General features: G+C 38.0%; 1 protein-coding gene across 1 annotated transcript; it reads right to left on the bottom strand.

The window, feature by feature from the left end:
- Positions 1 to 54,322: 54,322 nt before the first annotated feature.
- On the bottom strand, positions 54,323 to 121,454 carry GLRA3 (glycine receptor alpha 3; the record flags this gene model as incomplete). The annotated part of the gene is made up of 9 exons (XM_058193801.1): positions 54,323 to 54,604; positions 66,872 to 67,018; positions 67,759 to 67,973; positions 70,994 to 71,131; positions 73,714 to 73,796; positions 82,126 to 82,349; positions 102,173 to 102,240; positions 109,932 to 110,059; positions 121,369 to 121,454. Coding segments are annotated over 9 exons (1,371 nt in total), but the record flags the coding sequence as incomplete, so codon positions are not given.
- Positions 121,455 to 144,179: the final 22,725 nt, after the last annotated feature.

The following is a 144,179-nucleotide window of genomic DNA, read 5'->3' as shown; positions in this document are numbered from 1 at the left end:
TAAATTTTAATTTACATGATTAAATTGAATTGTTAAATTGTCCCATGGCAATGTCTGTTGGCTGCGGTGAGTTGGCTGTGGTGAATTGTCCCATTCAATGTGGCCTTCACTTCTTCCTTCTGATTTTAAACTTCAGGTTTGTAATTAGGATGTGTGTGTGTGTATGTTTTAAACATTAATTACATTTATGTTATATAGCAGAAAGGAATATATATTTCACTCCAACCAAAGAGTCTTGTTTGCAAGCAGGCCTCACCAAAACCATTGAGAGTAGACTCTTGATTTGTAAAACTAAAGTTTTAAAAATAAGTTATAGTATTAAACTACATATTTGATACTTTGATCCAATTGAATACTTTTATGATTAATTAGTGTAAGCAGGAAAATTTCCTACCCCAAATCTTTAGCTTGCTTTTGACTTAAAGAGAACATTATTTTCTCACCTTACGAAGAAAAAAAAATTAATATGGAGAAAGGTTATAAGGAAAGCTTGTATTATCATTTATTTGTGGATATATTTTTGTAAATATTAAAAAAAAATTATAGGAGACGGAAGTTTATCATAAATCAAGAAGGATGAAATAGAGAAAGACCAAATTAACCCTTCTGAATTTCCTTCCACATTGCTGTGTTATTTCAGCTGCTACTATTCTTTTACAGGCTGCTTTGAATAATCCTTGCTACAATATATTCTTGATATTCTACCATTTGAAATGTTTGGGTGAATATGAGACATGTTTTCCAACCCATTCTTAATATCAGTATCATTTGTAAAATGGTCTTTGTAAGCTCTCAAATAATAATTTAACAGTATACCTAGCTGGGAGTTTCTATATTTTATATATTTATTCCCATCCCCTGTCTTGTGATTCCTTTAGATTTCCTTTCCATATTTATATAATTTCCAGGCATTTAATCAAAAAGAAGCAAATTCCATTCCATGTCGATATCTAAATCCAGAGTACCACAGGTCCAATTAATCCATATCCTCCAATATTCTCTATAATTTGTTGCCTACTGCCTTTTCAGTAACCTTCCCAAGAGGTGGAAATTAGAAATATGCCAGTAGTTGCCTAGTAAAATTGGATCCAGAACTAGCCTTTGAGGAATAGGCATCCAGCACCTGTTTCAAGGCAACGAGAACTCTCCCTCCTTTATATAACTACTGATTACTACCTGAATCCACTTTCCCATCTCATTCCTCATTTTGGAAGTAACATCACAGAGAACTGTGTCAGCTTTCTGAAATTTCTAAGATGGACTATTGTATTTTAAATGGTTCCAACTCTCTGAAATCAAGTCCATTGGCACAAGTAAGTGATCAGTTGATGACAAAGTTTGATGGGGAAAAAATTCAAGTATCCATTCACATCTCTCCTTTAAGACCAAGACTGTTACGGAGTCATGAATTTCCAAACTGTGTCCAGCCCCACACTTAGGATATTAAAATTGTCTAGAATTAGGAGCCTAGATAAATCCATTTCAATCTTGCAATGAGATAAAGTAGCAATGGAAGGACCCTTTTAGGAGGATAATATATAGCAGTAGTTCCAGTTCTACTTCCGGACTAACCTCACAGATAAGATTCTCTGTTGTGGATAAAGCTCCTCACAACAACCAAGAACAAAACTGCCAAGGTCATAGGGTGATGTAACATACCAAATCCATTTAGCCAAATCTCATGAGAAGGATTTCCCCCTTTTCCTTCAAGATGGCCCAGGTAGTCTTAAAAGATTAAGGCTAGCTAGTTAGCTTGAAAGTATAATGACTCATAAACTAAAACAGTGAAACCCTTCTGCTCCAGCAAATGGTGTCTACAGCAGTTTTCATATGTGGCTATGGTTAACTGCTACATGTGTCATTTTTTAGAATGAGATATGAACTGAAGCAAGACATTTCGTTAATAAAAATGTAGAATGACACTTGGGCCTACAAAGCTCAACATTCTTGCCCCAAACCAGAATGACCCTAACCCTAGACCAGGGGTGAAATCCTACGATTCGGACCAGTTCGGGTGAACCAGTAGAGATGATTGGCATCGGTTGGCTGAACCAGTAGCAATCATCCCTGGTGGCCCTGACCACGCCCACCCGGTCACTTGGTCACCCACTTGCCTCTTCCGGCTTGCTTGCCCCTTCCATCTTGCTCACCGCTTCTGGCCACTCGGCGCTTCCGGCTGCTTGGCCCACCCACCCAACCTCACCCTATATAAGTTCCCTTTGCCATGTAGTCCAGCTACTCACCTCACCAGTCACTTCGCCCGTTCAGCTCACTGAAGGTAAGCAATGTATGCCACCCTCTCATCCTTCGCCTTGGGTCAGGGGCTGGGGCCCAGGGACATGTGATTCCCCAAGACCCGGGGGCCACCGCTCACTTGCTGCCCACCTCGACCAGGTTGGGGAATGCATAATTACCTGGCTCTGGCCTTGCCCTAGAGCCACTGCCCACTCGCCGCCTGCCTCGACCAGGTCAGGGAATGCATCATTCCCTGGCTCCAGACTTGCCCTGGAGCTGCCACCTGCTCACTGCCTGCTATCTGCTCTCCCTTTGCCACGCGACACATCCTTACCTTCCTCCCATGGCTGGCTGCCAGGAAAGGCAAGCCATGACTGAGCCATTGTTGCTGGGCTCCCTGACAGCCCACATCTCACCCCCTTGTCGTGAGATGCTTGCAGCTACAGCCCCTTTTTTTGGTGCACCTGGAAGCTTCTTGTGCCGAACATTCTTGCCTCAAACTAGAATGACCCTAGCCCTAGACTGTTTATTTGTTCATTCATCATTCTTCAGCAGCAGCAAGCAACGGTGTGCATGTGCACAGCCAGCGCATGGAACAGGATGGCAATGGCGGTGGTGTGTTTAAGAAGGAGAGCAGCTCCAGTAACTTTTGCTACAAGAAGCCTGCAGCTGCTGCATCTTTTGGCATAAGAAGTGCCTCCAGGCGCACTGAAAAAAAGAGGCTGTGGCTACAGGCATCTTGCAACAAGATGGGGGAAAATAGGCAGAATAGAAATTTTAAAAAAATTGGTACCGGGTTCTGTGGGCATGGCTTGGTGGGGGGGGGTCATGTGACTGAGTGGGCATGGCTGTGAGTGATGTCAAGTTGGCCATGCCCATTCAATCACAGGACCACCACCACCAAGCCATGCCCACAGAACTGGTAGGAATTTTTTTTTAATTTCACCACTGCTCTACAGGTAGACCAAACTTATTTTTAAAATATACAGAAATAAAATATATTTTTCTGTCTTAATTTGCTCTTAAAAACAAGCCCACAAATTGTATAGCAGTTTTGTAACTACTTGTTCTGCTGTCCAACTTTGAACTAATGTTCAAAGTTCACTTGTTAAATCTAACATTTTGATTTGATATTGTTTGCCATTGGGGTAAATCATGGTCATTTTGATCTAATATAACATTATGCCTTATGGAGAAAAATGGATTGGACTGATTTTTCACCAAGATGATGAATTAAATGTAAAGAAGAACTTTATGATTATAAAGTATTTGAAATTGTATACATTAGAATTATATATTTAATGTAATGTACTTTTATAATATATGCTAGAAAATATATTTTATATACATTTTTAACACTAAATGTACATCAGTGGTGGGTTGATACTGGTTCTCACTGGTTCGGGAGAACCGGTAGTAAAAATATTTAGTAGTTTGCAGAACCGGTAGTAAAAGATGGCTGGCCATGCCCCTGAACTGGTCACCGGTCGCTCACCCTGGCCTCCATGTTTGTTGCCGCCCCACCACCACCTCTGCCGCCACCACCACCACTGCCACCCCCCACCGCCGCCACCGCTGCCCCGCTGCCCCTACTGCCCCCACCGCTGTTGCTGCCTCACTGCCTCCAGGCATCTTCAAACTTGCCTCCTTTAAGACTTGTGGACCAATCAACTCCCAGAGCTTTGCTGGCTGAGGAACTCTGGGAGTTGAAGTTCAAAGTCTTAAAGGAGTTACCCCCCGGCGCCTTCCTTGCTCTTTCTCTGCCTCGCTTGCTTGCTGCTCAGCCGGAAGTCACTTACTACGCCGGAGCCGACGTGAAGGGCAAGCACGCTGTCATGAGGTGGCGCTCGAGCGAGGGCTGCCCTTCTGAAGGGTCAGGGGGTTTCCGGGGAGGGGGCCCCATGGGGGCTGCGCTGATCCGGGAGGCGCACACAGCGCTGCTCCCCTTTGCTCAAACAGCTGGCCAGGGCAGGGCGGGCGTTGGGCTGCGGGGAGCGGCTGGCTCCGGAGAGTGTCCTTTCCTCTTGCCCCGCGGGGGGGGGGGAGTGCCGAGCGAGAGGCTCTGGAGCTCCTGGAGGCTGAGCGGAGCAGAACCAAGCCGGCGGCCCGTTAGGATGTGGCAGATTCTGGCCCTGGGCTTGGTCTTCTTCCCGGCTCTCTTCGCCGCTTCCATCCACAGCCTGCAGTGGCTGGCACCGGAATGGAGCCTCAAAGACTGGATCCTTCTCAGTGGCAGGTACCGGCTGGCACCGGCCCCCGAGGGGAGGGAGGGAGAAAGGCGGGCAGTATCCCACAGGAAGACGGCGGGAGACCCCACCCAGCCCACCTCTCCCTCCCCTGACCCGGATTTGCTCAGGAAACCGGGGAAGGGAGCCATGCAAAAGGAGCCAGCGGGGGTGGCGGGCGCAGCCGAGAAAAGCGCCAACTCCAAGAGCGCTTTCGCAGGGATAGAACCTCTTGCTTGCGCAAGAAAAGCTGAGTTGGGGAAGGGTTGGGGGGGTGAGGGGTGGGGGGCTGGGGAAGAGCAGAGCCCCCCTCCCGCTCCTTCCCAAGGGATGGGATCTTGAGGGTGGGGTGGGCTCTCTCCTCTGCCCCGCACATGGGGGGCGCCAGGTTGGGGAAGCTACTGCTCACCCCAAGTCCCGATGTGCCAAAGGACTGCAGGCTTTTGGCTTGGTGTGGCCAAGGTTCGGTCCTTTTGCACGGAGAGACGGAAGGAGAAAGAGAGAGAGAGAGAAAGAAAGAGAGAAAGAAGGAGGGAAAGAAAGAGGGAGGGAGGGAACGAGAGAAAGGTCTCTGGTGGCTCAGCAGACTAAGTCTGTCTGTTATTAACACAGCTGCTTGCAATTATTGCAAGTTCAAGTCCCACCAGGCCCAAGGTTGACTCAGCCTTCCATCCTTTATAAGGTAGGTAGAATGAGGACCCAGATTGTTGGGGGCAATAAAAGTTGACTTTGTATATAATATACAAATGGATGAAGACTATTGCTTAACACTGTGTAAGCCGCCCTGAGTCTTCAGAGAAGGGTGGGATATAAATTCAAATTTAAAAAAAAAGAAAGAAAGAAAGAAGGGAGAGAGAGAGAAAGAAAGAGGGGGAGAGAGAGAGAGGGAAGGAAGGAGGGAGGGAGAGAGAAAAAGGGAGGGAGGAAGAGAGAGAAAGAAAGAAAGAAAGGAGGAGGTGAGAAAGAGAAAGAGGGAGAGAGAAAGAAAGGGAGAGAGAGAGGAGGAAGGAGGAGGAGAGAGAAAAGGGAGGGAGAAAGAGAGAGAAAGAAAGAAAGAAAGGAGGGAGGGTGAGAAAGAGAAAGAGAGAGGGAGAGAGAAAGAAAGGGGGAGAGAGAGAGGAGGGGAAGGAAGGCAGGAGAGAGAGAGAGAGTGGAAGAGAAAGAGGGAGGGAGGAAGATTGAGAAATAAATATAGAAGGGAGGGAGGGTGAGAAAGAAAGAAAGGGAGGGAGAGAGAGAAAAAGAAAGAGGGAGATAGAGGGAAGGAAGGAGGGAGAGAGAGAGGAAGAAAGAGAAAGAAAGGGAGGAAGGGAGAAAGAAAGAAAGAGAGAAAGAAAGAAAAAGGGGAAGGAAGGAAGGAAGGAAGGAAAAAGAAAGAAAGAAAGAAAGAAAGAAAGAAAGAAAGAAAGAAAGAAAGAGGAAGGGAGAGAGAGAAAAGAGAGAGAGAGAGAAGAGGAAGGAAGGACCACAAACCCTGGCACTAGACTTGGCTTCAGAAGATGCTTTGAAACAGGATAGCAATCTGGGGCTGGAAGGGACCTTAGAGGCCATCTAGTCCAACCCCCTGCTCCAGCAGAAAACCTTCTATCATTTGGATTATTTTGGTGCCTCTGACAGAGAGGAAAACTGCCAGAAAGGAGAAGGAGTTTACTAGGACAAGGCTGCCATGCAGAGGAAGGCAGAGATAGTCCTTGTCTTATGACCAGAATTGAGTCCAAAATTTTGGTTGCTAAGCAAGAGCGTTGTTAAGTGAGTTTCACCATATTTTACTCAATCTATGATCTCTCCTGCGTCTAACAGTCATGTGCAAGTTAGGGAAGAACATCTGAAGTGTGTGTAATGCTCTAAATGTACAGAAGTTATAGTTAAATGTGTGGCAGAAAGTGGATTCTAGGTGTGTTTTTCCAAATATAGTAAGTAAGGTTGGATGTGTATAGTTTTAGAAGAGGGGTATGTCTCTCTGTGTGTGTGTGTGTGTGTGTATATACATACAGTATATATATAGTAGATAATGTATCTTTTTGTGTGCCTATACACGCTATACTATGCAATATGTATGTACACATATGGCATATATACATAGGATTTAATAGTATATTTTGGATGTTGAGTAGTAGTAAAGGAATAGACAGAGACATTGACGTCAGTGACATCAACTTTTGACGTGAGTGACATCAAGTTGGCCACACCCACCCAGTCACATGATTACCCAGCTATGCCCACCCAGTCACATGACCACCAAACCACGTCCACCCAGTCACATGACCAAGCCACACCCACTGTCATCAAGCCACACCCACAAAATAAGCCACACCCACAGAACCGGTAGTAAAAAATTTTAGAACCCACCCCAATGTACATCCATACATGAAAATAGATGTTTGAACTCAAACTATAAGTAGTAACACAGAAATGACTCAGAAACATTCAAAACAAATAAACATGCACATTTAACAATGTTAAACAAAACAATGTTTAACATTGTTTGTTAACAATGTTAACAAAAATCATCTGAAAGAGCAATAATTACAGGTCTATATCAGGCCATGTAATAAAAACAGTTTTCTTGTTAGGAGAAGTGATAAATCTCATGCAAACTATTTGCAAAACTTTCTTCTCCTAACATAAACTGGATAATGTGCAGCATTCTTTAACAAACTACTTTATTTCTGACATGCAGGTGTTTTGAAAATAATGTAATTAAGAGAATGAATCCTCTTTAGTAAACTAGGCAAGTAGCCAATAGCATTTTTGACAAGATGTCTTTCACATTGCTCAAGACTTATCACACAGTTGATTTATTTAAGCTGCCTGTTAAATGATACCCCATGAGGTAAAATAATTAGACCAAGCTGTCTTTTTCATTTAATTTGTAAAAATTGGGAACTAAGCCTGTTTCTTATTTTTGTTATGGCAAAGTGATAATAAGAAACTTTTCACAATGAACTCAGACTTCTGTTTGGATTTTGCAAAGGAGAAAGTGAGGTCATTCACATGAGCCTATAAACCAAAGCCTACTTGGTAAATCTGACAACCTCAGCTGGGAATGTTGACTACTTCTAAAAGTAGCCTAACAACTGTACAATTTGCAAAAGAACCGTAATTAAGGAATGCCAGTGAAAGACCATCTCACCTCAATTGAACTGATTAGAGCTATTCAAGAAAAACAGGATCTAAATTCCAAATAGGTTTTTTTCATACCTGCATGGAACCTTTTCCCCTCTACCATCTGCCTTTCATTTGAGACATGTTGCCACATGCTATTGGAAAGCAATCTCATGGAAAGGAAGCCACAGTGGTAATTTATAATCTCAAACTACGTTTGTTAATTAAAACTAATAGAAGCAGTATGTAGATCTATTGTTCCATATTTCCTTGCTTCCCTCCTTTATTCTAAGTGAAAGCAGCCTTCAGGCAGAATGCTGTTCAAGATTAGCTTTCCTCAATCAAGAGCCCTTCAGATGTGTTGAACTTCACCTGCCGCAATTCTTAATTGATTTGAAATTGTTTTACCACTAAAAGAATCTAACAGCAAAGAAAATAATGATGAAACAGTTAAAGCAAACCTCTTTAACACATTCTTCGGCTCAGTCTTTGTTAACAGTGATGACTCATATCTGACATTCCCCAACCGCACCAACAACGACCTAACACGTATAGATCTCACTGAAGAAAATGTTGAAAAAGCTCTTTGCAAACTGAAACCATCCCTATCTATAGGACCTGATGGACGATGTGCATATTTCTTTAAAAAGCTTTCCATTAATATAGCAGAATCCCTAAGCATAATCTTTGGAAAAGCCTTCATGACCAGTTCCCTTCCCAAACTTTGGTTACTAGCCACAGTCATCCCTGTCTTCAAAAAAGGAGACTCCAGCTTAGTTGAAAATTACAGACCAATCTCTCTATGCTGCGTCACCTGTAAAGTTATGGAATCTATCATCAACCAATCCATTATCCTCCACCTAGAAACAAACAATCTACTCTCTAATAAACAATTTGGTTTCAGAAAAAAATTATCACTTACAACTTCTTCACTGCAAAAACATATGGACTACAAATCTTGATCAAGGCAAAACAATAGATGCAATTTACATAGACTTCTGTAAAGCTTTTGATTCAGTGGTACATGACAAACTTCTCCTAAAACTAAAATCCTACGGTATCTCCAGACCCCTCCACAATTGGATAACAGCATTCCTGTCAAACAGACAACGTGGTCAAAATAGGCAGTGCCCTATCTAACCCTGTTCCTGTCAATAGCGGCGTTCCCCAAGGCAGTTTTTCTTGGACCAACACTCTTCATATTATACATTAATGATCTCTGTGACCATATTAAAAGTAATTGTGTTCTTTTCGCTGACGATGTCAAACTATTTAACACTACCAACAATACAGCTACCCTTCAAAAAGAATTGACTTTGTGTCAGAATGGTCACAAAAACTTGGCAACTTCAAATCTCAACCAGCAAATGCTCTGTCTTACACGTTGGAAAAAAGAATCTAAACACTAAATACAAACTCAATGGACATTACCTTACAGATGACCCCCACCCTGTTAAAGACCTTGGAGTTTTCATATCCAATGATCTAAGTGCCAAAGCCCATTGCAACTACATCTCAAAAAAGGCTTTAAGAGTTGTACACTTAATCTTATATAGCTTCTTCTCCAGAAACACTACACTACTAACCAGAGCTTATAAAACATTTGCTAGACCAATTCTTGAATACAGCTCACCTGTCTGGAATCCATACCACATTTCAGACATCAATACAATTGAACGTGTCCAGAAATATTTTACAAGAAGAGTTCTCCACTCCTCTGAATACAACAAGGAGTTCTCCACTCCTCTGAACTCCTCTGGTGGTGTTTTTATGCCACCAGACTTGAAATCTTGGATTTAGAAAACTTAGAACTTAGAACTTCGACAGGACCTGTGTTTAACTCATAGAATCATCTATTGAAATGTCCTTCCTGTTAAAGACTACTTCAGCTTCAATCACAACAATACAAGAGCAAACAATAGATTTAAACTTAATATTAACTGCTTCAATCTTGATTGCAGAAAATATGACTTCTGTAACAGAGTTATTAATACTTGGAACACACTACCTGGTCTCTTCTCAAAATCCCCAAAGCTTTAAACAAAAAGTGTCTACTATTGACCTCACCCTATTCCTAAGAGGTCTGTAAGGGGTGTGCATAAGAGCACAAACGTGCCTACCATTCCTGTCCTATTGTTTCCTTTCATTATATCCAATTAATATAGTTATTACATACTTATGCATATATATATATATATATATATATATATATATATATATATATATATATATATATATGCTTATATATTATATAGTTATTTTCATGCTTATGCATATATATACTGTTGTGACAAAATAAATAAATAAAAAATAAAAAAACAAATAAAAAATAAAAAAAACCAATGAAACGGGTGTTCTGAAAATTCAGGAACCAGCTTTTTCTATCACACCTTTTCATTGGATGGAATGTACAGTTTATCCAGAGACAGTCACAGTATCAAAGAAAGGCAAATGAACCATAAGCTTTTGTTCCATTTGTAGAGCATAGTTTATAAGGTGCCCTTGATTTTTGTCATTTTGCTCAAGGCAATATATCAAAATTTAAAAGACTTTATTCCTTCTACTTAATATTTAGTGAAAAAAATAATAGTAGTATACCAAGCAAATTAAACTCAGAAAAAGAGAAATAATGAGAGAATAGGTAGAGTAGGAAGAAAGGAAAAGGATAAAAGAAATATTTAAAAAAATGATTTCCAATTTTATAAACCTCAACTATATTGCAACTACAAACAAATTTAGTAGTCCTTCATCCAATATAAGATTATCTGCAAATATCTTTTCTTTCTATAACCCATCCTTTATTTGTGTGCAAACCCATAAATAATTAACATTTTAGTTCTGATGTCAGCAAAAAAATCCATAAAGGGTTCCTAGAACTTTATAAAAATATGTCTTATTTTAATTTTGGCCAAACAAACCAACTTTATGGCTTTTTCTTCTAACAGTCCTGGTCTTTCATTCATTCAGATGCTGAAGGATTCAATTTCTCTTCTTGTAACTCCAGTAAAAAGTCATAATCTTAGTTATTCCCTCGGCTTTGCATTTATATTTCTATTTTAAGTGTCATCTCTGTTTTCTAATCTCTATTTTTTATTTTATTATTCTTTTTTATTTTATTTTTAACAATTTCTTAGTGTTAATAATAATTTTATTATAATCTTATTATTCATAATAAGGTAATTATGATTAGGGGCAAGAAGCTAAAACTTATGAAGAATGGTTACAGGAATTGGATATGTCCAGACTAGTGAAAAAAAGGACTAGGGGAGACATGACAGCAGTGTTCAGAGGGGCTGCCACAAAGATGAGATCAAACTATTTTCAAAAAGTACCAGAAGGTAAGGACCATTGTTTTTTAACTATGGATGGAAACCAATCAAGGAGAGAAGCAATCTAGAACTAAGGAGAAATTTCCTAACAGTGAGAACAATTAAGTAGGGGAATGGCTTTTCTTCAGAAGTTATGGGTCCCCCATCACCGGAGGCTTTTAAGAAGAGCCTGGACAACCACTTGTCTGAAATGGTATAGGGCTCCTGCTCGAGCAGGCAGTTGGACTAGATGACCTCCAAGGTTCATTCCAACTCTGTTATTTTGTGTTATTATATTCTTTACATTCTAATATTTTTGCATCAGATGACAATTATTTCAGCTCTTTATCCTGTAGTTCTTTCATTGTATTCTCTTTTATCTGTCATATGTCCTTCCTGTTGAAGACTACTTCAGCTTCAATCACAACAATACAAGAGCAAACTGTAATGTATTTTAAACTTTAGGAGGGAAATTTGGGCGGGAACAAGCACGTTGCTGATTGGTTGAAGCCTCAGCCAAAATAGTATTTAAAGAGGGATTTTTGCCTGTTGTCTTTTGCTGGGTTCACTATAAACTAAAGAGCTGTTGTCACTCACTGGTCTCCTGCCTCTTTATTGCCCGAACATAACATTGGCGACGAGGATGGGATACTGAGGCAGTGAGATCGGAAAAAAAGAGCTGAAGGAGCAAAAGAAGGCACGAACCCAGCCAGTTTCAAGGGCGGATAGTTAGCGATGTCCAGCTACACGCCGCCAGCGCCATTTGACCCAGCAAAGGAGAAATGGGGGTCGTACATGGCTCGTTTTGAGTGTTTCCTCGAAGCAAACGAACTACAAGGAGTTTCGGATAATAGGAAGTGAGCGTACTTCCTGAGCCACTGCGGTCCAGAGGTTTTCGATACCGCGGAGTCGCTTTCAGAGCCAACGCCGGTACAATCGGTACTGTGGCAAACACTACAAACAACACTTCGAGCTCACTACGCACCGGTACCATCAAAGTTCGTCCAACGGTTTGAGTTGAGGCAGCGGGTACAGCGAGAAGGCGAATCGATAAGCGTGTACATGGCCGCGTTGAGGAAAGCCGCAAACCACTGTGAGTACAGAGACTTGGAGGACTCCTTACTCGAACAACTCATTTGTGGGGTCAGAGACATCCGACTGCAAAGGCGGCTGCTGTCTAAGAGCAACCTAACTTTGGCAATAGCCTTGGACGAAGCCAGGGCTCACGAGATGTCTACCAAAGCGGCAGAAACACTGCAAAAGCCGAACGCGCAGGGTACCGGAGCGAAAACAACACCGGTCCACAATGAGGAAGTCCAGGCCGAATCAGAAGGTGAGGAAGAGGAAGAGGTTTTCCACACCGGCAGGCCGGAGAGAGGGGACCGGGGCGAATGCGTGAGTTGTGGGGGCCAACATCAACGACAAAACTGCAAGTTTAAGGACGCGATTTGTCGGTGGTGCGAAAAGAAAGGTCACATAGCGCAGGCCTGTCGAGCCCCCCAACCTTCCCGCCAAAAATTCAAACCGACCAATCAGAGCGCGGGAACAGCGAAGCGGCCTGGGATTGGTCCATTCAAAAAGGGCGCGAAGTTAAACCAGACCACTGTGAGAGTGGGCCACGCATCAACGCGACTAGAAAAAAAGATTTTTACCAAGACATACATTGAAGGGGTGCCGTGCCAAATGGAAGTGGACACCGGCTCATCAATCACAATTATGTCCTGGGACACCCTCGTGAGAGACTTGCCAGCCGTCGCGAAGCGCCAGCTACAAACCCAGAAGCTGAGAGTGCAGGACTACCAAGGGAATCGAATCCCTGTTCGAGGGGTAACGTCCGTCCAAGTCAAGTATGGACAGTTCAAGAAAACCCTGCCAATCACCATAGTAGATGGAACCTTACCGAGTTTGCTAGGACTGGACTGGTTCCGAGCTTTGGGCATGGGAGTGACCGGGGTCTTCAGAAATGAAGTCGACCTCAAGGATGAACTGCTGAAGGAGTTCGAGGACGTCTTCAAAGACTGCCTGGGCAAGTACGAGGGGACCCCTATTTCTTTCAATCTAGACCCGCAAGTTGCCCCTATTAGGTTAAAGGCTAGGAGGGTCCCATTCGCCCTAAAGCCCAAGATTGACCGGGAATTGGACAAGCTAGTAAGCCAGGGAATACTAGTGCCCGTTGACCATGCGAAATGGGAGACACCTATAGTGACCCCAGTCAAACCGGACGGATCGGTCCGGATTTGTGCTGACTACAAGGCAACGCTAAACAAAGCATTGCAGAAGAGTGCATACCCCGTCCCAGTAGTGCAACACTTGCTGCACTCGTTGGGACAAGGGCAAGTTTTCGCCAAACTCGATTTGGCTCAAGCCTACCAGCAGTTACCCATAGATAGCAGCACAGCCGAGGCGCAGACAATTGTCACGCACCGGGGTGCTTTCAAATGCACTCGACTCCAGTTCGGAGTTAGTGTGGCCCCAGGGCTATTTCAAAACCTAATGGAGCGACTATTACAGGGTTTACCCGGGGTGGTACCATATTTCGACGATGTATTGGTATCAGCTGAGAACTTAGAGGAACTGGGGGTAAGACTAAGGAAGGTTTTGGGCATTTTCAGGTCTGCCGGGCTTAAAGTTAAGCTTAACAAATGCCAAATTGGGGTAGAATCCGTAGAATTCCTGGGCTACCGCATAGACAGGGAAGGGATTCACCCCACTGAGAGCAAGGTACGGGCCATCAGGAAGGCCCCAGCTCCCAAAAATAAAACGGAGTTACAAGCATTCTTAGGTCTTGTCAACTTCTATGCGGTATTCCTAAAGAACAAGGCAACAATAGCCGAACCGCTACACAAATTACTAGCAAAGAAAGCTGTTTGGTCCTGGGGGAAGGCGGAAGCTAAGGCATTTGAAGGGGTGAAAAACCTTTTGTCCAGCGATAGCCTCCTTATTCAATACAATGGCACGTTGCCATTAGTACTAGTTTGTGATGCATCTCCCTATGGGGTGGGGGCTGTGCTCAGCCATAGATTACCGAATGGAACAGAAGCCCCTATAGCATATTATTCCCGAACAATGTCCTCGGCCGAAAGGAACTATAGCCAGCTAGATAGGGAAGCACTGGCTATAGTCTCCGGGGTTAAGAAATTCCACGAATATGTATTCGGACGAGATTTCGAGATAGTCACGGACCATAGACCCCTACTGGGTCTATTAGCGGGCGACCGCCCAACACCCGTTGCACTGTCACCCAGACTGACCTGATGGACTATCTTCCTAGCGGCATACTCTTACAAATTGCTCCACCGCCCCGGAAAAGACTTAGGGCATGCGGACGCTCTGAGTAGATGCCCCTTACCAGAGACTATCGAAGACCCGACCCCGGGAATACCCGTCTTGCTAATTGACTCTTTGGACTCTGGCCCAGTCACATCCAAGGAAGTGGCTAGGGCATCTTACAAGGAGATTACCATATGGACTGTAATCGGTTGGGTGCAAAGGGGATGGCCCGCTGCGACGGGAGAGCGTTTCAAAGACTTTGCGAAAAAATGAGCGGAACTGTCAGTTCAAGGGGGGCGTCTGTTATGGGGGGATAGAGTGGTCATCCCGGAGAAATTACGAAAAAATGTATTGGAATTACTGCATACGGGCCACCCGGGGATCGTGAGGATGAAGAGTTTAGCGAGGAGTTATGTATGGTGGCCCCTAATGGATAAGGAAATAAGCGACAGGGTAGGGAAATGCCAATCCTGTCAAGAGTCACGGCCACTACCCCCTACAGCCCCAATTAGAGAGTGGGAGAAACCCCAGGGGCCATGGTCTAGGATTCACATAGATTTTGCAGGGCCATTCCATGGGCAAACTTTTTTAATCGTAGTAGATGCCTACTCAAAATGGTTAGAAATCATTCTCATGAGAACCACAACGGCCGAGGCAGTTATCTCAGTCCTAAGGCACCTATTTGTAACCCATGGCGTGCCCGACACCCTAGTTTCCGACAACGGCCTCATTGCTGATATTATAGTTGCTATTTTCTGACACCATTCATCAAATATCTCAAGTATTTCAATGTCATATGATCTTCTGTCATTTTGTCCCATTGCTGACCAAAAATAAAAGGCAAGTCTTTCTTTCTTTTTCTTTTTCTCCTTTTCCTTTTCTGGCTGGAATCTTTAGTCCCCTCTAGTGACCAACTTCTGAAATCAAACTCTTGAATTTCTGATACGACTTAAGGTAGACTTAACAGTTTATTTGCCATGAAGGTACTATTTATTTATATAATTATTTCCAAAATCTTGCAGCAAAGGTCCTATATTCCGATATTGTCTGGTATGTTAATTTATAACTTTCTTTTTTGAATGAAAGTCTTATTTATCTTTTTGCTGTTTATTTCAAAATCTATAAATTCTTACAGTTGATTTTTCTTGTATTCTGTAATGAAGGCACACTCATCAGATGGCTCTGTAAACTTGCCATTTGAAGACAGTTTTAAGGTAGATAAATAATTAATTTATGAATGTGATTAGAAAATGAGTTTAATGAACCCAGTGTTCTCATAAAAGCTCCACCGTGGTTCACAGCTTGATGGCTTTTCTTTGTCTCCCAGCTTTCAAATCTGTGGGAAACAGCTGTTCTGCAGTCTCTTGGTACTGAGCAGCTGTCTACAGACCAGGGGTCCCCAACATTGGCAACTTTAAGACTTGTAGACTTCAACTCCCAGAATTCCTCAGCCAGCAAAGCAAAGCTGGCTGAGGGAACTCTGGGAGTTGAAGCCCACAAGTCTTAAAGTTGCCAAGGTTGGAGATCCCTGGTCTAGAGCGCAAGTGAATGATATCCCATCTTCTCCTTTTCTCACTTCTTGGTCATTTGGTTGTGGTCATGATGTTGTCATATTTGTTTGGATGCATGTTAGCTAGCCCTTCCTTATCCAGAAGCAGCATCTTTTGTCTTCTTATCTGAGTACTGATTATTGCCACATCTTCCTATCTCCCAGCTTACATTTCATGCTCAAAGACAAAATAAAACTGGATTTACAATAGGTGGTGAATAATTGGTGACATTACAGGGCTCAAACTGAATTGAAATCCAGCATACCTAAACTACATGGTTTATTTTATTAAACTCTTATGGCACCCTCTACCCTATCAGTGATTCTGGGAGGCTTACAGGTTATAAAACAATAGAAAATATTTTTTTAAAAAATTAAATATTGAAACTATCCTGATTAAATTTTAAAAACTGGTTGAGCAATGAAGTGAAAAGTGAAAAAAGAGGAAACATGCAACTTAATTTTAAGCTATTTGCTCAACCTTTCTAACAAATTATTTGTCAAACCTGTCCCAGCTTGGGCATTTAGGAAAGAAAAACCTTTACTCCATTTGTAGAGAAAAGTTATGCTTTTTTCTACAAAGCTAAGTTGTTACAGTGTAAGCGAAGCCAGATCTGAATATTCTCACTTAAACCCCTTGATTTTCCCCTCTCCAGGTCCTCCCACCCCCTTCCTCATCTGGTCCAATAGTATTCAAATTATATGTTTAGGTAAATTGTCCCAACAGTTGGCACCTCTTCAGTGCATATTTGCATCCCATTCTCATACTTATGTCTTTGGATCTCTCATCTGTTGTTTTGGATTGGCACCTCTGGTTCCTATCATCCCCTTCTTGGTGTTTCATCCCCATTTTCCCCTCTTCCTTTTTATGGACGGATGCCATCAATGCAAAGCAAAGTCAAAGTAGGTGGATGGCAGGTTTGACATCATTGCTGTCATTTGACATTATTAATAGAGCACTCATAAATTATTTATTGCAAAGAATAATATTTGGGGCACAAAATTACAATGAAACTCTCAATTCTGGACACAGCTTTGGGTTAAAATAAAGCACATGTATTTTGGATATAACAAAGTTACCCAGGCAAGATAGTCTTGCTGGAAGTAGACTGATTTATATTTTTATCTCACTTTTGCAACTGTATATTATCATACAACCCATCAGAATTCTCTAATTTCAGGTTATGCATTCTTAAAAGATTATCAGATTTATTTTATCAATATAACATGTTAGAAAGAAAATATTTATTTCAAGTTGGTTGAAGATGTATAAGCATACTTTAAGTTCTATTGATTGTCAAGCATTTACACTGTGTACATCTGAACCAATCCACATTAAACTATTGCAGTGCCTTTTATAATTGTTAATGCAGTTTCAACTTAAAAGGCTAATCTTAAAAAATGCAGATCCATACTTGGTATGGTCATTTGAAGTCTACAGCAATACTGATCTTTTTAGAAGATTTTTAGCACTTGAATGTACACGCTTGCGTGTTCAATTTTTTTACTAGTATAAGAAACAGTAAAAAAACAACCCTATATTTAACTTTGCTGAAAATTAAATATAAAAATTGACAAACAATGGATAAAATAAAGATCCTGTTAGAAAATATATTGTTAAAAGTTGTGCTCCTCTTTTGCAGCAAAAATAATTAAGGTATACTATAATGTTATTATAATAAGCAGCACCAACATTAATGCTATATATTACTACTACTACATTAGTACTATAAGCAGAATTGTAATTACTACTATAAGAAGAACTGCCTGAAAGAAACTTAAAGACTGCTTAGTAATTTCCACAGTGTTTTGTTGTCAACTCATTGTGGAATAGCTGAGGGCAGTCATTTTGATGATTTGCTCCTGAGACTATTTATCAGAGAATGTTCAAACAAAAACAACAAAAATAGAAACAAAATCTATTGAGATACATTTTTCACCATAGATTGATTAATTCTTTTTTCTCCATTATTTATATGGGTAGGACTATATTTTTCACAGTTTTCCTTTGGTGTGGGTTGCAACATCCTAGGTAGCATGTTTGATTTCTATTGGCAAAGTCACTGTAAACACATTTCTCTTGCTTAGTAAGTCAAAAGTATAACAGAGGCTCTTGAATTACAAATGTTTATACTGTTATATTATGAGATGTTAGGCAACACCCTTATATACTCAGTTAGACCTTTTTAAAAGATTTAGACAGCATAAAGCACGATGTATGCCCTTTGGTGAACAACACTGAATTTGTGTTGCCATAAAAACATTGGATCGGGCTAGAGACCCATTCTGTATCATAGGACTCACGAATCCATCCACAAAGCCTAAAAGCAAGACATGAGATACCTTTTTTCGAAACATATCTCAAGCAGAAACCTGGTGCAGGCTTAGAATCAATATCATCCACTTGTTCATTTGCATACATACTTATTTCCTTGTTTAAACTTTTACCTGGTTTCTTATTAGATACGGTATGTCAAAGCAGATTATAAAGGGGATTCTGCTCTGGAATTATGTATTATGAATGTAATTACCTTTTAAATATTTCTAAAAATATTATTTGTTTCCTTAGCCAAGTAAGGAAGCAGATAAAGAAATATTGTAAATAATTAAAAATGAATAAATGATTGCTGAGCTTCTACTAAATATCATTAATCATATGATACACCCAAAGAGCAACAAAAGATTGTTTCCTTTTTTCAAAAGCTGACTTGTTTACAATTCTCCATAGTTTATCTTTTGATGAAAGAGAAGTAATATATTCTTCTCCCTGTCAGAGAAATGCAACTAGAAATCTTATTCTTGGTGCGCAACTTTTTTTGGAGGGGTTGCTGTGAGTGTATTTAAAATAACTTGTATTCTTTCTTTTAAAAAATGCAGAAATGAAACTAATAGAATTTGTTTTCACTTCATGGAAAGGTCATGGGCAGGAGCCCAAAAAACTCATACTCAGCAGAAGGTAAGGTTTATCATAACACAGGGCTGTATTTTCTGCTATTAACAGACATGTTGATTATTTCTTCTTAAGATATACATAAGGAAGAAGAAAAAAAATAAAAAAGGAAGAAATGTCACTTGCTTGGTCCTTCTTGTAACAGTAATTTCCTATATGACCAAGTAAAAGATAATAGCTTTGCTTTCTACAGAAATAAAAAGTCATGGGTGAAAGTAATTTATACTCTTAATTTATACTTAGAATACTTGCAGTACACATATGAGGCTGATTTTGAAGATGACTTGGTCAGTTAGGGGTAGATCCAACCATTACAAAATAACATTATTTGGTTGTTATCAGTTGGCTGCCAAATCCATTTCAAAATGTTAGTTTTTAACTGGTAAGTTCTATACATTTCTATACATCAGGCACTACCTGATTTATAATCAGTCTATCTGTCCAACTGGAATGTCCACACAGTAGAGTTAAAACAGTCAAGATGGTGATCATGATAGTGAAATGGTTGATGGGCCTTTTTATACATAAAAGCCAGGCAGAGCTTCAGTTCCACCACTGTGGATGCCACCTGATCTTTGACCACATGATGAGGTCTGCTGTCTAGTTTAATAACCAACAGAGGTCTTCTCCAAATACCACATGAAGTGTAGAGGATGGGGGCCAGTCTTCTTCAATTGTGATCCTAATTCTATAGAACAAGCTGCTATTGGGATTATGTTTGTTCATTTCATAGCTTGTAGGTATAGTTTGATTTTTTTTTCCTTTTCAAGTAGATTTTAATTACTTTAAGACCTAACTGGAAGGGAGGATAGCTACCTTTTTTATTTTATTGATGTCAATCTTCATATGGTTCATGTCACCATTACAAGGTCTGATATTCTTGAACACGACTCAGAATCATGAGATTGAGAATAAATGAATGACTGCAAGGATGATAATTTTTAGTAGAAAACAACTTTTCCTTAATTTATATTTCAGTGTTGCTGCCTTAAAAATTTGATATCATCCTTATATTAGGTATAGCAAGTTACTGAAATAAGTTACTGAAAGCAAATTATTATTTTATTATTGATTGCAATCCAACAATTTCATTGCGCCTATGACATCTAGATGAGCAATTACACTGAGAAGAGCTTTTGTGCTTTTGTTAGACATGAATAAAAGCGGGGTGAAATGTAAAATTTGTCACTACCGGTTCTGTGGTGTGGCTTGGCGGTGGTAATGTGACTGGGTGGGCGTAGCCAACTTTTTTTAAAAAAAACTTTTAAAATCATTTTTTCTGCAGCCTCTTTGGCCGAAGAGGTTGTAAAAAATGCTTTTAAAAGCCTCTGATGATCAGGCAACTCAGCTGGGATCGCCAGAGGAGCCTTTTAAAAGTATTTTTTCTACCACCTCTTTGGCCAAAGAGGTTGTTAAAAAATGCTTTTAAGGGGTTCTGATGATCCCAGCTGAGCCGTGTGATCATCAGAGTTTTTTTTTTAAAAACTTTTAAAATCATTTTTTCTGCAGCCTCTTTGGCCGAAGAGGTTGTAAAAAATGCTTTTAAAAGCCTCTGATGATCAGGCAACTCAGCTGGGATCGCCAGAGGAGCCTTTTAAAAGTATTTTTTCTACCACCTCTTTGGCCAAAGAGGTTGTTAAAAAATGCTTTTAAGGGGTTCTGATGATCCCAGCTGAGCCGTGTGATCATCAGAGCCTTTTTTTTTACTTTTAAAAGCATTTTTTAGGCCGAAGAAAAAATGCTTTTAAAAGTAAAAAAAAAACCTCTGGTGATTGCGCGGCTCAGATGGGCATGGGGGGGGGCAGAGATTTTTGCTACTGGTTCTCCGAACCACCCGCCACCATCACTACCAGATCGGGCGATCCGGTCCAAACCAGGAGCATTTCACCCCTGAATAAAAGCCTCTTTTAGCACTTCCACCAGTTGTTTGGAGGAATCAGGACAGACTTTTGTTCATGTGCATATTCCTCTTTATGTCCAGAAATATTGTATAAGCAAAGAGGTCAAGGAAACAGAAGTAACATTGCTACATAATTTTTAGAAATAAGGGGAAGTTTTGTGGGATGATTTCATAAGTCATTTTATAGTTTTGCATAGCCTTAGAATTTAATAAGAAAGAAAAAGGATGGCTATGTCAACACTCTAATGAGAGTTCATTAGCAAAGTAGCATGAGAAAGTAATACGAGTCTGGCTCCCAGCTTCAGCTACTGTTATCAGTGTTCTCATTTGCAAGATCTCCAAAATAAACTGAAGTTAGGAACAAGCAAAAGTACAAACATACACACCAGAACATAATGAAAAAGCAATTTATCAAGTTAATATTTTTTTTCAGGAACTGATAGTGCATGCTTGTTTTGAAATAAACTGTCTGATAAAGAGAATTGTATAATTTAAAGTCATTATTAGAATTGCATTTTTGGGGGAAACTTCAATATGACAGTTAGGTCAATAGCATCCCTAAGGAATATGTCAGTATTATAGGAGTTAGGGAAGTCAAGTTTAAAGGAAACTTATTTTTCCTTTAGTGAAATAAATACTCTCAAAGAAATGTGATAGAGAAGGTAAATTATTCTTTAGAGTAAAGCCATTATAACAATTTACAAGTTACTAATTGGAATCTGTTAATACTTGTAGAAGTAAGAGACCTAGATTCTATTCAATAGAAAAAGAGATTTCCCTATGCAATTCAAATTATTGCTCAAGAAAAAATTTATACAATCTTTAATTTAATCAGTTCTCCACCACAATTTAAAGCTCCATTTGACAAGTCATTCTTTAAAATATAATGTTATCAAAAAATTGCTGAATTTAAAGTGTATTAATTTGATCCTTGATGCTTTTCAGAAATAATATATTTCTCTTCCTGTAGAATTATTGATAAAGCTAGTTCTCATTCAAGATTTGATTCAATAGTCTTTTAGCACAGGACTGAATGCTAAATCATAAGCTTTACCAATTTGCCCAAATAGTTATTTATTTATTTATTTCATCAAGCATGTAATAAGTAACAGATATAAGTATAAACATAATTATGAATACATGAAATGGATACATATAAAAAGGAACATTAGGACAGAGACGGTAGGCACACTGGTCTGATTATGCACGACCCTAGAGACCTCTTAGGAATTGGGGGAATTGGGTGAGATGGACAGCAGACAGTTTAAGGTTAAAGTTTTGGGGGTTAGGGGAAGAAACCACAGAGTCAGGTAGTGCATTCCAGGTATTAATGACTCTGTTACTAAAGTCATATTTTCTGCAATCAAGTTTAGCAAGGTTTACCACAAGCTTGTATCTATTGTTACAATTGAAGCTGAAGTAGTCATTCACAAGTAGGACATTGTAGCAGATAATTTTATGTGCTACTGTTAGGTCTATACAAATATTTGTGTGTGTGTGTGTGTGTTTGTGTGTTTTCGTAGGTTTCATGGGTATAGGTATGTAGGTCTTGGCATATTTGGGTCTTTTCCCATGTAAGGTTGAGAGTATCTTGGCAACATTTCAGTGAGGTCTCAGTCATTATATTCAGGCTGGTGCTTTCGGCTTCGTGCTTGTGCAAGCAAACCTTTATATATATATTCTGAGGTTTTCGCGCGTGTTTGGATGTAGGTCTTTGGTTATTCGGGTTTTCTCCCGCGTAAAATTGGAACTGTCTTGGCGACGTTTCGACGAAGTCTCATTCGTCATCTTCAGGCTTCAGCTTCGTGCTTCTGGGAGCAATGTGTGATTGCAGCTGTTTCTTCCTTTTTAACTGCTAGTGGGGGTTTGAACTGATTGGGTGGGAGCTTGGCTGTGCTCTGATTGGCTGGGGGTTTTTTTGTGCTCTGATTGGCTGGGGGCCAAACAGCAGCAGTGCAGCTCACCAGCTCAAATCCCCCTGTAACTCAGACTAATCTGAGCACAACCAAGCCCCACCCAAACAGGACACACCCCCAGCCAATCAGAGCACAAAAAACCCCCCATCCAATCAGAGCACAGCCAAGCTCCCACCCAATCAGTTCAAACCCCCACTAGCAGTTAAAAAGGAAGAAACAGATGCAATCACACATTGCTCCCAGAAGCACGAAGCTGAAGCCTGAAGATGACGAATGAGACTTCGTTGAAACGTCGCCAAGACACTTCAAATTTTACGCGGGAGAAAACCCAAATAACCAAAGACCTATATACAAACACCCGTGAAAACCTCAGAAAACATATATATAACATTGGGTTTCCTGTAGACTAAGACATCTAGGAAGGGAAGTTGGTTGTTAACACCATGGAAACAGAAGTTAACAACCAACTTCCCTTCCTAGATGTCTTAGTCTACAGGAAACCCAATGGCTCCCTAGGACACACCATCTACCAGAAGAAAACACACACAAACCGCTATCTGCACGCATTCTCACACCACCACCCAGCACAGATCAACTCCGTAGCCAAGACACTCATCTCCAGAACAAAACGCTTAGTTGACGAACAACACCTAAAAACCGAACTACACACTCTCACAAACATACTAACATCCAATGGATTCCAGAGAAATAAGATTAACAAACTAATCCAAAAAGAACCCCCCACTAAAATCCAAGACAGAGAACAAGAAAACGGCACAGCCCTCCTCCCATATATAAAAGGCACCACAGACAGAATCAGCAAGATCCTCCACAAACACAACATCAAGACAACATTCTGCACAAACCAAAAAATATCCACCATCTTAAGAAACCCCAAAGACAAAATTGAGTTAGAAAATCAAGGAGTATATGAAATCCCATGCACCGCCTGCCCCACCACATACATTGGACAAACCAACAGAAGAATAAGTGCACGCATCGAAGAACACAAGAACTCAGTCAAAAAAGAGGAACCAACTTCTTCCCTGGTCCAACACCTTAAAGCCACAGGACACGATATTGACTTTAAAAAGACCAGAACTATCGCCAAAACTGAACACTTTAACAACAGAATAATCAGAGAAGCCATCGAGATAGAAAAACGCCCACACAGCATGAACAAAAGAGATGATACCTCCCGCCTACCAGCCATTTGGAAACCTGCCCTCATTGACAAACGTGTCCCTAACACGAGGAATGACACCAGACCCACACTCACGAGGTCCACACAGGATGTCACCACCACACATCCACCCAGAAAGCAGACCCAAACCCACACTGATCGTGAAGCACGATTAAGGACCAGAAGCCAGACCGCAGCTGCAACATTAGCCATTTCAAACCCCTCCAATCCATACATGCAGCAGACTGACACCCACTGTGAAGATGTGGCACGACCGCGAACACGAAGCCGGACAACAGCTGTGCAGCTCACCAGCTCAAATCCCCCTGCAGCTCAGACTAATCTGAGCACAACCAAGCCCCCCCCCCAAGAGGACACACCCCACATCCAATCAGAGCACAGCCAAGCTCCCACCCAATCAGTTCAAACCCCCACTAGCAGTTAAAAAGGAAGAAACAGCTGCAGTCACACATTGCTCCCAGAAGCACGAAGCTGAAGCCTGAAGATGACGAATGAGACTTCGTCGAAACGTCGCCAAGACACTTCCAATTTTATGCGGGAGAAAACCCGAATAACCAAAGATATACATACAAACACCCGCGAAAACCTCAGAAAACAAATATATATATATATATATATATACACATACATACATACATACATACATACATACATACATACATACATACATACACATATATATACATACATACATATATACAAAAATATACATATATATATATATAAATATAATATTATATGTAGGTCTTGGCGTATTCGGGTTTTTTTCTGTGTAAGGTTGAGAAAAGACCCAAATATGGCAAGACTTACATACTTATATCCATGAAAATCTACAAAAACTTTGCTTTGTGTGGGGATCGGAAGCAAGCTGACACACACCAGGAACACATGACAAGACCTCGGACTTGGAGCCAAACCAAAACCCGGGATGTTACATCACAGCCATCTGCTCAAGACATCACATCACAGAACTCCAGAGGCCACAACACCAAAGCCCAGGAACAAAAGACTAGGACCACACCCACACAGGATGCTACAAAACAGCCGACCAATCTGCAAACACCCACTCCATCTACCAATCAAGATGCAACCACACAGCCAACCAACCTGCTCAAGGCAACACACCCCACCTCGACCAATCTGCAAACACCCACTCCGTCTACCAATCAAGATGCAACCACACAGCTAACCAACCCACTCAAAGCAACACTCCCCACATCCCCACCAGTATTTATAGAGAGACGGCAGTTCTGACCACGTTTTGCTCAAGAAGCACGAAGCTGAAAGCACCAGCCTGAAGATAATGAGTGAGACCTCATCAAAATATCGCCAAGATACTCTCAACCTTACATGGGAAAAAGACCTAAAATTGGAAGTGTCTTGGCGACGTTTCGACGAAGTCTCATTCGTCATCTTCAGGCTTCAGTTTCGTACTTCTCGGGGTAATGTGTGATTGCAGCTGTTTCTTCCTTTTTAACTGTTAGTGGGGATTTGAACTGATTGGGTGGGAGCTTGGCTGTGCTCTGATTGGATAGGGTTTTTTTTGGTGCTCTGATTGGCTGGGGGTGTGTCCTGTTTGGGTGGGGGCTTGGTTGTGCTCAGATTAGTCTAAGTTGCAGGGGGATTTGAGCTGGTGAGCTGCATTGCTGTTGTTTGGCTTCGTGTTCATGTTCGTGCTACATCTTCATAGTGGGTGTCAGTCTGCTGCATGTATGGATTGGAGGGTTTGAAATGGCTAATGTTGCAGTTGCGGTCTGGGTTCTGGTACTTGGTTGTGCTTCATGATCAGTGTGGGTTTGGGTCTGCTTTCTGGGTGGAAGTGTGGTGGTGACATCCTGTGTGGACCTCATGAGTGTGGGTCTGGTGTCACGAGGAATTTTTGTCGCAACGTCGCCTAGACACTTCCAATTTTACGCGGGAGAAAACTCATGTCAAGGTTCCAGAAAAACCTCTTCTGCATAAAAAAAACAACTCAGAAGCCATTGTTTTCCAGAGTTCTTTACTAGCATGAGGAAACTGGCACACGATGAGTGAAATTCCAAAACTGAATTTCCGGATTCTTTCCCCCAGTTATACAAACCCCAAGAGTCCCACCCCCCCTGACCTCTTTGATGGTCACATGGTCCCACGTTCTCCCAGTTCATTCGAATATCTTCTTGCCACTCTTCCTGCAGATGTGAACACCATCCGACCTTGACCGCTTGAAGAATGTTACCATACCCCTCAGCCCCCCTTCCTCCCCTCAGGGGAAAAATGTGGCAGCGTCTGGAACCCTAAAGTCTAATATGGTTTCCAGGCCTGACAGGCGTCCCCCCTTGGAAAAGAAGCTATATCCTAGGAAAGAAAACAAAGAGTTGATAAAGAAGAGTGTCAGTGGTCCACACTTCCCTTCTACCCCCCCTCCCCTCTCCAAGAGGTTTTTTAGGTTTGTCAGGGAAAGTGTCGTGAAATTGTTTAATCAAATTGTCCGCATTTACTTTCCAACTTTTGACCCAAGTAGATTCAGATAATGGATATCCCTTCCAGTGGACTAAATATTGTAATTGACCTCTATATAGTCTAGAGTCAAGGATTTTCTTGATTTCATAGTGGGTTTCACCTTGGATTAACAAGGGTGGTGGGGGAGCGGCAGGTTGAGGTCTCAGACCAGACTGTCTAGCAGGTTTTAATAAGCACACGATGAGTGAAATTCCAAAACTGAATTTCCGGATTCTTTTCCCCAGTTATACAAACCCCAAGAGTCCCACCCCCCTGACCCCTTTGATGGTCACATGGTCCCACATTCTCCCAGTTCATTCGAATATCTTCTTGCCACTCTTCCTGCAGATGTGAACACCATCCGACCTTGACCGCTTGAAGAATGTTACCATACCCCTCAGCCCCCCTTCCTCCCCTCAGGGGAAATATGTGGCAGCGTCTGGAACCCTAAAGTCTAATATGGTTTCCAGGCCTGACAACCCGAATAACCAAAGACCTACATACAAACACCAGCGAAAACCTCAGAAAACAAACATATATATATATATAAATCATCAATATATATATATATCATCAATCCTACCAGTTTGGACCGGTTCTGGCAAACCACTAGGGATTATGGGCATCAGTTTGCCGAACCGGTGGTAATTACCCCTCCTTGTGCCCACCCATGCCCGTCCAGTTGCCACTCACCTCTTCCGGCTACTCGATATTCGACAGAATTCAATGTTAAATGCAGCAGAGAAAATGCTAACTTTTCTCCCTCCATTCAGAACAGTGTTGCTGCAGCCTGTCCCTTTTAAGGTAGTCCTCAAGAGGGAGGGGAATGGGGGTGGGGAGCTGGAATGGAACCATTTTTGTGAAAGGCAGCAAAATGGGAAAGGGGATTTTCCTGCCTGTCATCCATTCCACAATCTTAGCACAGATTGAGAGAAGAATGGTAGGCAGGAATATTCCCCTCCCCGTTTTCCTGCCATTCATGACAAGGAGGCTGGGAGGAGAGAGGCCAGTGAGGAGCCCCTCGATATATGTCAAATTGGCCATGCCCCCGCCCCAGTCGCATGACCTCCCCCAACAAGCCACGCCCACAGAACCGGTACGGGAATTTTTTTAAATTTCACCCCTGAAATATATAGACATAATTATATAGTATTATCTACTTCATATTCTGCTCTGAAATTCTAAAACTCCTAAATTCATGATATTTTTGTAATAATTCAGACTTCTCCTAGAGATGCTGGTTTCAGAGTTTTTTTAATTTAGGAATACACTATCTGCCTTCTAGAGCTTATCATTTTTTTGTGCATTCAATTAGCAATTGCAGCTGATGTCTCAAACTTGACTACATTGGAGTAAAACATTTTAAAAAGTAAATAAACTTTTAATGAAAAACCAGAAAATCTGGGATCTATGTACAGGAACAATTTTCTTTTTCTACATGTGATTTAATAGCAGAGGCAGCAGAAAGTAGGAAAGATTGTAAAAATTTATCAAGATATTTGGGAGCCTTTATAAGTGGCTATTTATATTTCATAGTTGAAATATTGACCTGCATCAGCATTGGCATAGAAAGTTGAAGAAACACATTATATTTAGTCTTTTGGACTTAAATGAGGAATTGCTTTTTTTCTTCTGAACCAAGTCTGTTTGTGGATCTATCTTTTATCAGAATACAAGATTCTTACTGTTATGTTAACAAAATAAAATTTGCTTCCCTCTTTTATTATAATGCTCACTGTCCTCAATAATCAACTTTACATTTCAGCTAAACCTAATCAGCCAAGTACCATGTTTGATATTCTTTATTTGCTGAACTACCATTTGGACTTTTTTAAAATGACTATATTAAAAATACTATAACATTTCACAGGCAAAAACAGGAACGACTTCTTAATTTTATAACCACTGTGATTACATATAGCTTTGTTGTACCAAACAACTGCCCACATTTTCATGAATGATAGAAGATTTAGATTTAAGCCATATTGAAATGATAGTTCAAAATAAATATGCACAAGACTGCAGCATTATTACTGAACTGTGAACTTAGAAATCAATGCTGAATTTAAATTATGATCCATGTAAAACTAGCTGCAAAGAAACAGTTTTAAAATAATTTATTGGGGTAGGAAGATTCCCAATATAAATAGCTTATATGAAAAGTATTTGTTTTACTTATTATGTTTTAAATTTGTTTTTCATCTATGTTATTGATCACAAGGAATCACAAGGACTATGCAGCATACAATTGTAGATAAATAAATATTTTATTTATCATTATGTATAATGATATGGGAAACAACACATTATACAATTTTATTATTGTATTTCTGCATTCTGGTACTTTTTATTATTTTTTATTTTATTTTCCATTTATTTATTATCATTATTTTTCTTAGATTTATAAAGATAAATCATATTACATATTATATTACAACATATAAATTTATATGTTGTAAAACAATGTTTGTGTTACTTAGCTACAAGATGATTATAGGGAGACATATTCTCACATAAATGGCATTGATTGAGTAGGAAAATTCAGCAGAAACCATGCACTGAGCTGCATTTACTCTCCAAAATCTGACACTATTCCTGAAGTATCGTTTTTCCCTAGTACTGCAATCACAGTACTTGGCAGCTTTAGTTTGTGAATCTCTCATCTGAACAAATGTGAATGATAAGAGCATGTGTTTGATCTCACACCTGTATTTTGTTCACTAATGGAAACAGCTGAGAAAGTGAAATATTACTTTTCATAAATGTTATTGGGAAGGAAGTTGTTTTGGCTCAAACAATATAATCATTATTTCTGGCACATTTAACACAGAGCTGGTTTGAACATGTCAGCAGTTCCAAATGACCTTGTAACTGTGATATCTAAATACAGTTCAAAACATATGGTATCTATCACCATTGAAATGTCAACAGAACGTTTCCATTAGTGTTGGTCCTGGAGATAGGGTTAGGACAACCTCACAGCAATGATTTAAATAGAAATGTGTGTGTGTTTTATAAGGTATTTGAGCCAAGTTTTTATTTGCTTAGAATTGTTTTACTTAGAATTTACTTAGAATTGTTATAAATTCATTTCAAATATACTTTTGTCCACTAACAATACAATAACTAAAGAAGCATAAAATGTTGGAAGTGGAATGGCGAGTTTGATTTCTCAGGTTCGTTTTGCTCCATTATGAACAAGAATCTTTTTCTTACCCACCATCTCCAATTTGGACTCTGGCTGTATTACCAAGAAAAGAGGATTTAATATTCCTGAAAAAATGCCAGTTATGTTTTTAAAAGGTGAAACAGGAGACTCACTTTGGATACCAATATTTGTGGTTTCTCTAACTGTCCATCCCCATAGCAGAAAATAATGGACAACAAAATCAAACAGATGCCATGTGGACCACTGCTCTAATCAAATTTAACACAGCCCTAAGGCCAGATGCAAACAAAAATATCTAATAAAACCAGTATTACATTTCTATGCATATATATAACAAAAAGTAAGTGTAATAGGAGCTAAAATAATTAATTACAAAGATACTAAAATAAATCCAAATAAAATACTATTATAAGAAATTAAAATCCTAATTAATGATGTGGCATATCTTACAAATGGTAGCCTAAAACTGGGTGACTTGAAAGTTTATTTTTGAGTCCTTCTTCAAAAGAAGTAACATTAAATAGAAATCCCATTCCCCATCTGCAAATTTCTTCTAGGCAGGATGTATAAAGGTCTGTTTATATTGTTCCCTTTATTTAGGAAACAGGATAATAGCAAATGGTTTAGTGTTTCTATTGAACTATCACCATGTGGACATAGCCAAAATTGCAGAGAAGTACCTTTAAAACATCCCAAAAGCATGAAGGGCAAAGTAGCCAACCTAGCTAAAGTAAAGACCCTTAAAAAAAATCAAAATTGGAAGAGTTGATAAATAGAAGGTCAATATCATTACTTAAGGGTGCTAATGCTATTAACATCTAGCAAGCACAAACTTTCCATAACTCTCTCCCTCCCTCCTTCCCCCCTGTCTCATCAAACTAGGTTTTTATCTATAATGAAATTGTGATTATTTCAAAGCAAATGTGCATGTGTGTTACATTAGGAAAAAATTATTTTCTTCCTTTGATTATGTTAATATCTGTGGTGTGAGACTTCATGTGATATAAAAAACAAATTGCCTTTTTTGTGTTTATTTTTTAAAAATGTCCTTTAAATTGTAAAATTGAGGAAGGACCAAGTTTGTTGTTTGTTTTATGACCAAAGTAATGCAATATGGTCATTATCTAAACAGTTAACTACTGTAGGTTTAGATCCAGGTTCAGATGAATATAAAACCTGTTACATCCTGTCCCTCAAACCTACCGCTGAAATTTATATTATTAGATGCAAAGGAGAAGAGTCACTAGTCCAAGTAACCATATTTTTTTACCATTTAAAGCTAAACATTCTAAGATTGAAAAGAGAGGAGAAAAAAGGGTACAAAAATGCTGCAGAAAGAATCATCAACATTTCTAGTAACAGAAGTAAAAAAATAACAAACAAAAAAGCTTCTTCCAACATGTTAAAAACAAGAAAAAAGTCAAGGAAACAATTGGCCCATTGCTGGGAGAAAGTGGGAGGAGGTTAAAAGCAACAGGGAGAAAGCAGATCTACGTAACTCATTTTTTGCATCTGTCTTTCACAAAAGGAAAAAAAACAATCCAACCTATCAAAAACAGCACCACAAAAAACAGATCAGGAACACAAATTAAAATAGGAAAAAAAATGGTAAGTGAACACCTGTCTACCCTAGACGAGTTCAAATCACCAGGACCGGATGGATTACACCCCAAGGTTCTGAAGGAACTGGCAGACGAGATCTCAGAACCACTGAACTATATCTTTCAAAGATCCTGGAGCACAGGGGAACTGCCAGAGGACTGGAAAAGAGCTGATGTAGTTCCCATCTTCAAAAAAGGAAAAAAAAACAGATCCAGGAAATTACAGACCTATCAGCCTGACCTCAATACCAGGGAAGATTCTGGAAAAGATAATCAAGCAACCAATCATTGAACACCTAGAAGCAAACAAAGTAATAACCAAAAGCCAACATGAGTTTGTCAAAAACAGATCATGCCAGACTAATCTCACTGCATTCTTTGACAAAATGACAAAATTAGTGGACCAGAGGAATGCTGTCGATATAATTTACTTGGACTTCAGTAAAGCATTTGATAAAGTATACCATAACCTACTACTAGTTAAAGTAGAAAAATGTGGGTTAGACAGCACCACCACCAGATGGATTTGCAACTGGCTGACCAACCACACTGAACGTGTAGTCCTCAATGGAACTACATCCACACGGAGGGAAGTATGCAGTGGAGTACCCCAAGGCTCTGTTTTAGGCCCAGTACTCTTCAATATCTTCATCAATGACTTGGACGAGGGGATAGATGGGGAACTCATCAAATTTGCAGATGACACCAAGGTGGCAGGAATAGCCAACACTCCAGAAGATAGGCTCAAGATACAGAAGGATCTTGACAGACTTGAACATTGGGCGCTAACTAACAAAATGAAATTCAACAGTGAAAAAAGTAAGGTTCTACATTTAGGCAAAAAACAAAATGCACAGGTACCGTATATGTGGTACCTTGCTCAATAGTAGCAACTGTGAGAGAGATCTTGGAGTCCTAGTGGACAGCCATTTAGATATGAGCCAGCAGTATGCAGCAGCTGCCAAAAAAGCCAAGACAGTTCTGGGCTGCATAAACAGAGGAATAGAATCAAGAACACCTGAAGTGTTAATACCACTTTATAATGCCTTGGTAAGGCCACACTTGGAATATTGCATTCAGTTTTGGTTGCCATGATGTAAAAAAGATGTTGAGACTCTAGAAAGAGTGCAGAGAAGAGCAGCAAAGATGATTAGGGGACTGGAGACTAAAACATATGAAGAACGGTTGCAGGAACTCGGTATGTCTAGTTTAATGAAAAGAAGGACTAGGGGAGACATGATAGCAGTGTTCCAATATCTCATGGGTTGCCACAAAGAAGAGGGAGTCAAACTATTCTCCAAAGCACCTGAAGTCAGGACAAGAAGCAATGGGTGGAAACTAATCAAGGAGAGAAGCAACTTAGAACTAAGGAGAAATTTCCTGACAGTTAGAACAATCAATAAGTGGAACAACTTGCCTGCAGAAGTTGTGAATGCTCCAATGCTGGAAATTTTTAAGAAAATTTTGGATAGCCATTTGTCTGAAATGGTGTAGAGTTTTCTGCCTGGGCAGGGAGTTGGACTAGAAGACCTCCAAGGTCCCTTCCAACTCTGTTATTATGTTATTTCTGCCAGTGTTATGTTTCAGATATCGCTGACCCTTTTCCTGAAGCTGCTTTGAACACACAATCTTACTGCCTCTGAAATATAAATTAAAATTAAAATCTCAGTGATGTTCACACAATAGACAAATGTACAAAATGTAAACAATTATTTGTACTGCAAATGTGACTTGAGCAAAAGCTATTTTATACCATGAGGACAAATACCAGGGCTAAGGCACAGTTAAACCCAGTGGTTTTTGTGCCAAGCTATTCCTTGGACCATGTCCCAACTTTAAATATGATAGACTTTAACAAGTGAAGTGGCTTGCAGATTGAATGTGTTTATAACTACAGGCATCCTTCCCTACGTTGGCAGTCATCCATAATTTGCCTTGAGTCACTCAAGATTTTCAAAGGTTCACAAAGGCTCTTGCTATAGCTACTTGGTCAGAGGTGCTCAAAGTTCTCCTGTTTCATTTATGGCTTACTAGTTCCCACCTCTTGCTCCAAATGTGATAAGAGCTTCTATAATGCATGTCAAAGCCTGAGGAAATAAGAAACAAGATTTTCCTGCTGCATACCTGACTGGTGAACAGGAAGGTGGAAGACACTTTCCCCATTTTACCCCTGCAACATAGCATAAATGTGGAATTTATGATTCTTCAATTCTTGTCACCGTAACCAATTCAGTCGTGTTGATTACTGTGTCCTGCTTATCTTAACATGCTATTATGTTTCCTTTAGTACCAATAGCGTAGTAACTTTTTTACTATTTGTCCTTTTTTGGAGTGCCTATTCTACCTTTTGTTTCTTATCTTTCAGTATATTACTATATATAAATATCTCATTTCAATTGGAGCAAAGGTTTGAGTGTACTTTTGATAAAACAGTGTCATGTGACTCAATTTGAAAATAAAAATCCAGAGGAAAAAAACCATTACATTTCTTTGCACTTTTGCCTTTTAAACTTATTTACAGTTTATGTGAAGTACTCTTTAAGACAAGCACTAGAATACAGTGTAATAATAATTGTTTTCTTTTTTCCAGTTGCTGTAGTACTACCATCTCTGCTAACAAGTAGTCCTGCTCTTGAGAAGCTGTTGAAGATTTCTCCTTACCCTCGAGATTTTTAGAAAAAAAATGTTTCCCCAGTTTTCTTGCCCAGAAATTGAAGAGACCTTTGAATGAACATTTGAATAGAATAGAATAGAATTTTTTATTGGCCAAGTGTGATTGGACACACAAGGAATTTGTCTTGGTGCATATGCTCTCAGTGTACATAAAAGAAAAGATACGTTTATCAAGGTACAACATTTACAACACAAATGATGGTCAATATATCAATATAAATCATAAGGATTGCCAGCAACAAAGTTACAGTCATACAGTCATAAGTGGAAAGAGATTGGTGATGGGAACGATGAGAAGATTAATAGTAGTGCAGATTTAGTAAATAGATTGACAGTGTTGAGGGAATTATTTGTTTAGCAGAGTGATGGCCTTCGGGAACAAACTGTTCTTGTGTCTAGTTGTTCTGGTGTGCAGTGCTCTATAGCATCGTTTTGAGGGTAGGAGTTGAAACAGTTTATGTCCTGGATGTGAGGGATCTGTAAATATTTTCACAACCCTCTTCTTGATTCGTGCACTATACAGGTCCTCAATGAAAATCAGGTTGGTAGCAATTATTTTTTCTGCAGTTCTAATTATCCTCTGAAGTCTGTGTCTTTCTTGTTGAGTTGCAGAACCGAACCAGACAGTTATAGAGGTGCAAATGACAGACTCTATAATTCCTCTGTAGAACTGAATCAGCAGCTCCTTGGGCAGTTTGAGCTTACTGAGTTGGCGCAGAAAGAACATTCTTTGTTGTCCTTTTTTGATGATGTTTTTGATGTTAGCTGTCCATTTTAGATCTTGTGATATGATAGAACCTAGAAATTTAAAGGTTTCTACTGTTGATACTGTGTTGTCTAGTATTGTGAGAGGTGGAAATATGAAAGGGTTTCTCCTAAAGTCTACCACCATTTCTACGGTTTTGAGCGTGTTCAGTTCCAGATTGTTTTGGTTGCACCACAAGGCTAGTCGTTCGACCTCTTGTTTATATGCAGATTCGTCATTGTCTCGAATGAGACCAATCACTGTTGTGTCATCTGCAAACTTCAGTAGCTTGACAGATGGATCGTTGGAGATGCAGTCATTGGTATACAGAGAGAAGAGAAGTGGGGAGAGCACACAGCCTTGGGGGGCCCCTGTGCTGATTGTACAGGTATTTGATGTGATCTTGCTTAGCTTCACCTGCTGCTTCCTTTGTGTCTCCTTCCTTTGTGCCTATCAACTATCAGTTAATTTTACAGATAAGCAACTGCAACTTAACTACTCAGTCTGCCCCAACATAAACTCCCAAGCTTCAAATTGCCATACATCTGAAGTGCTCTTTCCAAAGTGCAATTCAAACATAGAAAGAGTTGAGAAGCAGCAGAACTCTGTTGGCCTGTTCAAATTGGCAGGGAGATGAAACTGAAAGTTTTCCTTGAGTGCAGCTAAAAAGCACAATAAATGTTGATGTTGATTAAATTTCTGCTGATACATTAAATAGAAGAAGGCAGTTAGTATGTTTTGCCATGTTATGATTTCACAAGCAAAAGGCAAGTGAATCATCCAAGCTGAGTCATTTACAGAAACTAGGACTGCAGCAGTTTTCTTGATCAGCATATGCTGTTCAGCCTTAGATGTTGCTGACATAATAAACATTAAGAAAAACATTGGTTAATTCTGTTAGTCTTGGGTGCCTGGGCCTGTTTTTGCTGCCTTCCACTAATGTACTGATTCACACATGAGGCTAACAACCGAGGATTTTATAGTTGCAGAAGTAGCCCAAAGGCACAGAATCTGAGTTTTCTGAGATGCTTTTTTGAGTTCTTAATCTAACCTGCCATCCCAAATAGTGACTTGTTTCAAGTGTGAACCTGGTGAAATCTTGCTTAGATTTCCAAATTCAGACAAGGTTAGGTGCCACTAAGCTGCCACTTAGCTGGTTTTTAATGTGCAAAATGAAGAAATATATTAGCCAATTAGTGTATAATCACATTCCTTATATTTCACATTAAATAAAATGAAATCAGTTTTATCTATCACCTTTTCAGATATAACTATGCCTCTTCCAGTGAGTCATAGAGATATAATGTGTAAACCCACTTCTTATGGTTTAGCAGCTAGACATCCTTAGAAATTCTTCATGAGTAAAGTAGCCTTAGAAAATCTTGGTAAACTGATTTGCATGTGTCACTTCAACATTCATTAAGTTAACATGGAAAACACATTTAAATGTTGCAATTATGTAAATAGAACAATATTTGTCCTTGAATATTAGGTAAATCCCAGCCAACATCTAGTTAAGGCAATGTGTTTTTATTCAAGTCGGTTATGTAGAAAGCTTTGTATGAGTAATGATTTTTCTGTTGATTATAGTTTCTTTTTCACCTATAGAGCACAATGTATATATTTCTGTATATAACTCCACTGTGACCTTAATATTCCTTTGCTACAGTTTTATTGTTTGGGCATGTTGACACAAAGCCTTTTTACCAACCTATCTAATTACATACTATTGAGATTAGACTTTAATTTCCATTAATAGCAGTTTAAAAACCACCTTTGTGAATTATTAATTAGTCCTTAACATAGGTGGGGCATAATATTTTCAGTCTGGAAAGCTTCTATTTTGGAAATGTAAATCTTCTTGACATACTCAATTTTTTTATGACAGTGTGTCTGAGAACTAAAATGTGGTTTTCCAGTGTGCTTGCTGGTAGAAAGCTAGGCTGGCTTAAGGAGATGCTATTCTATTCCCTGGCTAAAAGTAGGGAAATAGTTCTGTCAACACTGAGACCTTGCAGGGAGGAAAACATCAGAATGGAAAAGGATATCTTTGGTGCTATGATTACTTTGAAGATTGGAGAACTGCAGAAAAGGACCTATTTTCCCTTGCTTCCCTGTCATATAGGCAATAGAAGTAGGGCGAGAGAAGAATCCAGTTGCTTCCCTTATATACCCATTACCTTTCTTCTCATGGGAGTGTTTCTTTTGATCTTATGGAATTGGATAAATGGTAATAAAGGAGTAATGATCTCCACTTCTCTCTCTGCTCTTTTTCTTTTAATTGTGGACAGCAAGGAAAAAAAAGAGGGGGAAGCAGAAAGGGAGATGAAATTCTTGTTTTCTTTTTCTGTAGTCCACCTCTGGTAGGCCAACTTTCCATTTATTTCTTAGAAAAACACAAAACTCTAATTTGCAATGGTTTAATACTGATTATATGGACTCAAAATTTTACCAAAATCATCTGACTGAAAAAAAATAGCAATAGCACTTAGACTTATATACCACTTTACACTGCTTTATACTGCTTTACACTTTGCAATCCTCTCTAAGCAGTTTACAGAGTCAGCACATTGTCCCCAACAATTTTACCCACCTCGGAAGGATGGAAGGCTGAGTCAATCTTGAACTGGTCAGGATTGAACTACTGAACCGTTGGCAATCTGCAGTCTTCAGTCAACAGAATTAGCTTGTAATGCTGCATTCTAACTACTGTGCCACTACGCAGTTATACTCTTCTTACCTTGTTAGAGAAACTAAATACCATAAAATTAATAAAAAATAAGAAAAACATTTTTTTTACAATGGCATCCCTTCACTAGTCTATTCTAAAGTCTGTGATTCACATATAGATATAAAAAGACATTTCTGAATAATATTTTTATATATGAGTTGTATTGAAATTCCTTATAATTTGCTTTTCTAGTTTTAGTTTAGTTTTTAGTTTTAATTTAGTTTTTGTCTTTTGTAATATTGTTTAGAAAATCTTTTAAAACAATTTTGTTGCAAATTAGTATGCATGTATTTGCTCATATTAGTGCAGTAAAAATAATACTAGGAGATAGGCTGGGCTAAGAGACAGCAATTGGCTAAAAGTCAATCTAAGTTTTCATGGTTGAGGGAGGATTAGGAACTGGATTTCCCACCGCTGATCTCTCCTTAACCTCTATGCCACATTAGTTCTGTTTAAAATGTCTACTTTGTAGTCCTTTCTTCACTACTGAAATATGGTGTTATCCACCATATTTGAGTTGGCAGACTACTAATCCAATATGACATTTCAAATCCCTATTTTATCTTAGTTGCCAGTCACCTGATTGTCAGGGTTCCAAGCAATAGACCCATAGCAAGCAAAACTCTGAGGCAGATGAATTCCTCAAAGAATACCTTTATTGGATATATAATATTGGCATAGATCTGGTGAAAACTGACTATGGAGGTTCCCATGGTTTTCACCTAATTAAAAGTAAAAGTTTTCCCTCAACCCCAAACAATCAGTCACATGGTCCAATCAAGGCACTGTCTGGTTGCCTGGTGACATTCCTCCTTCCTCTGACCCAGTGTGAAAATGTCCTTGGTTCCCAAGTGAAGGTATTTTATTCTGGCTACAAAACCTCAGCTATCTCTAATCCCCCCCACCCCCACCCCTCAGTTCCAGTGTGGCAACACTGAAGCTCCAAGATGGCTTCAGTCAGGCCAGCTTCAGAGTTGACACTGGTATCTTTAAAAAGACTGTGTCACAAAACCTAACAAATTTTACATATCTTGAGGCATCTTGAGTATCAGAAAAAGAGAGAAGATACTATTTTAATACCATTAAGGACAGCTGAAGTCTGTCTCAGTCATCGGCAGGAGATGAGATTAAGACAGTGTCATGGGGACAAAGGAGGAAATTACTAATATCAAGCAATTTTTGTACTATGATTAAGTTCAAGTAGAACTATGGGCTACATCAGGTACACATGTTTAGAATGAAAAATAAAAGTGCATCTCCTTTTTTTTTTTTGTTTACATTTATACCCCGCCCTTCTCCGAAGACTCAGGGCGGCTTACAGTGTATATGTATACATATGTATACAGTGTACATCCTTATATATGTAGTTAACACAATTTAGCTTGGAGATAATAAACCATATGTTTCTTAGTCATATTTAGAGAACACTAATTGAAGTCAAATGTGCTTTAGTTAGACATGATCAGCAAGTTCTATTAATTTTAATGAATCTTTTCTGACTGTGGCTATGGCAAGGTCTAACTTATTATTAATAACATAAGCAAAAGCTAGTTATGTACTGAGGCTGCAGTTGTATAAACACAAAATTTGGGAGTTGGAGCAATTAAAATCAAATGGACATAGTTTTGAACTGACATGTGCCAGATTAAGCTGTTAATTCACTGAAATGTTTTCTTTGTTTATTTTCTGATTTCTAAGAACTTTTGATTAAGTCAGTGTGTTTGCCCTTGGTACCACACCATTTTTAGTGAGTCACTTGAGCTCAATCTAAGATAACATTGCATAATTAAAGAGGAATTCCTACTGCACTTTTCTGATTGCGTCATTAGGCAAGTGTGTCAGATAAATTTACTAAGCCTAGAATGCCAGAAGAGATATGCTTGCAAGAAGGCAAAATGACTTGCTAAAGTGGTGGGTTGTTTTTTTGTTTTTTGTTTTTTGGTGGATGAGGTGAAGCCTGTTCTAAAGAAACAGGATGCTGAAATTAAAAACACAGTTTGCTTTGGCAGGATGATTCACGTTTTCATCCAGACATTTTCATCATGAGTATAGTAAGATTCTTTAAAAACTGTTGAAGAGAACTATCCTCTAAAGATAATGGAAGGGAGACATCTTGTGGTGAATTTAGTTCTATACTGGCTATTAAAAACATGTTAAACTGACAATTTTGGAAAGGGATTACTTGAAGAGGGCAAGGAAGAATCAAATAAACCTGAATCATCCCGAACAAAATGGCACAGCAATATATATATATGATAGCTTAAAGTATGAAATTATTGGAATATTTTTGTGCGCTTAAAGCAAACATGTACATTAAAAAAATCAGTTCACAGCTAGTTCAGTCTCTATTATACATTGTGATAAGATTGAATACTCCTAATGACAACATGAGCATGTTCACGTAATTTTCTTCACAGCAATATGGACATAGTTTATTATTGTCTTCTTTTGCTTGTTTTGTAACCGCACAGTTTTTCCTACAATCTCGCATAGTATCTGTTTACTCATTTAGCTTTTTTGAGATCCATCAAGACCAGCTAAATGCTGCCATCTGCTGAAAATTGTAGTTGATTTCTTCTAAAGTCTACAGATATAAATGTAATGGAGTATTCAAAATGTTTTCAAAAGTTTAGCAGAGAACACATTGTTGGAATTATCTGAGTATTGTCTTATTCATTGTTTACAATAGCTACCAAAGGAACACATTATTGTGAAAAAGACATAGTCTTAACAAATATAATTAATAATTTAAATAAGCTTAATGAAACAAAATATAGCTGAAACTATAACTTACCATCCAATAAAGCAATAAATAAATCAATAGAGGGACTTTTTGCTAATCAGTTACAAATGTATGTAAGAAACACAGCACAGTAGTAATGGGGGACTTTAACTATCCTGACATCAGTTGGGAGACAAACTCTGCATCGAGTGTGAGATTGAACAGGTTCCTGACCAACCTATCTGACAAAATTGTCATTCAAAAGATAGAGGAAGGAACTAAATGAACAACTATACTTAATTCTTACTAACAGAGAAGTGAATTTTTCAAGACAATGACCATGTCATACTGGAATTCCATATAATGCTGGCGTCAAGCCTGAATTTGATTGAGGTGTGTGATTGTTTGTATCTTTGGGTATTCTGACATGAATTCAGTTTGACACAGTTTGAAGCTGAAGGAGGATAGAGCCTTCAGTCAAAACATCATTCCTAGCCAATGAGTCAACTACATTCCAACGGCTGGTTGACCGGATGAAGCAGAGAAAAGTCACCAAGCAACAGCTTCCATCTTGGTTGGTCAATGTGAAAGTTTGTTTTGGGAACTTAAGAAGCTGAAACTTATATTGGAGTGAAAAGCTTGGAACTTCAGTACTGGCTTTTCACCAATAGTGCCAAGATGATATATTTAAATAAATTTGTTCTTTGAGGCAAAGCAATGCCTCAGTGTTCAATTTGTAATGGGTGCATTACTTGGAGCCTGATATTAAGCCAGTACTCCCAAAATACTTTGCTCCAAACGGAGCTATATTCTGGGGTCCTGAGCCCCAGCTGCTTCCTGGTCAACTCAGGGAGTAAGAAGACTCAGGGAAGATGGAGCATGGGAGAGGACTGGATGGTAGTGATGGGGCTGCCTGAATGAACAAATGGCCCCTGTGAATGCCCAACTGCTGGCAGAGTTGGCAGTGGAGGACACCTGGACGATATGCGTGTTGCCGGTGCTCAGTGATCGGATCCCAACTGGGAAAAGCCCAGGCCGAGAGAAGGGAGACATCCAGCTCTACGATTCATCCCAGAGATCGGCGAGAAACCTACAGAGGTGTCACTGAGGGGCTCAAAGGCCATTGCCGAATGAGGGGGAGAGTGGTGCCCATCAGCCCTGGATGAGTCAAGGTTGCCCGATCCCCTGAGGCCTGCCCACAGTCAGGACCTGGGAATCCTCCTGAGGGACCCCAGTGGGATGAGTCATGGTTGCCAGGGCCCACAGCAGAGCCCACCAGGTAGCCAAAGAGAAGACTGCTCCCAACTCCAACCGGTGGGGCCGATGCAGCCCAGTGGGAACTATAGCATGGGCAGTGTTTGGTTCAGCTGGCCATGGGTCTTCGTCTGCCTCCCACTGCAGCTGTCGGGGCTGCCCCAGCCCCTCTGCTGGCAGATTGTCCCAACACGCAATGAAACCCTGAGGCCAAGGTGCTGGCTCAACTGACAATTTCCCCTGTGGTCAGGAGAAGCCCCTGCCCTGCCTGTAGGAGATTCAGCCAAGGCTGCCACAAAATTCCACAAAGATGTTATTATCAAACAATGGAGCATTTGTAATCAATTCTTGCATCTGTGGCATTGTGATTCTTTGTCATTTTATTCATAGATGATGTGGTCAGCAAAGCAATTAATACATTAATATTGTCATTATTGGATGTTAATATCTTTCAGGGTTGAATATACAAAAAGTTACTTATAAAAAGTAATCACTCAGTACCCCATTAGATATTTAAAAGTCTGATACTGAACATTCCTCTTGACGTTTTTATAGAATATAACAATTTAGGACTGATAGTGTTAAAAAAATTAAGAATTCCGAGCTTTGTTTCATTTATATAAGAAAGTACAAATAGGCAAAAAATAGGCAAAGCATAGCCATAAACACATAAAATGATTACATATAAATGGGGACAGTAGGACAAGGATGGTAGGCATGCTGGTGCGCTTATGCACGCTCCCTTAGGGACCTCTTAAGAAATGTGTAAGGTCCATGGTAGAGAGTTTAAGGTAAAAGGTTAGAGAAACTAACAACAGGATCAGGTAGAGTGTTCCAGACATTTACTACTCTATTGCTGAAGTTGTATTTTCTGCAATCAAGATTAGAGCAAATTACATTTAGTTTGTATCTATTAAGAGCCCTTGTGTTATTGCAGTTGAAGTTAAAGAAGTCATTAACAGCTAGGATGTTAAGGTAGATAATCTTGTGTACTAAGCTTAGGTTGGAACATAGACGGTGTAGTTCAAGGTTATCCAGGCCTAAAATTTCAAGTCTATAAGGAATTTTATTGCGAGCAGAGGAGTTGAGTACTCTTCTTGTAAAATATCTCTGGACTCTCTGTCTCTAACATATTAATGTCCAAAATACATTACATGGAACCCAATACATGGGTTCCAGGTAGGTGAGCAGTATTCAGAGATAGGTCTGACAAAGGTTTTGTATGCCCTAGTTAGAAGTATAGCGTTATCAGAGAGAAAACTTCGTAAAATAAGGTTGACAGCTCTTAATGCCTTTTTTGCAATGTTGTTACAGTGAGCTCTGGGGCTTAGATCTTTTGAAATGAGTACTCCTAGGTCCTTGACAGAGTATGGGTCATCTTTTAGATCCTTTCCGCCCAGCTTGTATTTGATGTTCTGATTTTTATTGCCAATGAGCAGGACTGAGCATTTGTTATCAGATTTGGAGTTCCCAATTGTTTGACCATTCAGATATATAATTTAGGTTGTTTTGTAGGGTAGTAGAATTGTCTGTGGGGTTAAATAGTGTGCTTGTAAGATATATGTATAATTATATAAACAGTGAATCTGAATAAATCCAAGATATATAAAGTTCTACCAATATTTATTAATATTTTCAGCACACTTATATTTAAAGAAGTAATCTGCAAAAAAGTAAAGAAGTCAAAAGTTTAAAAATATCACATCTTGTAGGCAAAGTTTTAAAAATCATGTCTTGTATAAAAAAGATTAAATCATCTTTTTAAAAAATATAGGCTGAAAAACGGAAAATAAAAATTTAGTGATGGTAATCCGATAATTATGCTTGGTTTCACCTGTACTTTAATATCTTTACTTATTATTCTGCAATTTTGTTGATTTTAATGTTAAGATATTGGACAAAAATTATGAATATTGTAAACTTACAGTAATGACCTCTATAAATACAAATATATGAATTCAGGGTATAGAAGACTGTAATATTTTACTGCTTTTTAAAGAATGTTGTGTACTATTGCCACTTTCCATCAAACCACTGAAGAGCTTCCCATCAAGTATTTCAGTGAATTGTCTACCTTGTCTATTTTTCAACCTAAATGTCAAACTGATCTTTATTCTGTGACTTGTGAATTTGCTGCAAGTAAGGATTAAAATAACAGATTTGATGATGAATCGAAATACAAGCACTTTTTTACCATAGTTTTTGAGCCACCTGTGGCCATAGATACACATCATCATCCATATGTACCAAGCTTACTACACAGAATGTTATGGGCCACTTTGGCAAATTCTTGACTGAAGTCACGTATATTATGTCCATAGCCTTTCCGCCATCTATGTAGGAAATTATCTAATAAAAAATGAAATACGTTGAGACTCATAAAGATTCTTAACAAATAAATGTGGGATTAATAATTAGTAGTGCTTTAACACCCTTGCAAATCAATTGTTTCATGATCTACTTTAGTAATGTTCAGTTGTCAGTGTCACACTGACTGATTAATAATTCATCAGTTCCTGTGTTTTATGCTACTTTAAGATGTGAACTTTAATTTTCTAGAATAGGTTACACTTTTCAATATTTTGAAATAGAATTAGGTAAATGTTTGGCTAGAGAATCCTAATTTTAAAAATGGTAAAAATTCTTATACTGTGATGACAGGTGGTGAATCATGGAGTTAATAAATGCAATGCCATATAAATACAAAATAAAATAAAATAAAATATTTTGAATCTTTCATTGTTTAGTTGATTCAGACCATATTTTATATCTGGAATGGTCCATTCATAATAATATGATTCCCTAAGTCTTTGGTGGTCTCTGAGTTTGATTGTTTGCTTGCAAATCTTTCATTACCCAATATTAGGGAATCCAAGAGGACTTCCTAACTGTTCACATGAAATTATCACATGAAGTGTTAATACCACTTTATAATGCCTTGGTAAGGCCACACTTGGAATATTGCATTCAATTTTGGTCGCCACGATGTAAAAAAGATGTTGAGACTCTAGAAAGAGTGCAGAGAAGAGCAACAAAGATGATTGGGGACTGGAGGCTAAAACATATGAAGAAGAGTTACAGGAACTCGATATGTCTAGTTTAATGAAAAGAAGGACTAAGGGAGACATGATAGCAGTGTTCCAATATCTCAGGGGTTGCCACAAAGAAGAGGGATCCAAACTATTCTCCAAAGCACCTGAGGGTAGAGCAAGAAGCAATGGGTGGAAACTAATCAAGGAGAGAAGCAACTTAGAACTAAGGAGAAATTTCCTGACAGTTAGAACAATTAATAAGTGGAACGACTTGCCTGCAGAAGTTGTGAATGCTCCAACACTGGAAATTGTTAAGAAAATGTTGGATAACCATCTGTCTGAGATGGTGTAGGGTTTCCTTCCTGGGCAGAAGGTTGGACTAGAAGACCTCCAAGGTCCCTTCCAACTCTGTTGTTATGTTATGTTATGTTATGTTATGTTATGTTATGTTATGTTATGTTATGTTATGTTATGTTATGTTATGTTATGTTATGTTATGTTATGTTATGTTATGTTATGTTATATTATGTTTCGTTCATCCAAGACACAAAAATCCATCTCTTATTTTTTTTCTTAGCATTTGTTTTCCTCAAAATTTCATGATAAATTAGATTGGATATTACCATCCACAGAGAATACAGTTTTCTGTTTTAGATATTATACTTTTGACATTTTGTAGCCAGTGCCTAAACAAATGGTGACAGACTGAGTAATTTATGAAAAAATGTGATTTTTATTCTTGTTTTAGGACAAAATATTTACAATTAGATGAATATTATGGCTGCATACATCTTAACACCTCTGTCAGCAGAATGTGTTCACACTAGTGCAGAATATAGAAATAATATAAGAAAGAAAAACTAATCATGCACAACATTTTCACTGGATTTTACTAAAAGGAAACACTTCTAGACATAAACTAGTATTTGTTCTTGTCTAGACAAAATTCACAGAAAGATTTGCTTAAAACTTACAGACATAATAAATACACTATTATATCTATTTTGTTTGTTTGTTTGGTTAGTTAGTTGATTGGTTGGTTGGTTTGGTTGGCACATTTTGAGGAAGCCACTAGTGAAGTTCACTGTTATACAAGTATGTACTGTATGTTTAATCTTCATATGAAAAGCATATGGCACAACTTTATAAGTAGCTTACAAGTAAACATCCGAAACTGTAGTATGTAAGTTGATTTCTTTTCTGATAATTGCAAACCCGCACCCCAAGTCTTATGCATATTTTTATGGAAATGGCAAAAAAGGAAAAAGCAATAACGTTGAAGCATAACAAGAGATCAGCGTGAACATCATTTTACAGCTTTCATCCAAATGTTTCCTTCAGTCTCTTTTTTCTTTCAGAAACCACCCAAGGCAATAACAGTATATAGGTCTTTATACAACAAACACTTTGGCTGCTGCACCGATTTTTCAGTGAAAAAGCAACTTCCAGGCAACAAAATCTGTTTGCAGGTTATCTTCATTTTGCACTAAATTAATATGCAGCTTCATTTTAAGCTATTATTTGAAAGGATGCAAATGAAAGCATAATTATCATCATTAAAAGGTTAAGGTTTCCCCTATCCATCCATGACAGACTCAAGGAGGTGGTGGTGCTCATCTCCGATTATCAGCCAAGGGAGCCTATGTTTGTCTGAGAGATGCTACCATCATTACGTGCTAGTATAAAAATCCAGAATGCAGTAATGTTTCCTGCCAAAGCAGTACCTATGTATCTACTAACATTTGCATGCTTCTGAGCTGCTAACAAGAGCTGGATGAGTAATGGGAGCTCACCCTGTTGTGCAGTACTCGGTCTTGAACCCAGGCAGCTGACAAGTTCAATGTCTTAACTGCTGAGCCATTGTGTACCCTTATCCTAATTAAACCAATTAATATTGGCCAAATCTTTCTGAGTTTCCTGAAAGGGTACGTTCCTGGTGACAGAGAAGTTTTTTTCTTTTTATCCCCAACTTCTTAGTTATTCTGGATTTCTTTGTGTATCATTACTATTATTGATAATATGCATTGTTTTTTGTTATGTTCTATATAAAATATGCCTATTTTACAGTCTATTATGCTACAACTCCCTGCCTGCTAATGCTTTTGTGAAAAATCCTGATGGGAAAAATTCCCTCACAATATCTTGTGATTTAAGAAATTAAAATAAATATTAACAAAGTTTTATTATAGGACTATCATTCACAAACACACACACACACACACACACACACACACAAATATATATATATACACACACATATACACATATATGTGTGTGAGTGCGTGTTATGTGAGTGATGGTACTATAATAAAATTATGTTAATATTTATTTTAATTTATTAAATAATATAAATATAAAATTTAAAAGTGCTGGTAGAAAGAAAGATGGGATGTTCATCTTGTACACATCCTTTTATAGAGGAATAATAAACATGAATAGTGCAACTGCAGCTGCAGCTTTAAACACAATATTTTATTGTCCTTCAAATGACAGACTGTTTTATGGCATATGCTAGATAAAAAATAATAAGAATGAATTTGCAGATTAAGCAGATTAAGTTATTTTACCCTATAGAAAACCAAGAAGGAGAATCCAGGAAACTTATTCATGGTAGTAGCCTCTGCACTTTGCAGTAGCTTGCCCCTGAATTTAGGATCACGCCTTCCAAAACTATCATTTTTGGGTGAGGTCATCAGTGGTTTTGGGGTGAGCTACCAACTGTACGCTGATGATACTCAGCTGTACATTTCCACCCCAGACCACCCCAACGAAGCTGTCGAAGTGCTGTCCCGGTGTCTGGAGGCCGTGCGGGTCTGGATGGGCGAAACAGGCTCAAACTCAACCCCCCCAAGACTGAGTGGCTGTGGATGCCGGCATCCCGATACACCCAGCTGCAGCCGCGGCTGACTGTTGGTGGCGAGTTATTGGCCCCAATGGAGAGGGTGCGCAACTTGGGCGTTCTCCTGGATGGGCGGCTGTCCTTTGAGGATCATCTGACAGTCGTCTCCAGGAGAGCTTTTTATCAGGTACGTCTGATTCGCCAGTTGCGCCCCTTTCTAGACCGGGATTCCCTATACATGGTCACTCATGCCCTCGTCACTTTTCGCCTGGACTACTGCAATGCTCTCTACATGGGGCTCCCCTTGAAGAGCACCCGGAGGCTTCAGTTGGTCCAAAATTCAGCTGCTCGTGGCTCCCACTCGTGGCTCCCATATAACACCTATCCTGCGCAGGCTGCATTGGCTGCCTGTGGTCTTCCGGCTGCACTTCAAGGTGCTGGTTACCACCTTTAAAGTGCTGCTTGGCTTAGGACCGGGGTATTTACGGGATTCGCCTTCTGCCACCATTTGCGTCCCACCGACCCATGCGCTCCCATAGAGAGGGTCTCCTCAGGGTGCCGTCAGCCAAACAATGTCGGCTGGCAGCCCCCAGGGGGAGGGCCTTCTCTATGGGGGCTCCTACCCTCTGTAACGAGCTTTCCCCAGGACTTCGTCAACTTCCTGATCTCCGGACCTTCTGCCGCGAGCTGAAGACGTATCTATTCTTCCGCGCTGGACTGGCATAGAATTAGTTTTATTATTTGTATTTTAATTGGGGTTTTATGGTTTTATTTTAATTATGGGCCAAATTTAATAAGTTTTTTATTATTGTTTTTATGGTATTGTACCTATTTATTGTTGATTTTACTTGGCTGTGAACCGCCCTGAGTCCTTCGGGAGAAGGGCGGTATACAATTTTATTATTATTATTATTATTATTATTATTATTATTATTATTATTATTATTATTATTATTATTATTATTATTATTATTATTATTATTATTATTGAAAGCCATTAAGGCTGTGCTTTTCCAGTGGACTTGGGAGGTAGGAAATGCAATATAATGGAAACCACAGCTTCCATGAAATGTTACATAACCTAGTTCCGAGGTTTATGAGGCTTCTTTTTAACATGTTGTGAAATATATGTTTCTATTTTATTGTAAACTACCTAGAATCATAAAAGTAGGTGGTATACAAAATTATGTATATGTGAAATCATACCACAAGCAGTATTTGCGTATGAAATGTATTTATTTTGTGCTTTGGCTTTAGATTTTTAGATTTTAATTGGATTTAATTTTCACATTAAACTCCTTTATATAGTAAAATATATTTATAGGGAAATTCAGTTTTATTTTTATGATCTTCACTATTGTTAGTGAGATTCAAGTTTTTTAAGAAGCATAGTGGAACCATGTTTGTCTTATTTATCCTAGGACACTGGTGTTATTTTTATGGGAAATGTTTTCTTAAAACATGAAATTACACTTTCAAATATATAGTTTGTAAAAATGCTATATCAAAGAAAACCGAATAGGACAATATATATTATTAAATTATAAAAGAGAACAGGATGATGCATATTGTGTCCTTTAAATGAATGGTACTTAATTTACAAATTTTTAAAATCATATCAAGTGCATTTTGATAGCAGTTATTTAATATTTAAATTAATATTTTTCCATGCTGAATAGGATGCAGCTGCAGAGTTAAAAATCAACCCAATAGCTTGCATTTAAATGTATACTAAGCAAATAGACAAAGATCTGGTATAATTTTTGGAGTACTGTAATAAAGAAATAATCACTAGTCACATCCAGGAAATACGACAATGAAATAATACCAAAGTCATATAGCTCCTTAGAATCCCTTTAGTGAGATCCACGCTTCTGAATACCTGATTTGATGTGAGCACTTAATCACTTCCCTTTGCTTTTGCAGACACAAATTATTATCTAAATCCTGGACTTCGTTATCTTCTAATAATTTATGATGCAGTTGAGACCTTCTGCTGGTAAAATATATCCTCTAATCTACAGTTCTGATTAACCCCTGACTTAGCAAAGTAACTAGCTCTTCTGTGATATAAAAGTTATTCTCATTTACAAAGAGATCACTTTTGCTGACACCTGATTACTGTTACTACTTGTTATTGTTATTATTTCCTGTTTTTTTGCACAACTTTATCATGTGTGCAGACTGTAGTTCTGAGAATTGTACTATGATGTAGTCCTGATAAAATTAGTCAAAGTGGCTAATTCTTTCCTAGGAATGTATGCTATAAAGATAACATCACTATTTACATAGGCAGGAATTAATTAGGTGATGTTTCCCACTCAATTTCCTATTATATATTTACTGTCCACCTAATTCCAGTGGGAAGCAGAATATTCACAAATTAGGGATTTTCTATTTTATTTTAGTGATTTCTCTAAAACTCTGAAATTGACAATTTTTATACAAATAAATTGATTTCAACTCATATTTTCATATGCAAGTAGAATCACACTTGATTTATTTTTCAGTCTAAATTAAAAGTCCCCTTACTTCTTTTTACTTATAATACCAGTCTGAGGCTGATGCCTATATCTCCTGTTTAAAACACACTTTTGCTTATGTATAAACAAACTTAAATAGATGAAGAATCCAAATTAGGTAAAAAAATATATGATTTAAAGTAGTGTGTGAAGTGTTTGCATACAGTGACTGATTTCTTTAATCATAATTCAGAGTTAAAATGCTTTCTTGCTGAGGAAGTGAAGACTACAATACAAACAAAGAATAGAATTGATACGTTTATTAGGAAATAAATATTTAAGAAAGGTCAAAACATGATAATGGAAGAAATAACTACAACTGCTATTCTTGATACGTTTGCCTGATTTCTTTGGTTAAAAAAGATACAGAAAGCAATGTAGATTCTCACTGTGTTAAGAACTTCTAATTACATGTGGAAGAACCAATGTGAATATAAAAATTGTACAGAGGCCTGGTGATTGAGGTGGCTGGTGGTTGGCCTCAGACCATTAACAGGAATTTGAAAAATCAAAAATTGAAGTGGCAGAATCATTCAAAACTTTTTGAACATTTCTGAATCCAAATTCAGAGACCAATTCTACAGTGTTTTCACACAAAGTCTATTTTGACTTATCAAGGCTAACGTTCCAGGAAAAGATGATTAAAATGCCACTGTTCATATAGAAAGAATGAAGTTAAAGCTGAACCATAAATAATTTTATATCTCTGCAGCCTCATTTCTACATTAAGAGATAGTAGATTTTCAGCCATGTTTAATATACAAATGTTACCTATTATGTTGTTAATTTGCGTAACATACTTCCAGCTTCAAATTAATTTCCTTTCTGGTTGTTTACAATATGAAGGTCAACATGATGGAAAATGTTTGCCTACTTGCCTAAATTACAGTGACCCTTCTCCAGTTTTGTGCATTTTTAGGATTTTTCCAAATGGAGAGCAGGAGAAAAATGAATTATAATGTATGTATTTTGTACAAACAATATCAAGTATATTAATCTTATTATTAATATAATCTTATTATAAATATTATTAATCCCAATCATTTAATGGGGTAATTTTTTAACTGAATATTCTTTTTCTTCCTCATTTCCTAAAAGTACTAGTTTGTGTATATTTAAAGAATATAAATATTTTTATACAGTATGTCTTCAATATTCAGTGTTGAAGAAGCAATTCATGTCAATTGTCCCTCTGAAAACATTATCTTAATTTGTGGGAATAATTCAGTTTGTGTGAATGTTTCCTCTTATAGAGTAAATTAGAATATCCATATGAGTACCTTTTTATTTTCTGAGAACTGTATCTTCTCTCACTAAAACATCTGCACTATACTTCATATAAAAGATTACTTAGTATCTGCAAATAAGGAGGCATCAATTGAATTACAAGATTAAGTCAGAATGACTTAATGGATCATGCTTTTAGAATTTGTATAACTAAAAGACTTTTAAAACTAAAAAACTAAAAGGTTTTTCAAATCTTTAAATCTGAGTCAACCTTTAATTGTCCATTAAATGCGGAGTAGACATATATTATAGTATTTAAAAAGTAGTAAGCAATTTCCCAGTTTACTTTTTGTAAACAGACAATAAGTTGGATGTAAAATATCACAGAAATACATCAAGGTATTTTTTTTTATCCACGAAATATTTTTTTATCTAACAAAAGATTTAATATTTGCAATTAACATTGATTCAGGGTCCATCCACTTCAGATAAAAAACAAACTAAAAGCCTTTTGAATTTTGTTTTTATATTTTCAATGAAAAATATTGATTCAAAATGTACATAGTGACCTCCAAACAATATTTGGAGTAGAAGATTTATCTTTTTTCTCAGCCAATTTATAGATTTGTTAAGAACCTTTTGTTATCCTTAAATTATTTATTATTAGACTTGTCAATGAATGCTGGATCGGACTGGTTTTAAATGTATTTACCTCAGAAGTTTATTTGATTCCAAGGATACTAATTTTTCAGTAAGTAGGTATACTGTATAATTAATTGACTATATGCTATCTATAAGTTGAATAGTTTTAAACATGGTTAACATTCTTAGGTCAATATTATTTCTAATGAGTGCTTACATAAATGGATGGGTAAATCACCTCCTATCTAATAATAGATAGAGCCAAATCATTGCACAAGAGCCAATTTATTTGTCAAAGCTATGCCACAAATTGTAATAATAAAATTGTTGTTGAAAAATATGGTACTGAATTGGAAATACTGCACTACCATCTACCCTAATATATGAGATGGTTATCTGAGGGACCATCTCTTGCCAGTTTCATCCACCTATTAGAGTGGGCAAGCAAGGAATGTTGTAAGTCCTGTCCCCAATGGAGGTATAGGCAGAATCCAGAAAAAGGGCCTTCTCTGTGGCTCCTTCCCTTTGGAATATCATCTCTTCAGAAATTAGACTGGCTCCTACTTTGACACTGTTTCATAAGGCCCTGAAGACTTGACAGTGGGCCTGGGAAACCCAGAGTGTAATGGAGCCCATCAAATGGTGTATTTGGCTGTGTTGTCACCAAGGGTGGATGGATGGGGATTATTTTTCCCCCGTATGCTGTGTTTTTATTGTTTGTAAGCTGCCTAGAGTTGCTGTGAGCGAGTTGGCTGTTGTATAAATTTTCTAATAAACAAACAAACAAATAAATAAATAATACATATTATTTTTAAAATGTATGACATTGTGATTTTATAAGGATAATATAAAAGGTTTATACCTACCCATCTTTTTGGCTACTGTCTTTTTTCCCTTCACTCCCCACCCAGCTTTAATAGAAGATCAAAATTTCTAATATTGTGCTGAATAATATGCAATGACCTAGCCTGCCTTTTTGTATGTCAAAAATCTTTTATTTGAATTCAATTGTCAATCATATTTGTGATATGGCTGGCAATTACCAGTATATCTTTTTTCAGAATAGAATTTACATGTTAAAGGAAACATCAGTATAATTTCATAGAATAAGTGATTTGTGGATTGCATGTATTTGTCTTTGCATGCAGCTTCTTTTTTCAGTGTGTTATCTAAAATGCATTCTGTGTTTAATACAAAGGCCATTGGCAGTGTCCTTAAATCTAGAAAACAAGCTTCATTATTTAAAATAGTTAACATTTTTAGACTCAAGACTCACTGTTCACTTATAAAATTTAAAGGAGGCTTGATTGTATGGCACTTATCTAAGGACTTTGGGGACTTCCTTTTCATAGATTAAAAAAATATAGCTGAATTAAAAATTATAACAAGGACTTCAAAGAATACTATATTATTATGTAACAATATGTAGAAAGATTGGCAGTAAAATTTTACCAAACAGCATTGTCATTTACTTTGAAAAACTAAAGTTAATAACAAGTAGAAATACTGTGGTAGATTATGCTGCATCTTCACTGGATATCTTTTTTTTCCCCAACCTGTTATTGTGACTTTGCATAGCAAGTCACATAAGTATTTTGTTTCTTGGGGTATTTTTTCCCATTGAGCTCCTGTTCATTAAAAAGTATTTCCTTACTGATTTTTATCACTGTAATCAAAATGAGAACTGTTGAAAAGTGAAAACCTTAATTTTGTTTTTGGTGAATGTCCTCATGCCTAACAATTTTATAGATAACCCAGTAAAAAATGTTGAATATAAGAAAAGCTAAAGGGAAACAGGCTCTGGATAAGGTATCAATTTTCTTGGCCCGATCAATGAATACCTTCCTCATTTCTTCAGGAGTAAGGGATGCAGACTGAACTGGATTATTGGATCCTTTTGGAACCACTCCATCCTTTGCTTGTATACATGGTGGGTTCATTCCATAGCCTGTGAAATTGAACCGATTGTCCCTTATATCATCATCCTGTTAAAGAAAGAAAGAAAGAATTAGAATTCTTGAACCTAAATATTTTTTCTTTTTTTCTTTTTCTAAATAATATAAATGAGGAAAGATGGTATCCCGTATAAAAATAAAGCTACTGAAAACAAAGACATTGCTGTTGCAAAGTATAGGAAATGTCTTTAAATATTAGCTTGAATATTTGTTGCTGCTTGACTCTTTAATTTTGAAATAGAGTTCTTCTGTCTTTTTTCCCTTCACTCCCCACCCAGCTTTAATAGAAGATCAAAATTTCTAATATTGTGCTGAATAATATGCAATGACCTAGCCTGCCTTTTTGTATGTCAAAAATCTTTTATTTGAATTCAATTGTCAATCATATTTGTGATATGGCTGGCAATTACCAGTATATCTTTTTTCAGAATAGAATTGACATGTTAAAGGAAACATCAGTATAATTTCATAGAATAAGTGATTTGTGGATTGCATGTATTTGTCTTTGCATGCAGCTTCTTTTTTCAGTGTGTTATCTAAAATGCATTCTGTGTTTAATACAAAGGCCATTGGCAGTGTCCTTAAATCTAGAAAACAAGCTTCATTATTTAAAATAGTTAACATTTTTAGACTCAAGACTCACTGTTCACTTATAAAATTTAAAGGAGGCTTGATTGTATGGCACTTATCTAAGGACTTTGGGGACTTCCTTTTCATAGATTAAAAAAATATAGCTGAATTAAAAATTATAACAAGGACTTCAAAGAATACTATATTATTATGTAACAATATGTAGAAAGATTGGCAGTAAAATTTTACCAAACAGCATTGTCATTTACTTTGAAAAACTAAAGTTAATAACAAGTAGAAATACTGTGGTAGATTATGCTGCATCTTCACTGGATATCTTTTTTTCCCCCAACCTGTTATTGTGACTTTGCATAGCAAGTCACATAAGTATTTTGTTTCTTGGGGTATTTTTTCCCATTGAGCTCCTGTTCATTAAAAAGTATTTCCTTACTGATTTTTATCACTGTAATCAAAATGAGAACTGTTGAAAAGTGAAAACCTTAATTTTGTTTTTGGTGAATGTCCTCATGCCTAACAATTTTATAGATAACCCAGTAAAAAATGTTGAATATAAGAAAAGCTAAAGGGAAACAGGCTCTGGATAAGGTATCAATTTTCTTGGCCCGATCAATGAATACCTTCCTCATTTCTTCAGGAGTAAGGGATGCAGACTGAACTGGATTATTGGATCCTTTTGGAACCACTCCATCCTTTGCTTGTATACATGGTGGGTTCATTCCATAGCCTGTGAAATTGAACCGATTGTCCCTTATATCATCATCCTGTTAAAGAAAGAAAGAAAGAATTAGAATTCTTGAACCTAAATATTTTTTCTTTTTTTCTTTTTCTAAATAATATAAATGAGGAAAGATGGTATCCCGTATAAAAATAAAGCTACTGAAAACAAAGACATTGCTGTTGCAAAGTATAGGAAATGTCTTTAAATATTAGCTTGAAGATTTGTTGCTGCTTGACTCTTTAATTTTGAAATAGAGTTCTTCTGTCTTTTTTTCCATTCCCTGTCCTGTTATCTCTTACTCTTACTTATCCTCTTGCTTTTATCATTTCCCCTATTTCTCTTTTGCTTCTTTTCATGTGCAGTAACTCCTTTCCCTTACTCTATCATCAACCTACTTTTGGTTTCCCTTTTTTTCTGCAAGAAAAACATACATCTGCCTGTGAACATACGTGAGTGATTTTGTTTGTGAGAAATAATGTTTACTATCAGCAGGAAGTTAATAATATAATTTCTGGAATATAAAGTCAGCCCATACTGTATATACTGTAAATTAGTATACAAGTTTGTCACATATAAAAATGGGTGGTGTACTCATATGACATGAGCTTCTCCTTTCAAATCTGTTAATATAGTATTGAAGAAGATCCATACTGCTTAGAACAGGAGTGACCAATCTTGGCAACTTTAACACTTGTGGACATCAACTCCCAGAATTCACTAGCTAGTCATGCTGACTGGGAAATTCTGGGAGTTGAAGTCCACAACTCTTAGAGTTGCCAGGATTGGACACCCTGGTTTAGAATATGACTATGCTTTTGAATTATGTGCCACGATGTAAAATTTATAACTCTCTAAAGAAGTACAGGTTTATTCAGCATGGGGCATAGAAGAAAGGATGACAACATCGGAAAAATATGATACACTGTATTTTTTGGAGTATAAAACATACTGGAGTATAAGATGCACCTTAGTTTTTGGGGAGGAAAATAATGGGGGAGGAATTGGGAATACCCTACTGGGTATTCATCTGGCTAGTCCCAGCACATTAGTTCGCTCGCTGGTTTTGAGGTTGGGGCTGGTGGGGCATCAGTTTCAGCACATTAGTTTGCTCGCTGGTTTTGAGGTTGGGGCTGATTGAAGCTGGGCTTCTATATCACAACTGATTGTTGGAGGGAGCAGCAATTAGAAAAGCAGGCAAAGCACGGAAGATCACTTCTCTTGCGTTGGGGCTGAAAAACAGCTTCAAAAGCACAGCTTATCCTTGGAGGGAGCTCCAGTGACTAAAGCAGGCAAAGCATGGAAGGGGTAAGAGAAGGCAGCAGCTGTTCCAGGTAGCCATTTTGAGCACTGCGTGGGGTTACATTCGAGTATTACACACATCCAAATTTTCAGCCTGTTTTAGGAGGGAAAAAGTGTGTCTTGTACTCTGAAAAATATGGTATGTGCAATCTTGGATCAAAAATAAGTATTTGCTTTCTGATTAAAAACTGGCCCTTTATTAATGACATAGAATGTGTGGTCAAAATTTCATGATGTATTTAAAATTGCACTAAATTATTTTCTCCATTATTAATATAATTTTAATACATTTTTTCTTTTTTGTTGTACTCTTTTTCAGTCTCTTTTTGTGTATTAAAGCAATAAAAAATAAAATATGTGTGTCAAATGCAGACATTTTTAAAAAAAGAATCTCAATTGTTGGTGTCAGAGCCAATAAGATGAATATTGGACATTGCCCAAGATTTTCTATAACTTTATACTATTTTTAATGTCCATTCTTCCTTTGTGAGATAGAATTATCTTAAATTCAGAGATATTTTCCTTTCAAGAGATGGTATCTATTGCCACAGTGAAATGGATAGCAAACAAATTTAATAAATAAAAATGGTATTTAAACAAAATTTATAGTATCTATAGAATGTGGTAAAAGAGTGAAGATGTTGGCTTGGACAGTATGTTGATGCTCTGTCTACTTTGGATGTGTACCTTCCATATAGTACACATAAAAAACCACCAGAGCTTCAGTTGCATAGTTGAGGCCAGCAATGTGAGACTTTTTACTATATTTTGTAGATATTTTACCATATTTTGTAGATATATTTGGCTACTTTCTTGCCTCAATTTCTGCAGCTTTTCCCCCAGCTTTATCTTGTTTCCATTTTGATCCAAGTTCTATGATTCAAAAAATATAAATTAACTTCTATCTATTAAATAACTGTTTTTTAAAAGTCTGTTTTCCTTAATTATTACTAACTGCAAGGTACCACTTTGGTGGGAAGATAACAGCATTCCATGTGCTTTGGCATATAGCCATGCTGGCCACATGACCACGAAAATTGTCTTCAGACAACACTAGCAGCCTCGGCCAAGAAGCAAAGATGAGCATCATGCCCTAGAGTCAGACACGACTGACAGGGAAATATTTTATTAAAACTTTAGAAGGGTATCATGTATCCACCTAAACTTAGCTGTACAGTTAAAGGGAAAACTGTAGAGTTTATGTGCTGCTTCACTGGAGAAGGATCAATCTAAATGCTTGATTTGGACTACTAGTCTATTTAGTATGTTATTAATTTGTATTTATTCATGAGATTTTTTTATTTTGGCAACTACAGAGATAACCTTTGAGAAGTTAGCAAAAATGTTAATTCAGGCAGAGAAAGGAAGAAAATGTTAGAATTTTTTTTGAAAGTGACTCTAAACTGGCCTGCCTCCAAGGGCTGATATGTTACTTGAACATTAAATGTGGGGAAAATACCTTGGAATGTGAATATGACCTCTCAGTGTGATGTGGCTACAAAGAAAAAGGTAAATACTATTGTACTGAAGGCCTGGAGAATGCAATAAGACACTTTAAATTTTTGGGTAAAGGATGCCATAGGAAGACATGCTCTCTTCTTTATTCCAGAATGCAAAATACATGATAGTTTATATTTAAATAAGGAAGCCAGATTCCATTGGGCATTAGAAAAAACATTAATGTATTTGTCAATGGAACTAATTAACCAGAGAGGTGGTAGGCTTCCTTTCACTGAATGTGTTCAAAAAAAGCTAAAATAACCATCTGTGGGAGACATTTAAATTTAGATTCCTGCACTGAGTAGAACATGATCACCTAATGCCCACTTCAGACTTTATGATTGTGATTCTAGTTAATGATGGGCCAATTTACATTTTAATTTTGGCAAGTCATCACATCAGATAATTTGTCATGCTATTTCTTCATGACATATGTTATGTTCTTAAAAAGCCACTGTTTTTAGAAGATTTTTGCATATACAGTATGTATATCAATGAATTATCCACAAGTGAGCTTGATTAAAAATGTTTTACATCAAACAGTCAAATGAATACAGCCATGTAGAAAATTGCTTTGAAAACCTGCAGATGGAGCCAAACCAATTCATAAAAACTGCGAAAACTTAATATAGCAGTTCACAAGTGTGGCCCATGGCAACAAGCAAACAAAATGTTTTTATGGATTTGCTGCAACTACTGAAGAGAAGGAAATTTAAAGTGAGCATAACCCTAATAGTTAAGAGTGCAGTATTGCAGGCTACTTCTGCTGAGTGCGGCTGCCTGCAATTTGGCAGTTCAAATTTCACCAGGTTCAAGGTTGCCTCAGCCTTCCATCCTTCCGAGGTGGGTAAAATGAGGACCCAGATTGTTGGGAGAAATATGCTGACTCTGTAAACCACTTAGAGAGGGCGGTAAAGCACTGTACAGTGGTATATAAGTCTAAGTGCCATTGCTATTGCTAATAATTGTATGTGTTATTTTATTTTTTATTTTTGGTTTAGTAATTTTTTTATACTATCTAGAGTTATGTTATTTGAATTGGGCTGAAATATAAATCTTTTGAATGGATGGATCAGTGGACAGATGGATAGACAGATAAACAGACAGATAATTTTGTATGGGTTACTAACAAATAGATATGAATCAGACATATAAAATGAGAAATGGAATGCTTATTATATAACTGAAAGTTGTTTTTCTTTTAAAACATGGTGAAGGATTCTTTTATTGTACATCACAAGAACATTAAAGACAATAATTTAAAGTAATAGAATAGTATTAATTAATGTGAACAATAAATGCTTAGTCTAAAAAGAATATTGATATTATCATCATCTGCAATTGGCTGCCCCACCAGATAGGCATAGCACTCTTGGTATATAGTAATATAGTATACTGCTATATTATGTAGATAAGCATCATTTCCCCAAAAGATTTAGGTATTCTGTATCAAATTTGAAGTCATTACTTAGCATTATCATTTTTATTACTCACAATTGTCTCTTAAGTATAGTTAGCCCAATAATAATTCCATTGTTGTTTCTACAATTGGAAGTATATAGCTAGACTTATCTAGACTTAATTGCTAAGCATGTCAGTGTCAGGCCTGGAAACCATACTAGACTTTAGGTTTCCAGATGCTGCCACATTTTTTCCCCTGAGGGGAAGAAGGGGGGCTGAGGGGTATGGTAACATTCTTCAAGCAGTCAAGGTCGGATGGTGTTCACATCTGCAGGAAGAGTGGCGAGAAGATATTCGAATGAACTGGGAGAACGTGGGACCATGTGACCATCAAAGGGGTCAGGGGGGTGGGACTCTTGGGGTTTGTATAACTGGGAAAAGAATCCGGAAGTTCAGTTTCGGAATTTCACTCATCGTATGCCAGTTTCCTCATGCTAGTAAAGAACTCTGAAAAAACAATGGCTTCTGAGTTTTTTTTATGCAGAAGAGGTTTTTCTGGAACCTTGACATTATTCCAAAACTCCTAACTTTCTTTTGCTAACGGTACCCTCTCCTCCGCTCAGAGGGGGCCCGTTAGGGGGGTGCTGGGCCCCAGCCTCCGCAACCTCCACAGCGGTGCAAAGACCCAGCGAAGATGGAAGAGCAGCAAGCTGAAACCGTGGAAGTAGCACAGAAGCTTGAATCTAACGATTTAGTTGAAATCACCTACTTTCCATCGGAAGATATGACTCAAAAACCCGAAGTGGTAGAGCCTGCTTGTCAGCTTGGAGCACGGCCCAAAGACTCGATTCATGGGTAAGCTGTCGTTCGGGAGAAGACATTTCCCCGGGGCGGAATGGAGAGCCCCCTCCCTCTTCTCAACCTCACTGGAGGACAGTAAAACCCGGAGAATCGGGAGAGTCACTGGATTGGGACCTGAGAAACCCCCTGAAATCCCAGTCCCTATTAGACCTCCCTGAAACTTTTGAGCGTTTGGAAGTGAGGCCTCGTATAAGCTCAGCTCACCCACCTCGAGAGCCTTTAGCTCAGCCTAAATTCACCTTCCCTCCCACCAGAGAGGGAGAAATTACTGAAGCTCAAAGCCGTTCCGATGAACGCAGGAGGACCTCCCTTCCCTCCTTCAGACGGCAGGGAGTTCAGGCAGCACCAGGGACTTGGGGTGAATCGCAACTCCCGCCTCCAATTGACTTTTCCCGCGAACAGAGGCCTACGCTGCCTCCAGCTGCTTCTATTCCTCCTGGTTGGGCATTTTATCCTGGACAAGGGTGGATCCAGTACCAATGGCAACCAGCCAGTTCAGCACCTTTCTTTCCTGGGGGCCCCAGGCCGAGTTTTGCCTCGTCAGCTGAAGCATTTCAAGGACTTCCTTCTCCGCAGCCAGGGGGAATTCCACCCCCCTTCACAACTCAGCAACCAGTTACAACAGCAACGGCCGTCCCCCAAATCCCTCTTCAACCGCAAGCAGGCCAGCTAAACCCACCTGCACCCTCTCACCCAGCCCCTCCCCCTTTCAAACCAACCTTTGATGGGAATCCACACCACCTGGCTACTTTCTCAGCAGAATTGAGGCTTACGTTGAACAATATAGACATCAATACCCATCAGAAAGAAGCCTAATCAACGCCATCTCGGATGGTATGAACGTGGGGCTAGCCTCAGAATGGATAGCTCAACTACACAATGAACGTGCACCAGAACTAAACGATGTTCACTGATTCATGGCACTGCTTCGCAACCGGTTTCAAGATGATGACCTAATTGCAAAATGTGAAACCACCTTAAAAACGATGAAGCAAGGTAACAAACCTCTAAAACAATTTGTATGGGATTTCAGAAGGGTTGCTGGCAATCTTAGACATTGGCCAGATCGCATCGTCCTCCACTACTTCAAAGAGGCGATTGATCAAAACATCAGAAAAGCCTGCTCCACCAGAGGAATCCCAGAACAACTAAATGACTGGTACAACGTGTCCATCGCTCTGGACAGAGAATTCAACCCCCTCCAAAGCCAATCACCAACTACAACTCCACAACGACCACCTACAAGACCTTCCCTCTTAAGACCAACCACACCCTCCATCTTTCAGCCTTCAACAATAATCAAATGCTACCGTTGTGGAAAACTAGGACATCGGGCGTCAGTTTGCCTAGCCCCAACGCCCCTCCCACAGTATCGCCCACCAACTGCTACCCAACCACGCAGACCCCCTCAAAGGAATCCGAATACCAGTCGCTTTGCGAGACAAGCCATAAACCTCCCTACTGATCTTCCGTCATCTGATTCACCTCCTGATGACTCAAACCAAGCAGAAAACGACCCAATGGTGAGTGCACCCATTCCTCCATTTGCTATCAAAGTAAATTTAGTAATTCCAGGGGAAGGGGCCAAAAAGATTTAGATTTAGATTAGATGCCTAATTTCAACCTCTACGGTCGCCCAACTCCGTATAAAAACATTTCCCTTGAAACACCCAATTAAATTCCACCAAGTAGATGGAACCTTGATTGGTGGCGTTCCAGCGACCCAAATCACACAACTGGTTCGCTTAGAAATTGGAGCCCATCATGAACTTATAAGATTCATAGTAATTCCGAAGATGTCAGAATCCATCATCCTGGGTTTAGCTTGGCTGGACAAATGAACCCACAATCAAATGGGAGGATGGATTCAGGAAAATTATATGGACTTTCAGACCCTTAGACCCAATTCCCCCTATCCAAAATGACCACCAGAGGGAACCAACAACCACCATATCCAATCCATCTCCTAATGAACCACGCATCCCTAAAGCATACATGGATTTATCAGACGTTTTTAGCGAGGATGAATGTAACCTCTTACCCCCCCACCGACAAACTGATTGCACAATTGAATTGCACCCAGGGGCAAAATTACCAAAACCCAAAATGTATTCAATGACACCAGCCAAAATGTCTGAACTAAGAAAATACATTGACACTAACCTAGCCAGAGGGTTCATTGAACCAGCAAAATCACCTGTAGCTGCGCCCGTGCTATTCAAACAAAAGAAAGATGGTTCGCTTAGATTGTGTATTGACTTCAAAAATATCAATGCAATTTGCATACAAAACACATACCCTTTACCACTTATGCACGATTTGTTGAACCACTTATCAAAAGGCAAAATTTTCACCAGATTGGATTTAAGGGAAGCCTATTACCGGGTCCGCATCAAGGAAGGTGATGAATGGAAAACAGCTTTCAACTGCCCCTTGGGTAGTTTCCAATACTGTGTCATGCCTTTTGGCCTCCAAGGGGCTCCAGCTGTTTTTATGCAACTAATTAATGAAACCCTGCACCCCCATCTCTACAATGGGGTTCTTGTCTACTTAGATGATATTCTTATCTACACAAACAATATAGAAGAACACATCAAATTGGTCAGACAAGTCCTTAAAAAGCTCCTAGCGGCCAAGCTATATGTCAAACTTTCCAAATGCGAATTCCATAAGGAATCCCTAGGTTACCGGATATCAAACAAAGGTATCGAAATGGACCCAGGAAAAGTAAAAGCGGTGTTGGATTGGCAACCGCCACGCACACGTAAGCAACTTCAAAGTTTCTTGGGATTCACGAATTTTTACCACAAATTCATTCCTTCTTTTGCAGAAGTAGCTCTACCATTAACAGAATTGCTAAAAACTGGGCCATTACCTGCCAAACCCAAACCTACCCAACCCCTACCTTGGACAATGGACTGCCAATGTTCCTTTGAACACCTGAAACGCCTATTCTCCATGGAACCAATTCTTCAACACCCAGATCCAAATAAACCTTTTGTGCTCCAAGCTGATGCAAGTGATGTAGCAATAGCCGCTGTCTTACTACAACGGAATACCGACAACAATCTAATGCCCTGTGCGTACATGTCTAAAAAACTGACGGACACTGAACGCAGATGGGCAGTTTGGGAAAAGGAAGCCTTTGCAGTGCGCTGGGCAATCCTTTCCTGGAGACACTTCCTTGAAGGGGGAAAAGAACCATTCGAGGTGTGGACCGACCACAAAAACCTCGAATACTTAAAAACCCCTCGAAAGCTTTCTCCCAAACAAGTTCGATGGGCTCAGTTTTTCAAACGGTTCCATTTCACCCTCAAATACATCCCCGGCGACCAAAATCTACTGGCTGACGCCCTATCTAGGAAACCACAATTTGACAGCCAATGCGAAGAGGTAATACATGTGATGATTCCCGATAGCGAACCGGCCAGCCAAGCACTTACTCGACCGCGATCACGCCATAGTACTAACATCCCACCAAATAAACTACTAGCGGAATTAAAATCAGCACTCACTGACGATGCTTGGTTTAAAGAAAACTTGCCACACCTCACCTTAAGGGATGGGATACCCTGGAAAGGAACCAAGATTTATGTACCCGTCGCTATGCGGCTGCCTATACTACAGAGAAGCCATGACTCTCGCCTAGGAGGTCACTTTGGATTTTTAAAGACTCTCCACTTGGCTAGAAGACAATTCTGGTGGCCAAAAATGAAATCAGATGTCGAAGACTATGTCCGGAGCTGTGCTACCTGCGCCACCATGAAGTCCAGACCAGGGAAACCCCCTGGACTCCTACAACCCGTAGCCGAACCCACCAGACCCTGGGAACAGATTGCCATGGATTTTATTGTTGAACTCCCATCTAGTGGGGGAAACACAGTGATATGGACCGTAGTGGACTTGTTCTCTAAACAGGCCCACTTCACTGCGTGCAGCGGATTGCCATCGGCGAGAAAATTAGCAAAGCTCTTTGTCAAACACATCTACAGACTGCATGGAGTTCCTAAAAGGATAATATCCGACAGGGGTGTTCAATTCACAGCCAAGTTCTGGAGGGAGTTCCTACGGTCCATTGGGTCATCTCAAGGACTTAGTTCTGGATTCCATCCGGAGACCAATGGAGCGGCTGAAAAATTGAACTCGATGGTGGAACAATACATACGGTGTTATGTAAATTACCAACAAGAAAACTGGTCAGATTTGTTACCATTTGCAGAGGTCGCATATAATAATGCTGTACACAGCAGCACGGGATTAACCCCTTTTCAAGTAACCACCGGCATGGACTTCGTTCCAATGCCTGAACTCCCTGTGCAACCCCCCACTTCCGTTTCCCTAACGGACTGGATGAATTCATTGAAAAAAGGTTGGGAAAATACAAAAAAGGCCTTGGCTGTGACAGCTCGGAATTACAAAGCCCAAGCTGACAAACACCGTTCCCTTTCAACCCCTTTTCGCATTGGACATAAAGTCTTTTATCTACTAAGTATCTGAGGTTGAGAATACCCAGCAGAAAATTCGGTCCAAAATTTTGGGTCCTTTCCCCATTGTAAAATTATTAATCCGTTACTGTCCAACTCAAGCTCCCTCGAATGTTGGGAAAATACACCGGTATTCCATACCAGCTTATTAAAACCTGCTAGACAGTCTGGTCTGAGACCTCAACCAGCCGCTCCCCCACCACCCTTGATAATCCAAGGTGAAACCCACTATGAAATCAAGAAAATCCCTGACTCTAGACTATACAGAGGTCAATTACAATATTTAGTCCACTGGAAGGGATATCCATTATCTGAATCTACTTGGGTCAAAAGTTGGAAAGTAAATGCTGACAATTTGATTAAACAATTTCACGACACTTTCCCTGACAAACCTAAAAACCTCTTGGAGAGGGAGGGGGTAGAAGGAAGTGTACACCATTGACACTCTTCTTTATCAACTCTTTGTTTTCTTTCCTAGGATATAGCTTCTTTTCCAAGGGGGGACGCCTGTCAGGCCTGGAAACCATACTAGACTTTAGGTTTCCAGACGCTGCCACATTTTTTCCCCTGAGGGGAAGAAGGGGGGCTGAGGGGTATGGTAACATTCTTCAAGCGGTCAAGGTCAGATGGTGTTCACATCTGCAGGAAAAGTGGCAAGAAGATATTCGAATGAACTGGGAGAACGTGGGACCATGTGACCATCAAAGAGGTCAGGAGGGTGGGACTCTTGGGGTTTGTATAACTGGGAAAAGAATCCGGAAGTTCAGTTTTGGAATTTCACTCATCGTATGCCAGTTTCCTCATGCTAGTAAAGAACTCTGAAAAAACAATGGCTTCTGAGTTTTTTTTATGCAGAAGAGGTTTTTCTGGAACCTTAACAGTCAGGCTTATGGAATAGAATGGAATGGAAAAGACCAATATATTCTGGAGACTGAAATACCTTTGCCAAAAAAAGATGATAGTAAAACACAAGTTTTTTTTTAATTTGGGAGCATCCTGAAGTATCTGCTTGAGTAATATTTAAGGTAAGGGTATCAGGATAGGGCGGCAATGCAGTGGGAGTTAAAATGGTGGACTTGTTGGCTGGAAAACGGTTCAGGTTCAAAACCCGAGCACCACAGAACCTGGGCAGCTTCCATCCTCAGTCACCCCAGCTCCTGCCGACCTAGCAGTTCGAAAGCAGAAAAATGTGAGTGGATAAATAGGTACCACTTTGGTGGAAAGGTAACAACAGTCTGGGACAGCATTGGCTCAAAGGCCATGAAACAGAGATGAGCACTGCCCCCTATAGCTGGCAATGACTAGTGGAGTAAAATCCATAGGGACTCCTTTATCTTTTATCTGGGATAGGGTAGAATTGGTGAAAATGTTAAATCACAACCACATTCACATTTGAGAGAGGCACATGTTGTAAAAATGAAGAATAGTATAAATGAGTCAGGCCATATTAAATCATTCTGATTTAAATGATTAAATGATTTAATATATATAATGTGTTGAGTACGTTTCTGCACGTTACATAGAAATGGATCTGGAGGAACTGGTTTAGTCACTGCAATAGCTGAACTATTGGGGCTGGACAAAATATAATTCTTTAAAAAGACTGTCAATGTGTAATTGTAGCATAGTAAAATATAATATTAAGAAACTACAGATATTCATTCAAAACAGCTGTTTAAATAAGCCAACAATCCATAAATATTAAACAGCCTTTTATTGGTATGATTTAATATTTAATGTAGTGTAAATCCAGTATTGTATGTGTGAAAAGAAAATGGGCTTAACTGTGTTACCTCAAATATGGAGTAATGCAATATGCAGCATAGATAATCTGCACCCATGACATGTAAAGACTCAGAAAGAAAAATATGCCTTAGAATTTCAAAGAAGCAACATCCACACATAGTCATTGGTGCAGCTTTATTCTGGCACTTTATATTGTAATCCAGATATAATCCTTGTTTCTTCTGACATTCCTATTATAAGACTGTATAATGTCTGCAGGGGTCTGCAGAAATCTCATAGTTATTTAATACATCAGTGATATTTAATATACTTCCTTATATTAAGGTGCTTATGACAGAATCAGAAAAAAACCTTTAAGTATTCACCCTTCATTACTGCCTGAATATATTTTGCCCCCACTTGCCCTAAAATCAACCTTGGCATTTATAATTCCCATGGATACCTTGCCTTCTGCTATTCTATTGTATGTTGTCAAAAACACACAGACAAATCTTCAGTTTATTGCATCACTGTTTAAAATTAATTTTGAAGTATAAAAAATAGTTTTGACCCTTATAATATGCCTCACATTTTTAGCATCTATTTGACATGAAAAAACTCCTCTTGCTTCCCACCCACATAAAAAGAAAACTGCATTATAAGTTCCTTTTTCTCTTCATTTAAAAATTTTCTGTTCATTTAATGAATTATTAATCATTTTTTTCCATAGAATAGTTGTAGGAAATAATGATAAGATAGCTCAAATCATGTATTTCCATAACAAATCAATCTTTTAGTATTTTGAGGAAATTAAACTTTGTAGAAACCTCTACATGATTCTTTAAATTCTTTTAAACCCTTATTTTGAAGACATCACAAAATTTTTGAATTACATATGCTTTGTGTCAGCCAAATACAAAATGTCATTCTAGAGCAATACATTATTTTACAAGTCACTTTACAACAATATCTCATTGTTATAAAACTGTCAGAATTTTCTTGCTGCTTATATTTCTGTAATCTTTGCTTGTCATATTTACCTTATTCTTCTTTCTCTTTCGGTGAAATCTTAACAATTCTTTATGTTGTCTTGACACAAAATTTACAGCTGCATATTCCAGAAGTGCCGAGAACACAAAAAGCAAGCAAACGGCCATCCAGATGTCAATAGCCTTGACATATGATACCTATAGATAGTACAGAGTAGAACAGTGCTGGTATAAAATCATAGGATGTCAAGGGAAGAAAATGTGTCTCCTCAAATCATAGTAAAGAGTGAACTACAACAAAGGAATAAAAGAGGAAAATATGTATGTCCTACAAGCTACATTATTAGAAAGGTGTTTTAGTGTCAAAACAGTATCTTAAGACTTTATCTTTATGACATTCCATGTTAGGCAAAAATATGCTAGATCACCTGAAGTAATCATCACAGGTTATTCATAGTGAAAGGCAGAAAAGTTTGACTCAAATTACTGAATGTTTGGTATTCCATTTATGATGCTTTATGGCTTGCATCATTCTACAAAAATTACTAGGTAAATAAATCAGATTGACATAACTGCCACAATTTGTTTTCTGTAAAATGAAATAAAATAATCTGGTTTGTTTTCACTTTTTTAAAATAATAACTTACTTTTCTTATTGCTATAGATATGTGATGGCTTGACTAATGCTACTTGTCAATAATAGCCATGATTACAGAAAGAAATGTAGAACCCTATTACAAAAATAAAGTAGTAATCTGTAAAGCCTGCCTTATTTAGAAATACACAGTATATATCTTGTAAGATGCAATGTCATAGTTATATTTCTATATCCAATTAACTTTAATATTTATAATATAAGAAGAACAGTTTTAACAGTTACTGTATATATGAGAGAAAATTCTCTATAGTCAATCAAAATGAAAACTTTCAGGGTTCACCTTTGGGAGTGAAGCTCGTGATCCTGAACTCTGGGTTGTCATAGTGAGTACAGTTGTTATACCTAGAGCCACTCTAGCTGGAGCGGCATCCATGTTGATCCAAAATGATACCCATGATAGTATGACAATCAGGAGACTGGGAATATACATTTGAATGAGATAATATCCCATCTGCCTTTCAAGATGGAATCGAACTTCAATGCAGGTAAACTTTCCTGGTTATAACAGAGAACAAATTTTAGAGGAACCAGTTTTATTCCATTTTCAGCTGCCAATGAATAATGTCAATTACTTTTTGTTTGTAATGTATTACAACATCCCTCACTAATTGTTCATATATGTGTTCTTTTATTTATTGTAACTGTACCCTACAACTACTGTAGTTTTCATTCAAGTTCCTGGAAATAAGAGCATTTAATGATCTACTTGTGAATTCCAGTCTATGTGATTAAAAAAAATCTTGTGTGGAATAGTACAAACAAATTGCATGGTTTTAATAATCAAACTCTTTGTAAGCAACTTGAGTACAGCTGAATTCTCCTCAGTGCCCAAGGTTATGAGGCAGAAAATCCTGTAAGGCTTTCCAGGATGAATCCAGATTTAATTTTACTTTAGGGAACCCATGGCTCACTGGATTATCTTTTCAGAGATATTTCCTTATCAGATTCCTCAATTTCTTCAACAATGACAGAATTTCCTTGAAAAAATTGACAGCATCTTCCTTGAAAATAACCCATTTTGAATATTTTGTATTGTATCAGAAACTGTTTTAAGATAATTTCAGTGTCATAAAATGTTTTATAAAATCTGCTGAATTTCAATGCCACAGGAATTATAGGTATTGAATTTTGGACACATTCTGTAAGTTAACTGATTTGAGGTACTTTGGATCAAAAGAAGTCTCATTATGTACAGTTTTGTCAGGGGTGGGTTCTAAATTTTTTTACTACCGGTTCTGTGGGTGTGGCGGGGGGAGACGACTGAGTGGGCATGGCCAACTTGACATCACTCACACGCTCAGTCACATGAACCCCCCAAATCATGCCCACCAAAATGGTGGCTAAAATTTTTGGGACTTTTTGACACTTTTTTTGGCACTCCGGCCCCATATCCAGGATGGGACATGGTGGGGTGGCAGTGGTCATCTCAGCTTTCCCTCCATTGCCCTTCCTGGCTGAAAAGCACCCCTTCTCACCTCTGATGGGCCTTCCCTGTGGTTGCAGCTGGAGCAGGCAGGCCAGGGGCGATGGCAACGGCAGAGTCCGGCACTTGGGGAGGGCAAGGTTAGCACGCTCCCATCTCACCCTGCCCTGCATGGCCTCTGCCAGCACAGCTGCAGCCCAGGAGAGCCAAGGAACTGCGGGGAGCCTCCTGCGTATTGCACACCCCCTCCCAGCCTTCGTCTGCGCCTCTGCGCCATTTTCAGGTGCCCAGCTTACTAGGCTGCCCCCGTCCCTGTCGTGGCTCCAATGGTGGTGGCTTTGGGAGATGCTGGCAGCAGGGAGGCACAGGCCAAGGCTGTGAGGTGTGTGTGTGTAACACAAGGGAGCTTCCCCACAGTTCCTTGGCTCGTCTGGGCTGCAGCTGAGTCCTCTGCCCTGAACTGGCAGACGGAGGCACCCCTCCCCAGCCAGATCTTTCTGGATTTGACTTGGTGGAAAGCACAGCTCATGGCTGCTACATTTCACTGTGCTGGACAAGCGAAGAGGAAGAAACAGCCAGTGGAGAGCATAGAGCTGCTCCAGTCCATGTGTTCTCCAGGTCAGTGACTTTTCTCTCCTTCGTTACTCTTTATGGGAAAGCATTTGGTGCAGCACAGCGAAATTTAACAGCCTGAGCCATGCTTTCCCCTAAGCGATGTGGGTGGCAGAAGGAAACAGGAGCTCTTCTCTGCATAGAGCTTTTCGGATGAGACTTGGAGGAAAGCACGGCTCAGGGCTGTTAAATTTCCACCAACCGCTAGTGCAGGGTGCCGAAAAGACCTCTGGTCGCTGCTGCCATCTTTGCACATGTGCAGCTTTCTTCTCACTGGCTGAAGGACTTTTCAGCACCCTGTGGCCAGGCCACTGAGAGGCTTCTTGGACGCATCAGGTGGGCAAGCAAGCAGTGACCAGGGAACCGGTTCGGGGGTTAGGGTACCCTTACTACCGGTTTGGAGAACTAGTCCCTAAAGTTACTACCTATTCAGTAGAACTGGGCAGAACCGGTAGAACCCACCACTGAGTTTTGTTCTGTTAAATGTTACAGAGAGTTTTATAGTATAATCTATAGAAAATATCCATTTAAATAACTTTGAAGCAAATAGAATTTAATTTAAGAGATTTATTATAATCTTCTAAATAGATAATTAAAGATGGAGTTACTTCAGTAATAACATTAATAATAACAATTGGCTGTCTAAAACTCACTCTGCTTCTTTGTAGGGCTGATGCCAACAACAAACAAAAGGAATGCAGAAGTATGTGCAAAATGCAACAATAATTGTTTCTTTGAAAATTGGAGGTAATCAACATGTTACTATTCCTACTTATTACACTGTGATCATTTTCTTTAATGAACAGTGGCAGAAGCACAGCTGCTCCCAGTGGTCATAAAGATGCTTGATTTCCTGTTTTGATAAATATCCAGCAGCATTCCAGATGTAAAACATTTATATGTGAAAAATAAGCCAAAAAACATAGGGGAGCAGCAGCAGAATCTTTATTTTATCATAATGACATAGGAAGGTTTTTTCCTGAATCAGCGATCTCTAATTTTTTAATATCAGTAACAATATCAATATTTATGTTCTCTTTTATAATCCTGAAATTGGAGGTAGCAAATTAAAATAAAATTAGTCTAATGAAACCAATCATATATTTGAAACTAAGGACAAAACCCTTCAAAATATTATAAAAAAGGACTCTCAGGTACAGTGTTTTTTCTAAATTTCTCTACACTCAGGCAAATAGTCTAAATTCTACAATTTTCCCAGAAAAAAAAATATATATACCTTGACTTTATTTCTGTCACTGTACTGGATTTCTAGTATTTTGTGGCTGATGTTATTACCTATTCAATTGCCACTCCATGTTGAAGTTAAGATGTGTGTTATGAAACTCTTCTCCTAGATATAAATATTCCTTGGCCCAAGAATCATTACTACTCTATGATTAACTACACATTGAATATATTCTTGGAGAACAAAGAGTTACAATGTTCTTTCAATTGTCAAAACACTGAGTAGTTTTCCCACCTGTATTGTAGTGTTTTGTGCAGTAACAAAGATCTTTATCTTCTTTCAACAAAAACTGTGGCAAAGTGAGTCCTTCAGCTACTTGTACAGCACCATTTTCTTGCCATTCAAATACAAGATCATTCATTGTATAACCAACTAGGAAAGGAAGTAAAAATATGTTGAACTGAAATTAACACACATTTAATGACAATGTTTTCTCCAATTCAACAGTGCAGGATGAAATATAAAAAACAATACTGTTGTCAAATAAAAATCTCTGTATGGAGATTTTACAGTACCCTTCCCTTGGAGTGGAGTGGGAATGAAGATTTTACAGTATATTTCCACTGCCATGCCCACCAAACCACACCTACCAAGCCATGCCACACCCACCAAGCCACACCCTAGAACCGGTAGTAAAAAATTTTGAAACCCACCATTGGTTATAATGCAATGAATATAAGTCTTAAGTGTTATTACTAAATGCTATTGCCATTCCAAGACAAAAAAAAAAAGTAGTGCTAAGAAAAGACAAAACTACCAAATGTTTGCACTTATCACATATGGTAGTAAGATAAAGCTAAAGGTTTTGCAATTCAGATCTTGGGAATAACTGGAACCTTATTTTTTTCTTTATTTTCTATACAGAGTTTAGAATACATTGTAGATTCCTCATTGTAGATTCCTCTTAGAAATGTGAGCTAAACTGGCCATTTATCGGTTAAAGAATTTGTATAATGTTAAGAATCAACTATTAAAATGGGCTATGGAACAACAAAATTAGAAAGAATTACATCAATATGTATATACTGTAAAAACCTTATTTATTTAATTTAACAAAACCTGAGAAATGCTAATGGTACCACAATGATAGAGAGTAAGGAAGACTCAAGGAATTTCTTGTCAAAGGTAAAAGAAGCAAGTGTCAGTGTGTACAGCAAGTACAGAAGCTGGTCTGCTGCCAATAATAAAAAATAGCTAAGATTTTGTCAATAAGAACTTCCAACCTATGTTAGGAAATAAAGTTAAAGAATCTTCCTAAGCTTTCTCTTGATAGGCTTAAAAATTATAGGGTGAGTGTAGTCATGAAACAGAGTCATCTGCTACATGGGAAAAATACTATTATAGATCTAAACAAAATATTAAAATGCAAAGAAAACATACTGACAACAGTATGCTATGATTTTATTAGTTACATACCGTAGTTGTGAAAACTGGATCAGAAAATCTGAACAAAAAATGATGTGTTTGAACTGTGATGTGACAAAATAGTTGAGAATAACTTGAACAAGAAGAAAAACAAAAACCTCAGAACTAAATAAAACAGGACAACTCAGGAAAAGCATTAATAACAAAACTAAAGGTAACTATTTTGTACATATAATGTTAAGTCAAAAGATATTGATACCCTATTGTCTGGCAAATAAAAAGCTATTGAAAGAAAGGCTGACAGAAAACAAAGTGACCACAATCTCTCACAAATATAAACTTACAAATGCTGAGGGAAACAGTTAGTGTCAGACAATCCTGTAGAACAGGGGTGTCAAACTCACATTGTCATGGCAGTGTCATTGATGTACCAAGACTTTTTTCCCTTTTGCTAAACCAGGCGCATCCGGCCATGGGCCGGGAGTTTGACAGCCCTGCTGTAGAGGTTATTCCACTGAATCAGAAAGAACTGAATGACAACAGCTGCCATTTGGATCCATCTTATCTTCCTATTTTGTATGAAGACCACCGATGAACTACATTTTTTCCTCAGAGATATATATAAAGAATAAATTTCCATATTCTTTTAAAAGAATATGTGGAATAAAAGTTGGGTTTTGTACTGATGTATATATAATGAAGGTATACAATAAATGATTAATTATGTTACTTTTCTATGAGTTAGATGTAATTCTCCATAATCCTTACTCTGGCACCATTTTTTTCTTCCTACCATTTTTCCAGAAATGCACTCATTTTCATCAAAACTGAAATAGGGTTTGGGTTTTGGTTTTTCATGAAATAGTGAAATTGACCTGGAAATGTTTTGGCTGATTTTCTACTCCAAAATGACCTTGACCCACATCATGATTATGTAGCACAGCTAGCTTCCAGAATAACTATTGAGTGATTCTTCTTTATTAAAGAACTAATATCAGCTGCATGAAAACTTTTTGAGACAATTTTTTTGGCCCAAATTCTAAATAGGGTGCAGGTGTAAACTGGAGTCAGTGCAAACAAATTCTTGAGAGCTGTAGCCCTATTTGTTCCCCTAGCCATTAGCCAAGGTTAGTTTGGAAACAGGAATGCTTAAAATTCTGGTATGAGTATGGATTTTGATGGCTAATTTTTGGCTGAAAATAACTTACCATCTTTCCCTCAAACTGAAAATTGCTGGTATAGCAGAAACTAGTCTCATAGGGATTTATGAATAATTTCTCCCTAACTAATGAGTTCCCCATGACTAATGGGGACATTCTCTATCAGGAAACTGTCTTCTCTGCCAAGATTATGTAATCTTTAATGTTTGTTTTTTCCAAACATTATTACTCAGTTGAGTGACCACTTAATGTACTGGGGACTTCAACTTACCAAATTTCTTATTTCACTGGCTTGGAATCCTGGGAGGTGTAGGAGCATAATTTGAACATGGAAAAAGAAGTTTCCTGCACATGAAAGTTCATATTATCACAAATAGTAGATAATTTATCTCATGGATTTTTTCTATGAATAGATTAATTTATACTTACAACTTTCCAGTTGCATTATACAGGTCTGGACATCCATTGGGAAATTTTTGAGATCCATTGGACAGGAAAGTATTAAAGTCAGCCTGAAAGAAGGTAAAGCAAATGAAGCAAAAAGAATATTTTCTTCACATACATTTCCTTACATCCATCTACAATAAGGAGGAAAGTTGGCAAATCCAGCACATGTATAATTAATACAAAATAATAAGCTACAATTCATTTAAATGATTAAATATTTAAAGTTGTCTTTGTATTGGACTCCAAATGCTTAGAACTGATTTTAAAACTGCAATTTTATCAACCTTTTTGGAAAGAAACCAGCGGTGGGTTTCCAATATTACCACCAGTTTCCCCCCCCCCCCGCGCACACCTTCCATGCATGCGCTTAACCTCGAAAACATGGCTAAATAGGATGGCATTACGCTGAGGCCACTACCGGTTCTCCCGAACCGGTCCGAAGCAGCTGAATACCACCTCTGAAACAAACCTCATAAAATCAGAGAAATCTATTTATGAATAAACATCTCAAAATTTTGTATTTTTAGAGAATTCTCTTCATGCAATTTGTGCAATATGGTACATTATAATCTAATCCTATGTATCTTTGTTAGTAATTTGTGAAATTATTATTAAAACAACATATTCAGGCTTTCAAATAAAAGCCATATGAGTCATTTTTGCTACAAATAATATTAACCTGTAATTTTAAATAGAAATATCTTTGTTATCCTATGTTCAATGTAGACTTAAAAATCTAGGAGAATCAATGGAAGAATTTTGACAGAGAGTAGATGATATATCAAAAACAGTACCACAAAAAACAGATTAGGAACACAAGTTAAAATAGGGAAGAAAATGGTAAGTGAACACCTGTCTACCCTAGACGAGTTCAAATCACCAGGACCGGATGGATTACATCCCAAGGTTCTGAAGGAACTGGCAGACGAGATCCCAGAACCACTGAACTATATCTTTCAAAGATCCTGGAGCACAGGGGAACTGCCAGAAGACTGGAAAAGAGCTGATGTAATTCCCATCTTCAAAAAAGGAAAAAAAAAAACAGATCCAGGAAACTACAGACCTATCAGCCTGACCTCAATACCAGGGAAGATTCTGGAAAAGATAATCAATGAATCACCAAACACTTAGAAGCAAACAAAGTAATAACTAAAAGCCAACATAGGTTTGTCAAAAACAGATCATGCCAAACTAATCTTATTGCATTCTTTGACAAAGTGACAAAATTAGTGGACCAGAGGAATGCTGTCGATATAATTTACTTGGACTTCAGTAAAGCATTTGATAAAGTAGACCATAACCTACTACTAGATAAAGTAGAAAAATGTGGGTTAGACAGCACCACCACCAGATGGATTCGTAACTGGCTGACCAACCGCACTCAACGTGTAGTCCTCAATGGAATTACATCTACATGGAGGGATCTCTCTCACAGTTGCTACTATTGAGCAAGGTACCACATATACGGTACCTGTGCATTTTGGGTTTTTTTTGCCTAAATGTAGAAGCTTACTTTTTTCACTGTTGAATTTCATTTTGTTAGATAGCGCCCAATGTTCAAGTCTGTCAAGATCCTTCTGTATCTTGAGCCTATCTTCTGGAGTGTTGGCTATTCCTGCCAGCTTAGTGTCATCTGCAAATTTGATGAGTTCCCCATCTATCCCCTCATCCAAATCATTGATGAAGATGTTGAAGAGTACTGGGCCTAAAACAGAGCCTTGGGGTATTCCACTGTATACTTCCCTCCATGTAGATGTAATTCCATTGAGGACTACACGTTGAGTGCGGTTGGTCAGCCAGTTACGAATCCATCTGGTGGTGGTGCTGTCTAACCCATATGAGCCAGCAGTGTGCAGCAGCTGCTAAAAAAACCAACACAGTTCTGGGCTGCATAAACAGAGGGATAGAATCAAGATCACGTGAAGTGTTAATACCACTTTGGTAATGCCACACTTGGAATACAGTATTCAGTTTTGGTCGCCATGATGTAAAAAAGATGTTGAGACTCTAGAAAGAGTACAGAGAAGAGCAACAAAGTTGATTAGGGGACTGGAGGCTAAAACATATGAAGAACGGTTGCAGGAACTGGGTATGTCTAATTTAATAAAAAGAAGGACTAGGGGAGACATGATAGCAGTGTTCCAATATCTCAGGGGCTGCCACAAAGAAGAGGGAGTCGGGTTGTTCTCCAAAGCACCTGAGGGTAGAACAAGAAGCAACGGGTGGAAACTAATCAAGGAGAGAAGTAACTTAGAACTAAGGAGAAATTTCCTGACAGTTAAAACAATTAATAAATGCAACAACTTGCCTGCAGAAGTTGTGAATGCTCCAACGCTGGAAATTTTAAAGAAAATGTTGGATAACAATTTGTCTGAAATGGTGTAGGGTTTCTTGCCTGGGCAGGGGGTTGGACTAGAAGGCCTCCAAGGTCCCTTCCAACTCTGTTGTTGTTGTTGTTGTTGTTGTTGTTGTTGTTGTTGTTATTTTTATTGCTGTGATGGTGAACCTATGGCATATGTGCCACAGGTGGCACGCAGAGCCTTCTCTGCAGGCATGCCAGACTTTGCCCCAGCCCAGCTCCACAGCGCATGTGCGTGTGCCTCTGCTGGCCAGCTGGTTTTTGAGTCTTTGCCACACATGTGCAGGGGGGGTGGCGGGGCACATGCAGGGGATACCTTGAGTGCACCCCCGTGCCCCATATTTTTAATTTTTTTAATTTTTTAACAATAAACCACATACAAATCATTTTTGAACAGGATATCAGTCAGGTGCATAGTTAAACATAATTCAAATTTCACCCCCCATTGTATTATGTCCAATATATTTCTTTCTCTCTCTTAAACTTCCACCCCCCTATCCTGAAATCAATATTAAATCCAATCTGATCCTCATGTTTTTACCTCCTTTTTTCCCTTCCCTCCTTCATTCCTAATATAACAATAATTACCCCTAATTTCATCAAAGCAGTTGTTATTTCATAATCCAATACCCAAAAAGAAAACAGAAAAATAGACTAATAAAAACAAAATAAAATCTAAAGAAAAAATAATTCTCTCTTATGTTCCATTTCAATTTCAATTAAAAAAAAAAGTCTAGCATCACCAGCAAAAATTTCCATCTTATGAATTCTCTATAAAAAGCAAAATAAAAAAAAGCAAACATTTCTTATTTCTCAAAAAATTCCATACTTATATTCACATACTTCATTGAAAGTTTTATCACAAGTTATTACAATTTCATTACTTATGCTTAAAAATTCCATATTTCCTTAGCTTAAATTCCTTTACACTCGTTTCCCTCTTTTCTCACTGCTTTTATAATCCTTTAAAAATATTTAATACAGGTTTTAATTTTTTTAAATCTCATACATCTATATTCTTCACTATAATTACTATGTGCTTCTTAGTTTCCCCAAGACATTATTAATCATTGTTCTATAGTTATCTCTTATATTCTTACTAAGTATCAAGAATCTTTGCTTGTTCTTTAATGTTTTTTAATCAGAGGTCAGCCATCTGTCAGCCATCTATCCCCATCGGTGGGGATAGCATCCACATCAGCTCGGGAGTTCATGGCTTCCATGACGGCCTTGAACCTGACCCAGTTAGTGAACGACCCCACTCACATCGGGGGAAACACTCTGGATTTGATTTTTGTCTCTGGACAGTGGTTGAATGATCTGAAATTAGGGGAGTTAGTTATCAGACCCCTGTCATGGTCAGATCATTCGCTCCTTCAGCTGGACTTTGGAACCGCCGACCCCCGCCACAGGGAGATGGAACCGACTCGCTGGTTCCTTCCCAGGCGCCTGATGGACCCTGGAAGGTTCCAGACGGAGCTTGGGCCATTCCCTGAGGATTTAGCCCACGACTCGGCTGGAGCTCTGGTCGCCGCCTGGGATCGGGTGGCGGCTGGTGCTCTAGATTGAGTCGTGCCTTTGTGGCCTCTGATCTGGTGCCGATCTCGTTTAGCCCCTTGGTACTCCGAGGGGCTGAGGGAGATGAAACGCCGGAAAAGACACCTAGAGAGTATCTGGAGGTCCAGCCGCTCCGAATCTGACCGGACACTAGTTAGGTCTCAAATTCGGACCTATCTAGTGGCGATGAGGCTGGCAAAATGGGAGTATTTTTCCAACCTCATTGCATCAGCAGATAACCGCCCAGCCGCCCTGTTTAGGGTGACCCGCTCGCTCCTCCATCAGGGAGCGGTAGAGGATCCCTTAAAGGGTCGAGCTGAGGAATTTGGACAATATCTGTTTGATAAAATCGCTCAGATTCAGGAAGGGTTGGACCCAGATTGGGTAGATCCGGGCGGGGTGGGGGAGGCAGGTCTTGATGTTACTATCTGGGATGAGTTTGATTCTGTGATTCCTGAGGACATGGACAGGTTAATGGGGGGATTGAATGCGACCACATGTTTATTGGACCCGTGTCCCTCCTGGTTGGTACTGGCCATCCGGGAGGTGACACGAGGCTGGCTCCAGAAAATTGTGAACGCTTTTTTGATGGAGAGTGTTTTCCCTACCGCCTTGAAAGAGGCGGTGGTGAGGCCCCTCCTCAAGAAGCCTTCCCTGGACCCAGCTATTTTAGCAAATTATCGTCCTGTCTCCAACCTTCGCTTTGTGGCAAAGGTTGTCGAGAGTGTGGTTGCACGACAGTTGCCCCAGTACCTGGATGAAACTGTCTATCTTGATCCGTTCCAGGCCGGAAACAGCACGGAAACAGCCTTGGTCGCATTGGTTGATGATCTCTTGAGGGCTCGGGACAGAGGTTGTTCCTCTGTCCTGGTCCTATTAGATCTCTCAGCGGCTTTTGATACCATCGACCATGGTATCCTGCTGCGCCGGCTCGGGCGACTTGGAGTGGGGGGCACTGTTCATCGGTGGTTCTCCTCCTACCTCTCCGACCGGTCGCAGATGGTGTTGACAGGAGGGAAGAGATCGGCCCCAAGGCGCCTCTTATGTGGGGTGCCACAAGGATCGGTTCTCTTGCCTCTTCTGTTCAACATCTATATGAAGCCACTGGGTGAGATCATCCGTGGTCTTGGGGTGAGTTGTCATCTATACGCTGATGATACTCAGCTCTATATTTCCACCCCTAACCACCCCAACGAGGCTGTTGAAGTGATGTCCCAGTGCCTGGAGGCCGCATGGGTCTGGATGGGGAGGAACAGACTCAGACTCAATGCCACCAAGACCGAGTGGTTGTGGATGCCGGCGGCCTGGTACAGTCAGCTAATTCCATCGCTGACCATTGGGGGCGAGCTATTGGCCCCCACGGAAAGGGCTCGCAATCTGGGCGTCCTCCTGGATGTACGGCTGTCTTTAGAAGATCATATGACGGCCGTCGCCAGGGGAGCTTTTCATCAGGTTCGCCTGATACGCCAGTTACGCCCCTTTCTGGATCGGGCTTCCTTATGCACTCATGCCCTTGTTACTGCAATGCTCTCTACATGGGGCTCCCCTTGAAGGGTACCCGGAGACTCCAACTGGTCCAGAATGCGGCTGCGCGGGTGATAGAGGGAGCACCTTGTTGCTCCTGTGTAACACCCCTCCTGCGCAGTCTGCACTGGCTCCCGGTGGTCTTCCGGGTTCACTTCAAGGTACTTGTTATCACCTTTAAAGCACTCCATGGCTTAGGGCCGGGATATTTACGGGACCGCCTACTGCCACCAGTAGCCTCTCACCGACCAGTGCGCTCTCACAGAGAAGGCCTCCTCCAGATACCGTCAGCTAAACAATGTCGGCTGGCGACCTCCAGGGGGAGGGCCTTCTCTGTGGGGGCTCCTACCCTTTGGAACGAGCTCCCTCTGGGGCTTCGTCAACTCCCCGACCTCAGGACCTTCCGCCGCGAGCTGAAGACGTTGTTGTTTCGAAGAGCAGGACTAGCGTGAACATAGTTTTAAATTGGGGTTTTAAATCAGGGGTTTTAAACAGGGTTTTAAATTTGTATTTAAAAGTTTTAGGCCATCAATTGAATAAGTTTTCTATTCTTTTTTTAGCTGTTTTATATGTATTTTATGTTTTCTGTTGTTTTTATTGGCTGTGAACCGCCCTGAGTCCTTCGGGAGAAGGGCGGTATACAAATATAATAAATAAATAAATAAATAAATCTGGTTACAAGGTCCTTTCTTAAAGCTGTCTTGCACTCGCACAGACATATCCATCTTTCTTGAAAGTGTCCTGAAATCACGAAGACATTTCCATCTTGTTCTTCTTCTTCCTCTAGATGTCACTCTTTAATCTACAGTTGGAGTTCACAAATAACAAAGTATCCATTTTGTTTCAGTCTTGCTTGGATGTCAATTAGATCTCTTCTTATTCTTAGATGTTTAAATCTTAAAGGTCAGCTTTCATGTTACAAAGTCCTCTCTCAAAGGTGTCCTGCACTTGTACAGACATATCCATCTTTCTTGAAACTGTCTTGAAATCACAAAGACAATTCCTTCTTGCATTTCTTCCTCTGCCTTTAGATATCACTCTTTAGTTTACAGTTACAATCCACAAATAACAAAGTATCCATTTTGTTTCTGTAGCATTGCACCTCACCTTCCCTTTGTGTCATTTTGTTTCCTTTTTTCCAAATTTTGTACCTTTTAAAAAGTTTCTTTATATTCCTTTAAATCCAAATTTACAGAGAATAGAGGAACTTTAAGTGTTCCAATAAAGTTGATTTAAATTTTCCTTTAGCTCTTTTTTCTTTTTCCTTTTCTTTTCCCTTTCATCTTGCATTAAGTAGTCGATAAAAACTTCCAATCTTCTCAGACAATTATTTAATTAGAAAACTTATTCTCCTTTATTTAGTTGGGGCTCTAGACTTCAATTCCAAGCCCTCTTTGTCAGAATTTACATATCTTTTAACTTATTTCCTTCCGTTTTCACTTTCAATTAGATTTAGCTGCTGTTACAATATTTCTTTTGAGCATGTGCCATATTTCCACTTAATGCCTTTTTGTCACCTGGCTTCAATATCCTGTTTGATATTTGTGGTTTATCCTCCTGCCCGTTCTTGTGGCTGTCCCGACTTTGGAGCAGCTGATGGTGGCTGCAGTTCCTCTCCGCTGGGTCGAGGGGAAAAAAGCCAGAGCTACAGGGAATTTGCTGCTTCCCTGTTTGCTCTGGCAGCTCCCTCATTCTTTGCTGCCTCTACGGGGCAGCTATGGTCCAAAATGGACCCCCATATTGGGGGGGATTTCGGCGCTTACCCCAGAGCTATCAGGGTTTGCAACGCTGGCCACCGGCTACTCCCGCGCCCCATTTTGAGCCGGGAAAACCTCCTGCATCAACCTGGAAGCCAAAATGGGACATGGGAGGCAGTGCGCATGCACAGGTAGAGGGGTGCATGTGCAGGGGCATGCATGCATGCCTGGGGGTGGGGTGCATGCTCAGCGGGTGCTTGCATTGCATTTTGGGGGTTCTGGCATGCACATGTGCATTTGTGCGCACACACGCACACTTTGGGCACTCAGCACCAAAGAGGTTAATCATCACTGACATATAGTATAAAGAATAAACGATTAGAAAGCCTAATACAGATACATTTTGAAAAAAATAGATATCTTTGAATAGGCACAGGAGTATTAAAGCCTTATTCAGAATCAATGCAATCTATAACATGTGTATTCTGCAATATCTTGTATGCTAATAAACTATAATTTAAACTTCATATATGTAATAAAGTTATGAACATTTAAGGAAAAAGCAGAATTTTTAAATATTGGTTGTAGTTATATCACAGACTTTTGATAGCAACAAATATAGATGGCTTACAGCAGGAGCATGCAAATTGGCTTTGTAGGCAAACTGAAAGAAAGAACTCTTTAAGCATTGGGGGAAATTTGAGGTTAAAAATCCTACTAAGACTTTTCATAATGTTTATTTATAATTACTTATTTTCCCCCTTTTTACTCCCTTCCCTAAAAATGGCTGTACTTTGTATAGGTATTCTGGGAATGTAAACGAAATGGTGATGATTGCTGAGGTGCACATGTGTGCTTCCTGTTTACAGCATGATTAGCCAGTGAAAGAAAACTGATCCATTCTACAAGAGTATAGAAGTTATGACTTTTTTTTATCACAAGATAGCCTATGTCTGACTTAATTTTACACTAGAATTAATATATTTTATCCTTAGCACAGTTCTGCCTTTTTGCTTTCAAAATTAAAATTTTCAATATTTTGGGGGAATCAGTTATTGTTTTTATATAACTTGTGACATTTGAATCAATCTTCAATAATTGCACGTTATTTTTTATCTTGAAAATCAATTTATATACTTATATAAATCAAAGTGAAAAATGTACAATCTATAAAAGCAACAATTGTTATGTTTAAATGGAACTTAGATTACTTTGAAATTGTGCTATAACCTCATATTTTTGTACTCAACAATTTACCTGATAGAATAAAGAACATTTCCATTTTTAAAAATTCGAAGCAATTTATTGTCAGTTGTTACTTCATGAAAGTTGGCACCCTTTTCATTGGCAAAAAATAAGTCAGGTTTCCAGATTGAATCCAGCATGGATGGATCTAAATCTAAAGAGTCATCTGGATATTCACTGTAAGCAAGGCGTGGATCATTCCAGTTCTGACGGAGAAAAATGTTCACTCGATAATCCTAGGGGGGAAAAAAAACAAAAAATGAAAAGAAGAAAGTTCTGTTTACTCTTACATTTAATTGAACAATACGTACAGTATTAAATTAACTTTTCCAATTAATGAAAACAAATTATTTATCCTGACACATATTTTAAAAATATACTTTTAAAATACTAGGAATATTATTGTATGAAGCTTAATCATTGGATGAGCACATTTTGATCTCTATTTTCTCCAGGAATTTGTATAAAAGCAAAATTCTAAAATTTTGCATAAACACAAAGCAGAATATTTATAACTAATTTCATGCTTGTGTAAAGAGATTACTACATAAACCTTATATTTACAATTCTTATTATACATTTATCAGAAATAGTTTACTTTCTTAAATTAATAAATACACTGATTGGATTCAGATATTGTGCCACATAATTAATTTATTTAACAATAATTTACTAAATAAGTAGATTTTGCTGGGTTCAGCAATATACAAAGCTACTAAGAAGCAAGCTTCATTTTAGTTTAGTTACAAGGTCATTCTATTTTTATATTTATATGTATGTTTGTATGTGTAAGAAGTTCTTAATTAAAATTTTGGAAATAAAAATTTTGGACAGGTGACAAAAATATGTTTTAACAGCTGTACATTTCCAGATTTCTTCAAGAGTGAAAATCATAATTTCCAAAGTTATAATAAGTAGTTAGGAATGCAGAGCTCCAGCATTCACTATTGCTATGAACTATTTTACTGTTTTTCTGAATATCATGTCAGAGGAAGAAGAGAAGGAAGGTATAACTGACTGATTTAGGAAACTTGTCACTTTAAGACACTTAGAACCATAGCCTGCCTCAAAATGTGGGCACATGAGTCTGTACAGTGAGGAAACTGCTTGGAAGAAAAACAGGTTAAAATTATTTATTTATTTATTTATTTATTTAATTGGATTTTTATACCGCCTTTCTCCCGAAGGACTCAGGGCAGTTTACAGCCAGGTAAAATAGAACAAGAATTAAATGAACCAGTAACTTTCTTTTCCAAATTAAGCAGAATAGGTTCTTGTAAACATTGCATATTAGTTGTCCATTTGCAAACCGTTTCCATTATTCTCCTTATTTTATTAATTATTATAATTATTCCTAGTAATTCATAAGCTTTTAATTATACATAATATCATCAGTCATGCATTAAAAACTATGTAGTCACTAAGGTTTGCACCAACTTGATGGCATATAATCAATCAACATATAAGAAAAATATTGTTCACTGAGCTTGCTGCTTTGCTGCCAGACATTTCATTACCAAACTAGATAACATCTTCAGTGGGGTTTTGGGGTGAAGTGTCCTAATCATTTATATAGGTCCTAGGTGATAGTTTTGTTGAATCACAAGACTAATTGAGTCACAAGGCTGATTCAAGGGGGGCAGAGGTCGTCCTCGAGGCGCCTCACTTGTGGGGTGCCTCAGGGGTCGATTCTCTCGCCCACCCTGTTCAACATCTATATGAAGCCGCTGGGTGAGGTCATCAGTGGTTTCGGGGTGAGTTACCATCTGTACGCTGATGATACTCAGCTGTACTTTTCCACCCCGGACCACCCCAACGAAGCGGTCGAAGTGCTGTCCCGGTGCCTGGAAGCTGTACGGGTCTGGATGGGGAGAAACAGACTCAAGCTCAATCCCTCCAAGACGGAGTGGCTGTGGATGCCGGCATCCCGGTACAGTCAGCTGCATCCGCAGTTAGTGGCCCCAAAGGAGGCGGTTCGCAACTTGGGTGTCCTCCTGGACGGACGGCTGTCTTTTGATGAACACCTGGCGGCCGTCGCCAGGAGGGCCTTTTACCATCCTTGATCGGGATGCCTTATGCACGGTCACTCACGCTCTGGTTACGTGTAGGCTGGATTATTGCAATGCTCTCTACATGGGGCTGCCCTTGAGGTGCACCCGGAGGCTGCAGTTAGTCCAGAATGCGGCTGCGCGAGTAGTAACGGAGCCGCCGTGGCTCCCACGTGACATCGCTGCTCCGTAGCTTGCACTGGCTTCCTGTGGTCTTCGGTGCGCTTCAAGATTTTGGTAACTATCTTTAAAGCGCTCCATGGCTTAGGACCCGGTACTTACGAGACCGCCTGCTGTTACCTTTTGCCTCCCACCGACCCGTGCGCTCGCACAGAGAGGGTCTCCTCAGGTGCCGTCCGCCAAACAGTGTCGGCTGGCGGCCCCAGGAGTAGGGCCTTCTCTGTGGGGCAGTGACGCCTGGAATGAACTTCCCCGGTCTCGTCAAGTGCCCGATCTTGGACCTTCCGTCGTGAGCTCAAAACATATTTATTCATTAAAGCGGACTGGCATAATTAGTGATGTATTTTAATTGGGTTTTAATATTTTTAACTTTTTAATTTAAATTTTAATAATCGGCCTTTAAAATTTGCTCTTTTTAATTGTTGTTTTAAACTGTATATATCTTTGTTTTTACTTTGGCTGTACACCGCCCTGAGTCCTTCGGGAGAAGGGCGGTATAAAAATTTAATAAAATAAATAAATAAATAAATAATAAATAAATTCTGGTCTTGTGATTTCTGACTGGTTGCTGTGAGGTGTAAAATTCAGGTGGTGAGGGGGTGGTCAGCTCTGTCATCGATTGGTGGTTAGGATGGTCTGCTTCTTTATAGGTTTGTATGCTGGTACTAAGTCAATGAGTTTGTTGATGGATCTGTTGGTTAGAATGCCAGGCTTTGATAAAGTGCCTGGTGGGTTTTTGGTGTGGCCAATGACTTTGTCTTTGTTCCATTCAAACCAATGTAATTTGTCGTCAGTGTTTCTGATGATCAAGGACTTTGGGTCCTGCCATTTGATAGCCAGCTGTTATCATGGATTCTGGTTTTTAATTGCCCTTCTGTCTTTCTGACATAAAACTGGTTAAAATTGCATACCAAAAATCCACTCACATAAATCAAATCCTTAACTTTTTCAGCAACCACAACACAGCACACAAAAGAAGCTGTATCCAGACTCTCTTCAAAAGAGCCAAAACACACTGCAGCACCAAATCCCTAAATGAAGCAGATGAGAAATACCTCTTCAATGTTTTTCTCTGCAATGGCTATCCCAGGAATTTCATACTGTGATGTATAACATCCAAATCCAGAAAGCCACACAGAAAAGCGCAGCATGGAAACAAATCCTGCTATACATAAAAGACACATCAAAAGTGGTTGCCAGGCTACTGCAACCCCTAGGAATAACAACAGCCCACAAACCTACGTTCACATTCAGACAGAAAAACTTACAAAAATCAAAGACAAGACACAGAAAGAAGACAGCACCAACGTAATATACAGAATCAGCTGAAACAATTGTAACAAGTTCTACATTGGACAGACAACAGCTAGAAACCAGAATCCATGAACAACAGATGGCTTTCAAATGGCATGATCCAAAGTCCCTGATCACCAGTCACATTGACAATAAACAACATCAGTTGACTGGAATAAAGGTGAAGTCATTGGCCATGCCCAAACCCATCAGGAACACGAATTCATCAAAGCCTGGCATGCTACCAATGGGCCCATCAACAAACATACTGAATTAGAACCAGCATATGAACCAATAAGGAAGCAGACCATCCAAACCACTAACAGATGACAGAACTGAAAACTCTCTCACCAGTTGAATTTAATGCATCACAACAACCAGTCAGAATCAGTCTTGTGACTCTATCAGTCTTGTGAGTCAACCAGACACAAGATCAACCGATCACCCAGAATTATATAAATGAACAGGACACTTCACTTCAAAACCCTGCTGAAGATGTTACTTTGTTTGGTAACAAAATGTCTGGAAGCCAAGCAGCAAGCCTGGAGGACAAACCTCTGCCTAAATTTATTTATTTATTTATTTATTTCATCAAATACATATTAAATAATATATGTAAGCATAAATTGAAAACATAAAATGAATACAACTAAGGGGAACATTAGGACAGGAATGGTAGGCACACTGGTGCTCTTATGCACACCCCTTACAGACCTTTTTGGAATGGGGTGAGGTCAACAGTAGACAGTTTTAAGTTAAAGTTTTGGAGATTTGGGGATGAGACCACGGAGTCTGGTAGTGCATTCCAGGCATTAACAACTCTCTTACTGAAGTCATATTTTCTACAGTCGAGATTGGAGCGGTTCACTTTAAGTTTGAATCTATTGTATGCTTGTGTGTTGTTGTAGTTGAAGCTGAAGTAGTCATTGACAGGAAGGACATCATAGCAGATGATTTTATGAACTAAGCTCAGGTCATACCGAAGGCGGCCTAGTTCTAAGTTTTCTAAATTCAGAATTTCAAGTCTCGTGGCATAAGGTATTTTGTTGCGATCAGAGGAGTGGAGGATTCTTCTTGTGAAATATTTCTGGACACGCTCAATTGTATTAATGTCCAATATGTAGTGTGGGTTCAGACAGATAAGCTGTAATCAAGAATTGGTCTAGCAAATGTTTTGTACGCGCTGGTTAGTAGAGTAATCATACTGGAGAAGAAGCTACGCAAGATTAGGTTTACAACTCTTAATGCCTTTTTGGCGATGTAGTTGCAGTGGGCTTTGGCACTTAGATCATTTGATATGAGAACTCCAAGGTCTTTGACAGAGAGAGGGTAACAATCTGAGCTACAAATATTCTCCATAATTTCTTTTAAAAATGTATCTAATGCTGCTGTTTGATAATTCCTGCTGGAAATGGCAGAACTATAATCACAGTTTTTCAATCATTAGATCAGCTTTGCAAAATAAAAAACAGCAGAACAAAACTCATAGACAATTTGTGTTAACAGAGGAAAACATGTAAATCCAAATCCTATGTGCAAATAAGATGACACTCAATTTTTATTCAAAATATGTTGAAAATATTGTAAAAAAATGCCCCTCTCTGCAGATGCTCAAAATTTCTGTATGTTTTAATTTTCAGAATTAGCATATATGTGGGTGGCATGGTATAGATTTGTAAATTCATATAACATTAGTTATGTAGCCAGAGTAAATATTGAGGAGCTGCCTAATGATAGAACAGAGCTGGGAGGGACCTTGGAGGTCTTCTAGTCCAGCCCCCTGCTCAAGCAGGAGAACTTACACTAGGGACTGTCTAGACTCTTCTTAAAACCCTCCAGTGATGGAGCACCCACGATTTCTGAAGGCAAGCTGTTCCACTGGTTAATTGTCCTCACTGTTAAGAAGTTTCTCCTTAATTCCAGATTGCTTCTCTCTTTGATTAGTTTCCAGCCATTGTTTCCCCTCTTCTTTGCGGCAGCCGCTCAAATACTGGAATAGTGCTATCATGTTGTCCCTAATTCTTCTTTTCTTTAGACCAGTCAAACCCAAATCCTGCACCTGTCCTTCATATGGTTTAGTTTCCAGGCCTTGATCACTTGCTAAGTACTGTTTGTTAGCCAGCTACAAATCCATCTGGTGGTGATGTTGTCTATTCCACATTTTTCTAGCTTACCAGGAAATAGGTTGTGGGCTACTTTGTCAAATGCCTTATTAAAATCCAAGTATACTATGTCCACAGGATTTCACTGGTCTACTAATTTAGTCACTTTATCAAAGAATGAAATAATGATGGTGAAGCACAAGAGCAACCTATTTGACTCTGGATAATATACGAAGCTATTTCTATTTCAATGGTTTTACTGTTCGAAAAAATTGAGGAATATGTCTTAATCATTGCTAATGTAGTAGTTATATTTTAGATATTTCATTTAAAAATATATATTATAAGACTTAAAAAATAAAAGGTCCTGAATTTCTTTCTCGATATTAAAGAAATTATTCACCTGATAACTTCTGACAGCCTCTCCAACCATAGAAACTGTTTAGTGAGTCATGAAGGCAAAATTAAAATCCTTCTGGCAATGTTAGCACTTTCTGAAATAAAGTCTCTGATGATGTTCATTGACAGCTGAACATTTAATAGTTTAGATATGACCTCCCCTGCTGTTCTTTGAGATAGAATATATGTTCAGTGACCTATTCAAGATTATGTATGCACCTTTAAGCCATTCAGCATTACAGGACAGAAAATTATAGCTCTTTTTTAATATTCAGTTCTATCGTAAAATTATCTCGGTACTCATTTGAATCTCCCTGAAGAATATTTTTATTTCCATAAATTCCTAGTGAACATTGCAAAAGTTGGCATTAGAGGATTGAAGGTAATTCATGATAAATATATTAATTTGACCAGTCACATAATAAAAAAAATGTTATTGTCTTATTCCATTTTCAGAGAGAAATTAATTGTCCTGCGTTAAACAACAAGTGTCACTGTTGACTCTTAAATGAACTTTTTCTATTCTGCTCTCTTATTTTCTCTTCCCACTTTTGTCTCACAATTATCGCAAATTTCATTCTGGCTTTGATTTTTCTTTCAAAAAAGTTACGTTAGCTTCCTAAGAACAACTACCAACAACCCCTGGATTTCCAATTTTATTACTAATGTCCATAATTGAATGAATGAATACTGATCTCAATTTAAAAAAACAGCAACTAACGTTTTTACTTTTTAGAAAAATAACTACCAAACTGAATTTAATAGAACTGGCCACTGTGATTAAAATCATAACAAATTTATTACCACACGAGACATGGTTGTTTGAAAATAAGGGAAGTTGAGTGCAGTTTCCAGTAATTGCTTGGCTGTGTTGAATTAGTTTTCTTGGAAACAAGAAATAGAAGTTTGTCACTGCCTTTTTCTAGGAAATGTTTTAAAATATGTTTAAAGGTTTAGATACAGCTCTGGGAATTCTTAGTTATATCCTGCTTGTGCTTTTGAGGTTCCAACAAAAGTGATTGAATGGCAGATGAGTTGGAGACACTTTATATCTGGAGGATTCTTCTGGTTTGCTTTATTTATTTAAAGCATTTAAATCTACTTATCTGAAACTTGAGGATTTATGTAGAATAAAATAAATAAGAATAACAGGCATTTAAATAATGCTACATATGTAAATTATTCAGGCTAGTAGAACTCCAAAGGAAAAGTGCTGTTTCATTTTCATCTTGAGGCTAATAAAATAGGAAAAATATTCAATACATCTAATGGTCATTTATATTACATTTACTTTTGTAAACTTTGCTGATGTCCATCCTCCAACAGGAGAAGTTGAATATGATGATGATGATAATAATAATAATAATCCTATCAGTAGCTGATAGGATCCGGGACTACCTAGAAGAAAATAACATCTTGCCAGTAGAGCAGAAAGGAAAGGAAGGAAACGAGGAAGCAGAGGAACAAAAGATCAGCTCCTGATTGACAAAATGATTCTAGAAAACTGCAAAAGCCGAAAAACAAACCTGCATACAACTTGGATTGACTACAAGAAAGCATTTGATTCACTACCACACAGTTGGATCATCAAGTGCCTGGACGTTATTGGAATATGCAAGTGCATTGGTAATTTCATCGCAAATACGATGAAGCACTGGAAAACAGAACTGTTTATTGGAAGTGAAAACTACGGACTGGTCAACATCAGAAGAGGGATTTTCCAGGGTGATTCTTTGTCATCTCTGCTGTTCATCATCGCTATGATCCCCCTGTCAACAATTTTACAGAAAACTAACCTGGGTTATCAAACTGCTAAAAATTCACAGAAAATCTATCACCTGCTGTACATGGATGACCTGAAGCTATACGGAAAATCAAATTGAAATCCAGTCACTGACCAATACAGTTTGAGTTTTCAGCAGTGACATCAGCATGGAGTTCTGCCTGGACAAATATGCCACAGTGGCACTGAAGAAAGGGAAGATCGTAGAAAGTGATGGAATTGAAATGCCCAATGGACAAGCCATCAAGTGTAACCAACCCGAAACCTACAAATACCTGGGCATACTGCAGATGGACAATCTCAAGCATGGGCAAGTGAAAAATGAAGTCAGCAAAGAATACACGCAAAGGGTCAGGAAACTTCTAAAAAGTAAACTGAATGGCGGTAACACCATCAAGGCTATAAACAGGTGGGCCATACCCGTTATCAGATATAGTTCTGGAATTGTAAACTGGACACAGGCAGAACTGGACAGCCTGGATAGGAAAACAAGAAAACTGATGACCATACACTATGCGCTGCACCCACGTAGTGACGATGACAGGCTATATTTGACCAGAAAAGTAGGTGGCAGAGAACTTTTGCAAGTGAAGCAGACAGCTGAAGAAGAGAAACATGCTCTGGCAGATTATGTGAAAGACAGTGTTGAACCAGCTTTGATGGAGGTCAACAAGAGGAAGCTGCTAAAAGTACAGCAAACCAAGTATCAAAATAGGAAAACAGCGATGCAAGCTCGAGCTGACAGCTGGTATAACAAAGCACTGCATGGACAGTTCCTTGAAAAGATCCAAGGAAAAATAGATAAGGAAAAGACCTGGTTATGGCTCACCAACGGAACATTGAAGAAAGAAACAGAAGGCCTAATTCTTGCGGCCCAAGAACAAGCCATTAGAACAAATGTAATCAAAGCCAGAATAGAAAAATCTGCTGATGATCCCAAATGCAGACTCTGCAAAGAAGCGGATGAAACCATTGATCACATACTGAGCTGTTATAAGACAATAGCTCAGACCGACTACAAACAACGTCACAACACAGTCGCTCAGATGGTCCACTGGAACTTGTGTCACAACTACCATCTGCCTGTAGCAAAGAACTGGTGGGATCATAAGCCTGAAAAAATGATTGAAAATGAGCATGCAAATCTACTGTGCGACTTCCGAATACAGACTGATAAAGTTTTGGAACACAATACCCCAGATATCACAATTGTGGAAAAGAAAAAAGTGTGGATAGTCGACATTGCTATACCTGGTGACAGCAGAATTGATGAGAAACAACTTGAAAAAGTCACCAGATATCAAGATTTGAGAATTGAATTGCAGAGACTCTGGCATAAACTAGTGCAGGGGGTTCCAGTGGTACTCGGCACACTGGGAGCTGTGCCTAAAGACCTAGGCAAGCACTTAAAAGCAATTGGCGCTGACAAGATCACCATTGGTCAGCTGAAGAAGGCCACCTTACTGGGATCTGCTTGCATAATTCGCGGATACATCACGCAGTCCTAAACGCTTGGGAAGTGTTCGACTAATGATCTGTGATATGAAATCCAGCATAGTTATCTCGTTTGCTGGGTATACTGTCATTTTGTGTAAATAAAATAATAATAATAATGGAGTTCTGCTTTTTATAAACTCTTTTTTTAGCTGCAGTTAGAATAATATAGGGGCAGGAGTTTATTCCCCAGGCTCATTGCTAAAACACATGTAGTTGACATAAAAAATATAGTATAGGTCTTTAAAAATAATGGAATACAAGCACAAGGGTTATTTTCTGCCAGTTTATTACTCTAACTCTACCATTCTGAATGGATAGTTATAACTATTTCAAAAGTAATTCCTTTCTCATATGAGCAAGCTACTGTATTTAAAATGTTCTTTGCAATTTCTTCTTGCAGCTTTAACTTTATCTTTGTAATAGTATTCTGAGTGTTGCTCTCATTAAACCTTTTGGGGAAAATATATGTCACTGCAGTTCACTAAAGTTTACTCTAGTCTAGACAAAAGAATGCAGATTGAAAATAGCTTCTTCCACTGGAATGAATGGGAAATTCATGCTAAATGGAATTTCTACATTCAAATGGAGTTTTAAATTAGTTTTCAGTTAATATGTTTCCAAAGGAATTCAATTAGTGCTTACAGATAGTATTTAATGCAATCTCAGCAAGGTTATAATCAAATATGGTGCTTTATGATTTCATATTGTCAATAATTAATGTAAAAATGAATAGATTCTGTGGCTTTATTTTTAGAGATTCAGGCAAAAATGCTACTGTACAAAGATTGTTTTTATTAATCTTTGACTGTATTATATTGCTTTCTATTGTTATTGTCATTCAGAATTTGTAAACAAGAAAGTTTAATAAAGTTATGATCTGAAATCATTGAACCTTTCTTTTTCATTCTAAACTACAATAGTTTCAGATGATATCAATACTAAAATACTGTGGGGTTTGTTTGTTTTTTATGAATTTTGAATAATAACAATACAACCTTTTCCAGGATAATTTACAATTGCCAGATTTTCCAGCTACAAACAAGCAATTAGAATTTTTTAAAAATTAAGGAAAAGAAACAATTTGATATTGCTTATTCTATAGTCTAAGGAAAGCATGCATGCTTTAAAGCCTATTTGCTCTATGAAGTCCTACAGCACAATTGATTAATCAAGAAAAATTATGCCAGTATTGGCTCCACACATGTGCATATTGTTAAGTCTTAAAATATTCAAAAAAAGTTATACCAGGTTTGTTTTCTTACAATAGTAGATAAATAACATCTTACTTTATATTCCTCACTCTTGAATTTAAAAAGTGCATATATATTCAGTGGCACATAACTATGAGATAAGTGGGTAAAGGCTGGAAGGTGGAAAGGTAGAATTAAAGATGGAATTTTAGACCATGCCAAAAATTTGTTGTTGTTAGTTGCGAAGTCGTGTCCGACCCATCGCGACCCCATGGACAACATTCCTCCAGGCCTTCCTGTCCTCTACCATCCTCTGGAGTCCATTTAAACTCATGCCTACTGCTTCAGTGACTCCATCCAGCCACCTCATTCTCTGTCGTCCCCTTCTTTTGCCTTCAATTTTTCCCAGCATTAGGCTCTTCTCCAGTGAGTCCTTCTTTCTCATTAGATGGCCAAAGTATTTCAGTTTCATCTTCAGGATCTGGCCTTCTAAAGAGCAGTCAGGGTTGATCTCCTCTAGAACTGACTTGTTTGTTCGCCTTGCAGTCCAAGGGACTCGCAGGAGTCTTCTCCAGCACCAGAGTTCAAAGGCCTCAATTCTTTGGCGCTCAGCCTTTCTTATGGTCCAACCTTCACAGCCATACATTGCAATTGGGAAAACCATAACTTTGACTATACGCACTTTTGTTGGCAGGGTGATGTCTCTGCTTTTTAGTACACTGTCTAGATTTGCCATAGCTTTCCTCCCCAGGAGCAAGCGTCTTTTAATTTCTTGGCTGCAGTCCCCATCTGCGGTGATCTTGGAGCCCAGGAAAATAAAATCTGTCACTACCTCCATTTCTTCACCATCTATCTGCCAGGAATTGAGAGGCCCGGATGCCATGATTTTAGTTTTCTTAATGTTGAGTTTCAAGCCAACTTTTGCACTCTCCTCCTTCACCCGCATCAAGAGACACTTTAATTCCTCTTCGCTTTCTGCCATTAGAGTGGTATCATCTGCATATCTGAGGTTGTTGATATTTCTCCCGGCAATCTTAATTCCAATTTTTGATTCATCCAGCCCCGCCTTTCTCATGATGTGTTCTGCACATAAGTTAAATAGGCAGGGTGATAGTATACAGCCTTGCCGGACTCCTTTCCCAATTTTGAACCAATCAGTGGTTCCGTGTCTAGTTCTCACTGTGGCTTCTTGACCCGCATACAGGTTTCTCAAGAGACAAAAAAGATGGTCTGGTACTCCCATCTCTTTAAGAACTTGCCACAATTTGTTGTGATCCACACAATCAAAGGCTTTAGCATAGTCAATGAAGCAGAAGTAGATGTTTTTCTGGAACTCTCTAGCTTTCTCCATGATCCAGCGTATGTTGGCAATTTGATGTCTAGTTCCTCTGCCTCTACAAAATCCTGCCTATACTTCTGGTAGTTCTCAATCCACATACTGCTGGAGCCCAGCTTGTAGGATTTTAAGCATAACCTTACTAGCATGTGAAATGAGTGCAATGGTGCGATAGTTTGAACATTCTTTGGCATTGCCTTTCTTTGGAATTGGAATGTAAACTGACCTTTTCCAATCCTGTGGCCATTGCTGAGTTTTCCAAATTTGCTGGCAAATTGGGTGTAGCACTTTTACTGCATCGTCTTTTAAGATTTTGAATAGCTCAGCTGGAATACTGTCTCCTCTATTAGCTTTGTTGTTGCTCAGATTTCCTAAGGCCCATTTGACTTCACATTCTAGGATGTCTGGCTCAAGGTTAGTGCCACTCCATCGTGGTTATCAGGGATGTTAAGCTCATTCTTGTATAATTCTTCTGTGTAATTTTGCCACCTCTTCCTAATCTCTTCTGCCTCTGTTAGGTCCCTGCCATTTTGGTCCTTTATCATGCCCATCTTTGCATGAAACATTCCCTTCATATCTCCAATTTTCTTGAATAGATCTCTGGTCCTCCCTATTCTATTGTTTTCTTCTATTTCTTTGCACTGTTCATTAAGAATGCATTCTTATCTCTTCTAGCTGTTCTCTGGAATTCTGCATTCAACTGAGTGTATCTTTCTCTTTCTCCCTTGCCTATCGCTTCCCTTCTTTCCTCAGCTATTTGCAGAGCTTCCTCAGACAGCCATTTTGCTTTTTTTGCATTTCTTTTTCTTTGGAATGGTTTTAGTTGCTACCTCTTGTACATTGTTGCGAACCTCTGTCCATAGTTCATCAGGCACTCTGTCTATCAGATCTAATTCTTTAAATTTATTTGTCACCCCTACTGTATATTCATCAGGGATATGATTTAGTTAGGGTTAGGGTTAGGGTTAAATAATCTTAATTAAATAACTCTGCTGTCCTCATACTTTATAATGGGGTATTCTAGCACCACAGATACCAGGCAACATTTTTGTTTTGATTTGTTGAAAATCTTAATTACAATAATTAATTACAAAAATACAAAAATTAAATAACTAATCTAATCTAATTAGAATTAAAATGGTTTTCTCATACCTATTTTGAAACTGTAGTTAGCTACCTAAAAATCTTGGAAAAGATGGGAAAATTAACGTGAGATTGAAATGAAAAAAAAATACCTTGTTTTGAAAGTCATCAAAATATTTTCTGTACCTTAGATATTTTAGCATTACAAATTTCAGTAATGCCTTTTTTTTTTTTTGCTCTGATAAATTTATTTGACAGGGATGAATTCACTAATAAGCTACATGCCCAAAGCTGTGATTACTGACTGTGACTGAAGATGCACTGATGTTTATGTAATCCCCATGCTTATACTTAGTTCTAGTGTAAACTCATCACTAAGTAACTGAACTAGTGGTAAAACAATTGCTGGGGATTCACTTGGCAATTGAAGTATGTCAAGTACTCTGCTATTCTTACATACTTTATCTTTACATTTATCATTATCCTGAAGTGATGTTAAAGTTGTGACAGAAATATATTTCGTTTGCATTTTAACATAAACTTCCTAACTGATACCACTCCAGCAAAATAACAGCTATCCTGATTAGGCTGAAGATCTGTCATTCTTTTTCCATGGACCAATGAAACATCCCCAGGGAGGATTTGAGTGTAATAGTATCACCCACTTATAGCTTCTAGCAATTGATAATGTTATGCTGTCTTTTTGAAGTGATATATTGCCGCTTATTTTCTGTAAATAGGTTCACCTTTTTAAAAATTCATCTGCTTTGATGGCCATCTTTGCCTCCTCAGGAAACAAATTCCTTGAGTTATTTGTGCACTATGTGTAACAGCAGTTTTCTTTATTTGTCCTGACTTGTCCACCCTTAACTTCAGTTGCTTCATATTTTGAAGAGGAATAAAAACCAATATCCATTCTCTCTTCATCACAAGCATTTGCTTATATCTCTACTGTAAATGATTTGATTAATTTTGCACAAAGAAGTCAGTGTTAACTCCCACCAACAAACAGATAGCTGGTCTCCTGGCCCCTCAGGTCTTCTAACATTGTACAATTTATCTTGCTGCTGCTGGTCCTCTCCGTCTTTCCTCCACCTTTCCCAAAACTATTGATTTGTCATGTCTAATTAATAATGTCTGAATTAATAATGTCTAAAATATTATAATTTAAACATTCTCATTTATACCTTGACTGAGGTGTAAATGACACCTTGTTTCTTTTCTTGATTATTTATGGTATTGTTAAGATATCTATGGAATTTAGGAGTATTCTTTTATTGTGATTACTAACCAATTAAATTTCCATTTTTCCCTCTATACAATAAAGCACAGATGCTGTAATGTTCCACACTAGAGAGTTATTGCAGCATTTTAATAACTTATTATTCTTGTTCTAAATTTTTCCCTATTATACAGTATATGGTTTGAAATAGATGGTCAGAATCATGCTATTCTCAGTATGCACACACCTGAAGACATGAAATTGGCAGTTTTATTTATTTCCAAATAATCCCCTGAATTCAATATTTTTTCAGATTTAGTTTTAAAAAGAAAAAAAATACATTTATAAGATGTACAAAGCCGGTAAATATCAAAAACTAATATGCAGCATCACAAATCAAACACTATCAGGATCAATAATTGGCATGATAGATTATATTAAGACAATGTGTCTTAATTATAATAGAATTATAATAAATAAATACACATACACATATATATAATTATAATAAATAATACTATATGCAGGATCTAGTGCTTATATGAATAGTGTTTTCATTACATAAATATTTGAAATGTATTGTAGTAGACTTAACTCTATTAAAACAGTTATTGTTCATTGCATAGTTCTTAAAAGAACAGAGTTAAACACTACCTCTTATTTGATGTTGGTATACGTTGTATCAAGCTTCTAAGTGTATACAGGCTGCTTTCACTTTCACAGCTGGCCAATAGATTGGGAGAAAGGGGGGAGAGATTGGAACGTTCATTCCAGACAATAACAAGAAACTGTCCCATGGGAACCAAAGACATTCCAGCAGATGTCTGCCAAAGTTGTGAAGGTTTTCCCATAACAATACCTGGACACCTAATTAGACAATGTGACCTGCACTAATGGGGGGAGGTGTGTACTCAATAAAGTTTTTCATAAAGAGATTGGATTGTCTCAACAATGCTTGCTTGGTTGGATTCATCAAGTGAAACCTTGACATTAAACCAGCTCTCCCAAGATCCTAAACTAACATGGGGTCCTGGGGTCCCTACAGCCTGTCTGGCTACCTCTGGAAGAACTGTGAAGACCAAGGAGAAGGATAGCTAACAGCCAAGCCTGGGATGGGGCTGGTGAGGGAGACTCCGATTGCATCCCGAGTGGATGTTAGTGGATGCCGAGATGGAGGAAGAAGCTGAGCCACCAGCAGCATGAGACAAGGTCAAGGTGGCTGGGGGCCTCCACCAGGCAGAAGAGAGGAGCTGTGGTAGGCTATGGCACCAGAGGCGGCCAGAGCCAAATTCCCTCTGATCCCATCTCCTGGAATGTCATTCATCCATGGTCCAAGATGGAGAGGCCCAGGGAAGTGCCCACTGAGGTGGAAATTCACTTCACCGGCTCCTATTCCTGCTGAAACCCCTGAGGCATGCTCCTGCTATGTGCTTATGGTATGGCCAGGAGAGTCATCAAGCTGCAGTCTGCCCAGCACTGGCACCCAGGAGGGCTCCGAGAACCCAGACCCTGTCAGAAGCCAAAGGAACTGCCAAGGACAGGGAAAGAGAAGTTGCGAGGGGCATGCCAGTTCATGGAGGTCCCCAGGGGTGAAATCTAAAAATTTCCTCTACCAGTTCTGTGGGCATGGCTTAATTGGTGGGCACGGCTTATGGTCAGATGACTGGGTGGGCGTGGCCAATAACAATATATAATAAAAATAATAAACAAAGTATACAAAACAATAAGAGGTGCCAAAAACCAACTTTCACACTTTACACACACACACCACAACTGACTCACACACAATGTAAAAGCAGCTGCACTTCACCCAAAATGGCCCCTGCAACAAGCAGGAACCTCACACAGCCACAAAAAGCTCAAAAACCAACTTTCACACTTTACACACATACAGCACAACACAACACAACATAACTGACTCACACACAATGTAAAAGCAGCTGCACATCACCCAAAATGGCCCCTGCAACAAGCAGGAACCTCACACTTTCACACTTTACACACACACAACACAACTGATTCACACACACAAAATCCCACATACAGCTTTGTGAGATTTTGTGTGTTTGTGTAGTTAGAGTGAAACACTACAGAAGCACACCAAATCTCAGAAAGCTGCACAAATATTTTATTATTTTATTTATATTTTTTAGATCAGGGGTTTCCAACCTTAGTAACTTTAAGGTTTTGGACTTCAACTCCTAGAGTTCCTCAGCCAGCAAAGCAGGCAGATTGAGTTGCTCACTGAGGAGATAGATTGCAGGCAGGGAAATTCAGTTGCTAGCTGATGCAACTGATTTAAAGCATGCCTTTGCCAGCCCGAAAGGAGCAGCAATAAGGTAAGTGGGGAGGGGTGGGGGCTCTTGTAAGAGGTTATTAAAAATGATTTTAAAAGCCTGTGATGATCAGGAAACTCATCTGGGATTGTCAGAGGAAACAAAGGTTTTAAAAGGCTCCTCTGACAATCCCAGCTGAAGTTGCATGTTCAGCCCAGAACCTCTTAAAAGGATTTTTTCTACAAGCTCTTGAGCTGAAGAGCTTGTAGAAAACATGTTTTTTAAGGTTCTGGTGATCAGGAACTCAGCTGGGATCGCCAGAGGAGCCTTTTAAAACCCCTTTTTTACAATCTCTTCGGCCGAAGAGGTTGTTAAAAAATAGTTTAAAGGGTTCTGATGATCACAGCTGACCCACCGATCATCAAAGGCTTTTTTTTTTTACTTTTAAAGGCATTTTTTCTGCTGAAGAAAAGATGCTTTTAAAATTAAAAAAAACAAACCCCTGATGATGGCGCGGCTCAGCAGGGGCAGGGGGTGGGGCCAGGGATTTTTGCTACTGGTTCTCCGAACCACCCGCCGCCATCGCTACCGGATTGGGCGAGCCAGTCCAAACTGGGAGCATTTCACTCCTGGAGGTCTCCCCGAACAGCAAAGGGGAGAGAACTCTGACTGGAAAGGACCCAAAATTGACTCTCTACAAGAACAACAGTGAGGGGGAAAATGACCTGATGATAAGCAAGGTCATCAATCCTTTGTCAGCTCAACTAGAGATCATAGTGCCCCACTCAGAGTGAAGGGGTTGGTAAAAGCCTAATAGACTCAGGGTGCACCCGATGCTTAATCAGCCTGCAGGTGGTACGAAAGCTGGGTTGCAAGTGAGAAGGCTATGCCAGCCCATGAAGTTCGAGCAGGTTGATGGCTCCATGTTAGGAGGGCTATCTGCCTCCTACCTGACTGAGACAGTGCACCTAAGGCTAGAGGACTACAAAGAAACCATTCGATTCATAGTGGTTCTCAAAATGGCAGAAGCTATGATATTGGGGTGATCCTGGTTAACCAAGTGGAAATATACTGTGGAAAAAAATGCAAGGCATGTAGTGATGGCGGGAAAGCATCAAATGCATGAAATAAAGATGAATTTCAAAGAATTCTGAATCTTTGACAAAAAGCCATGCAAGTTAAATGACAAATATTTCCATCTATGCAATGTACTGTTGACATTCTTTATATAAAACATTTGAAAGATTATGTAATGTAAAGGGATTGTTTTACCACTACAATGTTTTCTTTGACAACTAGTTCCCAGTAAAATTGTCTGACTTGAATCTCTAGTGGAAAGTTTTCATAAGTAAGTCAAAAGTAAGCATGCATCTATAGAATGATATCCTACTAACTAAAAGAGCATTAAAGTATTACATATGTGTGATCTATAATGCATAAGTGGCCTAGTTTAATTTTATTTATTTATTCAATTTCTAAGGCTGTCCAACTCAACCAGCTGACTCCAGGTGGTTAAAATTTTATTTTGTCTTATAAAAAAAGTTAAAGAATATTAAAGTTCATATTATAAAATGACTGCTTTGATCCTGACTAAATTTGGCAAAAAAAAAATCATTTTAGCTGCAAAGATGTATAATTTAAAAATTGGAAACCGTTAGATACTGGCAATCTCTGAAATCAGGACTACAATTTAATACTAGCTGATGAAAACTGTGTACTTGGTGTAATGAAAAATTATAACTGCTTGTATTCAGGGCCCTGGAGATTGGTATGTGCAATATGTATTCAAAATTGCAGTTTTCATTCTTGATTAAAATGAGAGATGAAATGAAGAAGTCTCTGGATACAAGGAAAAGTTCTATTGAAAGCTGAACAAGCACAGTCAGTCTGATCAGAATAGATGTCCTTATTCCTGTTCCGCAATCAGGGACTTTCACCATATGGTTTGCATAAAATGACAGATCCAATGGATGTACAGTTCAAATATGATTCCACTTCAAATACTTTTCCATTTCTTTATGTGACAGAAGCAAATTAATGTGTTTAGATTTGCTATTCCCCATTATTAAAATGAATTAATGTACTATTAAGAATCAGAAGTACACTTTTATTTATGGATTTGGCTACATTTCCATTCATTAAGTCACTATGGGAGGGGAAGACCTTGTTATATCCATAAAAAACTGACATGTAAACATATTCTTTATCAATTAGTTTCTGGATGCAATTCAAAGTGCTAGTTATTGCTTATAAAACCATAAATACCATAGGGTCTATTTGTTTCCCCATAGTATTTAACTTTCTGTGCACTCCAATAGAGTCAGCTTGTTTCAAAACTCATCGATTAAGAAATGTCATTTGTTTAGCTTTGCTGGCTGTGGAACTTTGGGAGTTGAAGTCCACAAGTCTTAAAGTTGCCAAGATTGGAGACCCCTGCTTTAAAATACTAATTCTTTTGCCAGGCTTTGGGTTAAGATGTTTGGATAAGCCACTTTAAGCTAAGGGAATATATGGAAGAGAGGTTTTGTTCCTTCAGACAAGTTGCTCATGGAATCGTTAATTTAATTTTTTTAAGTTATCCACAAAATAAATAAATAACTACACAAACAAATAAGGAGAGGAAAAAGAGGAATATCAATGAACAGAGAGACTTAAAAAGTATATGAATATGATAGCAAACAATAAATAAACATAGAAGAAAATTCTGGTCAGGAAAGATGGTAATTTTGAATGAATAAAAGTAATGCAAAGGGACAGTAAGAAGCCCAAGGAGAGAAAGGAAAAAGATCAATATGACACTAAATACAATCAGCAATCCATTATTTTGACTAGAGGAAAAATCTGATTTAATTGCTGCACTTATTTATTTTAAACCACTGAATTATTTCAAACCTTAGAGAGAAGTATTAGATACATACAGAAATAAGCAATTCAACATGATGTACACAGAAAGTGTTAGTGTAACAATAAGAACTGATATATAAAGAGAATAAATAGGTAAAGTAATAATTTAACAATAAATGGAAGGCAGCAACTGAAGAAGGTTAATTTTGTTTTAGTATTGTACAAAAAATGATGTGATTCTAAAAATGATCCATGATAAGCTAACAAAAAGAATCAGAAAATAAGCTGTGTGCATAAGCAATCAGTTGACAGTGTTATGCAATGTGAAAAGGGTTGATGAAAGGAGGATTCAGGATTTTCTTTTTCCTTTCTAAAGAATGAATGGAATCATATTTATTAAGGCGCATTGGAATTACATTGAATAATATATACTTATTATGCAATAAATGCATAATATTTTTACTTGCTCCACCTTTCATTCTTACACATATTAAGTCACTTATTTCAAAGTCATTTGGGTACAACTGTCACTCAAATATGTTGCAGTTAGATGGTTAGCTTCTTAGCGATTATAACATTTATCCTATTGTAACTTATAATGCTACATTATGTTATTTTTATTATAATTTTACCTTAATTTAATATTTTATCTTGAATTTTGAATATATATATATTTGCTGATGTTTCATTGAAACTTATATTTCTGTCTAAAAATATATATAATGTGTTTTAGTTGTATATCAATGATGCCATATGCTAAATAAATAAACTTTAATATGTCGAATTTTCCATAAAGAGCATCTTACCATTGTTGTTTCTGCAATGGATCCAAAACTATTAATAAAGATGTTGCATGTAACATTTACTGGAGGCCCTATAAAACATTAAGGCATGAAGAAATTAGTGTCTATATGAAAGTGAAGTTTGTACCATTTTCAAAATTTATTAAAAGGCTAAATTTCAGTGGAAAAGAAAGATATTTTTAAGGGTTTGGTTTGAATAATTAATATTGTACTGACATGGTAATCATGTGTCTATATTGGATTGATACTGGTAATTCTTGAAATTTAGTAATTGACCAAGCTTCTAAAACTATTGTTTTTAAACAATAAAGAATTCATGATAGTTGAATCAAATATCTGGATGCTTTTGAAAGATAATTTTGTGCACTTATTGAGTAGTTGATTTTACTTTGAAGGATACAATAGACCAGGGGTGTCAAACTCAAGACCTGGGGGCCAGATCCATGGGGTGCTTAATCTGGCCTGCAGGGCCACCCTGGAAACAGTGAAGGTCCAGCCCACAGTGCCTCTGCCAGTGAAAATGGAGCCCAGGAGGGCTGCATGAGGCGCTCCTGAGCTCTGTCTTCGCTGGCAGAGGATGTCAGAAGGCCATCACAGCCGAAAATAGAGCTCACAAGGACTGCAGGTGGCACTTCCACGCTCAGTTTTCAGAGGCAAAGGGTTGCAGGAGACCATCGCAGCTGAAAATGGAGCTCAGGAGCCTGTTTTCGCTGGCAGAGTGCTCGGGCCATCTCACAGGTGCTCCCAACATGAGTGATGTCGAGCTGGCCATGCCGACCCTGGCCACACTCACCCTGCCCCCCCCCCAGGTCAAACACGACCCTGATGCGGCCCTCAATGAAATTGAGTTTGACACCCTTGCAATAGACAATGCAGGTCTACAGCACAATGACTAAAAGTGACATTATTTCACAAAGCTATTCCTCCAATTCAATCCAATCCAATTCAACCTAATCATGTTGTATAATTCCAAAAGGTAATAGGAGTATTTAATGCTAGTTTCATGATTCACATGTTTTACATTGTAATTGCAAACATTTAGAGGCAAAAACTCTTCTATTTAAAACCTGTTTACATCATAGGTCAGTATACAAATAAAATGTAAAATATTTCCAACAAATGACATGAATATATTAGTGAAAGGGAAGTCACTCCATTTCTGGCCAATTACTATAGTGTTAACATTTTTTTAAAAAATCATTTGAAACATGCCTTCTTATAATTAAATTAAAGAGAAAAATTTAATTCTGTTCTCATATCTAAATCTTCCCTAATGGTTCAATGTATCTTAGTGAAATGAATATGATCATATGATTATTAGCTGCCTATCTTAATATCACTTTCATGTTTTATGTGTGAATGATCAAACCCCGTTGATGAAATAATTGCCCAATTTATAATGGCCAGTCACCAAACACTAATTCAATAGAAAAAAATATAGTAGCTTTACTTGCTATCACATTCTTATAGGACATCTGCTAACTACCTATAGCTTTTTTCCTTCTTATAAGCAGATACAAACTAATAAATAATGCTGTAGCCATTCTTTTTTTTTAAAGGACCGTGAGACCTATTGTAAATTTATAAAAACAATAATATAAAATTTTCAAGCTGATGTTTTATTTTGCAGCATGGTAACTTCCTTTTTAATTTTGATTAAATTTAAACAAAATTACTTGACCTAATTAAATTAGATGTATATAATTCCTACGTATTTTTATTTTTCAGATGTATAGCAATGTGGATACATAATATTTTGTTTATTTTGTTTTCTGCTTTCTGCTTAACTGGAACCTGAGTACTTGTAAAATACCACAAATTATCACTGGGGGACGGGGGAAAATACCACACAATATCATAAATATTTTGAAGTTGCAAAATCCACTAATGGGTTTATATCTGTCCCATTCTACACTATAATATAGTAGATCAGGATGATTGTACTGTATATATTTTAAGCTTCAGAATTTAATCACTAAATGAATTACTAAGACTTAAGCTTTCTATTTATATCTTCTTTTCTGAGATCTTTTTAAAAGCACAAAGAAAGGAAGGGAAATTATTTGTTTGAAATAATCTTTTGTTCCGAATAGCTTTACATTAAATTGAAATGGAAGTTGTGCTGATAAGCTAAACAGTGATAAATAAATATTAACAGCTTAAATCCTGGAAATAGTTGTGTAGGAATGAAAAGTAGTGAAATTATAATGCAATATTAGAAGTATCTTTCATCTTAAATAATTATAGAAGTTTATACCCGTCCCAATTTATCTCCAATGGTCCAAGGATCAGTGTAGCATTACATGGCTACACATCATTGTTAGGTATTTTGTGTCTACAATATTTGTGTGATTTGCAGACTGTGTCTGCAAATGAAGCAGTTTGGTAAATCTGCTCTAATCCTTTGCTCTAAGGCTATTGTGAAAAAGCATCTATTATATAGATCTAATCATAAGGAATTGTTGAAATAAATTTACCTATTTTGGCAGTATTTTATATATGCTAGACCAGGCTTTCTCAACCAAGATTTGGAAACCCTAGGATTCTTCAAAAGGCCACTAGGGGTTTCCAGAGAGATCATGATTTTTATATATAACAAAACAGTAACCTAACAAAAAAACCTGCAACATCCAACCCTAGGTTGACCCGCTGGAGTATATGGACTCTGTGCAAGCAGGAAGATGAGCAAAGCCTGAGCCGATGAGTGAGGAGTGAGCTAAGTCGAGCTGAGGAATGAGCAAGGACAGAGGAATAACAGATTGTGGAGCATGCACATGAGAAATGGCACTAGAGAAATGGACTTTCGGACCGCTACCCACCACCGCAGGGAGACGGGACCAATACGGTGGTTCCGTCCCAGGCGCCTGATGGACCCGGAGAGGTTCCTGACGGAGCTTGGGCCGTTCCCTGAGGATCTGGCCCACGGCACGGCTGAAGAACTAGTTGCAGCCTGGGAACAGGCCGTGGCTGGGGCTTTAGACCGTGTTGTGCCTTTGCGGCCTCTGACCCGGCGTAGATCTCAACCAGCCCCTTGGTTCTCTGAGGAGCTGAGGGAGATGAAATGCCGGAGAAGACGCCTGGAGAGTACCTGGAGATCCAGCCGTTCCGAAGCTGACCGGACACTAGTTAGGTCTTATACTAAGACCTACCTAGTGACACTGAGGAAAGCAAAGCATTCCTACGTTTCCTCCCTCATTGCATCGGCAGATAACCGCCCGGCCACCCTGTTTCGGGTGACCTGCTCTCTCCTTCATCAGGAGGTGCGGGATGACCCCTTACAGGGCCGTGCCGAGGAGTTTAGTGGTTATCTATACGATAAAATCGTTCAGCTCCGGGATGGTCTGGATCAAAATTGGGATGATCCAGGTGAGAGGGCAGAGACTCATCTTGTTGAGATTGTTTGGGATGAATTTGACCCTGTAGCTCTCGAGGATGTGGACAGGTTGTTGGGGAGGTTGCATGCCACCACATGTTTACTGGACCCGTGCCCCTCCTGGCTGGTGCTGGCCACACAGGAGGTGACATGAGGCTGTTTCCAGGGGATTATTAATGCTTCCTTGTTGGAAGGGGTTTTCCTTGCCGCCTGGGAAAGAGGCGGTGGTGAGACCCCTCCTCAAGAAGCCTTCCCTGGACCCAGCTGTTTTGGGAAATTATCATCCGGTCTCCAACCTTCGCTTTGTTGCGAAGGTTGTAGAGAGTGTGGTGGCATGTCAGCTACCCCAATACCTGGATGAAGCTGTCTATCTAGACCTGTTCCAGTCCGGCTTCCGGCCCGGATATAGTACGGAGACGGCTTTGGTCGCATTGGTGGATGATCTCTGGAGGGCCAGGGACAGGGGTTGCTCCTCTGCCCTGGTCCTACTAGACCTCTCAGCGGCTTTTGATACCATCAACCATGGTATCTTGCTGCACCGGTTGGGGAGTTTGGGAGTGGGAGGCACCGTTTATCAGTGGTTCTCCTCCTATCTCTCTGACCGGTCGCAGACGGTGTTGATGGGAGGGCAGAGATCGACCGTGAGGCACCTCACTTGTAGGGTGCCACAGGGTCGATTCTCTCGCCTCTCCTGTTCAACATCTATATGAAGCTGCTGGGTGAGATCATCAGTGGCTTTGGGGTGAGGTACCAACTGTACGCTGACGATACACAGCTGTACTTTTCCACCCCAGGCCACCCCAACAAAGCTATCGAAGTACTGTCCCAGTGCCTGGAAGCCATACAGGTCTGGATGGGGAGAAACAGGCTCAAGCTCAATCCCTCCAAGACGGAGTGGCTGTGGATGCCGGCACCCCGGTACAGTCAGCTGCAGTTGCAGCTGACTGTTGGGGGCGAATCATTGGCCCCAATGGAAAGGGTGCGCAACTTGGGCGTTCTCCTGGATGGACGGTTGTCATTTGAAGATCAGTTGATGGCCGTCTCCAGGAGAGCTTTTTATCAGGTCCGCCTGATCCGCCAGTTGCGCCCCTTCCTAGACCGGGATGCCCTATGCACGGTCACTCACGCTCTTGTTACCTCTCGCTTGGATTATTGCAATGCTCTCTACATGGGACTCCCCTTGAAGAGCACCCGGAGGCTCTAGTTAGTTCAGAATGCAGCTGCGCGGGTGATAGAGGGAGCCGCACGTGGCTCCCATGTAACACCACTCCTGCGCAGGCTGCACTGGCTGCCTGTGGTCTCTCGGATGCACTTTAAGGTTTTGGTTACTACCTTTAAAGCGCTCCATGGCTTAGGGCCAGGGTACTTACGGGACCGCATACTGCTACCAAACGCCTCCCACCGACCCGTACGCTCACACAGAGAGGGACTTCTCAGGGTGCCGTCCACCAAGCAAAGTTGGTTGGCGGCCCCCAGGGGAAGGTCTTTCTCTGTGGGGGCTCCTACCCTCTGGAACGAACTTCCCCCTGGACTGCGTCAACTGCCTGACCTTCGGACTTTTCGCCGCGAGCTGAAGACGTATCTGTTTATTCGCGCAGGACTGGCTTAGGAATTTTAAATTTTAAGGAGTTTTAATTTTAATATTTATATTTGATACAAATTTTATGGAGTTTTTAACGGTATAATGTTTTAAATTTTTGCCAAACATATAATAAGTTTTTTAATCTTTGTTTTTATCTGTACATTGTCATTGTTTTTTATTGTGGCTGTGAACCGCCCTGAGTCCTTCGGGAGAAGGGCGGTATAAAAATCGAATAAATACAGCCAATACAATAAACAGCCAAATAAAAGCAAGTATGTGGAAAGAAAAACATTGAAAAAACTCATGTCATCTCCTACATATTTTAAATAACTGAAGCAACCAAAGCACTCACATATATACATTAAATTCCCAATGTAAAAGGGAGCATGATTGAACTACCTGCTATGTGGTTGTTAAAAATTAGCATATTAAATAATTCCCTTTTCTGGTGAAATCACCAATTTTCCCTCCATCACAAAATTTTAAATGCCATGATTTCTTTCCATTCTTTAGCATCCAACTTTTAGTCCCAACTATTTTGCTTTTGGACATTTGACCACCCTTACTGATATCAGCTTGGAATATTTATTTGTTTGTTTGTTTGTTAAATTTATTTGCTGCCGAAAAACTATAGAATAAAAGTTGCTAAGGAATTTTTATTTTTTATTATGCCATGCACTCTTTACTTTCCACTATGGATTTTACTTCCAATTAATAATAACTAATAATGGATAGTATGCCACTCAGTCAAACATGTAACAAGATACAATTATAGAGTTTAATCCAGATTTTTATTCTTATTGTGCTTAATGATTTTTTAAAATAAACTAACATAGAATCCAGCACAGTACGGATAAAAATGACAGCAATAATAGTAAATACAATATAAATTCACAATCAAATGAATGTGAAATTCTAAAAACACAAGAAGATTATCAATCATTCAATAAAATTTCATAGGAAAAATAAAAAGAAATGTACCTGAGGCCACAAAGAAATAAATTAATAACAAAATTACTTTTTAAATTTCAGTATGATGCATTTGTTTTCACTGTATCCCTATTCATAGATTTTTGTTTGTGTTACTGATCAGATAATATTACTAGTATTAGTTATATTTATATATATATAAATATATATATAGTTATATATATATATATATATATAGTTATATATATAGTTATATATATAGTTATATATATATATATATATATATATATATATATATATATATATATATATATATATATATATATATATATATATATATATATATATATATATATATAGTTATATATATAGTTATATATATAGTTATATATATAGGTCTTTGGTTGTTCGGGTTTTCTCCCGTGTAAAATTGGAAGTGTCTTGGCGCTTCAGAAGTCTCATTCGTCATCTTCAGGCTTCAGCTTCGTGCTTCTGGGAGCAATGTGTGATCGCAGCTGTTTCTTCCTTTTAACTGCTAGTGGGGGTTTGAACTGATTGGGTGGGAGCTTGGCTGTGCTCTGATTGGATGGGGGTTTTTCTGTGCTCTGATTGGCTGGGGGTGTGTCCTGTGTTGGTGGGGGCTTGGTTGTGCTCAGTCTAATCTGTCACCACCACACATCCACCCAGAAAGCACACCCAAACCCACACTGATCAGGAAGCACGACCAAGGACCAGAAGCCAGACTGCAGCTGCAACATTAGCCACTTCAAACCCCTCCAATCCATACATGCAGCAGACTGACACCCACTACGAAGATGTAGCACGACCACGAACACGAAGCCAAACAGCAGCAGTGCAGCTCACCAGCTCAAATCCCCCTGCAGCACAGATTAGACTGAGCACAACCAAGCCCCCACCAACACAGGACACACCCCCAGCCAATCAGAGCACAGAAAAACCCCCATCCAATCAGAGCACAGCCAAGCTCCCACCCAATCAGTTCAAACCCCCACTAGCAGTTAAAAGGAAGAAACAGCTGCGATCACACATTGCTCCCAGAAGCACGAAGCTGAAGCCTGAAGATGACGAATGAGACTTCGTCGAAACGTCGCCAAGACACTTCCAATTTTACACGGGAGAAAACCCGAACAACCAAAGACCTATATATATATATATATATATATAGTTATATATATATATAGTTATATACAAATAGAATGAGACTATTGCCTTATACATTGTAAGCCGCCCTGAGTCTTCGGAGAAGGGTGGGGTATAAATGTAAACAAACAAACAAACAAACAAACAAACAATATTAACACTAATATTAATCTTATCTAGAATTACAAAAAATGTGTTAATTTAATTATAAAAATAATAGGATTTTAATAGCTGCAAGGACCCTAGATTTCACTGAAATAACATGTTGGTTATGATATTATTGCTCAATTAACAGACTATGTCTTCCTTCACTAGCAAGTTAGTATTATTGAAATTAGGTGCCTTATTTAACATAATTTTAAATATCCTAATTTCAAATATATTTGTGTAAATACAAAATAAACCCTTTCATATTCTTTACAAACTTTCCATAATTATCCTTTTTACATTGTAATTCATACAATAGAGTATCTACTCTATTCTTTTTTTAACAAAATAAAATATGCTTCATCTTCAATTAAGCTTCTCCCTTGAAAATTCTTTCCAAATTTCAATATGGATAGAAATATTTTTTTTTACTAAAATGTATAGAATCAAGGCTGTAATCTAAATTACAGTTTTAGCTAAATGTGTTGTTTAAGAAAGTAATTTAGAAACAACTTTTAGCATAAATGAAAATATTGGAATGAAATAAATAACCCAGAAGATTAAATTACCTTTGAAATTTGGTCTGATTCTTGCATCATAGCCAGACATTCTTCCCATTAATTTATCCAGAAAATCTGAAGGAGACATTGGCATACTACGGGATCTCGCACTGTCAGTTTCCTTGGTGGCCACCAAACTAAAAGCAAGAAAATTTGTAACCATAAATATTTCTAAAGACAATAAAATAGAAGTACAATCAAGAGTGAAATTACATTTAAAAGTTGGGGAGGTATTATCAAATCAATAGTTTAATTTCAATTTTTAACATGAAAAATGAGGATTTTTTCTGTTAACTGTAAGGCATATGTTTTTTGTTCTTAATTCATATTTGATTCATTTTATATGGATTAATTAATTGTACATCAGTTAGAATCTATCCAACTGAAGCAGTATATAATTATATTAAGCAAATAAATATAATATAAAATAAAAGTGTTTCTTTAAATCTTGGAATGTAGTATTAGGATCCAGCTAACAATGGGCTCATAACTATGACTATTTTTTAAAAAAAATAAACTGCTGTTAATAGCAGAAGTATTACCTATTAATAACTAATACTAGTAATATTTAAAGCATCCTGTTAATCATCATCGAAAGATAAATGTACCAAAGATGAATCTGCTGGTGAGGGAAGACAATATTTTATAAAATTGATTATGTAATACTTTGTATTTTACATAAAGCTGCTGAGAACTAGAAAAGGTTAGGGTTAACATTTTGTAATTAGCCAAAATTACAAAAAACAAGCCCAATATTTATCAAAATTCATTTGGCCACTATATGCCTTTAACCTTAACAGGAAAGCTATCATTTTTAGCTACTATATAGTGGGTTTTTTTAACAGCTCAGATCTAATAGTCTTAGCTTCTTCATCTTGTAGTAGCCATGCAAAGTACCTGTGTAAGAAAGTAAAAAGCGAAAGTATTGTTATATGTTATTTTTTAAAATCCCAGACAAATAACTATCTGTTATATGCATCACAAAAACTATCAATATCTAGGCCTCTGACCAAGGATTATGGAATCCTCAGTAGCCACCATTTTGGCTGAAAATACACAGAAGACTTGATCCGTTCCACTGTTTTCCCTTCAGGTACCTTCCTCAAATCTCTCTCAAACTTCTTGTCTACCTTCTAATCACATTACATAATTTCTACTTGTTAATTATAAAAAACTAATTTAGCCAAATATGGAGACAAAATACAACATGGTTCGCCTTCTTCTCTATTTTGAATCACTGTTTTTCCAAATTCAAGTTTTACTTAGCTTCATAATAAGAGTTTCTAAAAAAAAAGTTCTGGCATGACCATGATTATTATAAATTTCACATTCAGCTATGATCTACACAGAAACCTATGTAGTAAGCCATTTGATAAAATATACCACAACCCACTACTTCATAAGATAGAAAAATGTGGATTAGACACCATCACCACCATGACCATGTATTCAATGTGTAGTCCTCAATGGAACTGCATCTACATGAAAGTATGCAGTGAGGTATCCCATGGTTCTGTTTTAAGCCCAGTACTCTTCACCATCTTCATCAATGATTTGGACCAGGGGATAGATGGGCACACATCAAATTTGCAGATGACACCAAGCTATTAGGAATAGCCAACACTTCAGAAGATAGGCTTAAGATACAGAAGGATCTTGACAAACTTGAACATTGGGCACTATCTAACAAAATGAAATTCAATAGTGAAACAAGTAAAATTCTAGATTTAGGCAAGAAAAACATATACTGTTTTGGTATATATATTGCACTGGTACAGTATAAGCGGTACCTCCCTCAATAGTAGTAACTGTAAGAGGGATCTTGGAGTCCTACTGGACAACCATTTAAATATGAGCCAGCAGTGTGCTGCAGCTGCCAAAAAAGCCAACACAGTTCTAGACTTCATTAACAGAGGGATAGAATCAAGATCATGTGAAATGTTAATACCACTTTATAATGCTTTGGTAAAGCCACAGTTGGAAAACTGGATCCAGTTTCGGTTGCCACGATGTAAAAAAGATGTTGAGACTATAGAAAGAGTGCAGAGAAGAGCAACAAAAATGATTGGGGGACTGGAGGCTAACACATATAAAGAATGGTTGCTGGAATTAGGTATATCTAATTTAATGAAAAGAAGGAATCCGGATGACGTAATAGCAGTGTTCCAATATCTCAGGGGTTGCCACAAAGAAGAGGGGGTCAATCTATTCTCCAAAGCACCTAAAGGCAGAACAAGAAGCAATGGATGGAAACTAATCAAGGAGAGAAGCAACCTAAGAAGAAATTTCCTGACAGAACAATTAATAGTGGAACAACTTGCCTCCAGAAGTTGTGAATGCTCCACAACTCTACAAAAACAGGAAGTTTTTAAGAAGAGATTGGACAACCATTTGTCTGAAATGGTATAAGGTTTCCAGCCTGAGCAGGAGGCTTGACTAGATGGGATTCCAAGGTCCCTTCCACTCAGATATTCTGTTATTCTGAAATCTTGTTATAATCAATAAAGAAGATATATATCTTTTTAAAATCTCTTGCTCTTCCCATCAATTTTTTGTTCGATCAACAATCTTATTTCATGTCCCTCTGTCTTTTTCATAATTTGCCTATTTTTGGCATTTTTAATTTCTTGGATGGTTTTATTCATTTTTGAAAGTTCTTAAGCAAAGCATTTGGTACCATTTTTAGATCAAGCAATATTGTTCCCTATTTATTGAAATAGTTAGACTATTTGTGCTATCCCAGATGACAAATCTGTCTCCAAAAGCACTGCAAACAACATTTGACATACAAAGGGAGAGTTCTATTGTGAAGGTTTCTTATTTTTACTGCTAGTCAGTTGATATTCAGGTTGATATATCCCGGAATTGGCCTAGTGATTTAGAAGAAATGGTTCTTTCCCAATCTCCAAAGCAGAAGACCCTGTAAAACAATTCCAGAGACAGCAGGGCTGTGCTCATACCATTCTATACCCTCACTTATGAATGGAGATGAAATAATAGCAATAGCATTTAGGCTTATATACCATCCTATAGCACTTTACAGTACTCTCTGGGCAGTTTACAATGTAGAAGCATTATTTCCTTATTGTGCCCAACAATCTGGATCCTCATTTTACAAATCTCGGAAGGATAAATAGCTGAGTTAATCTTGAGCCCTGTCAGGATCGAACTCCAGGCTGTGGTCAGAGTTTTGCCTACAATACTGCATTTTAACCATTGTGCCACCAGAGTTCATAGTAGACAATATCATGAAAACAAGGAAGGAAACACATTACTGTATATTCGTGTTTAAGTAAGAATACAAATTCTTCATTAAAGCACAAAGAGCTAATAAAAACTAAATATCAATTTTAGTACAATTCTGCTACTACCTTGGATCTTGAGTGTTATTTAAGAATAAAAATGTAAGCAATGTACTACCAAATTTGTGCTACAAAACTCCAGACTTCAGTTTTCTATGGCTTTTTTTTACTGAGAGTAAATGACTATCTAGAGTTTTGAAGCCAAGATCTGGTAGCTTTAAAATGAAGCATGTTGAATCAAAGCAAAGGCCTGTAAATCCAGCAATATATTACTTTGTAGTGGCCAAGAGCAATTAGAGTAAGCAATGTGCAGTAAACAGGATTTATACAGAGCACGTAATTGTTTTATGTAAGAAAACTGTTTCAAAGCCTTATCCAGGGAGAAGCAGACTACCAACACTTTTACGTACAGGAATAAAGCTACATACAGACAGGCATAGAAACGAAGCTTTATAATTTTTCATAAACCTAAGAAAATCCATTCATCAATTCTTAGGATGGGAATAACGAGCACTTTGTCCTTATACAATGTTATTTTTACTGGAAATAATAAAAATACAGGACCAGTGATACACAGCTACTCTTCGACTTACAACCACAATTAGCCCAACATTTCTGTTGCTAAACATTTGTTAACTGAATTTGGCCCCATTTTACAGCCTTTCTTGTCACAGTTGCTAAGTGAATCACTGCACTTGTTTAATTAGTAATTAAATTAATTGTTAAATGAATATGGATTCCCCACTGACTTTGCTTGTAAGAAGGTTGCAAAAGGGGATCACGTGACCCAGGAACACTGCAATTGTCATAAATATGAGTCAGTTGCCAAGCATCTGAATTTTGATCACATGACCATGGGGATACTGTAATGATTGTAACGGTGAAAAACGGTCACAAGCCACTTTTTTCAGTGATATTGCAACTTTGAATTGGTTACTAAATGAACTGTTGTAAGTTGAGGACTGCCTGTAGAAGCCAGAGTAATATAACAACATTTCTAAATAAACAAATCCGCATATATATTTTTTATTTGCATTTATACCCCGCCCTTCTCCGAAGACTCAGGGCGGCTTATACTATGTTAGCAATAGTCTTCATCCATTTGTATATTATATACAAAGTCAACTTATAGCCCCCAACAATCTGGGTCCTCATTTTATCTACCTTATAAAGGATGGAAGGCTGAGTCAACCTTGGGCCTGGTGGGGCTTGAACCTGCAGTAATTGCAGGCAGCTGCTGTAAAGCATGACAATTATGGGGGTGTGATATCTCAGTGGTTAAAGACCCTGAGATTGTCAGCTGGAAAGCTGACAGCGTGGGTTCCAGACCCGAGCACCTGATGACAGGATGAGCTTCCATCCTTGCCCCAGCTCCTATCCCCCTAGTAGTTTGGAAGCAGACATATGAGAATAAATAGGTACCATTTCGGTGAGAGGGTAACAGTACTCTGTGGACCTTGGCATATAGTCACACTGGCCACCTGACCACAGAAGCCTCTTTGGACAACCCTGGCTGGCTAAGAAATGGAAATGAGCATTGCCTTCTAGAGTTGGACATGACTGGACAGAGAACCTTTTCTTTTACCTAGGACAAAGGTAATGGCTTCAAAGTACAGTATTAAGGATTAAGTATATCAGTTATTTTTAAAGGAAATCTAGGGATTTGGGATAATAGACTGCTTGAAAAATTCCTAAAAACCATGATATGTAATTGATTTGAATTGAAAATACAAATAGTATGAAATAAAAGACTGATGGAATTTGATTCTAGAATTTTAGATTATTTGGATTAAAATTACTTTTTTTCTGTTTTACTAATAATAATTAGGGTGAGATGGGTGGTTTCCCATCAAGATCTACTATCGTGATGGGAGCATATCTGGAAAGAATTTGTTATGAAGCAATGTGCTCAATTATGTCAACACTAAACATAATAGATTCATCCAGCACCATCAAAGTATTTTTATTTATCTAGGAATGTTTTTTCAGTTTAAAGTAAAGCATCCTTTTGATGCTGCTGCTATTCTTTTTATTTGGTTTTTTTGTTTTTGTTTTTATGTATCTAAATTTTGGAATTATTTTCATAATCAATAACAAAACAATTACAAAATTATTCTACTTTTAAAAAATATTGACATTTATAAATAGTGCAGGGAGACAGTCAAAAACTATCATGGTTTTCAAGCCATTTTTCCAACAGTCTGAGATAGGAAACTCAGTGCAAGTTGTTTTGTGATTTCCTGAGTATCTTACCCTAAATTTGTTTGTTTAACCTCAAAGTTAAATGCCCTTAAAACTAAGAAGTCCAAGAAAGACTTTGTCACTTGGTTGTAGGGATAGATATAGTAATATATTTTTAATCTCAAATTACTGTTAATTCTGTGGCAAATCCATCCCCCATAATGTTCAGAATCCTTCCAGCCTATTCTGCCAGAAATTCTGGACAGCAATAGATGTTTGATCCTGCTGATAGGTGATGCTGGGTTGTAGGAGAAAGGATGCCATAGAATCCACCAATCACTGCACAACCTGAACTTACTTTAAAAATAGTAAGAACAACAGTAAGGACAATACCATTTCTTGGCTTCATTGCTGTTACAGTCAGGCTTGGCTTTGGAGAAAGTGTGATTTATGTCATCAAACTTTTCTGATGACTTAAGAATGAATATTAATAGGGAGTCCACAAGTCTTCAAGTTTCCAAGGTTGGAGACCCCCTGCTATATATCACTTCACAGTACTTTACAGCCCTCCCTAAGCAGTTTACAGAGTCAGCATATGGCCCCAACAATTTGTCCTCATTGTACTGACCTCAGAAGGATGGAAGGCTGAATCAACCTTGAGCCAGTAAAACTGCCAAACTGCTGACAGCTGGCACTCAGCAGAAGTAGCCTGCAGTACTGCATTCTAACCACTGCACCACCACAATTATGTGTTTTTATGAAAGCATATGTGCACACCTGAATGTATTCCTTCATTTGTGAGATTTTTTTTTTAACGATAAGTAACAAATCATAAATTCTAGTAACAGTTAGGAGAAACTGGGAGTTCTCAGCTTCTAATTTTTTGCTATTGGGTTAGCTTGGAGTTAAGAGTTTATATAGAATAATGTTAGTAACCTCAATATGATTTCCTTCTATTTGTTGTTCACTTCAGTTTGATTGGCATACTATGTCTGCTGCCAGTGAGAAAATGAGCTTAACACAGCATGGGGTTTGAAGTATAAATAGAAAGCCCATTTTAATTTGTTTTCTAGAAAAAACATAGTAGGCCTCATTATAGTTGATTATAAAAATATCTTGCTTATTTTTCGTTATTGGTCATTTCTCATATCTAATATAAGACCAAACTGGGAGGTTTGGTAGATGAAATGAATGGTGAAATGAAATGAAATGGTGCATTATTATTTTTTTGCCTATGAGCAAAGACAAGCTTAAGGAGGTTAGATGAGTCCCTAGACAGAAAGAGTTCCAAAGGATAAATGTACTCTAAAGAATATCATTTTTCTCAGGTAGGCTATTAATGTAGATCAAATATTGGCAGGGCATTAAAAAAAGGGCTGTCTAAAAATCTTAATACTCGATTAGTAAGAAACAGCTATTCTCATTAACAGTATCATTATTTAATGCCAAATTTCTGGGCTTTGGGACAGTGTTTGGAACATAATGTACATAAAAGTTCGCTAAGCTTCCCCATGTTCACTGGAGCTTCCCACTGACTGCTATCTTGAGTTTCTCCCACAGGGTAATGAAAAAACATAGAAAGGAGGAAACTAATTGCATCAAACAAGTTTTACATCCCTGAAAATTTTGAACACGGTTATTCAAGGAACCTAAGAGACTTCCAAAGAGGCTGTTTATATACCGGTATATTAACTACAATTACAGAAATGCACAACTATAGTATATTATGGAAGACCGTGTTCTTCATTTTATACAGATTCTTAGTTTCAATAGTAATGTTGATTATTGGCAGAAAATAACTTCTTTATCAATAAAAATGTGGCTGCCTTCTCTAATAGTTAAACAAGCTAGATTCTTTAAGTACAAAATTGATGTATGCAAATAGAAAGAAAGAAAGAAAGAAAGAAAAAAGAAAGAAGAAAGAAAGAAGAAAGAAGAAAGGAAGGAAGGAAGGAAGGAAGGAAGGAAGAAAAAAAAGAAAGAGGGAGGGAGGGAGGGAAGCAGGCATCCCTTTCAAATCGTTGGAAAAGAACATGAAACAAGCCAATACAAATAATCATATAGAATCGATAATATAGAATCTATTAGGATGTTACCATGAAGAATGGGAAACTCTTGCTCTCTAAACCCAAGGAAGGAAGACTTCAAAAATATGTTTACATTTTTATGTCTGTTTTCATGTATCTTGAGATATTTTATAGTTTTGTTCGAAATTTCATGCAAACACATGTTATGCCTGAACGTGTATTAAATAAAATAATAATAATAAGCCCTGCATCGCAGTTGATATATTTTGACCAAACATGCAATGACATGCTTTTCACATTTGTAATGTAGCTCTGCCAGTTCCTACATAGGTGTGTCAGTCAGGGTGTATTATAATAATAGGCTAAATCGGCCTATAATTTATGCAATACAGGAACATCAATTTTTAAAAGATCCATTTACTCCTACAAGGAATCATGCAGAAAGAAAGGTTTTGTGCACATTCCAAATGAACATGCCCTACAGGTATATGACTATTAATGGCAAAAGTCTCTTAGGGTGGCATAGAAAATGAAAACATCAAATGTTTGACATGAAAGTTTAACTCAGCCAGTTCTCTCTATGAACATGAATACTGTAAATCTTCTCCAATGTATAAAGGTAAATGTAAAGGTTTCTCTGTCTGAACAAGGTCTTAGCACCATTCTGTCAGGGAGAAGTTTACTATCACCTATAGTTTTAAGGATGCCACCCATCAGAGAAAAGAGTGCAATCTAAATATTAAAAAGATACCAACTTGAAACAAATAAAGAACTTTTGTAAATTATTTTTGACCCTTGGCTTCTGCTTTAGCCTGACAGTTTTAAGCAAGAGTAAATGATATATATTTACTGCAAAACACAGGAAATGCATTGTCAAGTCATGACAAGAAAGTAGCATTACTGTATTCTATAATATTCATACAAATATTGCAGGAAAAATAAGGCACGCTATATTTATATGAGTAATACTGGTAATACCAGCATTTTTACTGTGTTGAACCAACTTGTTCTTCATTCTAAAAATCACTAATTAAAACTTATTAAGATACATAGTACAGATTGTATTTAAACAATGTTACTCACCCTTTGATTCCAATGAAATCAAGTTAAAGATGACTAATGGGTGACTAATGTACTTTAGGATCTCATCCAATGGATTAATTCAATAGACAATAGATTGTCTATTTTATCCCAGTAGTAAAACAGACCAGGCAAAGAAAACCAGATGTTTATGCATAATTGTTAACTATTCAAATATTTAAAGGCAGCTATACAGGAAAATTCTGAATTCCTAAAGTCCAAAACAGTCTATAGGTCATGGGGAGAGGGACTAGGATTGTAGGTATAAATATAAGCTAAGAAAACTCTCTTTCATAAAGTACAGGTAGGGAACCTGTGACACTACAGACTGATTGCATCTATCCTAATTTCTTAAAAGCCTTTAAATATAATATAATTAAATAAATATATAATTAAAAACAGAATGAAATAGGATGGAAAGATTCTGGAGTGGCTGGACCCTTGCACAGAAGCACAAATGCATACATTTTATTGTGAATTCTTACTTGTCTTAATGTTTTTTCACCATAGTGATCTTACAAAAACATTGTAACACAGTATAATGATATTCACTTCTGCACAGTTTGATGATGTTAATGTGGTTTGTCAAATACTATATCTTTTACTGTGCATATTACCACTTACTAGCTGTTTTTATTTTTTATTGAATAGACGTCTCTATAAAATAATTGTTTTACTATATTTGTTTACTTACAGGGCTGTGGGCTACTCCAAATGAAACTTACTCTGAACAGGTTACATATTCTATCTGGATAAATACAATTAAAATATGTAATATCTATAATAAAAATAATTCCATACAATTTATGCAAGATATTAAAAGCTACCTTTATTTCAATTATCTTCCCAAATATTAGAGGAAGGGGGCATTTCCATCCCTAAGGCCTAAATTTTTGGGGGGTTGCAGTTTCGTACAAACAGTTTCTCCTTCTTTCCACTCTACATGTTTTGCTTTATTTTGTTCTACATAATTGCTGCTTATACACAGGAATGTATAGAATGATCACTTCTGGATATAAAGTTATCAGTAACATTTAGTAATGTTTGGTAAGCATCCACAAGATAATTTCACTATGCTAACAAACTGTATAAACAAGACTAGAATATATTCTTTCTTTCTCTTTTTTACATAAAACACAAGATAATTGGTTGTAAAAGTGTTTAGATAACAACAAATTTGTAAAATTGAAAATAATTCCATAGTCTATACAAGGACTCTTGCTCACTAGGATATACACTTCTATTTTTTTTTTATAATTCAGGAATAGAATCATCTATCCAACCAGAGATATTTTTTTTTGTTATCAGAAATATTTTTATTGATATCATTATTATATTTTTAACTTTTTGACCTAAAATATTTAAATAAACTCTTCTCAATACAGTTTACAAACAGAATTTATTTATATAATTTGCATTCTTTGTGTTAGCTCATGTGAATGCTTTTCTCTCAAAAATGAAATCTAATTATTTTCAACGTTAAGAGTAACATTTAAAGGGCTTGCCATTGCTATTTGTATTTTTTGAGACTATTATTTACTGTAGACAGTTGATATGTCCTTTCAGTAACTTAGGCATATGTGTTATGCAAAATGTATTCAATTTTTGAAAACAAAACAGCAGAACAGACTTGTATTTCATATATTTTGGTAAAATTATTAATAATAGTTAAAATGCAGCATGGCATATTATTTTTGTTGAAAAGATTCCTTATACTACATGATTTGTAAACCTTATATATCACTGAATATTTCCAATGTAATGTTTGAGCTTTACTAGTCTGTAATACGTCTATAAATTATTTAAGGTAACCTTTTAAAAAAACCCAGCTTTGTCTTCCCATTTCATTTAAATAAAATTACACTGTCTTAAATCCAAACACTTTAGTTTGAAAGTGTTTGTGATGTCAGTTACAAGAAAGATAAATATATCTGATAGTCTTAATAATATACAGTATTTGAATTAAAAAAAAGCTTTTGTATTCTATTTCATCAGTGTGGGGAAGATATTTAGGAAAAAGATTTATGGAGAAACTTAAACTGCATTTTGTTATTATTGTCCTAGGTAACATATATATAATTATTCTTGTTTTATTTGTTCTATGAAAGTAAATTTGAAGGACAGGTTAAGAAGAGACACCATAATTCTCATATATTTATGAAAACAGTATATCATGTAGTCTTAAACTTAAAGATATATAATATTTAGACATGGATGCCAAAAAGCAGACTTTGAATACTGATTGAGACTCATCTTTTTGTTACACTAATAGGAGAATGAAAGTTATGTCCTTTTGAACATTTGCTATGCCTTGCTTCATTTGTGTTGCCCCCCCCCCAAACACACTATGAAGCAATAATGCTTAAGAGAATGGAGACAGTTTAAAGCAGGAAACAGAAGCGTATCTGAATCATGGGCAAAGGGAGGCAAGAGGCATTTGAACTGCCAACAGTTTGGTCTAATGGTTAAGGCACCAGGCTAGAAACCGAGAAACTGAGTTCTAGTCCTGTCTCAGGTATGAAAGCCAGCTGGGTGATTTTTCGGCCAGTCACTCTCTCTCAGTCCAACTCATCTCCCAGAGCTGCTGTTGTGGGGAAAATAGGAAGAGGAAGGAGTATTGGGATGTTTGCTGCTTTGAATTAGTTGCAAAAATAATAAATTGAAATTTAAAAAGTATTTATGAAACAAAATAAAATATTAGGACAAGAGATTAAGACAAAATAATATTGTCCAGAATGTACCAGGTCATCATCCTAAACCATGTCTATAGAATATTTTACAGCTCTATCACGGCACTTTTTTTCCTTAGCCATTTACATGAGCCAAAACATATCTGTGATATTTACCGAGACTTACCTGAGCAGCACCGCAGCTTCCCACAGATAGAATCCTGAGACAGCAGCACGCAGGTATTTAATGTGGGCCATGGTATGGCGAGGTATTTACAACCTCCTCCCAAAAGAACGTGTCCGAGTCATAAGGGGAGGGGGAAGCTCCTGAAGGATCGGAGAGTTCGGAATGAGATCGCTACGGTAGCTGGAAAAGCTGCCGAGTTTTCAGGACCATGGAGAGCTCCCTGACAATCGACAGAAGCTGTACGAGCCGAGGACGTCTTTTCCCAGGATGATCTATTCGCCGGCGGTTGGGATGTCGTGCATTTTTGGGTTGTTGTTGGCAACCAGCTCGAGGTTTGTATTGTGCATCTAAAGAGAGAGGCTAATCCCAGAGGGCAAGACCAGGCAGCCAATGAAGGGCATAGGGAAAAGGCAAGCAGCAGCAAAGTACACCTTCTTGGAGGTTTTCCTCTGTCCCTTCTTTCCTTCTCTGTCCAGAAGCCAATTCGCCACATTCCTGAACACTGGCAATAGTAGGGCTAGAAAGGGAAGGAGGTGGAGACAAAGCAGTGGACTCCCCCCCCCCACACCCCAGTCAGGAAGCTCCCAGACTGACAGAAGGCTGTGCAAGAGTTGTTTTACTGAAGAGTAAGAGAGAACCGGATGCAAAAATGCAGGGACAAAATTGGTACGCTGATCCCCTCAAAGGTATATCCTTTAGCAAAGAAAAGAGAGGAAAGAATGACAGAACGACAGACAGAACTACTGAGAGGGCCAAAAGGTCTTCCAAAAGAGAGAGCTTTTTTAGAGTTTTCGTGGATTGATATGTATGCCTGCTATGCTTAATGTAAAAATGGGTCACTCTGGGAATCATTTGTCTTGAAGTTTATATCAAAGGTTTAGCTATGGAAGCCTGGAGAAAACCTATGGTGAGGCAACTCTACCTTAAGCTAAGGGATGTGTGATCTTAGAGTTCCAGAGAAGGAGAATTACCAGTCTTTTGTGTATTTGAAAGACTTGTGGAGACTTTCACTCATAATTTATGAGTGAAAGTTTTATCATCTCCAGTGCATTGATAGAGAAACAAAAAGGGAGTCAGGAAAAAACAACAAAAAAAATGGATTGAATCTCCATTTTTTTTGTCTTTTTCTGTTTCTCTAGGAATGCACTGGAGATGGTAAAACTTTCACTCATAAATTATCAGTATAAATGCTCTACTAACACAGCAGCATAAATGGCCTTCTCTGAGGATGCATGTTCTATTTTATTTATTTATGTGCACTGGCATACATACAGGCACATGAGTCTAAATGATAAAACACATATACCAAAATATGTGGGTGATGACAAAATAAGCATTATAATTTCACACTTTTAATACTTTTAAATATTATACATTAAAAATAATTTTTTTAATGTAAGCATTATATTTACATATAGGCATCATTTTTAATGAAATCATCAACTATCACTTAAGTAGAAATTAGCAAATTCCACCCAAATTAAATTAATACAATTACTATTTGTAAATGCATAGTATAATAAAGGTGAAAGCACATTTAGATTCTTTTTATATGCACTTTAAAAAAAACAAAGTAATTGTCTTGTTTTCCTTAGAGATTGATGGGATCACTAATACTTTTCATAGTAGTACTTACATAATGGCATTTCTAATGTAATCATTAAGAGGTTCTACTTTGTAAAGTAATGTTGTATTATATATGCATTATTCAGTAGTCCCAAAATGTTGTGCCATATGTAGCAATTTATTTTACTTATTTCACATATTTTGATTTGATGTACTTATTGCTTTTAACAAAGGATTAAAAATATCCATTACAAGTGGGAAAAACCCTTCTTTGAGCAGAATAAGGCATTATAGTATACTGTAATCATTTTGGTTTGAGATGTTCAGTTAAGCATGTAAGCAAGTTTAGCACTTTTTGAAAACATGTCAGATGTAAAGGTACTTCTTCTTTTGTACTGTGCAACTATTTGATTTCATGATTTATTCTTTATGCATTTTAGTCATGCATTCTTATTATTGGAATATACTAGCTGTACTACCCACAAATAAAGTAACTTATTAAATTATGCTATCTTCAAACACTGGGTTGAATCTTTTTATTTTATTGTTTTAATGAAATTCTTAAAAGCACCCTTTTAAAATAGGACATGGACCTTCTCTTTCAAGAAAAACAACCTGTGAGATGTTAACACTTTCTAGAATATATATTCAAGAATAATTTTTATCACACATTCATAAGCAAATATATTTGAAACCTAAAGAAAGATATTTTAAGAGGGAGGGGGAGAGGGAGGGAGGGAGAGAGAGAGAGAGAGAGAGAGAAAGAGACAGAGACAGAGAGAGAGAGACAGAGAGACAGAGAGAGACAGAGACAGAGATAGAGACAGAGACAGAAACAGAGACAGAGACAGAGAGAATTATTTACTGTAGTGCAATAATTCCCTAACAAGAAAAAACAGTCTCCTATTTGGTGGAAGAACAGCTTACCTTGGGCAATCTCAATATCAGAGTAAATGTTATAGAGTAGTAAGACAATTGCAATTGTAATTATTATCACCAGACTCGGATATATTGCATGTAGAATGAGGGCTTTAAAATATATCACAATTTATCATAGGCTATTGTTCCTTAATAATCTAGACAGCTTCCCAAACAGCAAAATGCTGAAAAGCACGTCACTAAAATACACTTAGAAAAGTTGTATTTTTATATTTGTTGGTTTCTAACATTCTTTGTTTTTAATAAAATCAATAGAATATGATAATAGCTACTTTAGCTCTGACCTCGAGATGTGGAATGCGGTGGGATAATTCAGCTTGCCATTCTATCTTTCCTGAAAACTTTACCTATTTGTTTTTAGACTATTTCACATAAATATGAAAGGATATGAATGTAATATGAAACTCTCCCACCTTTTTGTGTTTCAAATATCCATGTTCCAGACATAGATTAGTAACAGACATCAAGGATTTGAAATTTGTCACCATATATGAAGACAAAAAGATTCTATGGTAATTCAAAGCAATAAAGTTAGAGTAAGTTGTCCACAACTAAATGATTAGCTGCAACTTAAGATGAATTTGTGATGAATAATGATAAATATGTCTCAAAGATTATTCTATCAATAAATAAATGTGTTGGTTTAACTCTAGTATCATCAAAAAATTAGGATTAGAATGATGCACTAATGTGCTGATCAATTGTTTGGTTGCAACATAATGCTTCCAAATATTATTTCGAATAATAGCACTATACAAAATAGACACTAATAGTCTAAATGAGAAGTCACTAGTGTCTATCATCTCCAGGAATAGCTATGGTTGACATATAGTTAAACATAGTGACAAAGAATACATTCATGGCCAACACTGGTAGATATTGGCTAAACCAGACCTCCATCCAGGGGTGAAATGCTACAGGATTGGACCGGATCGGGCGAGTAGGTAGCGAAGACTGGGCTGGTTTGCCGAACTGGGAGCAATTGCTGGCTGGCCACGTCCCCGAACCGATCCAGGGCCCACAGTCCTGCCATGCTTCCATGCCTTCCATACTGCTTTCCCAGTGTCCCTGTTGTGCCTCGCTCGCTTCCCCCGCCACAGCCGGGCCCCTCTTATCTCCTGCCAGACGCTGATAGTGCTGAAGAATGTCCTGGCATGCCTCCAGCCCCCAGCCCTGGCACCATGCCTGGACAAACCGAACAAACAAACTTCCCTCCGATAGCATGTATGCCTGAAGCCAGCCATGAGCTGGGATTACTAACAGCTGGAGACAAACGATGCAATGGATAGATCCATGCTTCCGGAGAATGGAGGCGACATCACCAAAAGGAAGGAGGAGCAGGCCTGGATAAGTGCTGAGTCATGGAGCCACACCCATGGCCTATATAAAGGATCTGCTTTCTGGCATTCTCTGAGTCAGGCAAAGTCTAATCTGGATTGCTGAAGTCATAACTTGGATTCCTGCCTGCCCTGAGGACTCTGATAGGACTTTGGCAGAGCTGCAGAGGCACACTTGATACGGACTTCCCCGACCCGGCCGTCAGAGGAGGAGTGGGACACAACAGTCCCAGTGGCCAGCTTGCGAAGGCAGGCAAGTGGAAGCCCCCGTGGAAGGCAGCCAAGCATGGCAGGGCTTTGGGGAAAGGATTAAGCTGCCCCCCCCGCTTTACCACTCCATCTCTTCCCCCTCGCCAGCAGCATCCACTCGGCCAATCTTTCTGCAAACTCGACCGACGCTTCCACACCTCCACACACTTTCTTTACTTCCCCCCCACCGACCTCCCCACACCTGCACAGCATCTGTTTTTGCAGTAAGGCAGCTGCGGGAATCACCAACCCATTGGCAGGCAGCGGGAGCCCAGGAGGGGAAAGCCACACTTACGAGAAGGGGGACGGTCCTCTCTTCTTTATGGAGCTCGACTTTGCTGGACTCTTCTCTTCTCTGCCCACTCTTAATGCTGCCGACGCTGATGCTGCTGGGAAACTGGCTAGATGCAGCAGAATAAGGCTTGCTGTCCCGCCACACTTACTAGAAAGTGCCTAGGATCCAGGCTATAGTCAGGATTGCAATGGCATTAGCCCAGATCCGCCTCATTGCAGGACCTCTGGACTGCCTGGGAGCTCTGAGTCAGCTGAAAAAAGGTTCAGTTCTTGGGGAGACGCTTTCTTTTCTCAAAAGAAAGTGTGTGGAGGTGTGGAAGCATCGACCAAGTTTGCAGGGAGATTGGCTGAGTGGATGTTGCTGGTGAGGAGGAAGAGATGGAGTGGTAAAGCAGGGGGGAAGCTTACTCCCTTTCCTGAAGCCCTGTCATGCTTGACTACCTTCCACGCCGCCTTTCCAGCAGTCCCCCAGGCCCCTTGTCTTCCCCTCCGCCTTGGGTCCCACTGCCTGCATCCAGCCCATGACGGGGGACACTTTCTTCCTTCTCCCTCAGCAGCCGCTTCTCAGATCAAGTGTGTGTGTGTTTGTTTGTGTGTGTGTGTGTGTGTGTGTGTGTGAGAGAGACAGAGACAGAGAGAGAGACAGAAACAGAGACAGAGACAGAGACAGAGACAGAGAAAGAGAGAGAGACAGAGAGAGAGACAGAGAGACAGAGAGACAGAGACAGAGAGAGAGAAAGAGACATGTAGGATTTATTTGAAAGACTTGCTCCATGAGAATCAGAAACATTTAAAAATATCTCAGACACTATAGCTAGTCAGAATTGCACATCATTCAGCAACGATTTTATGAATAAATAAGTAAAGCACGTATAAAATAAATTATTTAAGCACCTTGTGTTTGTGACAGTCATAGGCAGAAGAAAATCTATTTAATTAGAAGAAAATTAGTTGAAAGAGAATCCACATTCCAGCATGGCTCTTCATACACACACACATTATTTGTTCATTTATTTTAACTTTATATTAGCTAGTTACAACATTCTCTGAACAGTTGGAGTTTTTTTTCTTTTGAGAGTTTTCATTAAAACAAGGGTTAGTTGCTGTATATTATGAGAAAAATGCTATTGGAACTTGTTCAAGATCCTAAACTATGAATTGCTGAAATAAAGTAAAGAGACATGAGTGATGTCATGTTGGCCTTGCCCACCAAGCCATGCCCACAGAACCGGTGGCAAAAAATTTAGATTTCACCCCTGCCTCCATCCAAACGGTAAACTTCAGGAAAATGTTATCATCACATACTGTTTCTTTTATCTTCTGTCCAACTGTCATCTTGTCTGGAATAAACTTCAGCTTTCTAATCTTTAAGAAGACATTGATCTGGAGCTTTTCACAGCTTTTTAGATTTAGATGAAATAAATATAGTCAATCAAAACTCAAATTATATCTTCTACTAGATTTAGGTGTTTGATAAATAGCACTGGGACAATTTGTAACTTGAAATACATACTAAGACTGCAAACATCATCCTTTTATCATAGTCAGTCTGCAAGATGTGTGAATTTAATTATTAGAGCAAAGACATCATCCATATGTCAGTTTTTTCATATATAAATATGAATAAATAGCACTGGGACAATTTGTAACTTGAAATACATACTAAGACTGCAAACATCATCCTTTTAGTCAGTCTGCAAGATGTGTGAATTTAATTATTAGAGCAAAGACATCATCCATATGTCAGTTTTTTCATATATAAATATGAATAAATAAGTAAAGCACGTATAAAATAAATTATTTAAGCACCTTGTGTTTGTGACAGTCATAGGCAGAAGAAAATCTATTTAATTAGAAGAAAATTAGTTAAAAGAGAAGAAAGAGAATCCACATTCCAGCATGGCTCTTCATATACACACACACTATTTGTTCATTTATTTTAACTTTATATTAGCTAGTTACAACATTCTCTGAACAGTTGGAGTTTTTTTTTTCTTTTGAGAGTTTTCATTAAAACAAGGGTTAGTTGCTGTATATTATGAGAAAAAATGCTATTGGAACTTGTTCAAGATCCTAAACTATGAATTGCTGAAATAAAGTAAAGAGACATGTAGGATTTATTTGAAAGACTTGTGGAGACTTTCACTCATAAATTATCAGTATAAATGCTCTACTAACACAGCAGCATAAATGGCCTTCTCTGAGGATGCATGTTCTATTTTATTTATTTATGTGCACTGGCATACATACATACATACATACATATGAGTCTAAATGAGAAGTCACTAGTGTCTATCATCTCCAGGAATAGCTATGGTTGACATATAGTTAAACATAGTGACAAAGAATACATTCATGGCCAACACTGGTAGATATTGGCTAAACCAGACCTCCATCCAGGGGTGAAATGCTACAGGATTGGACCGGATCGGGCGAGTAGGTAGCGAAGACTGGGCTGGTTTGCCGAACTGGGAGCAATTGCTGGCTGGCCACGTCCCCGAACCGATCCAGGGCCCACAGTCCTGCCATGCTTCCATGCCTTCCATACTGCTTTCCCAGTGTCCCTGTTGTGCCTCGCTCGCTTCCCCCGCCACAGCCGGGCCCCTCTTATCTCCTGCCAGACGCTGATAGTGCTGAAGAATGTCCTGGCATGCCTCCAGCCCCCAGCCCTGGCACCATGCCTGGACAAACCGAACAAACAAACTTCCCTCCGATAGCATGTATGCCTGAAGCCAGCCATGAGCTGGGATTACTAACAGCTGGAGACGAAACGATGCAATGGATAGATCCATGCTTCCGGAGAATGGAGAGGCGACATCACCAAAAGGAAGGGAGGAGCAGGCCTGAATAAGTGCTGAGTCATGGAGCCACACCCCATGGCCTATATAAAGGATCTGCTTTCTGGCATTCTCTGAGTCAGGCAAAGTCTAATCTGGATTGCTGAAGTCATAACTTGGATTCCTGCCTGCCCTGAGGACTCTGATAGGACTTTGGCAGAGCTGCAGAGGCACACTTGATACGGACTTCCCCGACCCGGCCGTCAGAGGAGGAGTGGGACACAACAGTCCCAGTGGCCAGCTTGCGAAGGCAGGCAAGTGGAAGCCCCCGTGGAAGGCAGCCAAGCATGGCAGGGCTTTGGGGAAAGGATTAAGCTGCCCCCCCCGCTTTACCACTCCATCTCTTCCTTCTCCTTACCAGCAGCATCCACTCAGCCAATCTCCTGCAAACTTGGCTGATGCTTCCACACCTCTGCACACTTCCTTTCCTCTCCCCCCCACAACCTCCCCACGCCTGCACAGCATCTATTTTTGCAGTAAGGCAGCTGCGGGAATCGCCAACCCATTGGCAGGCACTGGGAGCCCAGGAGGGGAAAGCCGCACTTATGAGAAGGGGCACGGTTCTCTCTTCTTTATAGAACTCGACTTTTCCGGACTCATTTCTTCTCTGCCCACCCTTAATACTGCTGACACTGATGCTGCTGGGAAACTGGCTAGATGTGGCCGAATGAGGCTTACTGTCCTGCCACACTTACTAGAAAGTGCCTAGGATCCAGGCTATGGTCAGTATCGCAATGGCATTAGCCCAGATCCGCCTCATTGCAGGACCTCCGGGCTGCCTGGGAGCTCCAAGTCAGCTGAAAAAAGGTTCAGTTCTTGGGGAGACGCTTTCTTTTCTCAAAAGAAAGTGTGTGGAGGTGTGGAAGCATCGACCAAGTTTGCAGGGAGATTGGCTGAGTGGATGTTGCTGGTGAGGAGGAAGAGATGGAGTGGTAAAGCAGGGGGGAAGCTTACTCCCTTTCCTGAAGCCCTGTCATGCTTGACTACCTTCCACGCCGCCTTTCCAGCAGTCCCCCAGGCCCCTTGTCTTCCCCTCCGCCTCGGGTCCCACTGCCTGCATCCAGCCCATGACGGGGGACACTTTCTTCCTTCTCCCTCAGCAGCCGCTTCTCAGATCAAGTGTGTGTGTGTTTGTTTGTGTGTGTGTGTGTGTGTGTGTGTGTGAGAGAGAGAGAGAGAGAGAGAGAGAGAGAGAGAGAGAGAGAGAGAGAGAAAGAAAGACAGAGAGAGACAGAGAGACAGAGAGACAGAGACAGAGAGACAGAGACAGAGACAGAGACAGAGACAGAGACAGAGAGAATTATTTACTGTAGTGCAATAATTCCTAACAAGAAAAACAGTCTCCTATTTGGTGGAAGAACAGCTTACCTTGGGCAATCTCAATATCAGAGTAAATGTTATAGAGTAGTAAGACAATTGCAATTGTAATTATTATCACCAGACTCGGATATATTGCATGTAGAATGAGGGCTTTAAAATATATCACAATTTATCATAGGCTATTGTTCCTTAATAATCTAGACAGCTTCCCAAACAGCAAAATGCTGAAAAGCACGTCACTAAAATACACTTAGAAAAGTTGTATTTTTATATTTGTTGGTTTCTAACATTCTTTGTTTTTAATAAAATCAATAGAATATGATAATAGCTACTTTAGCTCTGACCTCGAGATGTGGAATGCGGTGGGATAATTCAGCTTGCCATTCTATCTTTCCCGAAAACTTTACCTATTTGTTTTTAGACTATTTCACATAAATATGAATAAATAAGTAAAGCACGTATAAAATAAATTATTTAAGCACCTTGTGTTTGTGACAGTCATAGGCAGAAGAAAATCTATTTAATTAGAAGAAAATTAGTTGAAAGAGAATCCACATTCCAGCATGGCTCTTCATACACACACACACACACACACACACACACACACACACATTATTTGTTCATTTATTTTAACTTTATATTAGCTAGTTACAACATTCTCTGAACAGTTGGAGTTTTTTTTTTCTTTTGAGAGTTTTCATTAAAACAAGGGTTAGTTGCTGTATATTATGAGAAAAAATGCTATTGGAACTTGTTCAAGATCCTAAACTATGAATTGCTGAAATAAAGTAAAGAGACATGTAGGATTTATTTGAAAGACTTGCTCCATGAGAATCAGAAACATTTAAAAATATCTCAGACACTATAGCTAGTCAGAATTGCACATCATTCAGCAACGATTTTATGAATAAATAGCACCTAGTCATCTAGTTACCATCAACGGCTTTAGAAAAATAAAAGCACACCTGTCCACAGCCAGAGAAGTAAATGCTTATGTTTACAAGGAACACCTATCAAGTAGTTTCAACGTGACCTTGAACAGCTATGAATCTATTTTTTTTTATTTTATTTTGTCACATATATAAGCATAAGCATAAAACAACTATACAACATATAAGCGTATATATAATGAAAGGAAACAATAGGACAGGAACAGTAGGCACTTTTGTGCTCTTATGCACGCCCCTTTACATTGTAAATATAATTTACAATTTTAAATATAATTATATTGTAAATATAATTTACATTATATTTACATTGAAACAATCAATTCAGTAGTTTAATGTTGTTTGAGAATGGGAATTTCATATAATATGTGTGAAATTATGCTTCCCATTGATCCTGAAATATGGGATTATTATTAGCCCTGAGTACTTATTTATTTATTTATTTCTTCCTTTTTTCCCTTCCTTCCTTCCTTCCTTTCTTCTGTCTCATGCACACTAAACACACTAAAATACTTTATCTTGCTTTAATGTTGGTTTAATGTTGGCACAGGTTACAATATTTTGATGAGAAACCACATTTCCCTCTCTTTTCGTGTGTTTGTGTTGTGTGCTTTGCATATACATATACATATACATATACATATACATATACATATACATATACATATACATATACATATACATATACATATACATATACATATACATATACATATACATATACATATACATATACATATACATACATACATACATACATACATACATACATACATATATATATATATATATATATATATATATAGGTCTTTGGTTATCGGGTTTCTCCTGTGTAAAATTGGAAGTGTCTTGCCAAGACACTTCCAATTTTACACGGAGAAAACCTGAACAACCAAAGACCTATACAAACACCGTGAAAACCTCAGAAAACATATATATATATATATATATACCAGGACCTCAAGGGGAAGTTTGTTCGATAAGGTGGGGACTGCAGTAGAAAAGGCACACTTCCTAGGGTCTGCAAGATGGCAAGTTTTCAGAAAAGGGACCTAAGGTGTCCAGAGAAAGGATCCAATAACTACAAATTATCTGACAAAAATAATTTTTTAATTTATTTTTTACATTATATCCCGCCTTCTCTGAAGACTCAGGGTGGCTTACATTGTGTAAGGCAATAGTCTCATTCTATTTGTATATTTATATACATATACATACATACATACATACATACATATATATATACATACATATATATATACATATATATATACCAGGACCTCAAGGGAAGTTTGTTCGATAAGGTGGGGACTGCAGTAGAAAAGGCACACTTCCTAGGGTCTGCAAGATGTGTGAATTTAATTATTAGAGCAAAGACATCATCCATATGTCAGTTTTTTCATATATAAATATGAATAAATAAGTAAAGCACGTATAAAATAAATTATTTAAGCACCTTGTGTTTGTGACAGTCATAGGCAGAAGAAAATCTATTTAATTAGAAGAAAATTAGTTGAAAGAGAATCCACATTCCAGCATGGCTCTTCATACACACACACACACACACACACACACACACACACACATTATTTGTTCATTTATTTTAACTTTATATTAGCTAGTTACAACATTCTCTGAACAGTTGGAGTTTTTTTTTTCTTTTGAGAGTTTTCATTAAAACAAGGGTTAGTTGCTGTATATTATGAGAAAAAATGCTATTGGAACTTGTTCAAGATCCTAAACTATGAATTGCTGAAATAAAGTAAAGAGACATGTAGGATTTATTTGAAAGACTTGCTCCATGAGAATCAGAAACATTTAAAAATATCTCAGACACTATAGCTAGTCAGAATTGCACATCATTCAGCAACGATTTTATGAATAAATAGCACCTAGTCATCTAGTTACCATCAACGGCTTTAGAAAAATAAAAGCACACCTGTCCACAGCCAGAGAAGTAAATGCTTATGTTTACAAGGAACACCTATCAAGTAGTTTCAACGTGACCTTGAACAGCTATGAATCTATTTTTTATTTTATTTTGTCACATATATAAGCATAAGCATAAAACAACTATACAACATATAAGCGTATATATAATGAAAGGAAACAATAGGACAGGAACAGTAGGCACTTTTGTGCTCTTATGCACGCCCCTTTACATTGTAAATATAATTTACAATTTTAAATATAATTATATTGTAAATATAATTTACATTATATTTACATTGAAACAATCAATTCAGTAGTTTAATGTTGTTTGAGAATGGGAATTTCATATAATATGTGTGAAATTATGCTTCCCATTGATCCTGAAATATGGGATTATTATTAGCCCTGAGTACTTATTTATTTATTTATTTCTTCCTTTTTTCCCTTCCTTCCTTCCTTCCTTTCTTCTGTCTCATGCACACTAAACACACTAAAATACTTTATCTTGCTTTAATGTTGGTTTAATGTTGGCACAGGTTACAATATTTTGATGAGAAACCACATTTCCCTCTCTTTTCGTGTGTTTGTGTTGTGTGCTTTGCATATACATATACATATACATATACATATATACATATACATATATATACATATACATATACATATACATACATATATATACATATACATATACATATACATACATACATACATACATACATATATATATATATATATATATATATATATATATATAAAATTGGAAGTGTCTTGCCAAGACACTTCCAATTTTACACGGGAGAAAACCTGAACAACCAAAGACCTACATACAAACACCCGTGAAAACCTCAGAAAACATATATATATATATATATACCAGGACCTCAAGGGGAAGTTTGTTCGATAAGGTGGGGACTGCAGTAGAAAAGGCACACTTCCTAGGGTCTGCAAGACGGCAAGTTTTCAGAAAAGGGACCTAAAGTGTCCAGAGAAAGGATCCAATAACTACAAATTATCTGACAAAAAATAATTTTTTTTAATTTATTTTTTTACATTTATATCCCGCCCTTCTCTGAAGACTCAGGGTGGCTTACATTGTGTAAGGCAATAGTCTCATTCTATTTGTATATTTATATACAAAGTCAACTTATTGCCCCCCCAACAATCTGGGTCCTCATTTTACCTACCTTATAAAGGATGGAAGGCTGAGTCAACCTTGGGCCTGGTGGGACTAGAACCTGCAGTAATTGCAGGCAGCTGTGTTTAATATCAGGCTTCTTACAGCCTGAGCCACACCGCGGCCCTTTTTGTTATAACACATCATTTATTAGCTTTCTAAGCTGTAACCCCAAATCTTGATGTAGATTTATAGTGAAGTGGAGACAACAGGTTTCCTGTGTTCCACATGAGATCCCAAGCTATTGCCTGGAGTTATTTAAAAATAAGAGAAAATAAAATTACAGAAACATATTCATATTTCTGGGTAACTGGATTTTAGCATTTTAGTTCAAAGATACTGTAGAATCATATAATACCATTAATTGTAGCATGTAGGTCTACAAAAGAAAAGGATGGAATGTAATGTTATGAATGGATGGTCAATTAAGCCAATTTAAAAAATAGACCACACTCTTCTAGTTTTGTTTTAGTAAGCACCTCTTTCATTTAAGAGTTTTCCCCCCAGATGTTTAGTTGAAATCTGATTCCCTGCCATGCCCTAGTCTACTTTGTGACTAACAGAATTCATCAGTACATTTCCTAAAATCTGTTTTGTTTTTAGAAAAGTTATAAATATGAAGCATTCAACCATTAATGGACATATTCTCTAAGATGCCATTCCCTATTTTCTATTTCTTCATGCTACTTATAAACCAGCTATCTCTTCATATACATGGATTTGTAATGCTTTGTCAATTAACTAGGATTTTTACATTCCAATCTGTTTACTAATATAAAAGTACTTCATTACATCTAATAGTACTACTAGTCACTAGTGAACTTTCTAATGGCCAGAACTGTCAAGCCTTTCAGTTAGGCCAAGTCAGGAAACAGACAGCCCAAAGGTTAATGGAGCTTTATTGCTGTAGCATATAATAAAAGAATGTTGAAGTCTGACAGAGTAGTGTCCTACCCCTTCTAATACCAAACAGAACCAAGATAGTAATCTTTCTCACACCCTGCTCTATCTCAGAGATGAACTGTTTACTTACTGTATTCCTTCCTCAAGGCTATCTCTGTACTTTTCTGTACCAGCCAATAATTGTGAGAAATTAGACCCCAAGTGCAAATTAAAATAAGTATTGTAGTTTATTAAAAATATTTTTTAAAAGGTGACAAGTACCAGAGTAAAATACTCTCCAATTTTGCATACGAAATAGTTATTGAAGACTTTGAGAAGACAAACCATTACATGAAGGTGTGCAAGTATGTCAGAGAGGTATATTTGAGTGCTTCCCTTGTGAAATCATCCAATTAAATGCCCAAGAATAGAATGCTTACATATTAGTCAGAGTTCTACAAACTATATACCTCTAGTTAAATATACTCCAACTGATATATAAATAGAATGAATTCTATTCCATTAACAATTTTCCACTAAAATAGGAACTCTAATCTAGGAGTTCATTTCAGAAACTATAAATTATTAATGGGACCATGTTTAGTATACTTTCTATTAAAGCTATGCTAGCCTATATACATTTTCTAATTACATAAACATCATGGTGCAATTATAGTAAACCTACTGAATTAATAGGGAATTTAACTTTCCCCAATTATTAAGAACATTGGATTTAACCCATGTCATAGAGAATGGACCTGGGAAGATCTGATACAAAGATATTAAGTGAGTGATTATTTCTCTATTTGTCCAAATGGACAAGATTTTGGTAGGCAACAATAATGAATGGTAAGAGAATATAGATACAGCTAGACAGCGGACGATAGATAGATAGATAGATAGATAGATAGATAGATAGATAGATAGATAGATAGATAGATAGATAGATAGATAGATAGATAGATAGCGGAGAGAGGAGAGGCATCTGAATGCAATAACAGTTAAGTTCTGTTAGTGGCCATTACAATTATAATTATTTGTAAACTAATAACAAGACATGTTTTCAAAAGAGATCTGAAGCTAATTTGCTGGAAAATTGAGTAGCAAGATGCAGTATACGTTACTCTGATAGTTTAATAGAAGATTAATGTTGATGAATGATCAGTTAATAATTTGTGTGGTATTTATCTGTTTTCTATTTTATGATAAATAAAACTTATTGTAGTTATTTTTTTCCTTCATTCAGTCATGTCCAGTTCTTGGACTGCCTGGATAAATTCTTGCAGTTTTCTTGGTGGTTTACTGTTGTCTCCTTCCTAGGGTTCAGAGAAATGGACTAGTCCAAGGTCACACAGCTGGCTTTCTGCCTAAGTAAGAACTAGATTTCTCAATTTCTAGACATATAACTTCAATACTACACCAAACTGCTTCTCAATTTAGTTAATACGTATGTCAATAAATAATTCTGCAGAGGTTATATGGATATAGGAGACTGGCAGTAAGACTAAACAAAATGAGGCAGTAATCTCAGGAAGAAATTTCTGACAGGCATCATAGTCTGCTATTAGATTAAGCTACATGCCATTCAGCCTCCTCGTGAGAGCTAAACTAGCAGCAAAATGATTTAAAGCCTGCCTGTCAATATCTTCATTTCAGTGCTCTTTTTCAGTTTCTCTCTTTTTCATTGTCCTTAAGTTAAATTGAGGAATATGGACGAAAGATTTTACCCCCTTTAATTTAAATCTAAATCTGTTGACATTGTTTTGGCTGAAGTAGTGCTCTTTAGTGTGGTACTGTATATAAAACCTCTGATGATAATTTGGAAATCACAATATCGTTCAATAGCATTTCTGTATTTTTTTTCAACCATTTTTCCATATTGATCTTGCTAGCTATTGACCCATTAGTCATAACAATTCAGAGGCCAAAGGAATTTTCAGAAAAAAAGAGAGAATTATTAACTGCAATATTGTGCATCCTAGTAATAGGACCATGAAAGGCTTCCAGGGTCATCAAGTCCAATCTTCTGGTCTGCAGGAGATCCGCTGAAAGTAAATTGTTTCTGACAGGCATTTATCTAGTCATATACACATCTCTCTCTCTCTCTCTCTCTCTCTCTCCCTCCCTCTCTCTCCCCTCCCTCCCTCTCCTCCCCCCACACACAACAGATGCACAGGCACACACATTTGTAAACTAACTTTGCTTTCAGAGCTCATGTTGATTTACCTTTAATTTTATAATTAAATTCAGTGATATAGACTAGACTTTAAAAGAATAACAGGCCCTAAATTGCATTGTAATCTGCATGTTTTAGTCATTTTACTGCACTAAAGTTTAAATTCTGCTCTTAAAAGAAAATCTCAGATTGTAAAGGTAAAGGTTCCCCTCGCACATATGTGCTAGTCATTCCCGACTCTAGGAGGCAGTACTCATCTCTGTTTCAAAGCCGAAGAGTCAGTGCTGTCCAAAGATGTCTTCGTGGTCATGTGGCCAGCATGACTAAATGCTGAAGGCGCATGGAACGCTGTTACCTTCCCACCAAAGATGGTCCCTATTTTTCTACTTGCATTTTTACGTGCTTTGAAACTGCTAGGTTGGCAGAAGCTGGGACAAGTAACGGGAGCTCACCCCGTTACGCGGCCCTAAGGATTTGAACCGCTGAACTGCCAACCTTTCAATCAACAAGCTCAGCGTCTTAGCCCCTGAGCCACTTAGAAAGTACCTATCTGTAAATATGTGAGTCATTATGAACAGAGCAAATTAAGACATAATAAAATATGAAAGCAAAGCAATACTATAAGATATGGGATGTATTTTATCAATGGCTAGAAGGGAAGATATGTTTGTAAAGATTGGAGAAAAAATACTATTAATTGAAATATTAATATGAATGGTGTAGAACGACATAATTAATGATGTTACCAGATAAAATATTCACCAGCGGATATGCATATGGAATGAGAAAAATAAAGGTTATAGCCATTGGTTAATTTAAAGTTCTGGATACAAGAGGATGACATATAAATTTAGATAAATTAAGGATATTTGTAAATTGTGAAGGCACAAGAGATTTGTAACCACCCCGCCGATACACAATATTGAGATTGAAAATATTTTCATGTTTATGTGTCTGGTTTTAAAAGAAATTTTTAAAAAAATTGCATTAAAAAAATAAAATAAAATATGAAAGCTCTGAAAAGTATATGAATGAATGTCTTCTAAAACACAGGGTGCTTTGATTCATGAGCCAGGGTTTGTTTTTTTTTAAATAAGATCCTGTTTCATACAGGAGCAATATCTCTTGAAAGGTTCTCCCCCCTTTCTTACTCCTTTTCAATCTTTTCTCTCTTGGTAGATGGACCAATATGAATGAGTGGTCATAAATTGAGGACTACCTGCACTACAAGCTGTTTTTAGAATGCTTTTAGACCATTTAGTTTTAAAAACAGATTTATATTCTAATTGTTTTACAAAATGGAAACAAGGAAAAAAATAAACAGCTTTGGATACGAATAGGGAATTTAGTATCTGCTTTAAATAAATCTATGAATAGGCATCCTGGTTAACCAGTATAAAGACATCTGGAAAGAATTACAGTTACATTTAGTATTCCTAGTATGATTTGACTGCTTATTTGTACCCTATGACTATCATTTAAGTGTTGTACCTTATCATTATTGATGAATGTATCTTGTCTTTTTATGTACAGCAATAGCATATGCACCAAAGACAAATTCCTTGTGTGTCCAATCACACTTGGCCCATAAGGGATTCTATTCTATTCTATTCTGTTCTGTTCTGTTCTGTTCTGTTCTGTTCTGTTCTGTTCTGTTCTATTCTCTTATAAGTTGGAGTCCTAAGTTCTCTTGGAGTATTGTTCATGTTTATTTTTAGAGATCAAAGTAAAAAAGTAGATCAACCACTACTGCTGATCTGCTGTCTACTTAGCCTGATAACCCAAGGGTATTACAAAAAATAACCACAGCTCCTGGTAAATATATGATTTTTGGCGGGAGGGCGGGGAGTTACATACAAAAATAAAGACCACAAAGAGTTCCATCTTCTGATGGGACATTTTCCCATTGAGGCTGGCTGAAGAGATGAAAATTAAAATGAATTCTTGAATGTTGATCCTAATTATCATTGTAAAGTATTTCAATATATTTTATGCAAATGCTTGATGAAGTTTTAAAATCAGAAACAACATGACTAACTGTTCATGTGTGGTTCTTAGTTCTGGAAATTATACCTCATAAGCAGCAGTGAAATGCTCCCGTTTCGGACCGGATTGCCTGATCCGGTAGCGATGGCAGCGGGTGGTTCAGAGAACCGGTAGCAAAAATCCCTATCCCCTTCCTCCCCCCACCCCGCCACATGCCCAGCTGAGCCACGTGATCATCAGAGTTTTTTTTTACTTTTAAAACCATTTTTTCTTCAGCCAAAAAATGTTTTTAAAAGTAAAAAAAAAAGCCTCTGGTGATCCCGCAGCCCAGCTGAGATTGTCAGAATCCTTTCAAAGCATTTTTTTACAAGCTCTTCGGCTGAAGAGGCTGTAAAAATTGCTTTTAAAGGGTTCTGGCGATCAGGCAACTCACCTGGGATCGTCAGAACCCTTTCAAAGCATTTTTTCTACAAGGTCTTCGGCCGAAGAACTTGTAGAAAAAATGCTTTTAAACGTAAAAAAAAAAAAAAGTTCGGCACACCCACCCAGTCAGATTACCCTCACCACCAAGCCATGCCCACAGAACCAGTAGTAAAAAAGTTTACATTTCACCCCTGCTAATAAGCATTGTAAGCAGTTCAGTAGAACAATGAATATATAGGATTGTAGAATATTTAATAATTTCTTTCTGCATTGTAAATTGAGGTACACATCATAGTTAAAAATGGCGTGACTTTCAACAAAATTTTGCGGGCAGCATAGTGTAAAATATTCCAACACCGTATCTTGTATATTATTTCACCTTATCAAACTTTACAATGTTTGGAGCATTAAATGTGTCAAGGGTCCTGTTTCCTAGCTATATTATAACTGGCCAAATATCTTGACCCTATGTTTTTAGAGTTTTTGTTGGTTTTATTGTTTTTAAATTTTTAATATTTTTACTGTAATATATTTTTTTGAATTGCAAGCTGCCAGACTAAAATGGATGGCCATAAAAATGGAGCAAACAAATAAACATTTCATTATTTTTGTTAAAAAGAATAATTGAAATACTGGAATTTCTCTTCAGTCTAACATTTTTAAACATGTGTGATATATTCAGAGGGACATGGTGGCTCAGGGGCTAGGACGTTGAGCTTGTAGATTGAAAGGTCAGCAGCTTGGCGGTTTGAATTCCTAGTGCTGCCGTGTAATGGGGTGAGCTCCCATTACTTGTCCCAGCTTCTGCTAACCTAGCAGTTTCAAAAGCACGTAAAAATGCAAGTAGAAAAAATAGGGACCACCTTTGGTAGGAAGGTAACAGCGTTCCATGCGCCTTTGGCGTTGAGTCGTGCCAGCCACATGACCACGGAGACGTCTTCGGACAGCGCTGGCTCTTCGGCTTTGAAACAGAGATGAGCACCGCCCCCTAGAGTCAGCAACGACTAGCACGTATGTGCGAGGGGAACCTTTACCTTTACCTAATATATGCAGGTCTCCGAGTAGTTTTATACACAGATTTGTTTCAAGTATTTTTTGTGAAAAGAATACCTTTTATTCTTTACAATCTTTGCAATCATTTTAATTTTCAGTAATTGTGAACGATTTAAAGGGAAGGGGTGGAAGTCTGTTCTTTCGTTCAAAAATCAAGATATCTAATTCATTTTCCAGCACCAAGTACCAAAGATAAAAAATTCATGCTTTATATTTTAACCATTATAATGTCTTTTTAGCCAATTGACTTTTGAAATGTTTTATAAAGCTTGCACTCATGAATTGCAGAATTTGCCCTTTTACATTTTTTTCTCATCAGTTTTAAAAACTTAATGTTCACCTTGTATGCTCTCCTACCTGTCAAGTTTTTCAAAAAGGTTAATAAAAAAGAGAAAGGTATTTAATGGCTTTCAAAATCTTTGAAAAGGTTTTTTGTAAGAGACTGAGAAGGTGAACAAGTAACTATGGATTTGACAGACAACAGAATTATATCATATACTTTAAATAAATAAACTATTAGGAAAAGTAGAAAACTAGTACAATAATAACCCATGAAATAATATTATCTATCTACAATATTAAATATTCACACATATTTAATAAGCTAAGATTTGCATGTACTGTTAATTCCTCAAGAGTAGTGGTCTGTTGAAATGGCAACCTTTTTATTCATTAATAGTCTACTCCAGCTAATTACTCTTTTCTTTTTTTTTCTTTTTTTTTGGAATTAATAATACAAACAAACATAAAAACATCTTCAATCCAGATACAGTGTGTCGGTAGGTTAATTACAAATCTTTTGTACAATTTCAACATATGGGTATCATTGGTTTATCTAATCTTACATTTTATCAATCTGATATGTATCAAATGTTTTGATCAGTTAATTCTTTAATTCTTTAATTCTTTAATTAACTATAGTATTTTATTAACTATAGTATTTCATGTAGATTATTCTAAATTAATATTTTATTACATCATTTATCCCATCATCTTAAATCAGTTGTATCATTCAACAATTCTTTCCTTATTGAAACCTCTCTCAAATCTTTTTCAACATATTTTTCCTTCTAGCCTTTAGTAAAATAAGTCCCATATCTTATAATATTGTTTATCTTCCTGCTCTCTAATTTCAAATGTCAATTTACTCATTTCTGCACATTCCATTATTTTCTTAACAGCTGATTACTCTTTTCATCGTATGCAATTTGGGATATGACCTAGTTGGTTGAGTAGTCTACTTGGTTACCATGCATAGACTCTGGTGTCTTGAATAGTTAAGGACAATGAAAATTTAGGTAAATCAGTAGAATAATGATAAGAAAAGATATGGGATGAATCAAATCAAAATAAATTTTGAAATTTGAAACTCAAATTTTTGAAATTCCTGCCAAAGAGAACCTCAACTGAACAGAGCAGATTGCCAGGGTGAATCTTTTAAAATCAACTCCATCCCCCCACAAACTCCTTCTCTACTACCTCCAGCATCCGCCATCACCGTCTTCACTGCTTTCATCCATCTTCATCTTCCCACCACTTCCTTCTCTACTAACTCCAACATCCGCCATCACTATCAACCACGCTACCTCCATCATCAACATCCCCACGAACTCAAACACCACATCCTCAAAAACATGTTATCTTACAGAGAAAAGGTGTGGAAGAGAAAGATTAAAGTAGAAAAGGTGTGAAAGAGAAAGATTAAAGTAGAGTAAGTAATAGAGAGATACTACTTTACTAAATTTAGTCCATCCTATATCCATCCTTTCTCCATCTTCACAACACTGCCATCTTGTGGAATGACCATCTATCAACATTAGTATAATTACAGCAAAATTAACTGTAAAATACTAATAGAATATCAATCATGCCAGGCAGAAATCCCAACAAAAATTCAAAACGATCACAATCAATAGATGCAACTGCAAATAATGACCAATACGAAACACAATCATGTCATAACTGTAATCATCCCATATCTGATCATTCACTAAACATAGACACATTTATAAAATCACAGCAAAATATCATCGAAACTATCAAATCACAACAAAATATCATAGAATCTATCCAAGCTAACCTAGAAAAAACTATCACTAACTCTATTATGTCAAACATTGAAAAAACCGTCATTAACAACATTGAAAAAACCGTCATTAACAACATTCAAAAAAACTTAGAAAAAAAATTACTAGCACACCTACATGCACAACTTGATGCACGTTTCACAAACCTTGAAAATAAACTTATAGCAAACCTTGAAAATAAAATTATAGCAAAAATAAATGGAAACACAACTGATCAAAAACATCTCCCAATTCAACAAACACTGCCTTGTACTCAAACTAAACCTCAAACATCTACCAATCAACCAAACAACGTAGCAATACTAGTAAGAGATTCACTTGAGAGAGAGAGAAAAAACGTCAGAATGCTCTATTATTTGGCCTAGATATTACAAATGAACCAGATATTGATAAAATACGAAACATCATTTCAAATTACAAATTATCATCCTTCGACCCTAGTGAAATAACTAAAGTCTCCAGAGATGGACCTGAATTCAAATACAGTGATGGTTCAGCACCTAAATTCTGTAGAATCATTTGCAAAAATGAAACCAGCAAAAGAAATTTCATTTATACTATAAACAAAATTGCCAGAAACAATCTCAGCTGCAACAAGCTTAGAGCTAGACCAGACTTATCATTCCTACAACATATTAGATCCCGTGAACTTCGTTCAGAGCTCAAACGATGACAAGAAGAAGGAGAAACGAACCTTTACATTGAATACCGTGCTGACTGCATAAAAAGTAAATCCCTCAATCAAACCCCCATCACTCAACCACACTTCAATCAAAACATTCAACAATCCATCAAACAAGGCATCCATCCATCCATAACTCGAATCATCAATCCTCAACTACCCATTCAAAACCTCCAATCATCCAACGATCAACTACTCACTGCTCAACCAACCTTCCTTCCTCCACCTGTTACAAATAACCCTCAATCAACTACCAATCAAAACTAGGTATGCACACCCCTTACCTCTCTTACACCAAATACTACAGGTCTCAAATGTAAACTAATAAATGCAAGAAGTATTGTAAACAAATTACCTGGATTCATCCTCTTATTAAACAATGGTACATTTGACATCATATTTGTTTGTGAAACATGGCTAAACTCATCCCTTACTGACTCTGTTATTTCAAACAAAGAATACCAAGTCCTTCGATCAGATCGTGAACACCGCAAAGGTGGTGGAGTAGCTATCTTTTACAAAAAAATCACTGAACTTAAAAAATATTCAAGTTGCACATAAATACTCTCTTCCTGAAACTATTGTATGTGACCTGTCCACCAACACCACACTTAGATTCATACTATGCTACAGAGCCCCTGACTACGACATCGTTCATGCAAATATATTAACCTCACATGGGCTACCTCTTGCCCAATCCTCTCATCTTCCTGGGTGACCTAAATCTACCTTCTATAAACTGGATAACAAATGAATGTACAACCGAACCAATCCATACTACACTATACAATGCAGTTACAAACCTAGGTCTTGAATAACTAGTAACTAAAAATACTAGACTCATGAACTGCCTCGACCTCATCTTTTGTAATAACAAAAACTCAATTTATGGTCTACAAGTAAAAGAACCCTTTTCCAACAGTG

The sequence above is a fragment of the Ahaetulla prasina genome, chromosome 8 (genome assembly GCF_028640845.1).
Source record: "Ahaetulla prasina isolate Xishuangbanna chromosome 8, ASM2864084v1, whole genome shotgun sequence".
Taxonomy (NCBI): domain Eukaryota; kingdom Metazoa; phylum Chordata; class Lepidosauria; order Squamata; family Colubridae; genus Ahaetulla; species Ahaetulla prasina.
Note: the sequence above shows the minus strand (reverse complement) of the source record. Positions and strands in the feature narration are given on the sequence as shown.